Source organism: Trachinotus anak, unplaced genomic scaffold (genome assembly GCF_046630095.1).
Source record: "Trachinotus anak isolate AG129_WGS33_773 ecotype Australia unplaced genomic scaffold, CSIRO_AGI_Tana_v1 ptg000032l, whole genome shotgun sequence".
NCBI classification, from domain to species: domain Eukaryota; kingdom Metazoa; phylum Chordata; class Actinopteri; order Carangiformes; family Carangidae; genus Trachinotus; species Trachinotus anak.
Window position 1 is genome coordinate 9,908,166 of NW_027273883.1, and position 121,896 is coordinate 10,030,061.

The following is a 121,896-nucleotide window of genomic DNA, read 5'->3' on the forward strand; positions in this document are numbered from 1 at the left end:
CTGTCCGAAAGTGGGATGATGTAGTTTACATTAGGAATGAAATCAAAGTCTAAAGGGGAAAAGGGAAGAGAAACAGGCAGGTGTGAGGGGAGAGAGCGCGAAGGGGAGAGATCCGGGCGCAGGGAGGGATGAGAGGAAGAGCGCACAGAGAGAGAGAGAGAGAGGGGGGGGGGGAGAAAAAACAGAGGGTGCTGAGCCTGAACCTCCACCTCAAATAAGCCCGACTGCATTTAAGTTTCTATCAGCTGTAGACTGCGTTCTGCACGTTGTTCCTGTGGACGCCAGACAGAAAAATTGACCTGAACAGTGAAGAGAGCGCACAGGCAAAATATATGTAGACGGGTGGTGGCCAGAAAGCGGATCGATCGGGTTATAATTTTGTCCAAAGTCGAGGGAAAATAAAGTTCATGGAGGAATGAAATTTGAAAACAGATGGCGAATCTCGTCGCCTCTAAATAAGATTCGATCTTTGGGAATGGAGTGTAGATAATGTTTGGTTGGACGTTTGATGAAAATGACGGATTTTTCATTTTTGGACAGGTGGGGGTAGAAAGAGTGAAGGGGGGGGGGGGGGGGGTGGTGGCGGCGGCAGCGTGGAGGTGAAGGGAAGAGGGTGGATGCGTCTAGGGACAGAAACTAAACTTGGGAGAGGAGGACGCAGTGTTTTTTTTTTTTCTCCCCCCCTTCAGTTTTCATCCAAGGATCTCATCCACATCCAAGGATCTCATCCCCTTTCTCCATTTGCCCCCAGTGCGCACACAAGACCCCCCGCCCCCCTTACGCCTCCTCTCACTTTCCTCCAGCTCACCCCGCAAAGAGGGGGCGGTGGGTGGAGGGAGGAAAAGGAGAGAAAACAAGAATACCAAATAAATGAGAAATTTTCGTACAGGCCCCGCTTCCGTGCGTTCCATGCTAGCAATAACAATTAAATATCGACCGCTTTCCCGGCCGGAGAGAACCTGAGATACCCAGAGACTGCCAAGTACCGAGACCCCCCCCCCCATTCCTCCCCACCTTCCACATATGCACTCACTCACTCACTCCCCTCCTTTTCTCGTCATCCCCTCCCTATATACCTCTTTTCCTTCTAATCCAAGTCCATCAGGCCAATCTCTTCTAATTTGGTGTATCTCATTTCTCTTGATTCCATCCCACAACCCATTTTAGCTCCACTTTTATCATTGCTGATTTGGGAAGGGGGGTGGGGGTGGCCTCTCAGACGCACTCCCATTTTCTCTCAATGCAAGAGGACTTCCTCACACCATGCATGTTAGTTTATCAAAATCAATTATGGGATTGAGATTCACATCGCTTTCCCCTGGATGTTAGAACACAGGCTCATTGGAGCTACACTGGCACAGTCTGCTTCTGCTTCACTCTGACAATGGATGTGTCATTTTCAGCACATTTGTGTGTCTGGTTTCCAGCACTACATGCCCACAAAGACACTTATTGACTAACGCTGTGTTATTAAAATGTGCTGTGTTTAAAAGGAGCCCAAACACAGACATGAATGCGTTGAAGATAATCACAAATAAGACAAAGAAATTAGTGCGACAAACAGTTTTTGGTGTGTCTTTGGCTTTTCGTTGTTATATAATGACAGCTGGTTGAACTGGTGTAAGATCCAGTTACAGCTTCTTGCGCTGAACTATATGGTTCTCTGTTCCGCCAGTGTTTTCAGAACAGAAAAATGTTCTTTAGAGGTCACAATCTAACTAAAGGAATGACCACAACAAATGGCATGTTTTTGGTTGTGAGTTTGGCTATTTAATGGGAAAAGGGTGAGATGCGGTAAGATCCAGTGATTCTTTGAGGACCTCTTACTGGATTACACTGCTCCCCTTCATGGCTGGGTTTACTTTTATCGTGGATAAATCTGTTTGGAATTTTATTTGTGAAACCTTTAAGGCTTGTTGTAAAAGAGGTGAGCTATAATTTGGTGCTCTGTCATACAGAGGACAAAAAAATGTTTCTGAGGCTGGTGACAACCATCCAAATTAAAGACAGGAACATGATGCATGGCATGTTTTTGGCTATGAGTTGTTATCTAATGGCATAAAGGTGAGCTCCTGTGAGATCCACTGAGATTTTGAGAACATCTTGCTTATATGGCATTAGTTGATGGTGAGGAAATTGATTCTCGGCAATTAACTTGTTAAAACTTAGAAAATTGTAGGTTAGTGTTTGTTAAGACTATAGACAGTCTCAAAGATAAAAGTGCACATGCATTGGCAGACAGTGTTTTTTTGTTTTGTTTTTTTTTTTGTCTTGGCAGGATTTTTCTTTGCGGTAAGCGAATTCACCTTTTTGGCATTTATTTTATAATCGGTGTGAATCCTTGCACGATAGGATGACCTATAATCTAGTCTTCTGTATCCAACAGGGAACAATGGAGTCTGGGGGGTTTGAGACTTTTAGACCACAAGACAAACAGGTAGACTCCATTCCTTTCCAACAACCTCCTTTTGTTGATTGACGGGGCCCCTGGATTTGTGCAACTCGTGACAAGACTGCCAGAGGACTGGCATTATGTTGGACTTATAAGTCCTGAGCACGCCAATGCCAACTTTCCAAACGAATTGCACAACTATCAAAAGTTTCTCCATCATTGTCGTTGTGTCTTCTCTCACTCCTCTTTATATTTTTTTCCGCCTCAGAACTTCTCTCTGCTCGCACACAAGCCATTCAATTTCTATTTATTTCACCCCCCTTCAACCCCCCCCCCCACACACCCCTCCCTCCACTGCTCTCCCACCCCCCCACCCCGTCTCCCTCAGCCTCCTTCTCATCTCTCCTTTTTCACACCTCTCCGCATCTCCTCGCTCGCTATTAAAACCCATTCTTCCCCTGTTGTCGCCCTAATTCTCCTCTCTCCATCCCACCGTCTTTTTCCCTTCCCCTTCTACTTCCCTCCACCTCGTTATCTCCCCCGTTTGACTTTAATTAGTTAATGCATTAATTATCTACGCCCCAATACCTGCACCATTAACATACCCTCTCCTCCCTGTGCCCCCCCCCCCCCCCTCTGCCTCACCCCGAGGCCTCTGGGCTGGAGATGCTGTAGCTATGGACGCGCGGTTATAGGCGTGCACACGCACAGACACACAAAACTGTTCTCTCCTCTTTCCTCTTTTTTTTTTTTTTTTTTTACCCCATGCCTCTTTTTCACTCTATTTCTCGCTCTTCCACTCTTTACCCCCTACCTATTTCCCCCCAAGTCATCTCTCTCCCCCCTCTATCTTTCCTCTGACCCCCTATACTCTCCTCTTTTTCTCTCTGTGCCTTGCAGTCGCCTCTGCCGGCTGGTCTCTCTCCCCGGCGACGGAATTATGAAAAATGCGCCCATCGACAGAGCGCCTCAGCTTCGATTAGCCGAGATGGGACATGACAGGCCGCGATCAATACTTATACCGTCCTATAACGTGTCAACTAATGAATCAATCTCGGCTAAATTTTCCATTTTTCAAAAGCCGACGCGAGAGACTGGAATATCCTCTTTTGTAAAGATATTATTATCGATTTCGTCGGCAATTTGACATCGGGGGTAGTTAATTCCACTCTAGAATAAAATTGAAAACACTTGAGATTGAAGTGAGAGAGGGAGAGAGAGGGACTGAGAGAGGGAGGGGAGAGGAGAGGAGAGTAGAGGAGGGAGGCAAGGGCAGGCAGGAGGGGAGGGGGAGGCGGCTGTTGACTTGATAAAGGAGAATGGGAAGATGGAAGGAAGGGGGAAAGGGGGTAGGAAGAAGAGATGCTACTGGTGGTGTTGCAGAGACAGCAGCAGTCTATCTATCTATCTATCTATCTATCTATCTATCTATCTATCTATCTATCTATCTATCAAAGAATAAACATCAAAACAGGTGAGATAGGAAGAAGGCACCATGATGGACAATAAACACATGTACAATCCAATTCTTCTTGCACTAAAACCTGCTACTTTTATGATGTTTTGTTTTTGTTGCAACCGTCTCACAGAGGTGTTGAATGAACTGTTTGGTCATTTTTGATGCTGTGGTTTCTGTTTCATGTTACTGTGTTACCGTGCGCCTGGATTTAGATAGAAAACATGTTGCTTTAGCTGTTGCTTTGGGATCATTCCTGACCAAATCAGTTGAATTTCAGTCATATGATTTTCTATTACACTAAAAGGAAGTTGCTGGACGAGCCATAGATTGAGAAAGTTCAAATAAACATTATATTATGTAAGCATATGCATTTTTTGGTCTATGAAGACATATTAAGAAAAAAACTGAAGTTATGATAACAGCACCATCTGTGTGTTTCTGTGCGTGTACATGCATGAATGTGTGTGTGCCAGCAGAGACCAGGGAGAGGCAGAGAGTCAGCATGTGTGTCAGAGTGAAATATAGATGGAGGAGGCCGGTGTGTGTGAGGGTCAGCGAGGTGCAGTGTAACTGTCGACAATCACAGCCTTATTTACCTGTCAAAAACACTATCATCCCACACAGCCCCAGCCAAGCAATTTCTCCTGTCTCTTCCTCCCTCCTCTCTCTCGCTCTCTTTCTCTCCCTCTCTCTCTACCTCCAATTACAACCTAGAGGGCTATTTCTCTCCAGGACAAAAACACTCCCCACAAGCCCTCCCTCTCCTTTCAGATAGCCCCTTCTCTCTCCCCATCGTTTCTACCCTTCTCTCTTTTTTTTTTTTTCCCACCATTCTTCCCCTTTCTTTTCCTCTGCTGAGAGTTGGAGAGTGGAAATGAACAAGCTGTAAACACACACCACTTATCCCAGTGTATGCTGTTGTGTATTTGTTGGCGAAGGCTGGCGAGGTGAAGGCTGTGGTATATGAGGCCAGAGGTGTGGGCTACCTTACCAGATGGATAGATGTGGAAAAAAAACCCCAAAAAACAAAAAAAAAAAAAAAAAAGATGCACCGCAGGTTGAAAGGCAATTTGATCAACGCACTGTTGGTCGCTCACTATACCTTTCTGCTCTAAAACTGCAACTGCTGAAATGTGCACAGTTATGTTGAATTTTTATACAGACAGTGTAGAGTAAATCTTGTGCTGTCTGCTTTCGAATGCTGTTTGTGAGGCCCTGCTGTCCTTACAGAATACTGCTGTCCACACTCTGCACTTTTCTTATTGTCGACAAATCCCTAATAAAAGACCAAAACCATCGATGAATTGATCCTAACAAGCACTGTTTGTCGCCAGAGCCAGATATAGCTTGTCCCTCTCTGCAAAAGACTTTTTATTGCTGTCCAAAAACTATTAAAAACACATGACTGAGCCATAATGTTATGCAAAAAATGTATAAATCCTCTGCTGAAAATAGTCCCCAACAAAAACTATTTACTCCTGTTTGAGAGACATTTGCTAAAATCTACAGTGCTCAGTTGTTTTAGGAAATTTCTGAGCCTTTTTGAAAAAAATTTATTTGTGTTCCTATGAATGGGCTTTGGACTGAGTACACATACAAAGTAGGGAAGTCAGAAATTATTAAAAGACAGAGTAATACATTATGTAGTAGTACAGAAATAAATAAAAATAAAAATAGATATAAAATAGAAATATGTATAGAATATAACTATAGAGTAAAGCCAGATGTATCCTTCAAACCATGTCTATTGGTATGAAAAGAGAAACTCAATGTATGATCATGTTTGGCATCAATGTTTTCAACACAAATTCCTATATATTTAGAAGTAGATTCATTTCTGTTAATTTGGTTAGTGATGTCCTGTCGAGAGCAGAGAGCTACACTCTGATTCCAACTCATACCAAATGACATACAGTGTGTAAATTATAGTCTACTGCATTTAAAATTATAGGTGTCTGATTTACAACAGAGAAATCAAGGATATTTTGAAAGTGGTTAAATATTTTGTCCAAAAAGGGCACTGAAAAAGGCAGAAAATTAAATGAATGTATTGCATGTTTTTTGCCTCAGTTAAAGAACATGACAACTGTCCAAAAAGTATAGTGCTGAACACTTTGAGCGTGGTGGTGGTTGTCTTGTATGTTCAAGGTTTGTGTTGACACTAGTTTACACTCACTGTTTATAGTACGACTTGACCCATCATGTTAATTTCAGAGGTGTATTCTCTTTAATTCTTGATAATCTGCTGCTGAAGGGAAAGACGTGTACTCAGATTGACAGTGTGGTGCGGAGTAACGCTGAACCAAATATGATCAAATTTTGACAGTGGGCATTTGTGTGTATTTGTGTATGTCTGTGGTGTCTGTGTACGATTTTACCTTACAGATTATTAAGTGTGATGATGGGCAGACGGTGACAGACAGGAATGACTGTTCCGCTGCCTGACTGAAAAGCCACTCGGAGGAATTTTGCTGATACATGACTCTGGCGGATACTTGGGTGGCCTTTTATTTCCTGAACCGAGCCTTGATGCCTGTGACTGAAACATACACATGTACACACACGCAGACACACGCACGTACACACACACACACACACAGACACTCACACACACACACACACAGACTGATAGCAGTCCCCTGTCTGTCTTCATGACTGGCTCTGTGAAAAGGCCATCTGACAAAGCCATTAACAGGGCGGTGTAATACCTGTGTCTGCAGTGAGCTGCGTGACACAAAAAAGACATTTATGGGCACTGCCATGACAGGAGAAGCACGGTGACATCTGACTGACTGGATTGCGAGCTGGTTGACAGATAAAGGCAGACAGAGACACCGACACCACTGAGACAGTGATGGAGACAAGAGACGGGACACAAATCATGTCAGAGAGAGTGAGGGAGGATTCACATGTTCTCCATGACTGTTGGATAGCTGCACATGGAATATATCAGCATAATGTCACTCACTATATTGACATTTCAGCACCAAAGTTTTCAAACCTATCAAAACAGGCCAAGATTTTACACAGCTAGGGTCAACTTTGAGCACACAAGGGTTACAGCTAATGGATCACAGAGTGTTGTATCTTGAAATTTCACCCAAAAAATGAATTTTCATTATCAGTAAGTGTAGCACTCTGCTGTAAATTATGGGGAATTGAGATGTCATTTTAGGATTCGGGCAGAGAATGGATGCACCACTATAAAGAGTAAGAGAGAGAAGGAGCTGGAGAGAGTTATAGACAGTAAGACAAAGAAAGTCAGAGCAAAAATGTAAAGTGGGAGACAAAGCATGAGAGAAAGAGAAAGAAAAGAATGATGCTGAATTGAGAGAGAGAGTGTGTGTGTGTTATAGTGTGTGCAGCCAGGGCAGCAGGCAGAGGCAGCTAAGCAGAACCAGCCACCCCTCACAAACCAATCAGGCCTTCATTAGGCTGGGCGGGAGGGATCGATGGCCAGCCTGCATCAATTAAACAGCACCCACACCACACTATATATACACACACACACCTATTCTATATACAACCATCACCAGCACCACCACATACCCAGCTCATACACACACCTATTCTGCTACAGCAACACTTACACATATATAAGCACAAACACATAGTATGCACACATATCGAAGCTAATTAAAAAACATGCAAAAGACACAAATGAATTATATAAAATGACTACAAAATAAAGGCTATTGGTGTTATTTTGGTTTACTATTAATTGTTTTACTGAGTGAATCAAAAAGGTTATTGAAATGATTCCTGCCTTGAAAATATGGAAACAAACAAACCAGAAAAGAAAAACACTATACTTTTAAAGGCACTTTCCAAACTGCAATCACACTGTAACCTGTCCATTCGCTCTTTCACCCCACGACGTACACTCACAACATCGATAACACCCAATTACACACAAGCTCACACATGGTGGGCCCTGAAAACACACAATTACACGCGCTCCGGACACACTTTTTATTAACACTCAATTACACACACGCATAAATCACTGACGAGCCATGCACCCACGAAAGCGAAACTGGAGACTGCCGCGTGAGGGATGGATCTTTTTCTTTTTCCTCTGCATTTCACAAAAGGCCAAAAAAATTATTTAGAGATGGGACTGCTAATTGAACACATCTTTTACAGTGGATAGACACTGTCTGGCATGAGTGATCCTACAACACCTCTAATATGTCCTCTCTGATATAGTTTGATCCTGGTTTTCAGAGGCAAATGCGGGACCACTAATATCCAACAACCAAGTGAGTGTCTCAAATGCAATGCCAATTAGTTCAGGTATGTTTGCTGTGGTGTCCCTGCAGTAGCAAACTTCTAATGCACTTGAAGTTCACCTTTCAAAGGGCAGCAGTTAACACTGTTACTTTACAACTACAAAGTGTTGTGTGTTGAATTTTACCCCGGTGGAGTTTGTTTGTTCTCCCAGTGTTGCAGGAGTTTCCTCTGAATGCCCCATTTTCCTCTTACAAACCAAAGGCACACAGGTGAGGTGAAAATAGATTTCTCATACACACTCACACTGACTCCCTACTCCCCCTGGTGTGTACTGATGAAGATCAGTGTATGATGCATCCAATATATGATGTAAAATGGTTTATGACATGATTTACATATAGTCCGTGTATGCAGTGATGTACATGATATGATGTGATGTGTGATTTTTACAGTTTGCACAGTTTGTGCTACTGAATATGAGAGTCATATCAACAAACTTGACTTCACTCAAATTATTTACAACGGTATCAAAGGTACAAATGTTAACATAAGTTAAATAAGACCACTTAAATTCATTTCCATATGTATTACTTTGCTTAAATTTCTACACTTCTACACTTCACTTGTTCAGCTGTATATCTGTATCATGCTGAAAATTTGTCCTCTGCACAGTTGAAGTGTACTGGGAGAAACTGGGAACTGGAGTCAAATTACTTGCTTGTGTCAATATACTTGGTCACTAAAGTTGATTATGAATCCAACATTTAATCTCAAATTAATAAAGAGGTCAATAAATACATGGATCAATCAAAGACGGCAACTCAATCTGAGCTTATAATCTTTTCTGATGTTGTTAAAGGCTTGTTCACATTAGTAATGTTTGTACTGCACTACATTTTGCTTATAATTTCAGTTATATTGAACTGAAATCAAACAAAGCTGTAAGTCGATTTTTTTTATCATATATGTGAATATACAGACAGGTGACAAGTTAAAGGAAAGACCTGAAAAAGTGATACAAGAAATAATGCATGTTTACTTTTTTGATGTAACCATGATCTTTCCTCAACCTCAACCTCAAAAGTGTTTTAGTTGTCTAACGCTAACCATACCTGAAACATAGATTGAGGTTCATTAGGACAATTGTTTCTAGTCATTTAATCCAGTAATCCCTGTTTGCAGAATTGTCAAATATTGATGTTGTCTGACAATAGAGTTGGTTAGACAGTGCTCTCCACCACCATCATCTAGACACATAATGGAAAAATATCTTTCAGAGGAATGTCGGTCATACATACATGTCAGTCAGACTTCCTGAGACTTGAAGAACCCCTGCGAAGGACCACTGGAAAGGTTCTGGAGGCTGATGGAGCTGAAACTTTAGGACATTCTAAGTTGGTTTTTCCTTAATATGTCAGCCATGTATCTGTAGTTTATATGGCCAGAGAAATACTCAAAGGCCTTTAAAGCAAAGAAATCCTACATGGTTATTACAGATGTCACACCTAATAAATAATCTATCTACAATGGACAAGAATGGAATTGATAGTAAAGTAGTTGCAAAGCTCCACTGCTTGATCCAACTAAGTTTCAATGCATATGCCAGTGAGGAAGCACCATAAATCATTGAGAATTTTGAAAAAACATGCTGCTACATAATAGTATATAACAACAATGTTTTCACAAATCTATTGATTTCAGTTAATATAAGGTTCATTACTGAAATCCTGAAATCAGAGTGCCGCCAGTGGCCACAAATCTGGTCCATCAACGTGAAGGTAACAAAGAAACATTATTAATGATTTGATGTTGAATTTGATACTCATCAGTAAATGAAGTCATGGTTTATTTGTAATGCTTTAGAGCTCTACGATGAAGTTTAACGGCACCCAGGTATAGATAAGATGTGGTGCCTCTTCCCTGACCGATGGTCTGACACAACTTTCCCCCTAAATACTCTCTGTGCTGCGGCAGGAGCAGCATGGTGAAAATATTCAACTCTAAAATAAATGTGTCTGTATTGGGCGATTACCGGGCCACGCTTCCTGAGCCCCGCGCGTCACCTGCTCGCTGTGGCATTGACACGTCAGTCTCCCACAGCTAACGCAATGTGACAGTGTTGAGATTATAATATCTGGCCCGTATTACCGGGCATTAACGCCATTACTGCGCCCCGCCCGCTCAGGTGGGCCACTCCGGGACTGAGAGAGAGAGAGATCAGGAAATTGAGAGAAGGCATTGTGGAAAAGGAGGGAGGAGGATGAATTGATAGATGAATGAATTTGAGAAAATGGGAGAAGCAGTTTGGCTCCAGTAAAAGGCCTGCACAGTTGTACAGAGGAGGTATAAACATCTGACAATCAAATAGGAAAGACGGGGCGTTTCTGTCTGATTTCATGGCATTTCAGGAGGATGCATTCAAGGAGGAACTATGGCTTATTGTGATCCTGCCTGTGGCAAGTAAACCATTTACTGAATAATGATGATGAAATCTGCCATCCACATCACTAGAGCACACGTGTTTGTGTGTGTGCCCTCCTTATGACAGAGGAGGGGCTGCTGCGTGACATAATAACAAAGGAAAGGGGTAAGAGTGGGCAGCCCAATTGGATAAAGCTATTCTAATAATGAACAGCTGAACAAGCACCATCACTTCACATGATTTAATGTTTACACCATTCCACGCCTGGTTTCATATCGCTTTTCCTGAGACTTCATTTGTTTCACCCAAAGAAAACACTTCTATTCCACAGCCTTGTTGTTTTAATTAGGGAAATTAATAAATAAGAATAAATTAATGTGGCCTCCTTGCCTCCTTCTGTACCCTCCAGAAGGGTGGCAGGCACCATCGCCTGCCTCCCTGCTTGCCTGCCTGCATGGGATGTATTTGCGCGCCATAATTAACGCTTAATAAGTAAGTGATTCATTATGATTAGCATGCGGATTCGCCGTAATGGCCCCTCTCTGTGCTAGCAATCAACCTCACTCTGTTTATCCACACATAAGCCCCCGATCCATCTCTGTCTGCGATCCCCAATCTACATATCTGCCACTGTACTCCATTCCTCTGGTCCTGATGCTGGGCCATTTGTTGGGCTGCTGGTGGAGGCCTCTATCAATCTGAGTGTCATTAGACAAGCCGAGGGGGAGGAAGGGGGTCCCATTGTCATCAGAAAGGGGGGATTGTCATAAGATGGGAGGATCGCTCATTTCGGTATGGGGTATAAGATGTAGAAGTGAAAGATTTGTTTATGCAAGAGGGAGTTAATGTTTGCCAAGTGCAAGTTTAAGTCAGTGCAAAGAAAGCTTCATGTGTCAAAGGATCATTCATTATCACTTATCAAATGAGGGGTGCTGATGGGGGCTTAGCACAAACCCCAAGAGTGAAAAAGATTAATTCGTTATTGTTGTAATATTTGGGGTGGGGTCTAGTGGGGAAGTGAGAAAGTACTGTGACTCTTGTAATGTGATAGAAACTCATTTGGTTAAAGTCTCTTGGGTGCAGTTTGCTTGTTGTTTTTCATTCACTCATGCCCCCCATGAGGGGGGTGTTTAATGCACCAGTGATGGAGTTATCTGAAGAGCAATGCTTGTGATGGCACCAGAGGCCTTTGTGACAGGAGCCATAAAGTAAAAATAAGTGGTTTGGTGACATCATTCCATACCAATAAACTGTTTTGGAGTTAAACCAGCGTCAAGGATTGGTTCAGATTTTTCAAGTCTATCTTAATACAATACTCACAATCGAAAGACTTGTCACCGTAATCTTTCCTTCTCTCCATACTGGCCATGAAGAGTTCCCTTTCTAGTGCCACTCTCACATGAAGTTTGAAGTTTGTGATGTTTGTCCCAATCTGAAGGAAAAAGTGTTTATAGCTGTTCTAAACAGCCACACTCAAAGGCTGAGTGAAAAGCCTGCTGTCATAGAAAGGGACGAGAGGCAATTATTGTTCAAATGGGGATATAGGAAAACATTTCTCCTTAAAGGCATTAATAGTGTTGCACCCATTTGTAGATACAAAAAGCGATAGAAATAACCATGTGAAGATTGAAACAAGTTTGCTGCATCAAATCTACATGATTGTCAAATTTAAAGTATTGGGAAGTTACAGAAATTGGTGGTCGCAGCACCCTCAACTCTGACGTCAGAAAGATGTGGATAATCTGGGAAACAAAAGGGATGGGGCGCCAAATCTCATGTCCTCTTTCTGTGCAAGAATGCACTTTATTGCATTTCTTTTTCTTTTCTTTTTAGCATACAATGTCCTCCCTCCTTCATGTTTCCTTGCTGAGGTGCAGCAAAGGGATAGTAACACTGTATATTCTCTCCTTTATATAGAAGGGATTGCTGCATGGCCATTGGAGACAGGAGTGACTAATAACTCTGTTAACACATACAGGCATGTGAATATTGTTTTAAGACAGACTTGGGGAAAAAAATTAACCTAGTCAATTTTATTTATAAAGAGCAAAGTTACCAACCACAAATTTGCCTGTACAACTTACAACACCATCTATCCTTGGACTTTCCTTTCCCGAGAAAAACAACAGGTTCAGTTGTTTTGTGCCCTGTATATGCCCGGCATATGTTTATGTTCAAGTGACAAAGACCTCTTGCGGCTGTAATTATAGAGGTAACAGTGTGTCATTGTTACAGAGCCACAAAGGGTGGATGGTTGGTTTGACACAGGACAACAGTACACATTGTTTTTTTAACCATGGCCACCTTTGTTCCCCAACCTAAACAAAGTGGTAATTTTTTGTGTTTTGTAATGGTTTTGGAAGACGCTGATGATATTATGTCATCCTTTCATCACTGGCACCAAATCTGAAAACACTTTCAGGATGGCAATTATAAAAGATGTATTTTGTCATTTAATTTGTATGACTTGCTGCAATTTGAATAATCTATTCTTTAATTCAAGATACTGCAGAGTAATTTCTAGACCTTTGTGTTCACATACACGCAGGCAAACATGCAGGAATGTACCACACATACACACAGACATGCACAAATAATGCTTCAGCCGGCTCAGTGGGGATCTACCTGAAGATCCACTCAATGAGCTTTCTCACCAACAACTCCACTTGACAGCAGCTTGCTTGAGCCATTTTGTACCCTTTGAGAAAGGTTTGCACTCCCCCCCACTCCCCCTAGCCCTCTCTTTCCCCTATACCTCCTAGAATGTTCATTGCCCAGAAAATAATTTCTCTAGTCATTTCAGCGCCTTTGTGAGCGGCAATCAATTTCTCTTCTCTTCATGATGGTCCCGCGTGTGGGCACAGAAGTTTGACCTTCTCTAAAAGATCTATCAATTTATCCGTCCATCCTGCAACCTATCCATTAATGTTTTCATCTTCCCCTGTTGTTTTTTTCCTTCTCTCTGCTGGTGACTGTTGGGTGGTAAAGTGTCTTTAAGCTCATGTGCTCATCAAGACCCAATTATACCCCAGTCTTAGAGCTGGACCAAAATCAGCCAGTGGAGAAAATGATGGTCATTTTGACTGAGAATATGCACTTGAGACAAAGGGAAGGGAAGCCCATTTAGAGCATGGTGACAGTGTTGAACCCAGGGAGGGGACAGGGTCAGGCTAAGGCTAAATGACATATCACATTACCAGCTAGGGGTCACCCAATTTCTCCCAATCTGCTACCAGCAGTTCTGTAGCAACAGCTCTGTTACAAGCTAACTTATTGTTTATCTGTCTGTTAGACTGTTAGCCTCTCTCTCTCTCTTTCTCTCTCTCTCTCTCTCTCTCTCAGGCTGCAGTACATAAGATAACATACAACAACTTGATGGCATTCGGGCACTGAACAGCCATGAACAAAAAACTGACAGATTATCAAAATGAAATCGGTTATTATAGGTATATTTTATTAGAACTGTCTTCATTTCTTCTCTAAGGCTGAGGACATACTAAGAAATACTGATGAATTAATTAGTAGAGGCAAATCATCTATAGGCACATAGTGACGTAATCTGAAAGGGTGCACTTTGCTTTCTGTGGCAGACTCATTGGGAGAAAGCTGGTTCCAGAATGCTTGAGAGGGGTCATGACCCCAGGAAGTAAAACCAGGTTAGGAAATAGTGACAACTGCCTCCTCTCCTCCTGTCTGAAACATTACGCTAGACAACAAAGCTTTTTGGACAGATAAATGATTTAGACCTGCATGAAAGAAGTTTGTTTCTGAATCTGTGAGGTTCAAAAGGGACAAACTGTATTAATTGTTAAAGCGCTCTCTTTTTAATAGCAACATAATCCTTTTAAACTAATGCTGTTTAATGCTTTTTGTCTCCATTGGACTGTCAGCTACGGAGAACTTTGGCTCTGCAGAGCTTCTCTCTATGGGCCTATTCTGCTGCATCCTCTCCATCTCACTGATCCCTTTCTCTCTTTTCCTCTCTCCCCCCGCGAACCCTCTTCTCCTCTCGTCCCCTCCACCTACCCTGAACCTTTCCATTCTCATCTCTCTCCTTCACTCGTTTTCTCTTTCCCTCATTCACACTCCTCTCTCTGTCCCTTCTAATCTCTCTCCTCCTCTCACTCCCCCCTCTCTCTGGCTCACAGGACAGTATTATATATTCCAGTCTCATGCTTTGCATGATTTGGGCAATAGATGAAGCCATATCCCTCTCTCCTCTTCGGGCTCTCCCCTCCCTCTCTCTCTCGCCTTGTTGTTTAATGTTTCAATTTGGAGGAAGCAAACATTCAATCAGACAGATTAACTGTTTAATGCATGTCATCAGTCAAACTGTCTACGAGAGGGGGGCCCCTCGGCCTGGCGCTGCCTCTCCCCCCCAACTGCCGCTACGTCCTTCTCACTCCCCTGCTCTCCACGCGCACACTGTCTACTCTCATATAGACAGGCCCATCCAGGCTTGAGCCGAGACGCAGAGGCGTCTGTGCACACACACATGCACACAAGTACAAAAACACATATATTTACTCATGCACACACACACACACACATCCACAAATACAGACATATGAAATGTACACTGGCAAGCACACACACATGCATGGACACACTCATGTGCAATCATATGCTTGCAAGCATATATGCATGCAAGAGAAACTGATATCCATATAAATATAGTTTAAACAAATCAGAGAATGCTCTGGGACAGCCCAACCAAAATAGAAAATGTGAGTGTGTGTGTGTGTGTGTGTTTCTGAGGTACGTGGATTACATGAGGCATTCCATGTAATTCCAATGCCACATACACTGATGTGCTAAAGGACACATCCACTGATTCACTTACAATGATTATAAAACTGCTTTACACAATTAAGTCATGCTCTCTTAACAGACAACACACTCACTCACACATGCACACTCTTTCTCTCCCTCACACACACACACACACACACACACACACACACACACACACACACATCCCACAGGCCAGTGGATAGGGAAATCAAAGTGACACGGAGGTAGAGCAAGGGGGAGTGAGAGATTAGAGGAAATGAAAAGAGTAAAGAGGAAAGAGGGAAAGAGGGAATGGGAGGCCGAGCGTGCTGCAGATGGAGTAGACTGTAAAATAGGGAGTGATGCTCACACTGAGTTTATAAATGATGCTGTATGAATTCTGAGTGAGCATACACAGAATGACGTTGATGACAACCCAAAATATGACTGAGCTTGTCACAAACAGTTGTTATACTTTATGGCACTGACTTGACTCTACTTACTTTTGGTACTTCTTTTTGTACTGCAGATTGTAGCCCCCCCCCCTTTGCAGTGTTGTTACTATAGGTATGATGCATGAAGCTATCGTGATGTCATCTTCAACCGCGACTCGCACATGAAAATTGGGTATAGAAGGGATACCAAACAGAGAAACATCTTCATCTTCTCAACTGACCACGGTGTGGTTTTGCAGGTTGCCATACTAGAAGTTTGGTAGAGTAACGAACAGAAATGTAACAATGTTGTCACGTCATCTTTTGGTATCGCCACATCTCACTTGGAAACTCGGTGGAGGTGATAACAAAAAAAGTACCAGGTACGAGGTACTATCCACAACTTTTACCCAGTGGAAAACCAAAAAAGGTGAGTAGAATCGAGTCAAGTTGAGCCGGTACCAAGCAGTGGAAAAGGGCTATTTGTCAATAAGTATCATGTATCTACCTATTTAGCTGTAATCCTAAATCTGTCATCACACTCTTTGGCTACTTCAACAATGGTTTCTTTTAAGGGACTATGTGAAAGTTTACAATACAAGAGGTGATAATACGCCCTCTAATAAGTGCTGCTTCTTCAGGGACGACCAACACTACAGTGACTCACCATCAGAGAGTGAGTCTGGGGCTAGCTGGTTAGCATGCTAACTTCAATAGAAGAAAAGAGTAATAAGTAGAATCAAAACAAGAGTCAACATGGCATTGCTTTCCACAGCTGGAGGTGAGTAAAAGGAATAAAGCGTGGTACTGAACTGGCAAAGTTTTTCTAGACCGATAAGCTGTTAAAGCTAATGTTGGCTATGTAGCAATAGCAAAAACTAAATAGCAAAAACATATAGCCCCTTTAAAACCAATCTTTCCCTTCAATTGAACATTATCACCTTTTAAAACCAATCTAACATAATTAACCTATCACAAAGTATATTAAAGCTAAACCAAAGCATGTTTTTCTGTTTCTAAGATTTATTTGTAGACTAAATACAGGTACACCTAGCTAAAACTAATGCATAAATCCTGACTACATGAAGGTTAAAATGTTCATGTTTATTTATTTTATGTTCTTTTTATTGAAACTATTCTAGAAAGTTGTTGATTCAATTGTATAAGCACTTTGGAGGATGCAGTTTTTGTTGCTGTTGAACAGTATCCGTGTTGAGATAAACCTGAAGTTGTTTCAAAGCCTCTCCAAAACAATTTTAACACAAATTAAATATGTAAACTTCATCAAGATAGGATTTATTGCAGGACTGCTGTGTTAGACTGTTAGTTTTAGCTAGGTGTACCTTATAAACTTGATTTAAAAATAGTATCATACATAAATTGACACGGTTGATGCGCTTCTAAGAAACATGATTATTTTATTAGTAAAAAAATTCAAAAGTTTGGAATATGTGCGCAGATTGATTGATTTTGAATTATTTCACCTATGTTGTATGTCATGTCTCTTTAGGTTTTATGCTCTAATGTAAAGACCATTAAGTCTACAAACAGTGATATTACCTTTTCATGCAAATGTATTTGCATTTATTTGAGTTGATATTGTGACAGACATATGCCAAATAGAACTGCTTATTTTGCTGTTATTGCTCACACTATATTGTCTTATAGTCCCGTGATGTAATATTTGTGACTGCATTGATTTTTACTTGTCATTTTATTGGTTTTCAGAACATCTTGCCAAAAGACTGTTGTTGAAATTGAGCTGGCTGGCTAACACTGGCATTTTTACAGAAGATGTACAGATGTTGATTAATGTGCATTGTCTGCACATACATGTACTGCATAAAGGCAAACATCAACATAAACCAAGTCTAGATTGGAGGTCAGTGAAATAAGCAATATTTCAGATTTAAGTTTGTTTAATTAATGTTGTGCATGACAGCTACAACCATTTTCACTAGATCTGTCTCTATGAGCTATATCCTTGACTAAATGTAGATGAAAACTTTTAGTCCCATATTGTGATAGAAACACGGTTATATGACACTGTTTCTGAGGCAATACAAAGGCACTTCTATGTTTAGTATGAAAAATTAGTACAATTAGCATTAGTCTGTGTGCTAATTTCAATTTGGTGGTGTTACACTGTTTATGAACTCATATACTGTCAAGCTTTATGTGCCATAAAGTGAGCGACTGTACCAAAGTGTAACCATCTTATAGCGCTGCTGACCAGCTGTTTCACACACTGCCATCCTCCATCATTTTCTTCAGCATCCCTCTCATCCATTTTTTTTTTCTTTTTACTCTCCCTCTCATTCATTTTTATTTTATCTCCTAGTGCTGTGGAGCATCTCGTGTATCTCCCTCTCTCCCCCACTCTCTGACCACAGCACAGAGGGTGGCCAAACCTGGTAAGTATTGACAGGGAGCTCCAGTGACACGGAGAGAGCCAGTCAATGCCCAGACACCCAGGGCAGGGGTCAATGACAAAAAGGTAGGCCGCCTGGAAAGCTCGGGAAGGAGGGAGAGAGAGGAAGAAAGAGAAGGGGAAGGAGGTTGATAGATGGGGAGGCACAATGCGGCGAGATAATACAACTTTGAAGCAAGATAAATACAAGGTGAAAGACAAAGAAACACAGAGGGACATGCCAGACAGAGGAACAAAGAGAAAGATGAAGATGAAAGAATAAATGATGAAAAGATAGTTTATATTTCAAAGATGACATCCAAAGGACCAAGGCAATATTTAATGACGGTTTGGACTCTTATGAAGTTACATCAGGAACAAATAGCTCAAACTAATGTAAATAGTAGGTGAAAAATGTTAAATTAGTATCCGTGGATAACAAATTCAGTTCTAATAAATGTGATTGGAAACTGGAGAAGGCAACATGGAAGTTCAAAACCAAATGCGAGACAGGGAGAACAAGCAAGACTGACATGAACGTTCCTCAGAGACTGCGGATGGGACAAGTGAGATAGGATGCTAGACTAGGATTAACAGACCCATACCAGCACACACACACACAAACACACATACAGCGTGTTTGTGTATTGACACAGAGAGAGAGTGTCAGTATGTATTGAACGGCGGGCAGTAAGTGAGCCCTCCTCTCCCGCCCATCCCCTCCTCCATCTCTCCCTCTCTCTATCGGATATCAGTCCCTTCTCCTCTAATCATTTCCTTCCTTTTGGCCCTCTCTTCTTTCTAATGCAATTATCCCTCATTCCTCCTTTCCTTCCTCTTTCCCCTCTCTCTCCTTCTGTTTCTACTACTTCCATCCTTCTCCTCCTGGTGGTACTTTTCTGTTTTACCTTGTAAGACACCCCCCCTTTTTTTCCCTTTATCTCTCTAGTCATGTTCTGGCTAACAACAATGTGTCTACCATTGTCAGTTGTACTTATTGTTCCTTCTTGTTTGCACTTACCTGGCGCTCTCCTTTGTTTTGATCTCTGGTGATCAGTCTCCCGTATCCTCAGTGTGTGACAAAAAGGTTCTCATTAATCAATATCACTCTCCAAATGTGATAACATTCTTCTCCATGCCTCTGCAATATGGCAAAGAGGAACATACATAAAACTTGTGAACAAACACAGCGGTTAGAAAAAATAACCACCACTTTATCATCAAAGACTTCACAGGAAGAAGGTAGGTTATATTAGGTTGCCTGGCAATTAGCAGTATTTATTATAGCTGTATGAAACGTATATGCTTATTGTATCCATTTCATTTCTACCATTCCTATTTGTCGATTAAGTTTGTGTTTGGGAGCCTATATTTTGTCCAAATTTTGAAGATTTTTTTCCTCCAGAGCGATTAAATCGTTTTGCAGTTTTTTTGACTGATAAACATGCAATATTTTTTTTTTAAAACAAAAATAACTCTGTTAGTTGCCTCATGTTAGTCTGAAAATTCACAGATCAAAGCGCTAATTGCCAGACCTTTTCTAGCTGCTAATTGGCATTGCATGTAACATGCTTTACCTTTGTAGCAGAGTGTGTAATTGTGATTTTGTTATTTAAAGTTTAAGCTCTGATTCCACAATTAGTTTATATTATTTTGTCAGTAGTTTGTAAGCTCAGAGAAAGGCAAACGTGCTGGAAATACAGCTGTAAAAAAATATATCTATCTAGCTTTAATTTGTGTATCAACAAAAAAGTTTTTTAAATTTCTACATTGTCAAACAAGAGAACTGTGTGTGTGTGTGTGTGTGTGTGTGTGTGTCTGTGTGAGCATTTTTATGTGGGAATCTACATATATAGCAGGACATACAATAGGGAAAACCAAAGAGAAAGATGTCCTGGTCCTGTTCACACATGAATAGAGACCTCTTTCCTTGGCCTCAGGCTACAACCCTGCTAACACTTGTCACTCACTGTGAAGTGTCTGCAGGTTCCTTTGGTCTCAGGTGATGCATCTGCAGGCCCCATCATCTCACCTTTGTAGGGGTAGGAGAGAACACCTAAGGGGGAACAATGGGAGATCTCATCATTTTTCTATATCGGCCCAGTGCCACCCTTAGTCACAGTGCTCTTGCTTTCCACCACAGGGTTCTAGGTCTCTCCCTTAAAAGATAATTAGGAACAGAACAGGCCACTTGGAGGAATTTATCTGATTTAAATAAGATTACAACTACAACAGATAGAGCCGAAAGATGGCAAGATCACATCTTCTCTGTGGTACAGTATTACTCTTTGCTGCAGATGCTCAGGGCAGTTCTCATCAGAGTGGTGGAGATTGGTTTGTCTCTTTGCCAGTTTACCTTGACACTAACTCCCTTCATTCCCTTTCTCTCACACCCCCCCACACACACACACACACACACTTGCCCAAACACCTGTTATATCTTTGCATGGACCAGCCCTTACTACCATTAATAGTAGAATGGTAGACAGGTATCCCTATAGTGACGCCAGTGATATATGTCCACAAAGACCACTAATTTGACAAATCTCTCCTTAAGTTGGTGTTCCTGTCTGTTCTGCAGCACTTCAGGGGGGGGGGGGGGGGGGGGGGGGGGGATATTTCACAACAAGCGCATTGGCAGACAACCACCTTTCCTCGCAAATTTGTGCGCCTTGCTTCCTGCATGCCCCGATCCCGGTGCTCTGCCGGAAACAGATGGTTCCCGGAATGTCCTCCAGCGGGTTTCTGGAGAGCTGCTAGTAGCCCGAGAGGGGCGTGAAGGAGGAGGGGTGGGGTGAGGGGAGGGGGGGGTCGTCTTTTCGACAAACTTAACTTCATCTGCCTCTCTCTGTATCTCACTGTCTTCCTGCTCGATAAGGATACTTCAATCATAATTCAATACAATTATACCGTCAAGCAGCAGAGGTCTTCAACAGCAGTGGCTTCATTCCGCTGTTATCTTACTCGTTAATAAGTGAAAAAAGCACTACAGCGAAGACTTCAATGAGAGGTTTTTTTTTTTTTTTTTTTTTTTTTGCTTTCTTGACGGCACAAACCAGTTGCATTTATCTGTCGCAAGCCAAAAAAAAAAAAGTCTCGGAGTCTGGGTGAGAAACTGGCCGGTTGCTAGGCGACCCGGTCGGGATGAGCTGTGGTTTTCGGTGAGCTGGTGACTGAATGGGCGTTCATATGGTATCTTATTGACTTAACCGATCTAAAAGCGGCTGGATTAGTGATACTTAAAGCCCATGGAACTGAGCGCGGCCTATGAAGGAGGTCAAAGGGCATCCGAAAGAATTTTGTAAACTGACTGAACACGGACAGAATGAGGGGGAAGGGCAGTTTCAGGACCTTGGTCAGCGAACGTGTGTCCACAGTGCGGCCGGAAAATTCAGCACCATGGACAGCGAACCGAAGTTACCCCAGGACACTGCACTGTGCTGTGGGCCACATCCAAGGCTATGGTGACTCTCTCTCTCTCTCTCTCTCTCTCTCTCTCTTTCTGTGTGTGTGTTTGTGTGTGTGTGATGCCACATACAATAATACCTTAATCATACATTTTAATCTAGTTAATTCGTGGGAATATTCGTTGCAAATGTTGCACTTTTTGCTCCACATTTATTTAACAACCTATAGTTATTAAGTTATTTTGCACATTAGGGATTTAAGAATTAAAACAAAACATCGTATCATCTCATACACTATTATGCATTGTTACAGATCAAACCCACACCACAGTGGGCTTTATACAGCACTTGAATTAGCTCCACTTCGACCATCTAAAACATTAAAATGTCCATACATCAGTAATCCACACATGTAATATAGCTATTGTATATAATACTATGAAACTCTGAAAGAAGCATTCTGCAAAATTCTTTTTTTCTGATAATACTTTTTTTGCTGAAGTAATATTTTGCATGTTTGCATCTTAGGAATCGCTACCTAAGTGAAGAGTGCCAATAGCTGCCATGGTTCGCACCCTAAAATTATACTATAATTGAATTCAAAATCTTGGTCAAAAACCAAGGAAGCAACTACAACTAAGAAACCTTGGCCTATATTTGAACAGCCATTAATGGACCGAAAGCATCCTTTCCAATTAGCCCGCTGTAATCCGCACTCATCCCTGTCTTACGCCCCACTTGTCCTACACCCGATACTTTGATGCAGACTTGTCGTCACCTGACGATCCGGCCCTTTGTTGTAGAGCATTCAGGGGCTAATCTCACTGACCCGGCGCAACCTTGACCACCCACTCCCCCGGCCTTGGGCTTGGTTCATCGCCACACCGGACACACAACGCTTCCCGAGAGAGAGAGAGAGAGAGAGAGAGAGAGAGAGAGACCTTTTGATCGTTTCATCAAACGCGTCCCCGCTGCGAGAGCAAGTGCACGCCGCCGACCGCCTACTCGTCCCAGCAGCGGGGATAAGGGGAAGTCGATGCAACAGCGCCAACACAGTCAGTGATCCATAAACAGGAGCCAATAGGCAAGTGGGTAATGAGCGACTTCATTTGAACTTTATGTAAACAATAAGGAGCAATACTTGGCTTGCTGGTGCAGGGGGGGCAGATATGGATAGATCTGGATAACCCAGATGGATGGACAGCTAAAGCATGAAATCAACTGCTCTGGAGTCTGCGTCCTCTGTGAGGGACACAGTGATTAGTGTTGTTGCTGTGCAAAGAGACTGCATATACATGAAAGACAAACATCCAGTTTCAGGACAGATGCTTTTTACTCTGAGTCCACAGCAATGGACAACAATGGACACACAAACACACAAACTCAAACAGAGGGAGAGAGACAGAGAGAGAGAGAGAGAGAGGCACCTTTCACCGCCCCACCACCCCCTCCTCCCCCCTCTATCTCTCGTTTTCACCCCCACCTCCTTCACCCCCCCCCCCCCCCCCCCCCCTCTCTTTCTCTCTCTCTCTCTCTCTTTCTCTCTGGAAAAAACGGCAAGGAGGCGCGACTCGCAGGGCCGCACATAGCTGATCAATATTCGATTTAGTTGCTAATTTAGGGCCTTTCTATAGCTGTCATCCCGTGATGTATGAGTCCTAACCCGAGGTCGCCGCGGAAAAGAAGAAGAAGAAAAAAAAAAAAAAATAAGAGAAAAAAAATCAAACACCAGTCAACTTTTCACTTAACAATAGAGCGACTTGAATATTATTTATGGGCGAAAGACCCACTTTATGGGTGAATTGCTCCTATCGCTGGTGGGATGATGAAGCGCCTTGTAAGTACATGCCACACAGGCTCTGACAGTGGCGTAAACAGACGCGCAGGCAGGGGAGAAACATGGAAACACACGCTGCTTTCAAAAACAGACGCAAAGCTCTGCAAAGAGGGGGGGGGGGGGGGGGGGGGAAATATTCATATCAACAGACGTCAATATCTCGGTCTCTTGGAGTTCAACAATGCAATTTGAACGTACAACATTTGATTAATGGCGTTTGCGTGATAACCCCACGCACACACCCACCCCTCTCCGGCACCACCACACTTACTCACAGGCTCAAGGCGCGGACTCAGACGTGCACACAAGGCAGGGAAGTTTAGACTGACACAAAAGATATCCTATTCGTCATGGGGACTAATATTATGTATTATGGACCTAATTTTTGCACATTGCTTTACCCATCAAATCTGCTTTATTTTGCCACTTAATGTCTTCCCGATCGATCACTGTTCTAAGGATGTTATCAATAATTTGAGAGCTTGATTAACTTCAACGTTTCCATAACAATTCTACCACGCTCGTCCTCTCTCGAATTTTTAATTAACGCTTACTTAATTAGTTCGAGATCGTTTGGGAGAGAGATACTTTATTTTAGGGGGAGGCGGGAGGGAGGGGGGTGGGGGGGGTGGGGGCAGGAAATTAACATAAAAATCTCTGCTGATAAATTGATATATTATCAGGAAAGAAATGTTGTAGGAATTTTCTAGGCGGAACGAGTCATAAACAGACATCCATCAAAATAAGACAGCTTGAGACAACGTATAATTCTTTGGCAGAATTATTTAATTATTTAAAGACTATACTATTCTAATTTCTTCAAATAATGAGGGTGTACATTTTCTCTGCCTGAATCACTCATAGACAAAGAGACCGATTTATAACATGCAGCGTAAACAGGAAACCAATTTCCTCAGGTGACAAAGTATTTTAAGGAACAGCCTGGTAGCTACATATGCTGCATTCACTGAAGGCCTTGAACCTGCTCAAACCAGAATCAACATGCTTAATGAAAGTGCAAGTTGTTCTAACTTCTTGAATGAAAAGGTACATCTGCACAAATGAAAACCAGAAATATCTGCATATTTGTGTGACAATTGATCCTTAAATGCAAGCAGTAAGCTGCCATGTAAACCGCTGAATGAATAAAAGGCATTTTAATTAGAGTGATTAGTTAAGGAATCAATGAGCTGGCACTAGCAGAGCGCAAAGAGAGACCTGAGATCAGCTAATGGAGCAGTAACACACTAAAGTAAGCTTTTACACCATTGCTTTGACTAGAAACTCCCTCTGTTATTGGCTGGTTCCTGCATGTGTAACCTTCAGATTCTGGAAGTTAGGGAAGTGAAAAGTCATTCAAGTGCCCAACAAAACTACAAATAGGCCTGATCAATAAAAGGATAAAAACCTGCATTCTTTTTTGATTCCTTACTCTAATGTGTTTGACTAACAGATCATGTGATTGTGGGAGCTAGATGTGTGATTCTCACTGAATTCCGAATCTTCACACAGGCTATACATCACAGATCCAGTATGTTTAGGAGTCTCTTTGCATATAAACTAGGATATGGAGAGTGGGAGTGTGTGTATTTGCTGCTGCCAGCTGCTATGCAGCCTCCAGGTTGTTGTGTGAAAGTGAGAGTGTGATTTCCCCAGACCCTACTCTCTGGGGACGCCTGGCTCCCCCTGCCATCTCCCCAGAACCCCACTGGTTAAACGGACAGGTCATTGACGCACACACACACACACACACACACACACGCACACTCTCCCTGCCTTTCAATCTCCTCTCCTCAGATGGGCCCCCACTACCATATGAAGGCCACATTTCCCTGGTCATTACCGGCAAGTCACAGAGAATCTCTCACCTCACTGTATACACAATAATCAGATCAAACCTGGAATTACCGCCATTAGAAATATTGCAGGAGGCGAATCACAGGGAAACAACCTCGTGAATAATAGCTTGCACTGACAATGAGAGTTGTAATTGTAAATCTGATTCTACCCTTCAACCACATGCTGTAATGAGCACCCGGCATTGTTTAAATGACTCAAATGAAATTGATGCTGATTCACCAAGCATGAATGACAGCTCATATGAAGATGTGTGCTGGGAATGAGCTATGATGGGGGTCTGGGAATGTGTGGGTGTATGTGTGTGTGTGTGTGCGTGCAAATTTTGGTTGTGTGCGTGCCTGTATGTATGGATGGTGCCGGCCCTTGAATGGGGTGTTTAACAGTAGTATTAATAATCTCCATGATCTATGAGCTCGTCTGGTGTCACTCAGCCATTAGAGAGACAGTCTCTCTGTGTTCTCCACACCTCGTTTCCTCCCCCGCGCCCGCATGTCGGCCCCCCAAAAATAATTGTGTGTTAATGGGTGAGGAGGAGGGGTAGGTGGGGTGGGTATGAGGGGGATTAGAGCTCAGAGAGAGAGAGGGATAGAAGGATTATCAGGGAGATAGGTCACTGTTAACAGGAGAGATGATTAGGTGTGATGCCTGACCCTTCCTGGTCACAGAGACAGTGGAGGAGATATATGGCTATAAAAACTGTGCAGGAATGGCGAGAAATTATGTAAAATAAACAAATACTGAAGGGGAGAGCCATTTAAGGATGAGACAGATCTGTGTGTGTGATAATGAAAGACTGAAAGGTAGTGGTTTGCCCATATTCCTGTGAGATGGGGAGATCCAAAGCCAGTTGAGGTAGCCTAAAGCCATTTACAGGTCCTAATCTGGGTGGAATGAGCCGTGAGAGGAAGAAGGAACTAAAGTACACTGACTAACAGGTCTCCCCTGACCCTTCTCCAACTCCCACTCTCCCACCTCTACTTTTCCCCTTCCTCATTTCCTCTCTCCTTCCAACCCCACTTTCCACCACTTCCATCTACAAAACAAAGTTGCCTGGCATTGACGGGACCCTGGAGGCTGTCAGCGAGGAAAAGTGGGAGTCACCCCCAGCCAAGAGAAAGAGGTAAGAAAGCGAATGAGGTAGAGGAAGAGAAGGGAACGAGGGGGGGAGTGAGGAGATTGAAGCGTTTCTAATTTAAATAAACCCTTTGGCAGACTGAAACTGGCAGCAAGCTTCCCCTTTGCTCACAAGGAAAAGTGGGAGAAGAAAGGAAAAGGGGAAAAGAGGGGGGAGCAAAAGGAAAGTAGAGATAGATAGATGGATATAGAGATGTCTCCGTGCTGGTTTGGTTATCCGCATGGGAGAGTTAGAGGCCAGAGGATGGGGAGTGGGGGAATATAGAGACTGTAGTGGAATAAGATAAGGGGCCAGATGGAGGAGGAGGAGAGGGGACACAACGAAAAAACACTGACAAGATACAGGGGTTAAGGGAGAGGAGAATAGGAAAGAGCTTTGAAAGTTAAGTAATAGAGAAGTGTGTGTGTGTGTGTGTGTGTGTGTGTGTCTGTGTGTGTAAAGATAGAGGTGTGATCCATCTATTTGGAAGAGTCCATCCATCCTCCCCCTGCTGAAGAAACACACACACACACACACACACACACACACAGTGAAAAAGAAAGTAAAACAGGGTCTCTCAGCGGTGGGTCCGATCAGTCTCATCTCATCAAAACTTGGCTGAAGTTTTTTGGATGGATCCCAGCTCCAATCTACTTGAGCCGCCACACTCTTCTCCGTCACACTGTCTCCCCCTGTCTGTCCCTTTGGCTCGTCACAGCAGTGGCCTGCTCGCTGGGCGATACACACCTAATAGGTTGCCATAGAGAGAGGAGCTGCAGCAATACGGGCTGTAATCTAAACTCTCACTACTGAACGCCAGAGGATGCCCATTTTGTTTGTCTGCTGTTTGTTATGTTGAATGGGTAAGAGGTGACAACAGGCAAACCATACAGGCAGGAGATTCACAGAAGAAACTGCTTGGAGAGCCCCCCAAAACACTGAAAACTAGAAAACAAGAAATCAAAAACATCAAATCAGAGTTGTGTGGAGGGCAAACCCACAGAGTTTGCACAAGGTATATATTTGGAGATGAGTTGATTGACATTTGAAATCTATGAGTTATCAAATGGATGAACACACAACACTTTTAAGGGAAGAAACCTTATGCCTTCCTAAATGTCTGTCTATTTTTATGCAATCTGAAGGTCATAGTGCCTTTTTTATTTCCTACCACATCACTTAATCTAATGTTTGATTAAATACCATGCTCATATCCATATAAACCGCCTATTACAGATATATTACCGAGTCAACAAAGGAATCAGGGCTTGACACGCCTGTTGACAAAAAATGACAAGATGCGATTACAGTCTCTGGATTAAAGGTGCGTGTGTGCGTAAAGGCAAGACACGCATGATGTGTACGGGCCCACAGGTAGGGGCAAAGACCATAGGATGGATGGAGAGAGGGGGCGAGAGAAGGGAGAGAGAGAGAGGGAGAGAGAGAGAGAGAGAGAGAGAGAGAGAGAGAGGGAGGGAGGGAGAGAGACTCCCGACCCCCTCCTTCAAACGTACACAGCGAGAACTGGCTCCAGCTCCGGCTTCGCTGGAGTGGAGAACCATAAATCTTCATATAGCGGCTGTTTTGATTAATGCAGCCGAGTCGAGCTAGGGGGCTGGACCTATCCCATTATGGCCTAATGGAAGATGGAGCGGCGCTGTCTCCACCACTAGGCCCCTGTCATTTGTTCCACTTTGCAGTCCATTTGGCCGAGAGACTACAAGCCACTCCATCAAAAATATTTTCAGAGTTAATTTCCGCCCGCTTAATTCGCCTTGATTCGGATTGCGTATCGAATGGCAGGATCGATTTTCGCCTGGCGTCTAAATTAAATAAAAGAGAGGGGGGTATACTTTAAGTCTGCGTTTTCTTTCTTTTCTCTTCTCCATTCCATTCTTCCACCTCTTTTCCAGCCATCCTTTATTCGTGTGCCCTGCTCATTCTTTTTTCTTTCTTTCTTTCTTTCTTTCTTTCTTTCTTTTTTTACTGTGCATCTCATTTCCTCCTTTCTCTCAGATTTTGATAGACCCATGTTTGCAGAGGAAGGGGGGGGGGGCACAGATCTGATTGTAGTTACAGATGAAGGGAAACCTATTGAAGGATGAGCTCAGGTGGATGGATAGATGGATTTGTCATAAATTACAAACAGACACATAAAGAGTTAGGCGTGGAGGAGACACCTTCTTTTATGACAGGTAACAAGAAAGAGAAAGAAAGAAAGAAAGACTCTGGCTATATGACAACACCAGGAAACCTCCACAATGTGTAGATCCTAAAGAATAGATTTGGAAAACATGGAGTGAAGAAGAATTGGACAGGCATACAAGAGAAAAGTGGGGTAAATTAGGGGCATCGGGGTATAGAGGGGGTGAAAAATAATAGGGGGGAAAGTACCAAAAAAAGAAATGAAAAGAGGCAAAAAGCACAGTGACAAATTGGTCGAGTGTGTCGCGAATTCCCTTTTAGATTTAAAGCCGCGTGTAGCCTATCGTCATATCTTTCCAGAGTAATTTATTTTCTCATTTCTCTCTCTCTCCCCCCTCACTCTCTCTCTCTCCCCTCACTACCCTTCTCCCTCTCTCTGTGTGAATCTATCTGGTAGTCACATGGACACAGGAGGGGTGGGGAGGGGGGCGGTGGAAAGTCAATAAAAGTCTCTGGCGACAACTGTTTCCCCCATCGGTCTCTTGTCTCCTTCTTGCATTATCTCTCCTGCTTTGCTTTCTATTTGTTTATTCGCTGAAGCTGCTCTGCTCCTCAGCATTTCCTCCTCCTTCCTCTGTGTTTCCTGTTTCGGATCCTCTCTCTCATATCATAGGACTACGAGCCTATATTTACTCCTCTCCACAGAGGCCTATTGATTTTATTCTCCCACTAACAGCAAGCCCCATGCTTTGAAATTACAAAATCAGGAAGCTGTAGGATCCATCTCTTGTATCCACCTCAGAAATGCTTCGATAAGCGTCAGAAAGTTCTCAGAGGCTTACAAGTTGGAGATGAAGGCCAGTGAGCTTTGGCCCGCAGACATGAAGCCACTTGTAGATTTCTCAAATCAACAAAGGAATTACATTTGAATCAATTTGATTTTATTACACTCTGCCAAATCTATGAGTCAGTCTACAGCCCTAGAGCAGACATGAAAAGACAATGAAGGCAGGAAGGAAGGGAAGATCATACAACATATGAGCCTTTAGGTGGATATGACTGAGGAATTAATCCTTAAAACCTGGGCTCTGCTCCACTCAGCACAACCAGTTTCCTCTCCAATTCAAAACCATGCATGATACATCCTTTACAATCTGGCATGATACTAAAAACATGGAGATATTTTAATATTTGACAATATCATTCTCACTACAGACTAACAAATTCTGAAAATCATATCAGTTAACTATAAAACAAGCTTTAAGAGCACAAAAGTCAACAGTATAAACAGCTACAGTATATCACAACTTTACAATGACCAAACAAACACAAGTAGCATCCAGACTTTTACTCATCATTCATTATGTGGGCAGAATGGTTCCTGTCAGTGCTATATTCTTATAAACCACATGTCTGGTTTATCCTTCCTGCATTGATCAGTTTGTTGTAGCCGATACCTGTACAATAACTGATAATACTACTGCAACTGTAAAAATGTGAGAAGGAAAATAAATGTTCACTTTTCAGACTGACCAGTTATTTTGCCACATGGACATTTAGAGAGTCCTCACTGTTAAAAAAACAAAAAACAAAACAACAACACTGATTTAATAACTGCCAAACAAACCGCAAACAAAGCTTATCTTTTAAAATACGATCCCATTTCAGAATTGTGTTTCAGGTGACACCCCCTAGACCCCCTGTTGTAAATGGTCTCTACATTATTGGATATAATTATCAGTGGAAATTCCATTATTGAAACAACAACGATGTATAAATGTGTAAACAGCTTTTTCATGTTGTACCTGGTTCAAGTTGAGTTAATATGAACTATATCATATCAGAGCTCGATATATCAGCTCACATTAGTTTACAGTAGATCCATAACTGCAGATATATTGAATGACCTCACATGGCAACAGATTTTTGCCAAATATGATTGAGGTCATTTAGAAACAGTGATGCCATTACATAGGTTGTCTGTCGCTGACAATTTTATTTCATAAAATATCCTGCTCAGTACTCATCTTTACAGTATATGTAAACAGAATAAATTTGATGGATCCTCATCACAAACATAAATTTTGTTTATGTTAAAAACCACTACTGGCAGATATATCATAATCAGGGTTTTTAAAACTTTTAGGTTATATATTTATTGTATAACATTATATTTTAAATGTCCAAATAAGTGTTAATATGCTAAGTACTTTGTAAGAATATTTGCCAAATAAATGTACTGGAGTTAAAAATGTAATTAAATACAACTTTAGAATAGCAAAAAATTAAAGGATAATACAAGTACCCTCGGTTTATACTTGAGTAAATGTATTTTCCACGATATAATATTGATATACTGTTAAACTCTAACTAAAACATATTTCAATACAGATGTGTGTGCAAACAACTATGACACTATGTACGGTAGCTTGCGGCCCATGCTACCGTCGAGCTGAAGGGGTTGATAAAATTGAAGGGTCTGGGTATCCTTGGGGGGTTTACAGTTCCACAGCAAACAGGACTGATGGCCAACCCACCCGGCAATATGACTTGTTCACTCAGCCCCTCCAATATCAGTGACTCTATTTCAGTCGCCACATCTGTTATTGTCTGATTCTTAAGAAAAAAGTGGCTGAGCAGAGGATAATGAAATCAAAGCCCAACACACACAGTCAACAAGCCCCTGGTAAGAAACACACTGTGTCAATATTAATCTCCCTGACAGAAAGTCGAAATATGGCATCTGTCACACATCATCTTCCCTCTCCCCTGTCTTTCTGCAGAGTGGAAAAAGATGAAGAGGAGGTGGTTTTGGTGGGAGTGAAGAGGGGGAAGTTGTTGGAAATTGAGGACATGGACCGGAAAGGGCACAGGACTCTGGGATATTCAAGAAATATTTTGCTGTTGTTTTTGTCTCCTTGCATTTGGTGTGGTGTGCATTTGGAACTTCAGTAGAAGTAACTTTTACTTTTGTCAGCAAAATAAAAGTAAATTCGAAAGAAAGCTGCAACTGAACTAACACTATGTATTAGCTCAAAGAATCTTAGTTGCAGTTCTAGTCTTCATTTTTGTGATGAATCTCTTCAACTAAGACTCAAAAAAGCTAAATTGATGGGGGAGCTTGTAATCAATGCACAATAAACTGCGCATATCTCAATAAGAAAATATCTTCATCATCTTGTGCATTGCTCTCTGCTGCAGCTTCAGTTTGATTTTGCCACTTGGAGATGCCCAAGCCAGAAATTTTCAAACCCTATAAATATGGGGTTTAAATTGACCTGCTCCTTTTAGAATTTTTGTTGGAAATCTGTAAAACAGTGGAGCCCAGATATAGCAGAACATTATCGCTTTATTTTATTGCAAAGGATATGTATGTCTTTTATTCAGTGTGAGGGTTAGGGTAAATCTGGGATATTTGGCTGAAATTAATAGTTACTGTGTGCGTTTTGAAATGTTAACATTTCTCCAGAATAAAGTGTTTTGTTTACACTAACATTTTTAAATACATGAGCCTGGGGGTATTCTATATTTTTACTATCAATCAACAATAGATTTATCCCAGTTATTGCCTGATATAGCTTATTCCTCAGTGCCAAAGAGCTCCATTATTGTACCAATCCGTGAGCCACCCTGTTGTACTGTATGACACATTCCTTCATTAGAGTGGACATGGAGACAGTAATTTATTATGAGTCTATCCCACATACACCAACTCGCTATAATAAATACTCATTAGAGCACCTAATTTGTGGCGGATAAAAGTCCCCAACAAATAGTTTTTTTACTCCAGTATGAGTAGTGTTTGCTAATATTGACAGTGCTCAGCTGTTTTAGGAAACTGTTTAGTCTTTCTGCAATGTATCGATAACACAACTTTAAAACTTAAATTTAGTTTTTAGCAGGAACTATTAGGGCTTCAGTCTGAGAGCCACACACACACTACACTACACTACACTACAACAACAAATACAGAGTACTGCCAGCCTTTCGCTCTGATGAAATAGCATTTAAGCTTCAACTATTATATTTTCTCACCTCATGCGTAACTGGCTCTTAAACTCTAATACACACGAAAGAAAGTCAATTCACAACGATGCAACATGACCACGCACGTATTCTAGAGAGCATATTCAAGGTCAAAATGTGATAAGCAACAAGTCTGAGTGCAACGTAAGCTGCCCTGCTTAAGCTTAGCAAAACTGTTGTTGGGCTCATAAAAAGGCGGCAATCACGACACAAGATCTCTTGGTGATGAGATATAAAATGTCCTCCCATATTTCATCAGTTTTCCCATGTTTGAGGTTTCTCTTCCCCATGCACATCTGCTATCCTTTATTTATCTTTCCATCATCCAGGTGTCTCTCCCCCTTCTCTGCCTGTTATCTCTTTCTCCCACTCATTTCACCCAGAACACTTTCCTTTCTTTCATCTTCTTTCCATCTGCTTCCTATTCCTCCCACCTCCCTTCTCCTCTCCTCTCCCTCGTTCTCTCTGTCTTTTGGACATTTCTCTTAGTCCTTTCTGTATCCCTCCACCTTGCCTCTCTACCCCCTCTTCCCCCTCTTTCCCCTGTGATGAATGAGTCTGTCTGCTGGGTGCAGTTCATATTTACTGAGCAGGGGAGCACACACTGTCAGTCTCTCTCGCCCTCCACATCTCTATCCCTCCACTAAGGAGACAGAGAGAGCAAGAGGTTACAGTGAGATGAGAGGAGGAGGGAGGCCGTGGTCAAAAGATCCACTCCGGCAGTCACCACGACAGCAGCTAGCTTGGTGGGGAACGTATTAGTGTGGACAAGCATAGTTTCTCAGTGCTAGCATTAGATGTGGTTGAGGGAGAGAGAAGTCTTCCTTACCTCTTGACCAACCTGTCAATGTGGTGATACTAATAGGGAATAAACAGTGTCTTTCCAACCCTTTATGTGTAACTCGGCAGCCCACTCTCAGCACTCAATGCAACACAATTTAATGGCGTTTTCTCCCTCCTTCCTTTGTGTGAGCCATGCTTTTAGGCACATTTGGACTTGAGAGGGAGAGAAGTAAAAGCGGCTACCAGCTGCAGCTAACCAAAGGCCCACAAAACACCGGGTTTCATCTACGCCCACACACACCAGTGTGTTGCGGGGAGTCAAACGGTGTGTTTTGACCCGTGTGTTGACCCCTTCATGAATGAGAGGAGTGGATGTGGGCCTGTCGGAGCCCAAAGGGACAGGCCAAGAGCCGCCGCAAAGCCCTGCAGAGCCACCATCTCTTCCCACACACTGACCTCCGAGGCCAGCCAACACCAAAACCACTGTAGCGTGACGACACCAGTGACACCCAGCGCCAACGCACACAATATGTTCCTCTGCCAAATTGACAAAAATATAGACAGTAAATACAAGGAAAATTGGATAGCTCAAAGTACATAACAAAAAGAAAATCCCCTCAACTGGACTTTCATAAGATTCAATATGGAGTAATTTAATTCTCAGACTACAACCTAAAACACTACCAACTGTCTGTCAAAAGGGACAGATTGAAAATGTTTTTGCCATTTGGCTTCGGGATAGGGAAGACTAAAAAATGTAAGGCTTTATGTTTTCATTTGTGCATGATTTGCAGTGGAATCTCAGCCACTGTTGGTGCAGCTATATCGGCGCTGATTAAACATAATGTCACTGTAAACATTCATATCATGAAGGAGGAGGAACGAGGAGATGGAAAGGAAACCAGGGGAAAATAGGAGCAGGAGAGGTAAATGCTGAAAGGAGGGAAGGAAAGCATCACACCATAATCATCTGAATATTAGGGAAAATTGGACATGGGAATGGTGAAAATTGGATATGGGAAAGATTTCTGAGGAGCAGAGAAAAGCCTGAATGCATCAAATGTGAAAACAATGACCAATATCAAAACGGATGGAAACAAATGTAGGCCCCTCTGGATAAATAACTGCTGTAAAATATCCTTTAGGAGGTTCTAAAAGCCATCTTCAGCAGACAAATGACAGGGTCAGAGGTCTTACACAGGGAGCACTATCGGCTGAAACATCACTGTTTATGATGGAGGAAGTGGTATGGGTTTGCTTTACAATGGGACATAAAAAAATCTTTTCTATATGCAATGCTGACCACAGGCTTATTCCATACCATAGTTCTCACAAAAGCCCCGAACTTCTGAGTGAGGGACATTTCCTGAGCTCTCCTATTCCCTGAAGCATCCTTTCCACAGCTATCCATTTCCCCCTGGTGCCTCAAGAGAGGAACTACTGCTGTTTCACTGAGGCCTTTCACAGAGAATCCATCGGCCGACTCATCTGCTCTGAAGCTGATGCGGGCCTCAAACTGTGATGTATCCGGCTATCACCCGCCAGACGATGCGATACAAACACACTGCACAGAAAGGGTAAACAGTAACACTTTTATATGTCAGGATGCAGTCATTGCTGCCTTGCTGCTTAGACCCCCCCACTCACCCCCCACCCCCTGGCTCTCTCCCCAATCCCCCCAAACCCCCCACCAATCCCTGGATCATATTTGTCCATCTGCCTGCCACGCCGATGGAACATTCCAAAAACGGCTGCTGTGCAATCTATCTCAATTTTCCAAATCTATTAACTTTCTTTGTGTGGCCTGCCTCTCCTCGAACCAGATCTTTAAAAACCGTGGTTGTTCAACAATTATGATAACTGCAACAGGGGGAATTAGAGGATCCACCCATTCATCTCTCTGCCCCTCCTCCGCACAGACATGACGCGGCTAAATGAAAAATGGACACGCTTTAAGAAGTATTGATTCCAGCTTTAAACAAAGGTACAGTCAATATTATTTACTCCTAAATATATCTTTGTTATCTGTGCTGGAGTCGTAGTTACTGCTCTGTCCTCGTAATTGCGGACATAAAAATAATAGACCAATTCCCACTGAATTGACTGAGACAGGTTTGGTTGTGGCCGGTGTCCTAGTGATGCATATCCTGGGTGTAAATAAATGTGAGCAAGATTTTCCTCTGATGGCCGCCCTGCTAGAGGCAGATATATATTCTGATCCAAACAGGAAATAAAATGCAAGACACGTGGGGAGATAACAAAAAAAATATACAGTGCATTTCAAAGGTAATCTAAAACACTAATAAAGCAATTCATCTTCTTTCAACTATTGTTTTTTGTGAATTTAATTTAAAAAAAATCTGTTTTCCTCCTCTTAGAGGTTTGTCATGTATTTAGTTTTGGATCTTTCTTAAGCCCCCTAGGGTTTCTTTTATCATGTGGAAAATTCAAGTTTGCTTTGTTGCTTTGTTTTTTTTAATAGTGTTTTTGTGTACCACTTAACCATGCCAAATATCTTCCTGGCAAAACAGACCTTTGAGACTTCTGTTGTTTATCTTTTTGCAGATACACTCAGACAAATTTGATAAGTACATAACTGGCAATTTTCAGAATAAAAAAGATCAATCTTCAGGTGTTCACAGCGTTTTGAAGCTCCCATCACAGTAAATGCAACAAAATGGCCTCTTCCCTAAATAGATCTTCTTCTGAACATTGAGGCTCTACTTCAGGCGTAAAGTTTTTGTAAGTCTCACACTTGTATGGACGTACATCAGGGTGGATCACACTGTGTGTTTAGAGACAATTTACAGATAAATCACTTGTTACAAACTGTGCACACAAAGGGTTTTTCTGGAGTGTCTTCTCTTTACTTGAGGAGGTCTTCAAATTGCATGAAGTTTGCCTCACACTGACCTCTCACCAGTGTGCATAGATATATTGGTGGCTGTACAAGTGATCCCAGCGTTTGAATTTCCTGTTGCACACCTTGCAGTGGTAAGGCCACTCTCCAGTATGTTGTTGTGCATGTACCTTCAGTTCCTGCAAGCTGGCCACTCGTAGCCCACGTTCAGCAGACTGGTTCATCTTTGGATCCTCTGGTCATATTTTAATCTCATGCTGATGAAGCTCTTACCACATCCTGTACGACTAAAGCCTTCCCCAGACTGCAAATGGATCTGTTTGTGTTTGCTTAAAGATAGCCTGAACACAAAGGCTTTCCCACATTCGGAGCAGGTGTATCCGGTTTCTCACCTGTATGCATTGCTAATGTGTTCACACAGTGGGCTGATCTCAGAGCTTTTTTTCTTGCACGTGGCTGGAATCTTGCGTGAATCTTATAGAAGCTCCCTCTGCAGTCTGAGCATCAGAGGTGCCTGTTGGAGTTATGAACCAATATGTTGTGCCAACCCTGACAGTGATTCCTCAGGTTCATCTGGCAATCAAAGCTGCGTACACAGACTGGACATGTGTGGGGTTTCCTGGGCGAAGGGATTTTCTTGTGGACTGTGTGCTGCATCAAAGTCTGAGGAAAGTGGAGTACTGGAGAGTACTTTGAAGGACTGATATTTAGAGGATATTTGCCTAACTACACCATAGGGCTCATTTCAGTGATGATACCTGAAACGCTGCTGCAGGCTCAGTGAAGGAGAGGGTGCAGTGCAGACAAGGGTGAAACCTTGGAATGTCCTGCAGAGACAGATCTGGAGAGAGAAAAAGGGTACACCACTGAATAACTTGGTATTTAGTTGCCTTGACAATATTTAAAAAGTGGGCAATAATAATTTTTTTTTTTTTTAAACGTGGTAAAAGATCAGGTAGAGAAGACATCCCCTACCTATATAGATCTTGCCATAATCCTCCTCTTCCTGGTCCCCATCACTTTATCCTGCAGACAATCTAAACTGCAAAGGAAAAATACAGTGTTATTTTTAGAATGCATATTCTTATTATTTCATATTATTATGCATATTGATATGACTGTCAGCACAAAGTCAGTGACATTTAAGTGCCAGTTAAAGCATGCTGGTGTGTCACCTAACAGTCACCAAACAGACAGCAAAACAGCTCAGTTCCGATTTGTAAAACATTGCAACAGTTCAGGAGAAATAGAAACTGTTCCCTCTATGAATGCAGTAACAATAACCCAGGAAGGTTTTTTTTTTTCTTAGGTGTATAGCAGTTAAATGACCAAGAGTCCAAAGAGTTAAGTGTGGCTCAGTCTCTTCTCTAACAAATGCCTCCAGGCCTTGAAATGACCAATTCCCAAACTTTGTTACATGGCAGGTTTCATGCATCCGAGGTTCTTCTGGCTCCTCTTTCACTTGTTTACGGTCAACATCATTGCAGCTCAGGCTCTCCTGTTCATTTTTCAACTCTTCTCCACTTTGTGCGGAGCAGTTTTTAGGTGTCCTCGTCCTCTTTTTGCCAACCTGATCACGTTGTTAATATAGGTGTGTCCCTCACCGAGCTGTAAGATATTGTTTTTGTCTCCTTTCGGTGCAGCTCATTTTGTTTTTCATGGGAATTTCTCTCCTCTGTTTGTAATACTTCATATTTAGTGTGTCATTGTCTTCTTTTTGCAGTCCTGATGATGTTTTTAACAAGACAGGCTCCATCATAGGAGTATATATTATGGGTCACTCCAGGTCCCCAGTTCATTTTTATTTTCAGGGGATATTCCTCCCCAATTTGTGATGCTCTCTTTTTTTAAAGGCGCCCTCTCTTATTTATGGTAATTTGATTTGTGGGACTGTCAATTAAGGTTTGTAAAGTTCGGTTGTTGGGCAGATCAGGTGACTTGGGACAACAGATTGTTTTGCTGGACAAAGATAGTTCAGTCTTTATAGGGCAAACTGGTTCCCTTTTGAATGACAGGGTCCTCATCTCACCTACCACAGGAGTTTTCTCCTTGGTGTGTGCAGTCTTTTGAGGACGCTGAAGTTCCGTCTCGGCAGACTGCGTCACACCTGCTGCCTTCCCCGTCAGTGTGAAGGATATTACCTATAGTCAGGAAAGCCAGAAGTCAGTGCAAGCTTACCACAACACTTGCTACTATGCAAACAGGAAAATATGGCAATTATTTTATCTGTTTATCTGTATCTATTATATGAGATTTCATTTAGAATGTGAATGAACCAATGAGTTTGACTTCATATCATCTGTCAGTGTAACATCCTAAGTAAGTATTTACATTACTGACAATGTTTGACTAATACTTTGTGCAAACACACTGAGCCTGCTGAAACAAATTTAAACGTTCTGGAATAAAAATGACAGAGTCTCTTACACAGAGCTGCTTTGTCTTTGGAAACAGTAATTTAATGGCAATCTCCTCCTCCTTGTAGAAATTACCTAAATGCCACGAGAGGTCTCTGAGACTGAGGTTTTATAAGTATGCTTTAGAGCCACAGACTGATGCTGAGAGTATTTTGATGTTTTTACAAGATAATATGTAACATCATGCATGAAGGTATGAAGGCCACTCTGGCATACGTGTGAACTAAATGTAATACTATGTCATTGAAATATGTCACATCCTTTCAATTCATTTTAAATAGAGAAAGAAGGCTATTGATTATGTGACAAACTGAAGAGGCCCAATCACAATAAACATGTGATGCATGTCTAGGACATACAAAGAGAATCTCAGACTTGTTTGTCAATAAAGCTTGTGAATTGTACGTATGTATAGATGTTTTTTCTGTTAATCTGTGAGAGCAGTTTTATGTGGTTTGATTAAGAAGACAGAATTCATTAGAGTTAAATTACAGGAAATGCTGAATGCCTTTTCAGTCTGTCTGCAGGCATCTTGAAATTAAATTTAAGACTTTTAAGACCTTTTTAATGCCACATAGATTGCTATTTAAAACTGGCTTTACCGTCATACTGGCCAGTACGTGATGGAAATGGTGAAGCAAAACCAGTTGGACTGATATGTCCTGCAATTATTTATTACATCAATTGTTTCATTACTTTCCAGCTGTATATAACAATACAAATATAATTTTTTTTATGAATGAATGAACATGAATAAATAGGACCTGGCCCCAGGTAAGCAGCATAAAAAGGATGGAAGGATTAACCAAAGTAGTCTGTGGTAGGTCTGACTCTCACTTGTAGTTTATAACTAAATAAGATCTCCAGGCAGCCCAGTCAAACACAAAACAAACCTTTATGACCGGCAGAACGGCCTACAGCAGGCAAAAAATAATCATTAGTAAGACTTTTATAAATCCAATTCCAAAACTTCAATTTTATTACCTTCAAATACTTTTTGAGAAACTGAATTTAATACTTTTTTTTTTTTAGATTTTTTTTTAAAAACCCTGCAGGCAGCCTGCCTCAGCAATGACAGAGTAAAGTCTACCGCATATTTATTGAGCTATTCGCCTGATAAGGGTAAACTATCACAGCCATGGGTAAACAGGACTCACCAGGCCATGGCTGACAGCGGGGGGCTGGCCGGAGTTTAAGCTAAAAGCTAAACTTTTAGGCTGTACATGAAACTCGTCCCTTGAAGGCACCAGTTTTCTCCATCCTTTAATATTATTTTGTGAAAATGATAAGGGCTAAAGGACGCAGCACTAACCCTGCTCATGCTTGTTGCGGACCCCGTTAGCACTAGCCCAGTTTATACCCCCGCGTTAGCATCGGTTAGCATACGTCCTTGTTACAGAAGTGACCATGAGGTAAAAGATATTTTCAGAAATAATGTTTTGTTATTCATGCTGTTTGTAGAGTGTTTAGGTATTTTTGAAATACCTTCAGAACAAGGGTAAAGTGTTTATGAACTCGGGTCAGTCAACAGAAGAAAGGCAGCTGTTTGGATAACTGATTAGTCATTTCTTTTAGCTATTATGGAGTAAATATTCTGATTTCAGCTTCTCTTGGTCAATATTTGGGTTTTTGACTGTTGAACAAAACAGGCAATGTAAACACATGGGTGAGGTTGCTGTTAGACATGCTTTGACCCATAGACACCTGAGGAGCGGGGGGGGGGGCTACATTGAATGCAATGTAAACAAACTGTAATGTAAACAAACTGTAATGTAAACAAACAGGCCGGCGTGCAAACTTTGGGTCCCACCGTTTTCATGACCCCAGCAGGAAGTTGTGGTTTTTGGGATGTCATTTATAAGAACACAGAGCGTGCTCTCTATGGAATGAGAAACTGATATTTAGTCTGTTAAGAGCAGCAGTGGAAGAAGTATTCAGATCTTCTGTAAAAGTAGAAATACCACAGTGTCTAAATACTCTGTTGGAATTGAAGTGCAAGTACTCATTATGCACCACGGGCCATTTCAGGAGGATTCAGGAGCATTTTATTCTGCTGGATTCTGGATTATGTGAAAGCGTCACTTATGTTGCATCTGATAAAGTGGTGGTGATTTAACTACTCTATGTTCCAGTTATTCTTAATCCAATAGTAATACACAATATATTAGTTGCCTTTATTTTGTAATACTCTTAATCTGCAAAGTAACTAGTAAGTTACTTTGTACAGTACTTAACTAAATCAATTTAGTTACATTTCACCACTGATTAAAAGGTATCCAGAAAAAAAATGTACTTCAAAGGGGAAAAATTATAATCCATCATAAACTGTTTCATGAAGTGTAAGTAACTAAATAAGACTACATAAATTTTACTGTTTTACCCAGATAAATCCTGCTCGTATCTTGTTTCAAAGATAGGTCTATCTCTGAAACACAAAAAAGCAGTCAGTAATCTTTTGAATCTGTTATTCTTAGCATTTTTATACAAGCAAATTCTCCAGTATTCAGTTTATACCGTTAGCCTTATTATGGTCCTTAAACACTAATGCACAGAATAATTTGGCAACTCCCAGTGACATTACACACAGTGTTCATGCATTCATCAAATAATTTATTTAATTTTTTTTTTTTTACAGATAATACAGCATTGATCAGTGGCAGAAAAAACATCCCGTTATCTGCATGTCATACTGACCTCTGTCTTATACCATGTCCTCCAGCCTCCATATCCTTATAATAGTGTTTTTAATAACCACTCTAATCATACAAGACTTGGCATAGTGCTATAAAAAAGTTTCATGCAGTAACAAACATGATTGTGTGTTTTAATAAGTTAAATAGTCATCTGAGTCAAGAGGGTTACAGAAAGTTCATATAAATAATTACAAATATGAGTTTTCTCTTTAACACATTCATTTAAAAAAATCTAGTAGTAGACTGTATACAGCTTCCATAATTATATTAAATCAAGACTAGCTTATTTACAGTTTTCTCAAAAGAGCTCAGCGACATTTTGCCACGTGGCCAGAAAGATGATGAGAGCGAGCAAACCTGCGGAGGCAGTTGGGGCAGGAATATGGCTTCTCCCCTGTGTGAGTTAACATGTGAGTTTTCAAATGGCCTGACAAGCGAAAACTTTTTCCACATTCTTGACACGTGTAAGGACGCAGGTTAGTGTGACTCCTCCTGTGTTTACCCAGATCGCCAGAGGAAGTATAGCGGCGGTGACAGTCTGGACATTCAAAGGGCTTTTCCCCAGAGTGTATCCGCTTGTGCTTCACCAGGTCGCCGGACTGAGTGAAACTCTTATCGCATTCAGTGCATTTGTAGGGTCTTTCACCGGTGTGGGTGCGTTGGTGGTTTCGCAAATGTGCAAGGCGGATGAACCTGTTTCCACAGACTGTGCAGTGGTAAGGTCTTTCTCCAGTGTGCGTTCGCAGGTGTATTTTCAAAGCCCCTAGATCTCCAATCTTCAGCCCACAGTCCCCGCACTGGTGAGCTTTCTCATTGGTGTGGAGTTTGGTGTGAACCCTCAGATTTCTCTGGGTGTTAAAGTTCTTTCCGCACACACTGCAGTGGAAGGGTCTATCGCTGGAATGTGTCCTCAGGTGGAGATCCAGGCTTGACTTGAATCCAAACTCCTTTCCACATTCAGAGCAAGAATATTCCTTCTTGCCAGAGTGTGTCGTTAAGTGGCACTTGAGGTGATGGGATCTTAAAAAGGCTTTCCCGCACACCTGACATTTGTACGGCTTCTCCCCTGTGTGTATTTTCATGTGCTGCCGCCAACCACTGCGCTCCACGAACCTCCTGCCACAGTCTTTGCAGACAAACGGCCGGTCACCTGTGTGGGTGCGCATGTGATCCTCCAGGCTTTGAGGTGTGCGGACCTTCTTGCCACATTCTGGACACTGCACACCAGTGTCCAGACAGATTGGCTTATCCTCAGGTTCTGCGTTATCTGGTTCATGACACAAATGAGGCCCTTGACCCCAGGTAGCTTTGAAACTCTTCCCACAGTCAGCACAGCTGAGATGCCCTCCTGTGGTAACCACAGACATGTTGTGCCAGCGCTGGCAGTGATTCTTCAGGTTCTTCAGGTACTGGAAGCTGCGTGCACAGGTTGGGCAGGGGTGTAGCCTGCGAGGAGGGGCAGAAGGATGGGCTTCGTGTACATGGACCCTAAGGTGTACTTTAGAGTTAAAGGTGCTGCTACAGACAGTGCAGGTGTGTTTGGGAATGAGGTTTAGTGTGCGGCTTGAGAGGCATTTTTTCAGTTCGGCAAGATACTGTTTCTGATGGACCCACTTGACGTGCTTCTCCAAAAAGTCCAAGTCAGTAAAGGAGACAGTGCAGTGAGGACATGGAAAGAACTCGGACGATGACTCTAAGTAGGAGAGAAATACAAACACAGAAAGCAGAGGAGATTTTAAAAAAGGAAGAAATTATGAATTTATCTTTCTGTGTTCTACTGTCAACTCAATACTGACATAGAGAAACAAAGTAAAGCTACTGTAGATACTAGACATGCACTTTCTTTAAGGCTGAGATATTTTCTGAACTACTCCTAAGATGTCATCTAACACTGAGATGTATTCAAGTAAAAAGATAAATACAAATGCAAAACAGCAAATTGTTAAAACATGCCTTACTTAAGATAAAACATACTAGATTAACTCTAGATTGTTTATCAAATAAACTATTTTAAATTTTAATGATAAAGTAATTACAAATGCAGTTCCGTAAGTGACAAAATACGCAAAGGGATACCCAGGTATTGTGCGTTTTTTCAGAAACTGGCTCCTACCTGTGCAGACCTCCTCTCCCTCCCCATAATGTTCCTGTGTGTTTCCTGCCTCCTCTTCACTGTCTCTGTCCTCTTTGATCCACGACTCTGACTCCTCCTTGACAGCAGCTCCAGTAAAGTCATATTCTGGCTGATGGTCAGAGTCACACTCGTCCTTTATGTGGTCCTGTTGATGGTGAACGTCTGACTTGGATGGCACAATGTCGGGCTTAGTGTCTGGGCAGCTTGATGTGTCTCCACCACGCTCCTCACAGATCTCCTGTGCATGTGGTTCCTCCTTGATCTGGATGCTTAGACCATCTCCGTTAGGGTAAACTTCACTGGAGCCTTCCTCTACCTCACCATCCACATCAAATTCGTTTTCAGTTTTAACTACGACTACATCGTGTTGTCTCTCCCCTCTCTTTGCTTTTTTTAGCAAAGACTTCTTCTTGGCAGATTTCATCTTCATGTTGTCACCATTAGGGTTTCGTCTCTGAAGTTGACTCTGGTTAAAGGAATAAATGAATGAGGTAAATATCTTAGAGGGCAAAGACAGCTGCATACAAGGCAGCGTGAGCAACACTAAAACACACACAAGCGCTAATCTTCATTTTGTTAATCTCTATCTAACGTTAGCATCATAGCTAAGCTATTCCAACGGCAAAATTAGCCTAGCAGCAGTGCTAGCACTGGGGATCATTTACTGCAGTTTCCTTGCAGCCAGGCAGCTGTCAGTGTCCTTCAGCTTTAACGTTATTTAAAGGAAAGACTTACCGTTTTTTTAAAGACACAATTAAGCCAAAGCAGCGTTTAAATATTTAAGCTATCGCCCACTAACTGGCTGCATTAGTGTATAGTGATAACAACACAGGAAGAGCGCCACACTTCCTCCGGTTCTGGCCAACCAGCTCACACCGGTGCTGCGCAGGTTACCGCCCACAGTGCAGTTAAAGTGACAGCAGCCAAAAGCTTCCGGCAAAACTATGTTACACCCTCAGCCAATCATTCATATTTATAGTCATGTCAACATTTTAAACCCATCATTCCCCAGTTTTTGGAGCCCAAGATGATGACAATCCAGAAATCAATTTACTATTATTTTTGTTTCATCTTATTTTTTGGGGGGGAATAGCTGAATTGAGAATTGTTTGTATTTTATTTGATTGTAAATCATGTGGAAGTGGCTGAGATTTTTCCACAAGCTAATCCTATCACTCTAAAAGACATCATTAATTTCATTAAACTGTTAGTAGTGGTGTAATGTAACTAAGTACATCTACTCAAGCACTGTCTGTGGGTACAAATTTGATGGTTCCAGCTTCTCAAATGTGAGGATTTGCTGCTTTTCCCTTTAATTATTTGAATAATTGAAATTTATTTTCAATAATTTTGAGGTTATGGACTGTTGGTTGGACAAAACAAGCAGTGCAAAAGTGTTACCCTGGGCCCTGGGTAACTGTCATGGCATTTCTCACTATTTTCAGAATATTTACAAAAGAAACAATCATTTAATAAATAAAATATCCAGCAGATTCATTCAGAATGACCAGAAGGACACTCTAAGAGCGCAGACCTCCGCCAAGGCTAATGTCAAACACACACCAGATTTTTGAGAAAAGAAATCCAAATTAATCGTAAATTATCCAGATCCCAAAATTGAATTGCTTGTATTTTTTGCATGATCCTGCTGACAAATAAACAAATGCGAGTGAAAACATAACCTTCTTGGCTGAGGTAAAAATACTCATTAATTGCAGCCTTATATATAATATCAAAATTACCACCACCTTAGCTACTGCTGCCTTTATATCTATCATATAGTAAATTCCACATAAACAGGCATGCACTTCATTGAAAGAGCTCTGGAAGAGGTCAAGAGTGTCTGAAACACATGGAAATCAAACTTTCAAACATCACATAAATTCTATAGCATTTTATTATTATTTATTTTTAAATTTACTCATGTATCTATGTTATTTTTTTAATATTGGTGTTATTTCATTACATTTTTGTCATGTTTATTCATTATAAAAAATAATTCTAACATTTTGATTTCTTTTCAAATAGATTGAGATTGTACAAAAAAATGCCAGTGATATTGTGTTCAAAAACATATTAATTATCCATTTATTATTTTTTTTATATTTCATTATATTTTTAAGTTGTTTTGCATTTATAATCCTTTATAACAGTGGACAGTGACAGGAAATGGAGAGAAGGGGAATGACATGCAGGAATCATCCCTGTCCCCAAAAAACCAAGGCCCACAGGTCTAAATGACTATAGACCCATTGCCCTGACCTCTGTGGTCATGAAATCATTTGAGCGCCTTGTCCTGTCCCATCTCAAATCCATCACTGACCCACTCCTGGACCCCCTGCAGTTCGCCTACAGAGCCAACAGGTCTGTAGACGACGCCGTCAACATGGCTCTCCACTTCATCCTCCAGCACCTGGACTCCTCAGGGACCTATGCCAGGATCCTGTTTGTGGACTTCAGCTCTGCCTTCAACACCATCATCCCGGCTCTGCTGCAGGACAAGCTCTCCCAGCTGAGCGTGCCTGACTCCACCTGCAGGTGGATCACCGACTTCCTGTCTGACAGGAGGCAGCACGTGAAGCTAGGAAAGCACGTGTCTGACTCCCAGACCATCAGCACTGGATCCCCACAAGGCTGCGTTCTTTCTCCTCTGCTCTTCTCCCTGTACACCAACACCTGCACCTCCAGCCATCAGTCTGTCAAGCTCCTGAAGTTTGCAGACGACACCACTCTCATTGGACTCATCTCTGATGGCGATGAGTCTGCCTACAGGTGGGAGACTGACCGTCTGGTGACCTGGTGCAGGCAGAACAACCTAGAGCTAAACGCTCTGAAGACAGTGGAAATGATAGTGGACTTCAGGAAGAGCCCAGCCCCACCCACCCCCATCTCCCTGTGTGACTCCCCCGTGGCTACCGTGGAGCATTTTCGCTTCTTGGGAACCACCATCACACAGGATCTCAAATGGGAGCTAAACATCAGCTCCCTCATCAAAAAAGCTCAGCAGAGGATGTATTTCCTGAGGCAATTGAAGAAGTTCAACCTGCCAAGGACTATGATGGTGAACTTCTACACCTCCATCACTGAGTCCATCCTCACCTCCTCCATCACCATCTGGTACACTGCTGCCACGGAGAGGGACAATAACAGACTGCAGCGTATCATCCACTCTGCTGAGAAGGTGATTGGCTGCAATCTTCCGTCCCTCCAGGACCTGTACACCTCAAGGACTCTGAGGCGTGCAGGGAAGATTGTAGCTGACTCCTCCCACCCTGGACACAAACTCTTTGTGACACTCCCCTCTGGCAGGAGGCTGCGGTCCTTCAGGACCAAAACCTCTCGCCACAAAAATAGCTTCTTCCCATCTGCTATTAGCCTTATCAACAAGGCTAGAGAGCCCCACTGTTGCTGATCAATTGCACCAATCACCAGAAAAAATTCCTTGTATGTGAAAACATACTTGGCAATAAAACTGATTCTGATTCTGATTCTGAAAGAGTCTGCCCAGCTGGGAGTCAAACCAGGGACCTGCTTGCTCAGAGCACTTGTGCCCACATGGTAAGCGCCCCAACCATTTGATCACTCGGTCGCCCCACATTTATTATTTTTATTTCACAAATGAAATGTTTACATTGTGGCAGCATCGTTTCCATTAACATCCCATGTAACATGAAAATTTTAGCACTGTCCTAAAATAGTATCAGTGGTGCTAAATGCATGATCTATTCTCTTGTACAAAACAGACACGCACACACAATCTTGTTCCACAGAGTTTATTTCAGCCGACTCGGGACAAAGAATCTTCACACAATCTTCTGTACAACACTGTTCCCTTCTTTAAAGACAAACAAAAATAAACAAAAAACTAAACAAACACAACAAAAAATTATGTACAAAAATAAAGTATGTTGGAAAAAAAAAAAACATAAACAAAGATACAAGACAAAAATAAAACAGTATTAATGCTTATTTGTGGAGGGCTGCTATAAATAGTGACAATATTTATTTGAGCTTTAGTTTGCTTAACTATGCTGTGAGTGTTCAGTTCATGGCAAATCCTCTCATGATTTTTTTCACTTGATAAGAAGCCAGTAGCACCGCTCTGAGGTCATCCACAACACAGTGTGCCATCGGAGGCTGGACGACATCCGTTCTTAGTTTTTCACATGAATAATGGGGCTCATGCCTCCACGCAGTGCAAAAAGGAAAACAAAGAGAAACAAAAAATACTAACGTCAACACCAACCAGTGAACAAGTAATTCAGTCTCACTGAAAATAAAAATGCTGTCAAGTCTTCCCAAAATCTCTCACCAGGAGAACTTTCTAACACAACTCTTGCTGTGTAACATTTTTCATACTGTATTTTTTACCACATCCAAAGTTTTTGATCAAATTGTAGCTATGATTGACTAATACAATCATCTAAGCAAGCAAGTTGCCTGAAGAAGAGAAAAAAACAGTTCAGTAAAAATAGCCAAACAGCAACATACATTTCATGTCTAAATGTAATCAGGTGTTTCAAAGACACAATTTCTTCATTTTCATGGACGAGTTTGGTTGTTCTTAATTATTAAAGTGTCAAGAACTCAAGAGTAATATTGAAAACATTATCCTTCATATTTTTTTTTACAAAAACAATTCTTGAAACAAAATGTAAAATATGTCATTGTTATTACGTCCTCCAGGAGCTACAACATATTTCCATTAACACAAATAACAAGTGTAAGCCAACTGACTCACAGACAAGGCAAGAAGTGAAGGCAGATGAGCAGAAAAACAAATAATATAACATAGCAGGTGAATGAATATGCAAAAACATACTCAGGAGTCTGTTTAACATAAACATAATAGCTTACAAGCCTGCCATGTTTTGAGTTACAATTATAAATCACTCATATCGACTATGATATAAAAACCATCTCCCAAGCAACTTTAATTTTTTTTTTTTTCCTGCACTGAGCTGACAATCAAATTCTTGCACATTATGCTGAACCAGTTTAAATAGTGTTTTGTTCTCAATGGCAATTTTGATTGTCACTTTTTGGGGTATAAAGCACATGTTGGTTCCAAAGTGAGCAGATGTCTTTCTTAACACCTCTGTTGGTCAATGAGAACAATTTTAACAACAGTCCAGCTTCAGTCTTCGTATGAGACTGACTGTCGAGTGTGCTCATACCTCTTTAGTGATCAAAGACAGGATGCAACACTGTTTTCTTGATACGTATAGCAGTTGTAGTGCCTTCTAGAGACAGCTGGCTTGGTCATGTGAAGCACTGAAATACAGTATAGCAATACATAATACAATAAAAGACACTTAATTCATTATACAGTGTATGTACAACTCTGTTCAAAATGCTCTTGTTAACCGACTCTGACATAACTCTTTCTTTTGGACTTTGTCTTTGCCTTGTGGCTATGCTTCTTTCAAAAAATTAATTTATTATATATCAAACAATTTACAGACTTAACCCATTTCTTTTACCCCTGTATTTTTTTCATTTATATATCTTGTTTGTTTCCCTACATAGCCATAGTGGTCAGGTGCTGATGCCCTAGCAGCCCCTTGCGCCCTCCTCCTGCCCCTGGGTGCCCTCCTCCACTGCCGTGGCCACAGTATTCTTGCAAGTTCTGACGCAACGTGACCAGTGCAGAGCCCAGGCAGGCACGATTTGGAGCCAAGACACCCCCAGGCAGCTGGAAGAGGACAGTGGCCACCCCAGCCAAGCCGTCATCTGTGGGCTCGAGGGTGATGGGCCCCACCTTAAAGGTGGAATAGGAAAAACCCATAAGCTGAGAGAGGAACGGGTCAGAGCGGCAAAAATGCTGGTAGCCGCTGTATGTGGATGGATGGTGATGATGTGAGGCTGGCGTGCCAGTGGTGGTGCTGGCATAGTGGTGGGTGTTCAGGTAGTGCAGTGGCAGGTGCTGGCCACTGTTGCCCCCTCCACCCAAGGTGAGGGGATGGTGGTGGTGAGCTGTGGGTCCGGAGCCCGGGTCATGTTTGTAGGAGACAGCTCCTGCCCTGCCCCTCTGGCCCACCACCACTCCTCCTAACTTGCTTGTGCGGGGATGAGCAAGCGATACAGTGCTGCCCCCAACCCCTCCACCAGCTGAGGGCAGGTAGATGAGCTGAGGCTCCTCTGGCTCAAGGTATATAGTGAGTTTAGCAAAGGGTCTTGACGCCATCTTGGTCATCTCCTGAATGTGGCGACGCTGCTCCCGACGGAAGTCCAGGAACTGCTTAACCTTCCAAAGGAGGACACAGACGGACAGGAATAGGAAAAAGCAGGAGAAGAAAACAGAGAAGAAGACAAAAAGATCTATGTGGGCTTGGTCCTGTCGCAGAAACAGCAAGCCTTGGGACTCTCCCTGTTTGTTGTCAGTTCCCACACCTCTTAGAGCGATGTAGAAGCGGCTGGATTTCAGAGAGTGCACCTCATGGGGGAAGGTGATGACCACACGATCTCGAACAGCACGGACGATCAGCACTGTCTGTGGTTTCCACACAGTGATGTAGGTGATTAGTCCTTCAGCCCGCTCCTCCCTTATTTCTCTATCGGCCCCTGGAGGTTTTGCTTGCAGCTGCAGTGGGTTGTGGGAGAGCACGGGTCCCCCGAGACTGGATGAAGCATTGGCAAACACCTTAATAGGAGACGGAGGTGAATCCTTATCTCCCCCAGTTGCTGTCCCCCGAGTTACTGATTCCTCCTCGATTTTGATGGTGTGAATCCCTGTGTACCGGTCCACATCAACAATGAAGGTGTCATGAGAGTTGGACACATACACCTCAACTTCACCAAAGGTAACATCAATGGTGACCCGAATGTCTACATTGGTGAACTTTGGCTGGGCAGCAAAGAACACTGTGCGCCCTTTGGGGAGGTTGCGAATGGTGGGATCATGGAAGCAGTTGGTCTGGGATGTGGGGTCAAAGCAGCACTCAGTGTCCACGTTGAACTGACGGTAGCATTGACGCCCATTCACTGGTGTGCCATTGAAGGAGTCTTTGCACTTAGCACACTAAATGGAAGAGCAAAAGAAAAACAGTTTGAGCAAAACCCAGTAGTGAATAGAACTAGTTCACATGGTGGTTACCCGTTTTAAATATTGATTTAATCAAAGCAGACAAAGACATTTTTAAAAAATATTATGACATTCTTCTGCCATATAAGAAATTTCTAGCATGTTTCCACCTGTTGCCTGTAGCAGTCTTTGCGGTCACTCTGAGGGCTGCTCAGACAGGAGGAGGTCTCTGTGTTGTTTTGGCAGGGGCAACCTGTGCCATCGTGTTCATTGCATGTGTCTGCGTGGCCATTACATTGACACCTGAAACGAAGAGGACAAAATCCAAACACATGAGAGGAGCTATCCAAACAGTAAAGAGGAGAAAATCTGAACACTGAAAACAAGAAATTTGCTCCTTGACTGTAATAGAAAAACTTTGAGTTTGTGAACCTCAGTCGAACTCTCATGCTTCTTTAACTGTTTTCTGATAAAGAGTTGGTTTGAAGGACTGTGCTCTCCTGGGAGCTGGCATAAGGGAGTTTGTTTCTCTTTTGAGATAGGTACTATCTAGCCCGGTAGCCAGTGACTCCCCCTGGGAAGAGGAAGCACCCTTCAGATCCCACCTGCACTTCAACACACACACAGATTTATATACTTAGTACACTCTTTGTCTTAAACACTGCAGGCTGCAATGCTCTCTGTATTACTGTGTGGCCTTCATTGCAAAGAATAAACTCAAGAAAAGACACTGTGTCTTCAAGTCTTCATTTCAGCTCTCACCAAATAGATTTTTCCACAACAAACAAAAGACAGTCTTTTGAAGTTACCTGACAACTACTTTATGGATGATGGCCATGTTGACTCTTTCGTCAAGCCCAAAAACTCCATCACCACAACACATCCTGTCTCTTCCTCCCAATACATTATGACATATACACTTATGCAGGCAACTGAATATAATGCAAACAGGGTGGAGATAGTAGTAGTAAGTAAAATTAATATCTGGACCTTAACAAAAATCTAAGCACTTAGGAGGAAATGCAAACACTTGGGGAGGAGAATCTCCAAACAGTAAAGAGTCTGTTGCTTCTGAAAATATTAAGTATTGATTTTCTTTTTGTCCTACTTATTAATCTAATTTATAGGCAGAGGAGATTTCCATCTCATTACAAGCATTTTTTTCTGCTCTAAGACCAGACAGAAAAAAACTGCCTGTGATGGCACAGTAAAATAAAAGAAGAGTCAATATTTAGTAGTACAACATGCACTAAGCATTGTATGTTGATGTAGATTAAATCTGACAGGCCTGGCATTGTGTATACACAAAATAATGACAATTGTGGACACTTCCTACAGAGACAGTATAAAGGTCTTTTAAAAAACATTTTAAAGCCTAAAATTATTATTTAGAACACTTTGTCACAGCATTTGAATCCACTGACTGATGAACAGCAAATGTTGCTCACTTCTCACACTTCCCCTGCAGCAGGAAGTAGCCACTGAGGCAGCTCTCACACTTGTCCCCCACACTGTTGTTCTGGCAATTCACACACATGGCATTCTCTTCTGTTGGACCCTCAGACACCCAGTTCTGAATCTGATAAAGAGAAAAAGAGAGATGGATTCTTGAAACGTAACAAGGAGTTAGAATAAAGACAGTGCCCAAGATAGAAAAACAAATAAAGAAAGCACACTCAATTGAGTATTTACTTTGCTTTTACATACAATCCAAATTCAGACACTTACGCTGTTGGGGTCCAGGGTGAAGAGCCGAGGGTTTTCAAGGGCCTTCTTGTGTTCATCCCGGGACAGACACACAGCACTGTTTCCCCTGCAAAACTCCCGACATGGACGACAAGTGCCGCCCCCCTTGGCAGAGCCCACGAACAGTGGCTTACATTTCTCACAGTGCTTACCCTAGAATTGAGGCAAGAAGAAGTCCATATATACAAATGAATATGGAAAAAACTTTGTTTAGAGAGTGTGGATGTTTATTACCATAAGCACTTACTATGGTGTTATTGTGGCACTCCAGACAAACATCTGGTTTGTTAACACCAGCACAGTTGCTGTGTTTGTTGCAGCTGCACTGAGAGGAGCAGTTATCCCCCACAAAGCCAAAGTGACACTGACAAACTCCCGGGGACACACATGTCCCATTCACACAACCTTGTGCACAAACTGGCTCACACTGACCAGAAACACTAAAAGAAAAAAAACAAGAAGAGACGATTTGGGTGAACTTGGGTCCAGTTTTTATTAAAAGCCATAAAGTTAACTATCCTTGTGTATTCAGGGCTCCTGATCTCACCTGCTGAGTATGTACCCTTGTTTGCAGGTGCAGTGGTATCCCTGGGGTAGGTCGTGGCAGTCCTGGGTGCTGTTGCAGTGGTGATGGCCATTAGCACACTCATCCTCCTCTGGACAGTGGAGGAAAGACCAGCTGCTGTTTCTCAGGGGGCAAACGCCCTCACTCACCCCTGGGAGACATGAATAGAGGAAGGTGAGTGAGAATCACATTTAACTGGTTACACTCTACAATCCTCAGATTCCTTTGAATTAATCCGCTGAAATGATATTTCTCACCATCAAGTCCTCCTTGCAGGCAGCGTCCAGCCCCATTGCCCCCACGAGTAGCACACCAGCCACACTGTGGCCTGGCAATGCACTGGGAGCACTGGGTGAGCTGGGAGCACTGGGGAGAGCAAGAGTCCCCCCCAGAGAGCAGACGACCACACTGACCTGCCTCACATCGCAGTGGCACAAAAGATGGGCTCATACACTGGAAGATGGGTAGAGAGGTTAGCTGGATATAGACATGCTTTTAAAAAATAACACAAAAGGTACACTGTAAAGATGAAGCAGGGCAGCCATACCTGCTGCAGTGCCATGCTCCACACACAATGCTGCCAGCCCCCATCAGAGCCTCTTGAGCCAAGACAGAGGCTGCAGTTATGGAGACTGTGACAAGGTGGGGGGCATGGCAGAGGGGGAGAAGACTCCACCTGCATGGGTGAGACGTTGAGTAGTGCATAGCTGAAACATGTCCAGTCATAGGTGGGGTTCACACTCAGGATGCGCCTTGTCTCTCCTGGAGAAATCACAACAAGGTCAGTGTGTTTTAGAGGAACACTTCATGAAAATGCCCTAAATCTCAGCTAAAAAGTAATGCAATATTTTATTTGAGGAGCTCAATTATCTCCAAATTAATATTCATCTGTATCCTACTGGGTGTGGTGATCATGATTACAGAATGAAATGAAAGAAATTCACAATTTATTCAAGCCTGCACCTGTGCGTTTGAACTGGCGAGTCCACATGCATTTTCCAGAGGCAGTACACTTAGGGCAGTCAGAAGCCTCACAGCTGGTCTCAGTGCAGTTGCTGGACAGAAAGATTTCTCTCTGGTTGATCCGACAGTCATGTTCAGATGTGCAACTGACAGAACTGCTGATACAAGCCCCCTCTGGACAGTTTGTGCACCACTTACACTGTAGAGCAGGCTAGAAAATTCAATAAAGAACAGATGTGAGTTGAGAAACAGTCACTGTCTCTATTTCAGCTAGTGATGGTGGTTGCATAGTTGTGTTGTATGTTACCTGTGATGGACTTGAGAATGTCTTAGGGTGTCGTGCCAAGCATTCACTGCAGGTCTTCAGTCTGCGACACTGGTCTGGCTGACGAGGGGTTGGGGAACAGGGAGACTGGCCAGTGAAACAGCCCATTCTGATGGAGTGGGACAGAGTGAATAAGTTGGATGTATTTTCATAGTGGCTGCACATAACATCAAACTCAAAAACAGGATGCCACTGATTTACTAATTTGCCTTCAGCCAAATCAGTTACCTCTCAGCAGTATCAGAAGAAGCGCAGCTTCCCCTGCACCATACGCAGCTGCCTGTGGTGGTGTTGCAGGCTTCTGGTGTGGGCAGCACGGCACAGGGGTCAGAGGGCACAGTCAGGGTTAGGAGTCTGCCCAGTGTGACACCATTAAAGCCTCCTGACAGGAAGAGACGGCCACCCCAGCTTGTCATGGCAAGAGACACTGAACGATTTACTGGATCTCCTACAGCTGAGACTGAAGGAAAGAGATGAAACGTGTTTAGGTTACAGTGTGCTAAATTATGATTTGACCATAACTGAAGCTGCAGGAAGATGCCAAGATGGTCACCTGGTTGTATCCAGGTGTTACAGTTGATCTGATACAGAGACACTGAGTTACTGTAGTCTTCTGCTTCTGTCCTCCCCCCAACAATGACCATGGTGTCTTTGATCAGGGCTGCAGCGTGGAAGAAACGGGACAGGGGCTGCGTAGCAAAGAGAAGATACAGCAAGAAAAGATAAGTTATCTCTATGCACTGGACAGGACTGGACTGGACTGGTGATGTGGTCAGTTTCTTACCTTATTACCCTGCGAAGGGACCAGTAGAGACCAGGTGAGGTTGGGGTAGTATAGACTGTAGAGCTCGCCTGAGGGCTCCACTGTCTCCACATGAAAACGGTAGCCTCCAAAGACATAGACGGCATCAGTCTGCTCATGGTAGACTGCAGAGTGGCCATATAAACCTGATTGAGGAGGAAAAAGAAAAAAAAAAATAGTTTGCGACATCTATGTTTGTGTTGTCTATTTTTACACATTTTCAAAATGTAATCCTGAATTTCTCTGTGAAGTAGATTAACAAATTAACTGTTTTCGTAATTGTGGTGGTGGTGCATCAGTAAGTGAGGTATAGACTGAATTAAAACTATGCAACAATGCTTAAAAAACAGAAGGCCTCAAAAACCTGTAGGTGGTGTGCCAGTGTGTGGGGCAATGGTCCAGTTCCCAGAATAAGGGCTGAATTCCAGAAGATGGTGGTTGAAGCCATTCTCTGGAGAGTAACCTCCAATCAACAGCACAGAGGAGTCTCTGCGTACAGTCAGAGTGTGGCCGGCCACCGGGGGCAACACTGAGCTCTGCCCGAGTAGAAGAAAATATAATTTGTCAGAGGTATTAAAGAAAACACTTGAGACTTTTCAGATATTTTGTATTTATATTTTAAATCTAATCCTCACCTTGTGTTCCCTCCAGACTAAACTGCTGAGATTGAGACTCCAGGTATCCATGGCAACACCATTTTGAGTGACACCGCCTACCACCAACATGAAGTTGTGAGTGGCTCCGTGGTTTCCAGAGCCAGACTCATGACTGGTCAGCAGTGCAGCGGCGTGGTGATAGCGAGGGCTAGGAGTCGAGCCTTCTTCCACAGAACTTGTCAACATTTGGGTCCAACGATGCTCCAACACAGAGTATCTAAATGAACCAGGGACAAAACGCATTATTATACACACATATAGACAGTACATGTCCTATATACATACAGTATAATAAACTTTAAAGGTTTGATGACATTAATGCTACTCAGAACAGTCTCAGGTTACATGCCCCTACCTGTAGACATTTCCCAGAATGCCCTCTGACAGAGAAAGTCCTCCATACATCCAAAGATTTCCCTGTGGTCCAGACACCAGAGAGTGGCCCACCCTGTGGAGGAACCTGTGGGCCTGGTTCTGTGGAGCAACAGTACATATGAATGTGTGTTTGTGTGTTAAATTCATGATGTGCAGATTAAAACGTTTTCTTTTACTGTTTATGTTATGTTGTGGTCCTACCTTTGTCAGCTGTGTGTCCAACAGTGTTTCCCAGACCAGACTGTTGGAGTCCCGAGGAACAGAGCAGTCTGAGCCAGCCCAGTTGTCTGAGCACACACACAGTCCCAGAGACTGAGACAGACAAAACATAATGGTTAGCAATGCAGGAAAATTTGTTCTCTTGTTTTATTGTATTTCAAAATTCCTAAAGCTCAACCTGAATTTCTTGCATAAAGTATTCTTATAAGTGAAGATTATTATGAACACATCACAACAAATCAGACTGAACGACTACAAATTTTAATCATTCACAATCACTTCTAGTCCCAGAAATAAATTGTCCCTGTGGCCAAAGAGCAACTTGTCACAAATCTTACTGTATTACAAGCTCCTCTTCCTTCTGCTATTCCACAATCCTGAGGGCACATGGGCCGGTCACAGTGGGGTCCCCCATATCCCTGAGGGCACTGACACAGCCCACTTTGGCACTGGGCTCCACCTGGACACACAGGTGATGCCTCTTCACCCTCATCAGAGCTCTGTTGACACCGCCGCACCCAGAAAGATGCATTGAAGCCTTGAGGTTTGTTTGAAGAGACGTTGGCTTCAAAGTACACTGAGATCACACCTGGAGGCAAAACGTACAATATTGTGAAAGTGACTTATCAAAATGAATAGTGTACTTATTAGTAAATGAGTAGGTTAAGCTGCTGGCAAAAATTTAAGTGTTCAAGTTTGAAGGATACCTGAGGTGGCCTCAACTGTGATAGGCTGAGTCCTTGTGGTGCCACAAAATGCTCCAATTAGATTATGATCTGAATGTACAACTCCATTAGCCAGAAAACGAGGAAGGCCATCAAACACATAGACATATGAGCTCTGCAAAATAAAACATAGGTAATGTTAATGGAGACAGATAAGGGAATAGTACAATTTTTGATGCTATAGTATAGCTAACATGTTCATTTGTACTCACTTTACAATATGTATGGGAGTCTGGGTGCAGAGTGAGGGCTACAGGGGGACACAGCTGTCTAGGCAGACAAGGTGCCAGGTTTTCAGTCACAGACAGGACCCACAGGCAATGAGAAAGTCCTCCTTTCCCCTCTGTACCACTTCGCCATCCCAGAGAAGAGGAGAGAGGTATGGTGGAGGATGAGGTGGAGGAGAGCAGCACAGAACGGCCCTGGCACTGGCGGTAACATGTGCCGTTGTTCCTATTGGACAGAGAAAGTCATGATGAAAGAATGTGTAAATATAAAAATGAACTGAAGACAGTTCACACTTTGTACATATATCAGCGTAATCGCCACTCCTTGATTTCAAGTTTTGTTTTTTTTTTGTTTAGACACAAAATAAATACAATCTGGCCATTAGACTTTAAGTATAAGGTGAAGATCTCCTTACCTAGGGTCTCCGTAGTAACCAGGCAAGCAGGATTCACAGTGTGGTCCTTGAGTGTTGTGGGTGCAGTAGCATTGGCCTGTCTGGTTGTGACAGTAGCCTCGGAGAGGGTCACCATGGCCATTACACTCACAATGAACACAGCCACCACCACCAGCCAGAGCTGAACCAAAGCTACCTGGACGGCAGTGCTCACAGTGAGGTCCTGTCGTCCAATCTGAAAGACAGAGAAAGAATGTCAACAAAGGAAATTTTAACTAATGCAGTTTCAGTTTCATGAATTGTGAGTATGATTTTACTTCATAATTGTCCCTATGCGACAGTAAATTTTTTACGTTACTTCAAAAATAACTGAAAACAATCAACTGAAACCTTTCTATTAATGTCTTACCCTGGCATTCGTCACAGATCCCTGGAGCAGTAATACAGGTGGAGTGGAAGTTGCAGCCACAGTCCACATCACATTCAACACCACTCAGAACCAGAGTGGCAGGGTCAGATGTCCAGCCTAGAGAACATTCACACTCAAACCGTGGGCTCCCGCTACATTGACCCTCACGACATTCATTGTAGCATCTGTGGGAGGGGGAAAATTGTGCAGTTCAAAATGTCCTTTTTTCCAGATTTAAAAAAGCTATTTTGATAACCAAATGGGAAAGGTGATGAATAATTTTAGGTTAAGAGAGCTGAAGCATGAAACAGCAGAGGAACATATTTTAGGTGAAGTGTCTCACGTCTGGTTGCAGTGCAAAGTGCCATCTCCTGTGTATCCTCTCTCACAGTGGCACTCATAGGAGGTGGGAGTGTTGATGCAAGTGGCGAAGGGGTGACAGTTGTGGAGACCCAGCCGGCATTCCTCGACATCAGGGCACGTGGGGTAGGACCAGATCGCATCTTGCTCATCATCATCCAAGTGCTCCAGCTCCATCTCCATATCCAGTGGTCGAGGAGGGGCTGAGGTCTGGGGCTCAGGGCTGGAAGAGCAGGACACAAGGAGACATGAAGAGGACAGGTAAATATCCATCTATCCAACCATCCATTTTGCTTTACCTCTAAGTTCCCGAATAGTTTCAAGCATAAAGTTGGTTGACATTCTAAGATATATGAAGGTTTCAGAAAGCAAAGGCTCTCCTATATAACTGAAGCTCTTGTCTTACAAAAAAGCCATATGCTTACAGACAGCTTACTGTGTCATGTCATGACAGTGTCATAAGAAATAACATACTTGGCAGCCCGGGCTTCAGCCACAGCCACACTGCAGTTATACACAGAGGGATCGTCCATTCCTGCCCAGTCTCCCCTTAAACATCTAAAAAGATGAGTGGGAAACAATAAATACAAGATCACAATAAAAACAATGACTATTAACATATCAGCAATTTGATATTAAAATGATTCTATAAGTAATTTGAATAAGTGCTATGTTGGCACTATATGTACTTTCTCTGTACAGTCTACTTGTTTAAGAATTGTTATATATTTGTCATACTTACTTTCCAATCGTAGGATTGTTGTAGTCACCACACCAGCCACACTGGAATGTCCGGAGGCAGTCTGTGCATGTGTTTAAAGCTGAACATTGCTTACACTGGGGAACTGAATGAACGCTGACAGGTGAGAGAGTAGAAAATGAGAATATTAGATTACTGATCTGAAGTTAATTTCAATTCAGTGACTGGAAAAAATACCAAATTTCTGCCCTGAAACCTTCTATTTTAAAATTTAGAATTTGTTTTTTCTTGTTTTTATTTAAGTAATGTGAGCATACTGCTTTGTGTGTTCAAGTTAAGTTCTAAAACTAACAGGAAACCACATTTTCAACTGCAAATTACTATTATTAATGGTGTTTAGAAAATGTCCTCATTTTACCTGTCATACCAGTCTCTGCACTCTCCATAGGGATATTTTGTGAGGTAGGCAGCAAAATAGAAGCAGGCCTGGGCGGACTCACACCATGCACACTGGCTGGAGTTAGAAAGGCACTCACCACATGTCTTTCTCCTTTGCAAGACAAAAAGATGGCCAGAGAGGAGGACAATAAGGTTAAGTTGAGTGGTTCTTGTGTAAATCAAGTATGATTTGTTAATAATAGTTTTTCCAACTCACTGGTTGCAGACTCTAGGACAACCCCTTGGGTCACGTATGGATCCATCTAGTCTCCCCCGTCGACTGCACTGGTAGTCACCTTTCTTGCTGGAATTTATCTGCCACTCACAGTATGGGTCCTGCAGGCCAAAGTTAGCTTTCCATGAGTCAGGAACAGAGTTGCTCCCAATTGAGCTATATAATATCAGTAGCATAGTGACATTATGTCAAGATTTTGAGATATTATCTGTGTTGTACCTGAGTACAAGCAGAGCAGTCTCTGTACTCTTCACACAAGGTGCACTGCTGGGGTGCCAACAGCAGATGGCGCTGATCTTCATCCTTGCCTTCACCTTTCTCCCCCTCGGGGCAGAGTTCAAGGTCTGGGCCATCCCGCATCAGGCAGCGGGACAAAGATGGGCACCAGCCACAGGACTGGTCAGACAGACATGCCAAACAGGACATGTACCCTGAGCAGGAACCTGAGCGGTAGGGCTCCAAGAACAGGAAGGAGATTTCCTAGAAGGAGAGCAAGTTATTGGGAAAGAGGATATGGGATAAAACTTTTGCATTTGTCTCATAACTGAAAGAATCTCACTGTGCAGAAAAATAACAGAAATGAAAATGTGCCAGAAGCACCAAATTAAATTTTCATTTATTTATTTTTTTTACTCTCTCAATGTATGCAGACTAAACATATTTGCTGTTGTGGAGAAGCACAAGTTGAACTGTACTGGTACTCACACTCCCTCCAGGCAATGTTCTGTTCCAGGTCAGGGCCATCTCACTGGTCTGACCTGAACCCGAGTTGTTAAGGTACCCTTCAGCCTGCACGAGGTAATGGTTGCCCCTGGTCAGGTTAGAGAACAGTCTACTCCCATCTGCGCGAGCCAGCAGCTTCAGCTCCTTCTCCTGCTGGGCTGCCCAACGACCCACCACCTCCTACTCCGATAATCAAGAGATGCATACAGGATCAGGAAGAGAAAGAGAAAGTGGAGAAGAGTTAAGTAAAAACGTCCATACTTAATTGCTGCTAATTTAATCTATCTCTAAAATTTAATTTAAAATATAACTTGTATCTTTTAGAATTAAATTACCCTTCCAAAATATGCATAATGTAATATTCTGTTATAAGGTAGTGAATTTAAATGAAAATCATACAAGATCTCAATCTATTACAATAGTTTTCCACAATCCACTGCACTATAGTACATGATTAATTTTTGGGGATTCAACACTTCAGCAGTAAAACTGTCAAAAAGTCACATATGTATTCTTAATGTCAAGTAAGGTTGATATAATTCATACTAAACACAGACCCAATGCAGGATACAGCAGATATACAGGGAGGTGATTTGGATGCCTGCCTTTCAATAGTAACAATGTTTTCCCACGTGGGACTAAAATCACTAAATTGTCCAGTGAAAATTATATTATAAGAACTTGTTTACAGAAAATAATCCTATCAATACCTTCTAATTTTAGACAGGCAATTTGTTTTACAAATTATTTATTCAATTAAAAAACGCTGACATCACTTTCCCTCACCAGTTGGCTGGAGTTAGGCCCTGATGCCATTCGAGCCTCAAAATGGAGCCTCTGGATGCGAGCCCACATGGATACAGTCTCGATGGGAGCGAGTGCTGGTGGGGGGGCCCCCCACAATGGGTGTATGAAGCCCCTGAACTGTAGGGCTACATCCATTTCTGTGGTGGGGCTAAGGATGATGTTGGTGCTGCGGAGGATGGAAACCTAGCGAAGGGGTGAGGAGGATGAAGGATAGAGGAGGATGGATGGAAGTGGAAACACATCAACAGAAGCACTATTCTCTACAAACTGCTCCACAAGTTTGACAAACTACTTAAAAAGGGAATCTTCTCTATGAGCACATTGCAGAGCAAACAGAGAGCAAAAAGAGAAGTGAGCACTGGAGTCAACAGGTTAAAAAGGCAAAAGCACAAAGGAGTGAACAATAAAAGAGAAACAATCATAATTTCAAGGTAGAGAACTGCAGTAGGGTCAAAGTGTCAAAGCAATGTTGGAGGAAGGAAGGAGGGATAAGTATAAGCAGAGAGGGAAGTAGTTACAACTACAACTAATACAGTTAGCACTTGAGATTTGGACTCTGTACCTTGTCAGGCTGGGAGTCGTTGCGGGGGTGCTGGAAGGTGAGCAGGTGCAGTCCTGGGACATAGTTCTCGGTGCGACAGGAGTGGAGGGAGGTTAGGAAAAGGGTACGCTCCCCCCACCAGCCGTACGCCCCTGAGATCTGGTCCACACGGCACGCACTTCGCTCTGTGAGACCGAGAGGGAGAGGTCAGCACACAAAAAACACATCTGACCTCTTAATATCTCATAATACAGCAGTTTCCTAAAGTGTACCACTGTACTGAAACAGATGTGATCTGTGACTTTTGTGTGACATGTATTCAGAGGGAGTAACAACACATGACCTCATTGCACCAAAGGAAGTATCCGACTGGACAGGCAAGTCACAACCATGGTCTGAGTAGCCTGTCCAATCTCAGCTTGGTGTAGTCAAGTCACTGTGCTCCATCTCTGAAACACGCCCAACATGAGTCTAGTCCCTCCCATGCCAACTCCCAACATCTTTTTTTTTCCTCAGTGTGACGCTTCACTTCTGCCCTCCTTCCTCCCTTCATGGGTCTCACCTGACACTGGTAGGCAGGACTCATTCTGAACACACCAGCCAAATTCTCCAGGGGCACGGGCCAGAAAAGCTGGAGTGCCACTGAACACTAGACAGGACTGGCAGTCAGACAGGAAGCGCGCCAGGCCCAGGCAACCAGTACTGCCACACTGTGAACATAAAACAGGGGTTATACATTGCAGTGATAATCCTGAAAGATCTGTAAAGACACTTGAAAGCTTAAAATGTTTTGAGTGTCTGATAATGTCTGAGGGGCTATATAAATAAAATATTTTTACAATGCATTTGTATGCATCAGGCAAAGACAGGAGGTCTGTTTTGGTGTGCTTGTGCTGAGGGAAACGTTACCGGATTAGTGGGTTGGTACTCTCGACACCGGCCTTCACACCAGCTGCACTCCGGGTTCTTGAGGCACATACTTTCATCCAGCGCCTCAGCACAAACAGCATCCTGGTAAGGTAACACGCACACAGAGGTACACACAATGATTTTGTTATCCCTGGTTACATATTTTTTTCTCACTTCTCCCATCAGCCTTTAAACGGATTAGGCAAATTTGCCAGTCTTACACATAATAATAATAATAACAACAATATTATTATAACATTAAGACACCTACACTCACCCTGTCACCTTGATCACTACTGACAAACAGTGGAACTTTGTAAGCCACCAGGTCTCCACGGGCAACACCACTGTAACCCCCCGCAACCAGCAGCACTCGTCCTTCCATCACAGCAGCAACATGTGAGTAACGTCCACGCACAGAATCCCCACCTGCGAAAGAAAGTAAGTTTTGTAGGCGCTGTGTGGGCACGTGCACAAGTAAGTATTTGTATTTATATATATATATATATATATATATATATATATATATATATATATATATATATATACACACACATACATATATATATACACATACATACATATATATATATATATATATATATATATATACACATATATATATACACACACACACACACACACACATATATATATGTATAGTATTTATAAATGAAAACTGAACTGTATGTCACTGTATGTGAGAGTTGTGACACAAGATGAAGTCTAAAAGAACTCACGGAATGACCATCTCTCCCCAGCAGACACCCACTGGTGACAGCCCAGATGGTAAAAGAAGATCTCCTCATCATAGCACTTCTCCTCTTGGTAGTGAATATGTACATTCCCCCCTGGGAGAGTAGGGCAGGAAGAAAGAGGGATAAATATACACAGCACTGCACTGCATGGATTGTGTCTGCTAATTTTGTCGATGCTCACCATAAACCACCATGTAGTTTCCAATGACAGTGGCTGTGTGGAAAGCTCTCTCTCTGGGGCCTGTAGCTGGGAAACGGGAACGGAAAGATGTCCAAAACCGCCTGTCCACATGGAATACGTCTGTGTTGTTCACCCTCACGCTAAACCTAAAAATCAAAACAAACCAAAACAAACAAAACAAAAAAAAAAAAACATATAGCAAGGTTACTTCTAGTATCTATAAAGTTTCTGCATATCTTTTATTTACTTGTTGAATTATTCTTAAAACACTCTCTGGGTAACCACTTTATTTACATAAATAATTTCTATTTTTTTTTCTTTTTCTGGAGTGCTTACATTAACTTAATTTATTTTATCTAATCTAATGCAACAAATAGTTTACATTTTACTATCTGTGAACAACAATAATAATAATAATAATAAAAAGATACACATCTGCAAATCCCCAGACAAATAGACATGCACGTCAAAACTAGGCAGCGAACTCTTCCCCTTCCGCCATTAAAACCAGAAATGGAAAAGAGAATCCTCTCTATGAGCACATTGCAGAACAACAAACTGAGAAAAAAAGAGAAGTGAGCAAAGTTGACACACAACCTCATTTTCTTTCTCTTCTCCTACAGGTTGTGTGTATTACTGTATCCAGTATACTCATACATGACAGCGTTGTATACCTGGCTGTGGTGGGCCTGTGGCCTCCGTAGACTAGCAGTGTCCTGGATGGGCTGTGGAACACCATGGAGTGGCCAGCGGTGGCCGGGGGTTTACCACCAGTGGGTTGAACTGTCTCCCACCGTCCAGAGCCACGCAGGCCAAACCGATGCAGAGAAGAGGAAAACATATCCTCCTCAGTGCGACCTGGGAAATGAGTTTGGTTAAGATTTATTTCTCAGGAGATAAATGTATGTCAATCCAAATACAGACTGCAAGGTGACAATGTAATATGAAACCCACCCCCAAATACATAGAGATAATCATCTACTACAGCTGCAGCATGATTAGCCAGTTTAGGAGCACCACGTGTATTTGAAAAGCCAAGCTGTTGCCAGTCATCGTGAAGAGGCCGGTACATCCAGACATCACTGGCCAGCGAGCCGTTGGCTAGCTCTCCTCCAAAGATAACCATGTTACCCATCCACTCTACTGCTGTGTGGGAATGACGAGCCACCTGGCAGCACAGGAGAGTGAAAGAGTGCAGGAGAGAAAGGAATGACATTGGAATAAAAAACAATAAATGGGAAGACTTACATTCATGTTGACTATGTTTACATATACACAAATAAAACAGGTAACTGGGAGAAATCAGGAAATAGAAGAACACATTTACTTGCACAGCAAAGACCTGATTACTATAAAAGCTGCATTTAAACACATAGTCTGTAAACACATCTGGCATATTTCAAATGTATTTATCATATGACGCTTTGGGCTATGGAGTTTTGTTGCCATGGTACCTAGAAAGACAACACAGCAAGAAGACGAGTTTTATGAATGATCTACTGTTCAGCTGTGTAAACCAACTTTGTGAGCTTCAGTTTATGCTAGACTTTGTGTTGCAGTATGTCTTTGAATACTTGCTACAACTTATTTTGTTTCTGTTCATCCTGCTGCCAAGAAATACATTTTTTCCAGCAGAATTCTAACCATGTTGACAGGTTTTAAGGAAAACCAGGTTTCTTGTTTAACTGATGTTTTGAGGATCAGGTTACTGCAGCAGGCTGATCGTAACTGGGTCACTCGCACACGTGGAAGCACAAAAAATAAGATGTAAGAGCAGGAGTTGGCTAAAACCGTGTGTGTGTGCGTGCGTGCGTGCGTGCATTTGTATGTATATATCCACAAACCACTTACAGGAGAATGGCCATAGGACCTGCTTTCCCATTGGTTAGATGTGAAATTGTACTTGATCAAGTCCCCGAGAGCTCTGTTCAGATCAAACCCTGCAGAGAAAAGAAGCAATATTCAAACATACACTAGTGTCATTAATTATCAACAACACTACCAGATCCAGAGAGGAGCAATATCAAAGTTGGTTAAAACTTAAAATCAAATAGAAATTCTTTTGAAGTGATCAACAGTGTTACAACTTAGAGTATAATAAATCAACTGAAAAATGTAGTGACTAACTTTGAACTAGTGTGTTAAAAAAAGGGGGTGGAGGGTGGCTTTCCTCGCTAAATATTAGAAGTTTACATCAGAAGAAATAAGCAGTATGTCACTCTCACCTCCAAACAAGTACATGGCTCCAGTGGATGACAGATACACGCCACCAGAACCCGTCCTGGGTGGCGTGTAGGGGTTTCCCTCACTCACACGCCACCACTGCCCCACCCCGTTGTCAACATGGAGACCAAGCTGGCAGCTGTGACCCAGGAAGCCTGGGTTACACAGACAGCGCTCTCCTTTCTGAGATTAAACATGGAGAACAGTTAAAGCCTAGTATTCAGTGTTTCAATAAACTGCACAACTGATATAATTAAGGTGTATTCAGGGAAGGACGAGTAACCCTTTGGCTGACGACTGTTGGCTTTGTCTATTCATTCAATTTTCCCATTCCCTACTCTTACCTTGTCACACTGGCCTCTCATAGAACAGTCCTTAGAGCACAGAGGAGTTGTACAAGCTGCTCCGCCCCAATCCTGATGGCACTGGCACTTTGATGTAGAGGAATCACAGCGGCCATGACCACCACAGGCGCCAGGACACAAAGAGAAGGTGTAGGTTGCGTTGAAGCCCAGGAGGTTGTAATTAGCATCACTGAAGAGATGAAGCAGCATCTGGGACAAGGACATTAAATAACAGACATAAAGTTAAGTTATTTGCCATATTTGCTTCAGCTTCTCACTGGTTATGTCTTAACTGGTTACCTTGCCAGACTTTGCTTCAATGGGTTGAGGCAAAGTGTTGCCACTCAGACTGGCTAGGAGAGGGCTCTGGTAGGAGTCACCATCATAAACAAACAGGTAATCATAGGTGCACTCTGTGTCCATGAAGGTGAAATTCAAGACAATGCGGTGACTGTTGCTGGGAGCTGGAAGATATAAAACAGGTAGTGAATACCAGTGTGATTAATCTTGAACTAATATTCATTTCTGCTAAAAACTGACTCTAGGTTATAAATCACTATTTAAATACCAATGACATACCCAAGACAATATCTTATCTAAGTAATACTACCTTTGATAAGCCACTCGCAGTTCCCATTGACAGAGTAGTTTCCTGGGCCATCTGTGACATAGCCTGGTGGTCCCCTCAACACTTGCCTGTGGCCCTTACAGTCCCCTGCCTGGCACACAGGTGACTTAGCCAATAGCAGAAACACTAAGAGGAAGGAGACAGGGAGGGGGGATGCCATCACTGGCACTGCCTGCATGATAGAGAGAATGATTTGGTGTAAGTTCTTGTAGACACATCTGCACCAAAAATACGCAGTAATTGACATTTCTATTGGGTCTACCACTCGGTCTACTACACAAGACAGAGAAAGTATGCTGGCAGAATATAGGAAATTGTTTCTATTAGGAATACATATGTGGCCTGGTGGTCCCACAAACAACTTTGTGTGGCCCGTTTTCATGGTTCTCTTTTGTTGACTATTTCAATGCAAGTCACTTCAAGTTTAAGTCTGCAATGCCATTCCCGCTGCACAATTGCACAGACTTAACAGCGGATTAAGTCGAACAGATTAAAATGCTTGATGCGCACTGCGAGACTCAGAGGGAGCCTCTGGAAAAAATATTCTGATGGAGCTAACAACTGTTAGCCCAGTTTACAGCAGGGTTAGCTCAGTAGAACAGCCTCACAAATATAACACCAACGTTAAACTGAGGTTTTCACACACACCGGTAACGATGTATACCAAGAACGCTATACGTAAACATCGCGTTTACTAACTGCGTTTCTTACAACAAACTCGCTAAATGATAAACCAGCTAGTTTCAGCTCTCCGCAGGCTATCATAACAAAGCTAATGTTAGGTGTTGCTCAGCTAAACAAGCTAACCGAATACCGTTAACAGCCTGGGGCCGTTAGTCGTTTAGTTTGTAAGACTGCATTATCAAACTCACCAGTTCCTGTCTCTTAGGCCCCATGGTAATTTACATTTTCGGCGACCCTTTAACGATAGCTACCACATGAGCCAAGTTTACGTTATCAAGTGCTCAAGACTGGCAGCTAGCTTAGTTAGCTTGTAGCGTCTGATTCGGGAGAACCGCAGCGGGCAGCCGCTGACTGGGGCGACAGCACAGTGCTCTGCTAGCTTGTTCTCTAGCTAGCGGTAGCAGCTCCGCCAAATCCAGATGCGCAATCGTTAGCGGCTGCAGAAACCAGAATCCAGGCTGCAGATAAGTCACTCTGGGGTGTAATTAATCATTATGTATTACAAAATTATGTTTCTAGAAGTCATCGCCATGACTCAAGTAGGAAATGCTGCTCGCTAACAACGAAGCCCTTTAACAGCATCGACGCGATTCCTCCGGTCCATCTCACGGACAGATGCCCGTTGTTTCAGTGTTTATGGCTGGCGAGCAGTAACCAGTGGTTGCCAACACAAAAGACAGCGGCATGTCCCACACTGCCATCCAGTGGAGACGGGAAACAATATTTAAACATCTGGATATAGACCACACAAGGAGAATGCGTTCATCATAAATGCAAAAGGATAACAAAAGGATAAATATATATATATATCCAAGAATAGTTTTATGTGGGTCTAATTAATGAAACAAAACAAATTTGATTTGAACATATTTTATTGAACATATGTTCACATGGAGACAGTATATTAAATTTTCTGAATGTACAGATTCAGAGGACTTGTAGAAGTATATAATTCTTCAAAGTGTTGGCTTCATTGTGCCTGCTCAGTATGAATACTTCCTGGCCACACTGTGTAGTGAGTGAACAGCAACCCAATACACTTATCATAATTTTGATAAAACAAAAAAAAAAAACAACAAAAAACACCATTATTACAAAATTTGAGAATCAACAAAAGAATATAAAGGTATTAATATAATTAAGATATTTCCAAGCGTAAAGACCGCTCTTCTGATTTCTGATAGAATTAAATTCACTCTGAATCTAGGCCAAGATAACAAATAATTACGACCATGATACCCCCCCCAAAGAACATATAGTGCTCTATTCCCAAAGACAAGTGAAGCTAGACAAGCAAGCAACTTATCTTACTTTCACACTATTTTATTTTGTCTCTCGTTGACCTCTTAGATATTAAGAGCTTGGTCTCACAGAGTTTCCTACAGCTCTGTGATGGATAAACAGATATCGTTTAATTCACCTTTTCAAATTTCATTAGTATTGATCACCAGCATCGGGTGGTGCCGCCAGTTATTTTGATGTCACTTTTTACTCTGCTCTGTCTCTCTATAGTACAGTGACAACAGATCAGTCAACCCAGTTTTCTTCAGATAAGGCAGATCTCTCAAAAAAATAGTCTTCATTCTCCTTTGCTGACCCAGAGAAAGCCAGTCATGGTTCTATCGCATCTCAGTTTTTGAAATTCCCTGTGCGCGTCATTATTCAGAAAGACATTTCTCACCTCTCACTTATGGATCATGCAGCTGCACGGCTTTTATTAGCCTCAGAGAGTTTACCTATCCTACCATTTCTGACACTGTCACTTTTACTTCCAACATTAGTCTCTAATGCCAAATCTTAAAAGTCAGCCTCATCACTTCAATCTCTTCTTAAAAATATTTTTTGTAAAGCTTTTAGCCCATGTACTGTGTCTTTGCTATTCCTATGGTAATCCAATTTTAGTATATTTTATATCCCATTGAACTTGTTTATCTATATCAATTGTCTTTCCCCAATTTTATTCTAATTAGAGTTAGAATTCATCTTTGTTTGTTTGCTAAAGTGTTGCTGGGTTTATCATGCATTTAAAAAGCTTTTCATTTGAAAAGCTTTCTTATTATTCTTGTTTTAAATTCTACAGGTTTAGGTCAACAATCCATCCCTCTGCAGTATCCTGACCCATCATGATGTGTGCACAGCCATTTTTCCTTCAGCCAGAGTCATAGGTGTACTATGGAGCCCAGGGCCAAAAATAGGAAATATCTTCTCATTAAACTCGTGTTTTAAAGTGGCCAGGTGCTTTGCTATTCCACCATCCCAAAATGACACCTCCCCCTTTTCCATGTTTAGCTTGATGCGAATCTTTTCAGGACGCTGCTGCACCTCCAGTTCTTTGCGCTCAGGTGTTAGGACAGTGTACACCCCTTTGCTGAGTCCGATGGACCACACACCACGGCTTGTAGAGACCGTGAACTTCTTTTTGCGGGCCACTGACTCTTTGCATACTCCCACAATCCATTTGGGGCTATCACCAACAATGACATCCCATCTGTGTTTCCCGGAGGTGTAACCTTCAGCACCCAGGAGAAAGACGCAGGGATCAAAGCGCTCTGGGTTTTCCGGGGCTGTAAGCAGCTCTGGGCTTTCCTTCACACTGGTCAGGTCAGGACTCAAGGACAGCCATGGAGTGGCTGTGTTGGGGTCCAGCACCACTGGGTCTGCACACGCAGGAAGAGACGCAACAGTGTCTTACTGACTCTTAAAAGATTTGTTGTATATATTTTGACAGTAATGTGACGTACAATGTTTTCAGACTAACACTGCAGAATGCTGGTATTTTGTGCCAATTTTCAAATCAGTTTTTCCAAGAATGTTTGAAGTATCCAACACAGTTTTAATGAACACCAGAGAGCAAATCAGATATACTTTATTTCCAGCTCCAGTATAGACCCCCAGTTCGTATAAGAACTGACCATTCCCATTTCTGATTGTGTGATTTACTCACAATATTTGACATGGTCCTGCATATTCTTCCAGATTTTGAAGCTTAAAGCACCAACATGCTTGCCCATGTCCAAAAGAGAATCATTAGAGAGGCAGGGGTCGTCATGTTTCCACTGGGCTCTAGAGCAGAGGCAGCAATATGTGAAATTAACAAGAGATATTGTGAAGTGAATGACAAAAATATGTAACTATGCTGTGGAAAATGTATTTGAAATATGTCACAATCATGCAAATATTTTCTAAATATATGCTGAAATGTAGCCAGCCTAATTTTGATGGATATTCAGACTTAATAATTTAGAGATTTTAAAGCATTGTATACGTGATTGCTACAGTCAGTGAGTGCCACAGTTACTTACTTTCTTTTTAAATTCTGGAAATTCTAAAACATAAAAGAGAGTGATTGAGATTAGTTTCATGCAATTTAAAAGGAAAAACTTGTTAAACAAAAAAAATAGAAACAAACAAAAACAGAAAAAAAAAGTCTTTAAACGGTGGAATCAAGCTGCCTTTTCATACCTTCAGGAGGGGTAGATCCTCCTGACCCATCTCCTTCTTCAGAGTGTCAATGAGCTCGTTCAGAGCGACAATGTCCTCCTTTGTGTTGGTAATCAGCTCCTTTATGGCAGCAATCTTCTGCTGCTCCTCATTCGCCAGGGCGTTTAGACGCAGATTTTGTTCGATAATAAGCACTTCGTGGAGCCTCTCAAACTCTGCCTTGATCTGTTTCTCCGCCTGCCCAGCCTGATACTGCGTTCAGCCAGAGAGGAAAGTTTACATACACAGTACTAAAATATTACAGAACTAAATAAGCTCGCACTGCCTCTTTGCACTTTATAGAAAGTCCTGTTGCTTGAACACCACTCATATACTGTAAAACACTGCAAGTCTTCTCTGTTCAGCAGGGTAGAAACAAAGATATCCTAGACAGATCCAGTCAACTACAATGATTCTGATTCACATGAAAATTTTAACTGTTAGCCTATGAATTATACTGACATGCAGCTGACTAAATTCTACATACTATGTGTAATATAATGTACATTCACAAAAACCCTTTAGATGAAAGAACTCTCCTAATTCCCGGCAGTGTGCAGGTTCTCTAGTCTACTTTTGACTGGTAATGTAATCTTGTGTAAATTATTTTGGTTCTGGTAAAAGACACTTCAGCGGCCATGGACCAGTTTTGCAGCGTTTCTTATGGTAAATCCAATTAATTATTAAATTATTACGTTTGTATTGCTTTATTATTCATCAAAGACGACGTCACTTTCCCATGACACTTTTGGACCCCACTGTAGGCAAATGTAATGTGAACTCCATGAGACGCGTCAGTAACTTTACCTTGATGTGGTCCACTGCGCTGCTGAGTTGATGTGTCATTTTCCTGTATGATTCCACTTTCTTTTCAAAAATTTGGACTTTGAAGCTGAGCTCCTTCTGCAAGGTAAAAGAGCATTGTCATACGGTGTTTTAGGCTTGTGAAAGAAAAATCTGCATTCCCTTAACATGTATCCACGCTGGAATATCAATATAGTGTTTTGTTGTTAACTTATTTTGGGGAAAAGGAGCAAGGATTACAGGACAGAAGCACAGAAGAAGAGGTGTGATATTGAGTCAAAATGCAATCCCTGAATTTGATGCCATGCAATGGACACGTGATTAACCTGTATTCAAACCAAAGCGCTGGCAGTGTCTAACTCCTGGTCATCCCCCTCTCGTCTCCATTCACAGAACGTCTAAAATTCCAACACTGGCATTACACCACACCTTGTGTTAATCAATACTGCAGCAAAACATTTGCTCAGGTAGTTTAGTAGAGGTTTAATAAAGTATTACTGTGGTGGAGAGAAATGGCTCGTGTACATGGAACAGGGCTATGAGCTGTCAGTGATATTAAATGTAATAAACCTGTACTAACTGTGTGTGGCATTTCTGCAGTTGTTATTATCAAACCCATGATAGCAGGAGTCCAAGGTTACTGAAACCTGAGGATGAAGCCCTGCCTGGGCTGCTGTCTGTGTTGGTTTTCATTGTGTGTGTGTGTGTGTGTGTGTGTGTGTGTGTGTGTGTGTGTAGGGAGGGGGGGGGCAGAGGCATGAGGAAGTTTTTTGCAGCAGGTATTATCATGAATTGTAAAAGTGATCAACAGATAATGTGAATGGCGGCGCCAGCACAGGAAGACACCCAGCTGGAAACCGGTCAGGGCGCTTTACCTTGCACTTCGGTGCCCCGTCTTTCAGCGGCAGCAGCCGGTGTGTGCTGTGCAGGGTGACGCACTCCACACACACCGGCTCCTCGTCCTTCTCGCAGTACAGCTCCAGCGGCTTCAGGTGCAGGTGGCAGACGTCCTCCCCGGGCCGTTTCTGGCTCGACCGCCAGTTCACCTGCCTGAGGAAGGTCTCACAGGCGCTGCTGAGCGCACGGTTGGAGATGGCCTGCCCTTCCTCAAACGGCTCCCTGCACACGGGACACTTCTTGTTGAACTGGAAACTCCTCTGCAGACACTCCCGACAGAAGCTGTGGGTGCAGGGCAGCAGGACGGGGTCCCGGAAGATGCCCTGACACACGGGGCAGGTCAGGTCCTGCTGGAGGGGTTGAGCCCCCTCCGACGTATCCTCATCCATGCTGTCAGCCATGGCTTCCCCGGCCCTGCTCGAGTTCACTTTCGTTTTCGTGAAAACTCAAAAAAACCCGCAGACAGGCAAACACGCACCGCCCTGGCTCTGTGTGATATGGTTTCTTACGCTCCCAAAAAAAAAATAAATAAATAAATAAATAAAAAGAGAGTTTCGGGGACAGGTTGGAAAAGTAGAAAACCAACAAACAGCTACTACCACAACGCGTCCCGAGTTCGAGCACACTCCTTTTCCGTGTGTTTGACACAGGCAGCAAATCTGATCCGGGTTCATTAACACTGCCATCTAGTGGATGTGGAGGTTGTAATAGGAATTATTATGGTCAGATCTTATTGCCTCTTTGACCACCTGGCAGAGGGAGAAACAACCTCTCTGTTATTACGGTGTAGGCTGTTTGCAGGTGGGCCTATATGTCCAACACCTACATAAACCATGGCACATATGCTGATCAGTTATTATTTGGGGTTGGCTAATTTTTATTTACTGTGGACTGTATTAGAAACAAACTCATATATTTTTTTGTATATTTTATAATTTTATTTTTGTCTGATGTTTTTTTTTTTATCCAGTTTTCACACCCACGTCATTCAGCTGTCGTAGGGAGGGGACAGTTTATTTTGTGTCTGCACAGCAAAGACCATGCCAGCCTGTATCCCTGCTGGTCACTGATAACACAGAAGTCGTTGTATCATTATACAACATAGTGCGTGAGTCAAGACAAGTCTCTATCTTCCTTTTTCTGCAGAGCCTTACTTTTTTTGTAATAAGAACAACCTTTTTTTGCTTTCTTCTGCTTTTTTACATGCAAGCGAAAGAGCCAAAGCATTGTGTTGTCAGTGTCTGAATCCAGTTTGCTGCGGCTGCTGAGAGTTTAGATATTAGGTGTCAGAGAGCAGAGTTGGACCCAGTTCTCGACAAGCTTTGACTTTGTGCTGTGAAACAGACAAATCCATTTGCAGTATTTGGCACACAAATATGAAACATATGTCTTTCCACAGTGTCAGAACCTTTTTTAAGAAAAGAACTAAAAAAAATCCCTTTGCCATATTTTAATAGTTTAATTTCTGTAACCGTATATCCTCTTTCAAAAAGAGAAATTCCCAGTTACCCATTCCGGTCCACCCATTCCACTAAATTAAATCAATCGGAGGCCCTTTATCCAAAGGACCATTCTGGGGGCTCATGATGTGAGTATATCCAGCAGATGGAGCCACTGCACCAATATGAGACACTGCATTGTGGCTCATGTTATCATTCTTCACACCAAAGTCAACATGTCAGATGCTGTTGGACATTTGCTCCTTTGTGTGTCTGTCCTTTAAAGGATCTTTTGCAACCATTTAAAACAGAAACCAATACACTGTGTGGGATTTGCTTCATGATGGCTACATAAAGGCATTGAAACTCAGACCAAAAGACAGAAAAATATAGTTCTATAATCAAACACAACACAAACCTATGCTCTTACATCCCTCTTATTTTCCATGTGTTCGGTGAGCATCTGAGTAGACATGACAATTATTTTAGTTTAAAAAATGGGTTTCTATGCCATTCTACCCATCTACAGGTTGTATTTATAGGTTATCATGTACCGTGTACGACTTAGATTTCACTCTTATAGTAGCGTAGACTTATATAATATTAGGTACTAAAATGTCACACAGGAAATCCACAGGCGCTCTGTCTCTTTTGAAATCATGTTCTTCTTTTCACTTGTGAACATTTTGTCTTCTCTTTGGGGTTTACAGCCAGTAGTTGGGGGTTTGTGATCTTAATATGGGTGCAAAACTTCAACGCATTGGCTTCACAAAACAGTCAGACTTTAAAATGCTGTCCATACCTGAGGTAACTGTCCTTTTAATATATCTAGGTGTATTATGCCGTTGTGGGCAATCTTGCAAATCAAGGAAATTATTTGAAATTATCTGAATCAAAAATTCCATTTAACTAAAAGAGGCATTAAACTAACCACAGACTAAATCCAACCAAACAAAAGTGAATAGAAGACTGACTAACTGCAACCAGTGGATATAATCTTACAGCCACATTTTTCCCACCAGGTTAATTATGCATGTTAATAACCACAGCATAGTACATTTACCACTCAACCCAGAAACACAGACACAGAAACACAGAAAAGAAGCACATTTAACACTACTGTGTCAGGTCATTGTCAGTATCAAGGTCAAATCTACCTATGTGAGCCTCATTCAAAACCAAACCAAAGTGCTCATATCAAATCCTGCATTAGCCAAAACAAAAAGTTTAAAAAACATTCTTGATTTTCTAGACCTTGAATAACTAACATACAACTACCTACACAAGCCTTGGCCTTCAGACATCGACTGATGTGGGGCACAAATTCCATCTGACAATCCATATTGTCAGATGGATTTTGTCAGATATTTGAGTACTATCCTCTTTCCTTCTGTTTACAATGAAACTTGTAAAAACCACTTCTTGTAACACCATTGTGTCCAGACTCAAACATTTCAGTTCATTTTCAGATGATGCAGCCTTCAGTGCAGGGTGTGATGCTAGTGGCACACTAACCTCTGTGGTACAACCAACCACTTTTCAGTCAAAACCAGAAGCAGCAAAAAAAGTGTCACACTCTGGGCTGTACACGACAATTTCTACAAGTGTTCAAACAGCAGTGAAGGAATACTTGTTTCAAGGCACTTATGCATTCATTATATTCATCGTATATCACCCTAATTCATGGATATTATTGCCATTGGTATCAGGAAGTTGAAGATAATGCAGCACTGAACTATAGTCACAACTGCTGACAGCTGGCCGTGTATAATGATTGGGTGCTATTCACTCTTAGCAACAGCATAACCAAAACCATAGTGTGTAATTATAGAAATCAAAACTAACACATGGAAATATATTTTTTTTAATTTTTTCAGTTCCTCAAATTACATTGTTACCATGATACCGATCACAACATCTAAGGTACCTAAAAATGTATAAACTTTACCTTATCCCTCTTTATTCAAATTATTGACTAGAAATTTCTACCTGCTGAAAGAGGGAACATTTTTGAAAGAGATTTGGTATTTAATTGTTCTATGCTGACTGTAGAAGGCTGTTGGTGAGTCATTTCAACAGGTAGAGAAACAGAAAAAAAAACATTTTCCTGTCTAGCAATTGACACGGAAGACCTATGACCACAATTTAAATCGCACAGTCTTCTTCTGCTGCTTTGGTATCCAACTAAAACAGCTTGTACACTGTTTTGTACATTTAACATGCCTAACTGGCACTTTCTATGTTGTTCACTTCCTTATACAGTCTCCTTTGACTTATTAAATACATGCAGTTCTTAATACTTACACGAAGGTGTTCCATTGCACTGAAGCTTTACTGATGTCTTTCACTTGTAAGTCACTTTTGATAATAGCGTCTGCCAAATGAGTAAATGTAAATGTAAGTGTAAAAGGAAGAATTATTGTGGATATCAATAAGAAACAATACACCTTGATGGCTATGTTTGAAGCCACATTCAGGCTATTAACATCTGTATTTCCTAATATATCTCTTATGTGCTTTGAAATCATAAATAATCAGCTGAAAGGCGAAAGGTTCATAATAAGCTGAGAAATTTAATCCTGTAAGGCCGACATACTGCGCTCCACAGCAAAGTGCACAGTAAAAAGTCAAGTAGTCGAGCTGTTTCAATTTTATGTCAAACTGCTTTGCGTACAGTACATTTCAGTTATGTTCTGATAAAGCTGTTCTCTGGTTGTGAGCTGAAAGAGTCAGTGATTTGTCTGTCATGATCAGTTGTGCGTCCCTCCATCAACCCCTCTCACCACATGTATTGCACAGAGGCTGCAAAACAAAAGAGGAAAGATAAGGTGTGAAAAAAACAGGAAAAAGCTCAGAATCATTTGCGCTGGAGATGAGGGGGAGAAAAAGCCAGAGACTTAAAGCTGTACTGTTGCAGGCTTTGTGTCTGCATGCTGGTGTGTGCATGTGTGCATACACATGAGTAATACTGAGAAAAAAAAAAAAAAGGTGATAAAAATCTTGAGGTTTTCAAGAAGATACCTGCGTCTATGAAATGGTTAGTGGAAATGATTAAACAAGAGATTTTACCCAGATATACAATACATAAATAGCATCAAGGGGAAGAATAATTCTGATAAGACTGATAAGGCTCCTAAAATGAAACTGACGAGCTGATTATCCAAGAGAATCAAGTTCATTCATTATTTTCATTCTTAACTTTCATTCATTCTGATTAGACGGTATAGTGTCGTCACAATGTCAAATCGTGGATCTGGGTGTGTGTATGTCAGCACATATTGTATTGAGATAATAAAGGTGAACAGCATGACCACAGTGCATAGATACTCAGTTGTGCTCAGTTGTGCAGTTGTACAGTTTTCATTGTCTATCTTTCAACGGGTGAATTTCAAAATTAAATGAGCGATTATTATTATTGATGTTATTTTTTTGTTTGTAATTATACTGACATAATGGTTTCTTAGTGGTTGCTAAGAGACTATTCTGGTTTAGTTTTATATGCATTGTTTTTGTATTGGTTATTGTGTATGACAGCAAATCTCAGTTGTACACATGATCATGAGGTGCCAGGACACACGTGGGTAACTAACTTGTAGTCAATTGCATATTGGAGAAACAGAAACTATAAAGGAGAGATCATCCATGCAATGGTCAACGTGTGTGATGGTGGTTTGTCTCTAATACAGGAAGCTGAAGAGCATTTCCTCAAAAGATCAAAATTATGCAAAGCATTTTATCAATCTGAAAGTAAAGCTTTCTCCTCACTGACGTTCAGTAAGGCAGATATTCTCTTGAGGTTGTCAGTCACTTAAATGACAATGAATGACCACATATATTTCCAACAAAGTCAGCTTGATGAGCTTCCTTTAACCACCAACGGATTCTGAAATTCTGATATTCTGATATTCTGACATTCAGTCTGTATTATTTCAAAGAAATGTTATTCATCAGTTTCTTTGGAAAGTGTGCCAGCCTACGCACACACTGTGACATATAATGTATTCTTAGCATATTCACACCTTGATGTGAAGTCTCTGGAGAGTATTAGTTATTTAAACCTAACGTTTAAAAAAAATCAAATTTATAAACAAGCCATTTTATTTCTGATTGGCTATTTAGTCGCCTGGTACCCAGACCTCTGGTTTGTTCAGAAGCAAAATGAATTATTAGCCTAAATATATAATTTCTTGAAATAAATAAAAGTAAACTAGAAATATAAAAGTGAGGTCTGAATTAAAATAACTTTATCAATACAACAGTAATAGCATAACAGTTCTTCTGAACTAAAAACATCAAATATGAACCAAAGTTTCTTCATGTGTGGTTGAGGCTTTTTTTTTTTCTGGGCTTCCTTTCTGTCACTCTGGTTATATCGCTGTTGGCAACATTGGTTCGTATAGCTCATTTCTGCTGTGTTGTGAACCTGCCCACTATAGAGAGCACAATGCCAAGCAATTTGGTAAGTTATTACTTGCTTATTTATTTTTCATTTTATAGATAACGCATATATCATCCTTTACTAGGTAGATTTATATTCACATACATATATTATTTTTTATTATTTGAGAATTTTCAATTCACATTTGTATATCACACGCACATAATGTGTTTCAACTGCTTTGGTCCTTCCCTGTACACCTGTCTTGTGAATGTGGTTTTCACCAAATTAGCCAATTACTGATTAATATGAACTTAATTTTGATGCAGCTCACATTCTTATTTTATTATTTTATTACTTTCTTTTTTTTCACATATTTACCTACTTACCTACTACAGCTTGAACCCAGAATAAGAGACCGCAGCACGTTAGACTGTGATGTGGTTTGCAGCTTGACAGTGTGCCAAAACATTAATGTACCATTCATGAAACAATTAACAGCATTTTGTGAAGGATTGAGCAATGATGGAGCATTGTCAACTCCGTGTGGTAGTAGGCTTGTGAATCGTTTACAATGACAAAAGGATGATTATGCAACAAGCTGCAGATGAGAATTAACATTGTGATACACATTTTAGTTCCTCAAGGGTCTTAACTTGCGGCAAAATATTGATCTATACACCGATTGACCTCAACAATAAACATTAAAACCCCTAACCAGTTTTAATGTTGTGGCTGATTGGTGTAGGTATGTTTCCTCTTGGTCATGTGCATCAATTTCTCTTCCCCATCTGTAGGCACAATGCAATTTCGTACATACAGTATGACTCAAGTGGTCAAAAAGTTCTCCATCTAAAAAGGGAAATGAGATTTATTTTGGTACAAAGTCATAACATTTTTAAGACATCACACCATCAAACCATAAAAAGCTCTTATTTAACCTTTGAAATATATTTGATCATAACCCTGTCTGCTTCCAGATAGTTTCTACTCTCCTAATATTACATAGATAGATAGATAGATAGATAGATAGATAGATAGATAGATAGATAGATAGATAGATAGATAGATAGATAGATAGATAGCACCACCATGTGGTTGAAACTGAGTAGACAAGTAAACAGATTTCTTCTTCTTCTTCTTTTTCTGCAGAATGAACTGTTGGAGATAGGTGGCAAGATTACATTCACTGGAAATTCCTCATGGATGAATGACTATATGGGTCTCTATAACGACTCCTATGATGACTACAACTGTTGTGAGGGGGGTGATGTGTGCGACCTGAATGAGGGCACGAATTTTGAGGCGGTGTTCATCCCAGTTCTGTATTCTGTGGCGTTTGTTGTGGGCATCCTGGGAAATGGATTGCTGCTGGGAGTTCTGGCTCAGAGCAGGAAGAAATGGAATGTGACAGACACCTTCATCCTCCACCTGGGTGTGGCCGATGTCCTGCTGCTGGTGACACTGCCCCTCTGGGCTGTGCAGGCTGCTCAAGCTGAAGGCTGGACATTTAATACTCCCGTCTGCAAGATCACTGGAACTGTTTTTACGGTAAGAGGTGTGCAGCAGGAAAGATGCACAGCAGCTACTGACACTAAAGTTCTTGATAGCGTATATACCGTGGTTTATAAACAGAATTCTTATTCACTTCTCTTTGGCTGATTTATTTGCACCCTCAGATCAACTTCTACTGTGGGATCTTTCTGCTGGCCTGCATCAGTCTGGACCGATACCTGTCCATCGTTCATGCTACTCAGATGTACTCCCGCAAGAAGCCTTGGGTCGTTCATGCCAGCTGCTTTGCGGTGTGGTTCTTCTCCACGCTCCTCTCTATCCCTGACTGGATGTTTTTGGAACCCGTGATGGATGACAGACGAGAAAAAACAGAGTGTGTTCGCAACTACTACAAGTATTCCTCTGATGCAGTAGATGATTGGCGACTGGCATCACGTCTGCTCTACCACATAGTGGGCTTCCTGATTCCTTCAGCCGTCCTTATCTTCTGCTACTCCTGCATTCTGCAGCGGCTGCGGTGTGGCACCCAGGGCCTCCAAAAGCAGAAAGCTTTCAGGGTCATCATGGCTGTAGTGGTGGTTTTCTTTCTCTGCTGGACACCATACAACATCACACTCATGGTGGACACATTTCATTCTGACAACAGCAGCAGCACCTGTGGAGTCAGATCATCTCTGGAGAAAGCCAAGATTGTCACCTCCTGCGTGGGTTACCTCCATTGCTGCCTCAATCCCATCCTGTATGCCTTTGTGGGTGTGAAGTTCCGGCGTCAGCTCTTCAACATCCTGAGGTCCCTGGGCTGCAGGCTGAAGATGAGCGTCAAATTCCAATCTGCTGCCAGCAGCAGGAGAAGCTCTATCTGGTCTGAGTCTGCCGACACCTCCAACTCCATTGCTATCTGAGAGAGAGACATGAACACATTGACAAGCAAACTGAGGAACCTTAAGCTTTCGGACTTAAACTGACATGACGACAGAGACATGAACAGCTAAGCATTTCTGTCCATTTTCTGTGTTGTATGACCTGTAACAGGCTATGCATTCTTTAAACTTTCTGTAGTTCATAGTGCTTTAGCAGCTGAACATGAACATGACACAGGACAAAAATAATTTAGTTGCTCTGCGACTCAAGGTCAAATAGTTGTGCTTGTGGGCAGCAGATTTATTTTTGTTGTATAGTAGAAAAAAACCTTTTCTCTGTTGTGAGCACAACATGCATTAGTGCAGTGAGTATCATGATTATAGCTATGTACTATTTTACTGAGAAGAGTATTTTACAAACAAACTTTTACAGCGTATTTCATCTTGGTTTTGTATATGGAAAATTCAAATAAAGAATAAAGTTTTATTTTTTGATCATCTTTATGAGTCCATGAGATTATCATTCAAAGGGGACTTCACACAGGATATCAGCACAGACTTCCAGGGAATCTTGGAAACATATCCAAACTAAAAACAAAACAGCAAGCCAACTAAAACACATTCAACAGTGGATACAGTCTGTTGATCGAGCGTACAATTGTCTTTCTGTTTCCATTTGAAGCCTGTAGACTAGTTTTTGCACAGACGTGTGTAGCTGAATCCACCATAATACCAGGGGCTGTTCTTTAAAGCAATAGTCTTGGATGCAAGGATTTCCTGTGGATATGGGGGCTGTATGCCACCAATGTCAATTAATATTTCTGGAAATCTTGTGAGGAGGACAAGTTTACAATCTGTGACTATGCACAAATTACACAATAGAGTTGTTAGGGCTGATTCTGATATATTTTAGGCGAAATACCCCAACATGTTACCGCTTTGGGCAGAAAACACCACGCAGTGTAGAGACGGCTATAGAACAACGTGATGTACAAAAAACAGTTAAATGAATAAATAACATGAAATTGTGTGATAAAAATAAATAAATATAAATAAATTATTACATAGATTAATTGTTGACCAGTCAAAAAAGCACAGCAATCTAAATGAGGATATGATTGTAGGGATGGGGACGTTCCGGGGACGGAGTAGGATTAAAAATCGGCCAAGGACTTTGGACCTGGACTGGTCCACTAAAAGCCTTCTGGAGACATCATTGCATACAGCCTGTGTCACACTTTACAAGGATCATGTATGACTGATAGATAATTTCTAGAACAGTACACGAAATAGAATAATAAAAATGGTACTTCCTTTTTTCACTCTTCGCTGTTTAAGTTAGTAGCTATAGTAGGTGTGAGTTTGGAATTCATACAGGACAGAACAGCATACAACACCAGACATATTTTAAATTTAGTAATTTTTCTCCCTTCATTAGATCTTTCTTCAGTAAAATTCAGTAGATCTCTGATCACACAGACTGAGCACTACAACATCATCCCGCACAATCAAATCAGACTCAATTCCTGTGTCCTATTGTGTAAAACTGGACTCACCTGCTGCTCTGCTCCTCCTGTGTATTGCCTGCAGAGTTTCTGCTGCTATGCTGTTAGTTTCTGGATTTTGACTTCTTTACACGAAAAGTCAGCCAGCAACAGTCCGCGGCTGGCTCCCTGGTGGACGGAGCCGCCGGAACATGGTGTAGACAGACTTGAGGAAGATGACAGCCAGACTGACCCACAGCGGGCTTTTCACCCTGCTCCACACCCAGTCACCACACAAGACAACGCCCATCTCTCCCATCCTCTCTCCCTCTCTCTCTTTTTTATAGGCCTATTATTTTTCTTGCATAAGAGCTGTCATGTGAAGTTGATGTTGAATTAAAGTCATAAGTCACATTTAATTTAAAGAACCTAAAGCAACAGTTTACATGATCCATTTATAAAATTATTCTTTATTGACCCTGTCATCTGCCCTTGGGCCTAACAGGCAGCCCAGCCCACTTGGCCTCTTCCTGTGCCTCCCACTCCATGCTGGGACTTTCCTGTTTACAGATGCATTTGTTCTACTTGATGAAACCAGGCCAAGTGTAAATTAAAAAAAATAATAATTCACAGTCTAAATGTAGATTCTGCTGCAGGCAAGAAGCCATTCAGTGCCACGGGGCTTATCTCTTGTTTGTATTATGCTTCTTCTGAAATTATGTATTTATTTTACTGAATAGATAGGCACTTTGTTTTAAAAGATATTGTCAACTGTGACAACTTGTGTTTTACTGTAGGTTTTCTAAATCTTTGTTGCTCTAAACAGACATTTGCATAATTGTTTCTATGAAGCTTGGAGCATGGTTATAGAAGTACACTGTTCACAGGTAATGACTGTTGCGTAAACTTTGTTTAGCACATTTCAAGAGCAGACTTCACAAAGTGCGTCACAACAAGAGAAACCCCCCCCAACTCAAGGAGAAGCTACATTGTGCAACATCCCTTTTCTATTCTCTCTCTTCCCCCTGTATATATCGATCATATATCTGGGAATGGTAATGTATACATTTAATGTATATAGAACTTTCTATGAAATAGTCAAGGTGATACACAGAGCACACTTGAACAAGAAAACTGCAAACCCACATGTAGCGGTTTCAGTGGAAATATCTTAGATCTTTCACACAGGATACTGAAAAAAACTGACATAAAGCAGCCGCACGTCCTCAAACACGTGGTTTACACAGAAATGAGATAAGAAATTGATGAGCGAGAGGTGCTGAGAAAAACTTGAGACCTGTGGCTAACGTCTCCATTGAAACCCAACATGCATGATAACTATAAAAACCACTGTGTGCCACCAGTGCTGTCCCTTCTCACTTGTTATTTGCAAGAGAGGCAAATATCCGAGTATAGGTGGTGGTGGTGTAAGAAACATTGTGGCAACAAGCAGTGTATCAACAGGTTTAACAGTCACGAGGTTCAGTCACTTTGGCTGAGGGCCATGTAAGTGGCAGGGTTTTTTACTCTTCCACAGTTCTTTGACTTCAGGCCTGTTCAGACATATCAAGCTTTGTGTGGTGTGTTGTTATCATCCTGAATGTTTTTAATTATTTTTGTGAAGTATATTCCGTGTCCTGTGAACATGTTTGTGCTGATAAAAGGCTTGTGAAAATATTTCTAATTAGCTGCTTGTCTCTGCCTTTGTTCACAGATAGGGTCTAGCGCAAGCAGGAAATGACACTTCAATCTGATGCAATGCTTACCGCTTATAACCTTCAGTGCTATAACTGTGACATGTTGCCTCTGCTACAGTCAAGCTGCATTCTCCATTGTCCACAATAAGGCTTCAGCTTTAGATGAACTTCAACACCACTCAGGTTAGAGAAAGAAGAGGAAGGAAAATAGGCAGACTACAGGAAGTGACACAGTTTCATTTCAAGTGTGAAATTATATTACGTAATTGTGAAAGAAAAACTTTATTTCAGATCACATTTGTAAGTGTTAACATTACCTTGAGCCCAGGACTCAGGCTGGGCCTGGCAGGCTATAACATAGCAGTGTGATGGTAAAATCACAGAGTTGGTACTCGGAACAACATGTGCTGTGATCTTTAAAATAACTACATTCTTTTTTTCTCCAGTCAGACGCCCTCACAAACAAAGCATGCTACAGTTCTTTCTCCCAACAGACAAGTCTTCAGATGAGGGTAGGCAGAGAGCTATGAGCAGGCTGCAGCCCCAGTAGAGAGAGCTTTTCTCCCCTCTCCCTCCTCCTCTGTCTTCCTCTGTCACCTGACTGATGACATCACCACCTGTTTACATTATCCAGTGTCCCACAGACCACACATGTCCATGTTGCAACAGTGAAGTCGAAAAGAAAAGAAGGCCGTGGGATTTGCCGTGGGAAATTCCCTCACGGCATCATGGCCACAAACATAAAATCCACACACTCACTGTGCAATCGTGGAATCCACATGGTCTTTACTGCTGTCAGATAAGCAGGAGACGTTAAATGAAAAGTGGAACAGTTTACGATATGTTATCAGAAGTAATAAGTAATAAAGTTATAAACTGTGTCAGACTTTTAAATACAACCATACAATAAAACTGGCAAAGATAAGAGCTTATATTCCATATTATGTCAACAATTATGGCAATAGTTACATGATGATTGTTTAACACCTGTTCACTGACACAACAGTTTCTTCATGCTGTATATGATGCAACAGTTTGCTTTCAATTATGATAACAACAATGATGATACTCATTAAAACAATAACATTAATGCACAGTAAAAAAATATATATCCAAAATGGAATAACAAAAAAACTCATGATTTAGGGTGACAAGCTTAAGTTGTGCAATAGTGATTACAAAATGAAAGTTAGATGTCACCATGTGACACCATGACGTGGCTCTGAAGCCTTCACATTAAAGTGCAATGTGGGGGAGTTGGGTTTTTTTTTTTATATATAAATATCTGTTTCTCATCATTACACAGAATACAGCCCTCCACCCATTGATCCCATGACATAACTTCATCTTAAGTTCATTGTTCAGACGAATTTTGAGTCACAGGTGATTTTTGTCTATTCACAAGCACTGTGTTGACTGCACCTTCTGATCATCCGCACTCGTCATCTGTTTCAGCTCTTCTGTCTCATGACTCTGCTCAGGCACGACTTCCTTGCCCACACCCAGCTCCCACAGTGAGCTTTTAGATTCATCTGTGGCACATCTCAACATGGCCAGGGTCTGTTTCCTGAAGTTTCTACACAGGCTGAGGTAGAGCAGGGGCCTGAGGCAGGCATGAAAGCAGGCCAGAACAGTTGTGACCATCAGAGCCGTTTTCAGGGAATCTTCAGGATTTCCAGATGAAGCATCGTCAGGCTTCTTTGAGTGGTTCCTGTAGGTGGCCACAATGAGTGTGATGTTGTGTGGCATCCAGCAGAGAAAGAAGACCACCACCAGGGGCAGGATGACCCTGATGGCTCTCTTCTTCTGGAGGCTTTTGGATCTGCCATGCAGCCATTGAAGGACACAGAAGCAGATTATCAGGGTGGCTGCAGGCAACAAGAGACCCAGTATGTGCTGGAGCAGGCGCCAGGGAGTTAATGGCTCAGGGTACTGACACAGTGTTTTCTCTTGGGTTCCACCTTCCTCAGCCTTTAGAAAAATCCAGTCAGGGATGGTGAGGAGGATGGAGATGAGCCAGACTGACAGGCAGCTGAGATGAACTAACACAGGTTTCTTGTGGAAGCACAGCTGCGTAGTGTGGGTGATGGACAGGCAGCAATCTAGACTGATGCAAACCAGCAGATAGATTCCACAGTAGAAGTTGATCTAAGAAATAGAGATGGAAAAGTTAAAACTCTGATCTAGGGCTGTCACATCAGACTTTCAATACACGATTATTGTGGCCAAAAGGATTCATGTTAACGATATTACAGGCAATATCTATTCATATTTCCTATATAAAATAAAATTATAACAATGTTTTCAGTCAAATTCATCTTTAACTTTGTTTATTATGTGTTTTGTCCCTTTTTTGCCAAATGAATTGGACTAAAATATGAGTGCATGCAAGGGGGAGAGAGAGAGAGACTCTGTATTTAAACTACTCAAACGTACAAAAACAACAATTACGCTTAATGGATGCTGAAAAGGCAAACAGATGAACTGATCAATATTTCACGATATCATCATATGTGTATTATTAACATGATCTCTGTATTTCATTTTTCAAATATGACAGCTATATTCAATGCCAGTATATAGTGACTCCTTTACTCTGATCTAGTGTAACACAGAAACCTCTCAGCCATCTTTATCACTAAACTTTCACTCTCACTCCTCTTCCCTTTTCCCAGAAATGCTGAAATGCCTGGAATCCGGATGTCACTAAGGGAGTTCACTTGCTCAATAACAGAATTAATGACAATAAATCTTGTCTGCCAAGAGTCTTTCTGCAGCAAGAAATAATGGCCTTCAGCCAAGCACAAACTTCTCACAGCTTCACTGAAAATATTTCCCTTTCACTTTCACTCCCTGCCTGAGCCACACACCACTTGATACTTACATGGAAAACAGCTCCACTGATCTTGCAGAGAGCATTCCCTGAGTTTGTTCCATAATATTGAGCAGCCTGTGCAGCCCGGATGGCCAGGGTCAGCAGCAGCAGGATGTCTGCGACACCCAGGTGGAGGACAAAGGTGTCTGATATACTCCAAAATCGCCTCTTCCGTGCCAGAGCAGCCAGGAGCAGCACATTCCCCAGCAGACCTACAACCAGCGCCACGGAGTACAGAACCGGGATCAACACTGCCTCACTGCCTTTGGATTCATCATTATACTCATAATCCTCACTGTAATCATAGGTAGTGTTCTGGTTCAGAAATCCACCGAGTTCCACGTCCATGCTCTTCTACTGTGGAGACACAAAGAGAAATCAAAAATGGTGCAGTGCCTCAGAGGCCAGCTGTCAAAAATATCAGCTTATTCACTCCTCTCTCTCTCTCCTTTTACTGTGTATCATCAGCTGAAGCAAAGTCTTTAAAATCCCCTCTGGGAAGCCCGGCTCATGATTTATAATCATGCTCAGCTTCACACATACCTCACATGGGGACGTGATGTCACTGGATGAAGCAACTGTGGAGTGGGTTCAACGGAAAGCACAGTTCCCCTCGGTCATGCACACGCACACACAAAAACTGTAAAGCTATTTTATGCACAGCAGCTGTGAGCTTTTGCTGCTGCTGCTGAAGCAGAAGTGCAGGTCTGTGCCTGGAAACAAAAAGTGCTCTTATGTGCTAAGATAGGAGAGATTTGAGTAGATAAATATGCATTAGGCTGTACCACAAGCAGCAGTTTCCCATCAGAGGCGAAAAGACGAAACAGAAAGGGAAAGACTTCGTTTTATTAGTAGCTCCAACTAAATGTACAGCAAGTTAATGCTTATTATGAAATACAGTATATTTATAACACGACGCTGAGAGCTTCGCAAATATTTTATCTCACTTACCATAAAAAGCTGCGGCTGCAGAGTCAGAGTCTGTGAATCGATTACACTTTGAAAAAAGAAACAAACACAGCAACCTACACGTATCTCCTCACACCGGGGTCAACCTGATCTGCACAGATGAAACGGTGGCTGTTTTTGGAGGGAGGGGAGGGCGCCTGTCAACTCCAGAGGCTTTCTCCGTGCCTGCGCGCAAACTTTAGGAAGCACCGCCAAACTTGTACTGAGGGTTAGACTCTAATGCTTAACTGAGCTGAAGGTGAAAAAAACAAGACAGCGGCGTAGAACAAAAACAAAACAAACAAACAAAAAAAAAAAAAACGCGGAGAACTACGCTCACCGACTGAAGTTTTAGTGGCTCCAACACCGGTGCATTACGCAGACATACCGATACTGGCTGCGTCGTTTAGACTATTTGTATTAAAGTATATGCACATGCACTTCCTTTTCTTCCACATTGACTGTTTGGAGTCTCCAATCGTCAGCTTGCTCGTATGGGGTAACCTTTACTTATTCACAGGAGATACAGAGTCACCCTTGATTGTTTTTCAAAATAAAACCCTTAATCAAATTCACCGCGGCGCCTGCAAGTAGAACTTTTAGAGAAAGAGGCTGAAAAATCTACAAGTGCATTTAGTTTGCAGTAAAAAGCGCAGGTTATGAAAAAACGGCACAGTCTCTACAGCCAAAAATATTAGGGTGGAAAATAGGTGCGTAATTTTGAAGGGTAAATTCCCCAACTTCCGCGTTCCGACTGAGCCTGACTTGATACAACCGCGGAGCGCTGGACACAAAGCAGACGACGCGCCGCACATGGAGCCGCTTTCCACTAGGTGGAACTGTTGTGCTTGTGGAGAAAAAAAAACAAAAAAAACAACAAAAAACAAAAAACAAAAAACAAAAAAACAAAAGAAAAAAAACCCCCAAAACAAAAAAAAAAACAAACACAAACAAACAAAAAATACATACATACATATATATATATATATATATATATATATCTTTCCACTAGGTGGAACTGTTGTGCTTGTGTAAAAAAACAAAAAAACAAAACAAAACAAAACAAAACAAAAAAACAAACAAAAAAACAAACAAACAAACAAAAAAAAATATATATATATCTTTTCACTAGGTGGAACTGTTGTGCTTGTGTTTCCAAAGTGAGCACTAGATCTATTTTACACGGTGCACAGTGACAGCCTGGTCTCAAAAAGGTACAGGTTAGAGTAAAAAAAAACCTATATATATATATATATATATATATATATATATATGCAGGCTGTTTTTTAAGCACAATTTTGATGTACTTGTACTTCAGCATTTCCATTTTAAGCTACTTTACACTTCTTTTTCATCACTTTTCAAAAGAAAAGATTGTAGGCAACTTTTTTTTTTTACACCAAACAATGGCATTTACAAGTTGCTTTTGAGATTAATTTGACTTTTTTGTCTAATTTTAATTTTATTAATTAAAATTTATATAATAAATAATAGGCCTATAAAATACAGCGCATTGATAAAGATTAGTGGTAACACTTTATAAAAAGCAGTGTGTGTTTGGAGCCACGTATCATGTCTAAGATGTCTGTGAGTTGTTAGATGCACAGTTTCCACCAAAGAGAGGTCAAATTTTCCAATAGGCCTATGTTACACACACACACACACACACACACACACACACACGCAAAAATAGACTGGAGATAAGAGAAAAAAAAATGTAACACAAATTTATGTAGAACTTTGTTTTTCCTTTTTTCTCCCATTATGACCTTTGCAGGGATCCACATCTAGGTTCAGAACCATTGGACTAAACTGTTTAACTAGCTGCACCTGGATCAGCTACAACTGTGAAATATTGCATGATAATTATACCTTATGAATTAATATGTCAGTAACGCGGGCTATCATTTACCAATGGAGTATTTTTTTACATTGCAGTATCATAACTTTTACTTAAGTATAGGATCTGAATAAACTTGCTTTGATTAATCTCACATTGAACTCTCACTGAACTCTTATTTGTGCAAATAATATTAACTTCACTTTTGCACTTCTATTGCTGTCACAGTGGCTCAGAAGCAGATGCACTATCCTCTCCAAGACACTCTGTCCCATCATCACAGTTTGATGTAAAACAGACATGACACTTTGTTTTTATTCCAAAATATTTATTACAAAAGTCTTTGTATCTCACAAAGATGTTGGGTTTTAATGATACATACAAAACTCAAAAACAGTCATATTCATTTCCTCTTTTGCAGCACAGAGTAATATTTTGAAACACACAGCTGACAGAGGAGCTGTAAAAATACCAGCAAAAAACTGAAGCTGAACCCCCTCCTGAGAATTTCAAAACATACATTTCAAATTATACAAACATTTTCCCTTTTCTATGAGGTGATGTTTGTTTTTCTGTCTGATGAGTATATGATGAGAAAAACACTCTTGAATGTAAAGGTTTGAGAAATGACTACTGATGCCACAGGCCACATCTTTAGTGCTGAACAAGCATTTCTGTAAGTATGAAGAAATCTAGATGTTACATAGGATTTAACCTTTCATAGCATCAACATTTGGGCTACAGAATTCTGTTTTACTCTGCGACTCAATCTCACTTCACAATTTTATTACAATATTCTGAAAATAAAAAGAAACAACAAAACAAGCTGTTGTAAGCTGCACCATACTGACCACCAGATGGCAAAAGCACCATTGAAAGAAATACATCATAGAAATGGTGAAAAACTTTTTCCTCTAAGAACATTTTAAAAGTCTTAATTAAACTGAACATACATTCTTTTATTCTTTGAATTCAGCTCAGTTTATTTTCTATGTTTCTCCCACACCAAACCCTGTCTCTCTCTCAAAACCGCACACACATCTACCTCTTTCTTCCTGTCTCTCTAACCAGTTTCACACCATGACAGAGTAGGAGGTGTTTTCACTTTCTGCAGAACTGAAGGAGCCTGTGGTTCTTCGAAGCCTCCTCTGCCTCCATCCTTCCATCCCCAGCCAGCCTCTCTGTCTCAGCAGCCCCTTACACATTCTTACCAGCTCCCTCCTGAACTTCACCCCCACAAAGCCATACAACAGAGGGTTCAGGGCACAGTGCGACAGCCCCAGACTTTCAGTGATCAGAGTCCCAATGTCCACCACATGGCCAAACTGGCAACCTCCAGTCACAATGCCCAACCTGTGCAGACTATCTACCAGCTGGAAGCAGTTGTACGGCGCCCAGCAGATGACAAACACAGACACCAGGGAGATGATGAGGCGGAGAGACTTGCGCTTTTGGCGGCGAGTGGCATTGCACAGAGACCTGAAGATGCGAATGTAGCAGTAGAGCATGATCAACAGAGGGAGCCCGAAACCCAGAATCAAACTGACCAGCTGCAGTCCCACCTGCCACTGTGTGGAGTTCTCAGTGAACCACACCTGACACAGGAGTGGCCTGTGGTGTCCCACAGTGTTCACCACCACTACCTGTTTGAAGGTCATGTCAATCCCACTCAGGCCCAGGCAGCCCACCCAGATGAAAGCACATGCAAACTGGGCATGGCAGGTGTTGTTGCGCTTCCAACCAGAGCTGACAGCGTGAACGATGGCCAGGTATCGGTCAAAGCTGATGCAGGCCAGGAAAAGGATGCCACTGTAGCGGTTCAGAGAGAAGAGGGCACCGGAGATTTTACAAGCAGCCAAACCAAACACCCACTGGTGAGCCCACTGCACTGCAAAAAGGGGCAGGGTGAGGGCCAGCAGGATGTCTGAAATGGCCAGGTGGAGGAGGAAGGTGTCGGTCAGAGAGAAGGCACAGGCACCACCGCTCACAGAGTTTCGGTAGCGACGGATCACACACAGCACCAGCACGTTGCCTACAACAGCCAGGAGGAACACCAGAGAGTAAACAGCAGGGGAGTACTTCTGTGCAAACCCGTAGAGGTCTTCCTGTAAGCATGGGGCTGCATGAGTCCTGCTCACTTCAGGGGACGAGGTGTAATTTTCTTCATAGTCAAAGCCCTGCAAGAGAGAGAAACTGTCAGATACATAAAGGACATGGGTTTTCAAAGAAAAGCTGAGCTCACTAACGGGTTTCCATCTGTCTCATCATTTCTTAATTTACTTAAACCTTATTAAGGGCTGTTTTTTTGGACTAACATTTCCATATTAGAACTAATCAAAAAGGAAATCTAAAAAATAATTAATTAATGTGTTAGATACTTAATCAATGAATTAACTATAGTCTAAGAATATCTGGAGGATTATGTTATCTACAATGGTGGTTTATTTACTCGCCTTACAGATAACATCTTACAGAGACTTGTATAGATTACATTGTGTCTCCTGAAGATCAGTCAGTATCATTCAGTATCAGCATTATATTACAGAAACAGTCACTCACCCAGTAATCTTCTGTGGTTGGCATGACTTGATCCATATTTGTAGCAAACAACGAGGCAGCAGATTCCCTGAGAGTCAAGAGAGCACAATCTACTCATAAACACATTTGCAAAAAAACCTTTGTCTCTGTGTATTTTCCACACTACAGAAAGAAGAAGTCATTGTTTCAGGAACTGAATCCTCACACATTTCAGACAGATGCAAACATAGCTGCAGTGGGAATTGATGACTGTCTCAGGAAAATTATGACATATGTTTTAAAACTTGAACTTCAGCCAGCTCCGTCAGACAGACAATGCATGACTGGTGTACTCTTCATGGAAAGATATTCTATTTTCTGGATTGTGCACCTACATGCACATCCAATTTATTTTAACATATAAAATCCTTCATAAAGGGAACGAAGTTTATGGGAATTTACTCCATTATAAGCAGAAGCTGCTTTCACAAAAAGAAGTGAAAGTGCTTGGCTGGCCAGAATTTCGCACTCTCCACTATGTTGTTCTTTATGTTCAGCTTGTTTTGAAAAGTTAAGCATTACATCCAGACTATTGTGGTAACTAGAACTATTTACATGCATATTAAGGTGGACAAGATTCACTTACCCTCTGAGACCTTGTAAGGAAGACAGGATGCAAACTAAGGGGGGCAGAATGCTATAGTCGACTAGATACACTTAAAAATACCACAACAGGAAATCCATGTTGTTAAAAGAATAAATATGAGTTAAAATAATCTGGTGATGCAGAAATCACACCTTTCTGCAGATGCCTGACCAATCGGTCGAGGCAGACGGCCACCCACCCTGAGTCCGGTTCTGTTGGAGGTTTCTTCCTGTTAAAAGGGAGTTTTTCCTCCCCCCCTGTCGCCAAGCACTTGCTCTTTGTGGGAACTGTTGGTTTTTTCTCTGTAACAAAGTAAGGTCTTGACCTTACCCTTTAAAGTCCCTTGAGATAATGTATATTATGATTTGGCGCTATACAAATAAAATTGAATTGATAAGACCTCAGTACAGTGGATCTCCACTGAAACTGATATTCTGCCCACTTTTTTTTTCACACCAAAAGTTTGAAAGGGTTTAGATGACGATTTAAAGGAAGTTAAGATGAAATTATTCTGTTCATAAGATTATGTTAGGTCGATGACAAACAAGACTCAAAAACTGCTTGAGAGATGAAGTGCAGACATGAGTCACGGAGGACCTTTTTTGTTACTTCCATAAACCACAGGGCGATGGGATGGACAATATGAGGGAAGTGTATTTCAGTATTACTATACTATATTCCTTTTTTTCTTTTTTTCTTTTTTAAAAAAAGCAATGTGAGAGGAACTGAATACAATTGTGGTTCCCTCTGTCTCAACCATGAGTCTTCTGGTAAATTGTATAATTGTGCAAAGTTGTTTTACTTCCTTCTGCCATAATCTTGTTTGTATGATGAATAGTGCAATAGAAACATATTACTAAAGTTATGTCTGAATGTAATTTAGTACAGGTGGGGCAGGTGACCATCACTGCTCTTCTAAGAGCCACAATGCCTATAAAAAAAAGATGTGTCTGGTGTCATAATAGCACACTTTGATGCTTCATTTTCATTTTTTAAAACATGGGTCACTCAGTTGCCCAGTTGCAGGCTTAAGTGCCTCTCTGTAGTGAACCATAGCCCAAACTATGGTTGACCATTACAGGATTTTTGAGGCTGATTCTGATAACAATATTTGGAAGTTTGAAAAATGTGATAATGATGTATCAGCAACGTGTCAGTGCTCTCTAGTGGACAAATTATGTAATGGAGACAGTATTTCTAAATTGCCTCACCCCGGTTTGGCATTTCTGTGTTGCAAGTCCTTGTTACTTATCAGCTGATAGATCAACCTGGACTACCCAGTTTTACAACTCAAATATCTCAACCAAATCTGTAAGTTATTCCCGTGGGACATTTCTCTTCTTAGCAGCAACCATAATGACATGTTGTTCTGGTCAAAGGTTGTTTTCAAAAGTTGTTTGGTTTTAGTCAACTCAGGAAAACCTGATTTAAACAAAGATTTAAAAAAGAAAATCTTGTTTTATTTCTTTTCTTTTTTTTTGATTTAGAGCACGCCCAGATTCGAAACCCGAGCACTGTGAGAACATTTGTCAAGCAAATTTGAAAAATGCAAATGAGTGCATTTGAGATGTTAACTGGAAGCTGTTCTTTAAGAGGTATGTGAAATTAGACATGCAGGACATGAGTCACGGCACAGCATAACAACAGCCCACTCTTATCTGCCCTGTCTTGTGTTGGCAGGTGTTCCTGTAATCTGAGTTTGGTTCATAATGGCTGCTGCTCAGATTTCTTTGTGGGATCATGATTTAAGGCCACTCTTCAATAAAACTATGCAAGTCCAAAAAAAAAAAAGAAGTTTCAATAAATGGCAATAAAACGTAGTTAATACACCTTATAAGGAAATAGTTCATGTTTAATATGTTATATGGGTTATCTATTAACAAATACAACTTCCTTTTGCTTGTAAAAAAGTTATTCACAGACAAAGATATCTATGTTATCTTGCATACTGACATACATTTATATTTGAGGTCAATAAATAAACAATAAACAGACATATTTGGGATTCAGGAGGGTAGTGCTGCATAAAAAGTACTGTTAACGTCAACCACTGATAAAGAGCATATGAAAGTCCATTGTGTTTAGTCAGGTTTTACAGCAGAGGTCTCTGAAAAATAACTTCAGTTTTATAATGACTTCATATAAAATCAGGAGAAGTCTTTGAGCATCAAAGTGTGTGTTTTTTGAGCTGTTTAAGGTTTCCAGGACCCCAGACAGAGAGTGAAGATCAAATGTTTAGCATCAGGTTACGTTTATAAATGGTGAAATATTTACAGGTTGTTGGAGTGTACTAGTGACCAGTTAAATTCAATTATATTACATTTCTGACTTATGTACAGCTGAAACAGTGTTATTTTGTGTTGGATATCTGTGCAATTATATCATTTTTATACTGTTTGGATTGAAACAATAAATAAAACAGTGGTATTTCTATTTTACATTGTTCACTTTCAAACTTTTAGGTGTTGTTTTTGTTTTATGTATTATGGATTAAAGACTCCATTTAGATAATTATTGGGTCTACAGCTTATGGATTTCCTTAGATAAACAAATAAAAAAAACACAGGTGCTGTATTCTAAATAGTTTGGAAAAATCTCTTTCGTCTTATATAACCACATCATGCACGTGTTAGATGCTGTTCACCACTGTTTTCTGTCGACCCATGTATACATCTGGACATACCATACAAATATGTATATGGACTGACAAAAAGTAAGTATTGCAGCACAAACCTTTTTTACATTCAACTCAGGACTGTGCTTGATGGTCACGGCTCCCATTCACAGAGCTGGGCCCACAGTGTGTACACACACCGCACCTGCACTAACCTAGTTTATAAATTGCTAAAATACACATAGGCACTATATGCCGACTTTGTTCCTCAATTACAATATATGCTGATAAAAACCGCGTCATGTTAGGTGCACCCTTTTGAAAGACGTGGTACGCCCCAAAACTAAACATTTGAGTTTTGTCTTCACAAGGTGTTTGTACTAGCTCAAATGGTCATTGTTTGCCCTGTCATATCAGCATAGAAACTGGGCCCAGATGTATGACTGATGTCACACTGGGTATAAGAGCTGTGGCCATCCCCTTGCCCTCCTGTTTGTGGATTTAGCCCGTGACCATCAACAACGTCAGAACGCACCAATCTCAGGGAGAAAGATCAGGTGAGATTTTGTGAAGCAATATTTCCTCGAAACTAAGGTTGTCATGGAAGAGTCTTAATGTTTTAATTCCAGTGATTACAGTAAAATATTCTACTAATGTAATGCATCCCTCTCTTGTTTGTGGTGCACCATTAGTGAAAAAAGCTTAAAAACAGTTTTTGGTTGGAAAGAAAACCTTCAGAAGCTTCAGTGGCACAGCACTGGACATGGAGCAGAATATTTTCTTGATCTGCGTGACATTTTAAAATTTCACTCTTCCTCAAAGTCCTTTTCTTCCACTTTCAGTGATGGCGTTCCAGTCAAATGTGATCAACTTGCAGCCTCAGGTCTCAGGAACACAGTACACTGTGTCCCCTGGATCATCAGATTGGAGTTCAAATGTGTGCGACTGCTGTGAAGACTGTGGCATCTGTATGTGATTTTATGCACACAAGCAGAAATTAACCCACACAGTGAAATGAATTCCCATATGACAAAATGTCTTTCACCTCCAGGTCTTTGTGCAACATTTGTCCCATGTATCCTGGGCTGTAAGGTGGCTCAGGACAACGGGGACAGCTGCTGCCTGCCCTTCCTTCCCGGTGCCATGATTGCTCTAAGGACAAGTGTCCGCAGCAGATACAACATTGAAGTAAGTGTGATCATGTTGTCCAACTACTGATTAGAGGAGAAAAACAACAATACAACTGATTTTGTGCTGAAAATAGGATGCATTATATGCAGCCCTTGTATCTCTCTTTAAAATAATATTGTTCACCACAAACAAGATAATGATGATTGCAACCAGTTTACTCTGCCTGTGCTTTTTCCCAGGGCTCAGTGTGTGATGACTGGGTTGTCATGGCCTGCCTGCCTCTGTGTGGACTGTGTCAGATGGCACGGGAGCAAAAGATGAGAGGATAAAAAGAAGGGACATTGCATCTAATTATCAAAATGCAAGGGGAATGCACATGAGGATATTTACATTTCTTGGTCTGGACATTATTTCTGTATTTGAAATTGAAATTTGCTATAATGGCATAACCATAATTAAGCAAGCTATTGTCAAAAAAGGACAGCAGACCAAGGTTTACAATGTAAGAATAATAGCCAGATAATCAGACTGAACTGCCCTTTTGTTTCACTTTATTATTCTATACTACATAAACTCTACATTTTATATTATACCTATATCATACATATTTAAACAAATCAGAGATGTGGGCAGACATTCACCGAATCGCAGAGATGGAAGAAAAGGACAACAGAGAAATAATTCAGTATTTCAACAGGCCTAAACTTTTACACTCACACATCGTCTCTCAGTAAAAGTTAAACAGCGACTCGCTGTGACGGAACTGTCTTTATGCAACAATCTTTCGAAGACATGAAGAAGGAAACGCTGAGATTTACAGAAACAATGACTTTCCCCATACAGTAAATTAGCACGTTTATATGGCTGAACACACATTATTTATTTTGGAATGTAATGTACCTAAATATTGCTTTTCTTGTATACTATATTATTTGGTAATGTATTCATCAAATAATCTATAAAACAAATATTTTATGAATGTTTAATTAACTGATACATTCAAACAACAGTGTTTCAATAAAACCTTGTGGAATTATCCTGTGTTGTAGGATTTTTTTTGTTTTTTTGTTTTTTTTACATGTGATTCACTGGAACTGAATATGGAAGGAAAAACATGGGCAGCAACCATCTTCCTCTTTCTAATTTAGTGTTTATTTAAGATGACCACAATACAACGACGCTTTCTGATAAGGCACGGTCAGGTGAGCAACATTCCTTTGAACAGGTAAGGCTGTCATGGCAAACCATTAAGTTTATAAAAAAATTTAGTAACATATTTGGCAATTACTTTTCTGATGAGACAAGTGTGAAATTATTATGTGAATGATTATACTGCATGAGGACGGCTTCTCTCATGATATTACATTTTTTTCTTGTTGTGTTTTTTGAGCAAAAGTCAGTTTTAGGCTAAAATACCTTCTTTAAAGGGGTAAAAACTAAAATGTAGGCGAAATAACGGGGGAATGTTTATCATAGGGTACAAAGGTACAAGAGTTACTCAAAAGTCTCCCTGTCTGTGTTAATGACACATTACTCATGAAGACTGACACAAAATGTTGCTATATCTGAGTTGCCCGTTCCTGTAGAAGTAAACTCCAAACTATTTGCTGTTTAGCCAACAATGTCAATCCTTTCAAGGCATGTTTTTAACAGTATTATGTGTAAAATTTGATAGAGTGAAACGATTGTCAGGAGGAGGAGGAGTAAGGTCAATGGAAGTGCAGAACTAAAAGGGATATGTAAACATAAATGAAGAACTGAATTATCCTTGTGACTTTGGGGTCTAAATTTCTTGGGAAATACCTCACACAATAGGTGTAATCCTCAGGTGAGGATTACAGAATGCTTAGACCTGCTTAGACTATTATAGGAGCCTGCTGAAATGTGTCTTCTATTATGTATATCATATACTGTATATATTATATTACATTCTGTATGTGTGCACAAATACACTCATATATGTATGGGGTCCAACAGTTTGAGACCACAAATCATGAAAATATGCACATATATGTGTGTGTGTGTGTGTGTGTGTACTTGTACTTGCTACATAGTAAGGACCAAAAAAAGTATTTTACGAACAGAGTGAGGACATTTTGGGAAAGTGAGGACATTTTGGCCGGTCCTCACTTTTTGAGACACCTTAAAATCACATTTTGAGGGTTAAGACTTGGTTTTAGAGTTACGGTTAGAATTAGGTTTAGGTTAAGGTTAGGGTTAGGCACTCAGTTAGGGTTAGGGTTAGGGTAAGGTGCTAGGGAATGCATTATGTCAAAGAGTGTTCTCACAAAGATAGAAGTAGAAGTATGTGTGTGTGTGTGTGTGTGTGTGTGTGTGCCAGAGTGAAAAGGGATATGAAAACATCATAAAAGAGGAACGGAGTCATCCTTGTGACTTCAACCCCTCACGCATTAGGCGTAACCTTGAGGACTGTTTCTTAAAACATGACTGTATTTAATGAAAACTTTTACTTCTCTCAAATAGAAAATGTAGCTGCTATATGTAAAGGTAAACAAGACATGTACAGTGTGAATGGAAGGAACTGTGGTAGCATTAGAGTTTTTCTGCTTAGAGTGTGAGAATTTTCATGTAAAGGCACAGTAGCTGATGAGAATGTGACCCTTAGAACAATTTGAAAATGTGTCTTTCAATTTGCTTGTACAACATGACATGTGATATATGTTATTTCCTGCTCTCTGTTTTCAGATTCCTGTACCATGTTCAACTAATGAACAACCCTGACACCTTTTCAACATATTCAAACAAACCAAGCCAACAAAGACGCAGATGAAAGTTATTTAAAGGACTGTTTCTCTGGACCACAACGAGACAAGATGACTGGTCAAATTCATCAGCTGTTGTCAGTTACATTTGCTCTTGGTGCTGTTCAACTCATCAGCGGTTACAGCTTTAAGAACTGCATTGCAGACCCATATTCAAATGGAACCATTTTCAAGTGCATCAGTCGAAAGGAAGAGAACTTGGCTGCTATTGTAAATGATGTGCCTACATCTGTCATCAATCTCAGCATCTCCGTTACTTATGTGACGCACATCCGCAACTACAGCTTTGTTCATCTACCAAACCTTCAATACCTCAGAATAGATCATAACAACTTGAGTACCATCGATCCATCTGCCTTCGAAAACTTGCATCAACTTCAGTCTCTAAATCTGTCTTTTAACTACATATCAGAACTGCACTCTTCTCTGTTTAAGGACCTTCACAACCTCACCTTTCTCTCGCTGACAAACAATAAATTAAAGCAGCTCCCTGAGGGCATTTTCTCTACCACTCTCAATCTAAACACTTTAATCATGAGGCAAAACCATCTGACAAATTTCTCAGGGATTGCTGAGTCAGTGTCACATCTAATGAATCTGAAGGTACTAGACCTTTGCTTTAACAGTTTGACCTCTCTCAACCACTCAAATGTGTCGCTACCTGAATCCCTCACTACTTTATATATATGTAGAAATAATCTGTCTACATTAGGATGTAAAAATTCATTTCTCAGGTTCATCAACTTACTAGATTTGTCATACAATTCTAGGCTCCCTGCGATGGCTTTTCAAGATGTGGATTTGAGACATATAAACTATCTGCGTTTGCGTTCAACAGATGTCAGGGTAGTGGAGTTTTTAAACATCAGCAATATCAATGCTGGTCATGTTGATTTTTCTGGTACAGGTCTAAAAAATGATAACCTGCTCATGGAGCTATGCAGATTGTTAAAGAGAAAGGTTAAATGGATTAAAAACCTGCACCTGAGTGATAACGGGATTGAGAATCTAACAAACTACGCCCTGTATGATTGTCCTAAAATCACAGGGCATCTGGATCTATCCCGAAACAAACTGAAAACCACAAGTTGTCTAAACTTTCTCAAGGAACAGACGCACATTAAAAGCTTCAATGCAGAGCATAACCATCTCACCTCCCTCCAATCCTGTAAAACACAAAATAATTTCAAAAATCTGGAAGAGGCGAGCTATCGTTACAATCGCATCCTCTCAGTGAATGCTTTTGCTTTCCAACATATGCCAAATATCCAAAGGCTACAACTGAACATAAACACAATCGCTTTTCTACATCGTAAAGCTCTTAAAGGGCTAAAAAGGCTTGTGACACTCCGTTTGGACAATAACCTCTTAACTGATTTGTTCAATGAGACTTTTGAAGATAATTTCAAACTACAAGTCCTTAATTTACGCAACAATCGTATTTCTGTAATTTTCAATGGGACCTTCCTCAGGCTTAAGAATCTGAGTATATTGGACCTTGGAGGTAATAAGATCACTTATTTTCAGCCATCAGGCCTTGATGGACTAAAAAATCTGTCCAAACTATACCTAGATGGAAACAACCTCAAACAGATTGACACTTCCATCTATCATGCATTTCAAGATACACTCACAGTGCTAGATTTACAAAGTAATCAGATTCATTTCCTTACTGACAATAATCTCTCACCATTTATGAATCTCAGCAAACTCAGTGATCTGAAATTAGATGGGCAGCGGCCTTATGGCTTTACCGTTTTACCCCACAATTTCTTTCGTGGCCTCTACTCACTGAAATCTCTGTATCTAACCAACAATAACATCTATCATCTTGCTCCTGATGTATTTGATGATTTGACAAGCTTGCGTTTCCTCACACTGGATAGGTGTTGTGTTGGGGTGGCACACCTAGAACCAGGAGTCTTTAAAAATCTAAGAAATTTAAAGAAATTGACTATAGAAAGCATGGGCATTCAGAACTTCTCAAAGGATGTTTTTGGGAATCTTACACAGTTACAATCACTGCAGCTCAACCGCAATGTAATGCAGAGCATTCATGTTGATGCACTTCAAAGTCTACCTAAACTCCTCTACCTTGACATACGTAACATTCCTCTAAGCTGCACCTGCCAGAACAGCTTACTGCAAAACTGGACAAAAAATAACCCAGATGTCCAGGTAGTATATCTCTACAATCTGATGTGCCAACATGATGCAAAATTCAAATTCTACAACTTTGATACCAAGGTTTGTTACATAGATCTAGGAGAGTACCTGTTCTTTAGCACAGCAGTTGTGATCTTCCTGTTCACAGTCACTCCTTTACTTTATGTCAAACTCTATTGGACAATGAAGTACAGCTACTATGTGTTCCGTTCCTGGTTTAGTAATCAGTGGCGCAGACTCAGAGAGGAGGAGGAAAACTGCAAATATGATGCATTTATTTCCTATAATTCCTCTGATGAACAATGGGTCATGAACCATTTGCTGCCCAACCTGGAGGAAAATGGATCATCTTTTAAACTTTGCCTACATCACAGGGACTTTGAACTGGGACGTGATATTGTGGACAACATTGTCTCTGCTGTATACAGCAGCCGTAAAACTATTTGTGTGGTGAGCAGGAATTTCCTACAAAGTGAGTGGTGTTCTCTGGAAATCCAGCTTGCCAGCTACCGACTCTTTGATGAGCACCGAGACGTTCTGCTCCTTGTGTTTCTGGAACCAATCTCTGAGAGGCAGCTGTCATCCTATCACCGCATGAGGAAAGTCATGTTAAAAAAGACTTATCTGCAGTGGCCTGACCCAGACTGCACCGACCCAGTGCAGGCCCAAGAGCTGTTTTGGAATCAGCTACGTAGGGCAATGAGAACGGGGAGCAAACTCGAAACAGAAGAAAATGCTGAAATAGAAGGTTGTGTTACTGCTGAAATGAACCATTCAAGTCTCTGCTGTGGGGAGAGGGTCATTCAATATTTGTGAAAGAACAGTGTTGTGCATTGTAAGACTAACAATAACATCATTTATTCAAGCATGAATCATGAGTCATTTATTATCTTGTGATCAGTTTAGTTTTATATTTAGCAATGCTTGATGCTTAGCATTCCTCTATTGCACAATTGTACAAATGTGTTTTCTTGCATTTAATGTACCCCACACACAAAATATTAAATAGCTTTCACATTAGCACCTCCTAAGCTAGAATTAATCCTCTGTACAGAATTTCCCATTATAGCACCTGTGTTAATGAAAATAAGTGTTAAACACTTCTGAATATTTAAAAATGCTCTAAAGATTCAAACAATACATAATTGTGTGTTTCTTTATCCATTTAACAGCACAAAAGAATAAAAAGGTGTAACTCTTAAGGTGATAGCTACCACTATTATGTTCAATACTGTGTTTTTAATAAAATATGCACATAACACACATTTTCACTGACTGAACAAAAAGCCTTGATGCAATGAATTAAGAGAGCATTGTTATTTAGTTAGCCAAAGAAATGTTCACAGTAATGGCCTTCTGCAGAGTTTCATGACACATTAGTACAGTTTCATAGGAGGAAAGGACCAGTGCTCAGGGCTTGGTAACGAAGAAAGGGGAGGTGCTGGGTCCCTTTCAAGCATGTGAGATGGGGGGTAATGCATCATGTAAGTGTGGTGGGACCTGAGGGGAGGGCAAGTTAGAGGGTGACTGAATTGGCTAAAAGGCTGGAAATGGTTGCTCTGATTAGGATGGTGAATTTGAGCGGAGAAGGAGGGAGCAAAAGAATATCTATAAGTTTCAAATGGGTCTTGCTCCTGAGGAAAGTGCATTTGCTCTGCTGAATGTCTATCTGGCAGGTGGGATTGATAAGGAAAGAGGGGCTTGGTGTTGCTGTCATTATAGTGAGGCCCACAGCTCTTCTCTCTCACTGCTGTGGTGTGGTCCATAAAACTGCTTTCAAAGCAATCAAAAATGACTGACTCTTTGCTCGTTGGCCTGTTGAAACTGTCTTCCCAGTGCTGAGATGCTGAGGCTTTCTCTCCCCAGTATGAGGTGGAAGAGGGAACCGACAAATGATCTCTTGCCGAAGCTCCAGAGGGCTCAAAGTCCATTGAGAACTGAGGAGAGCTCCTAGGTCTGAGGATTTCATCCAAAAGACTGGCAGATGTATCAGGGCTTCTCAACCATTCAGCAGTCTTCACATGAAACACCAGAAAGCATTTTATTCCAGAGTAAGAGAATCTTAAATTATCTGATGATCAAAGGAAGGATAACAGCTGGGCAACATGGGAGATTAACTTAAATAAGTGAGTGGCAATATAAACTTAAGGTCTTACCTGTTCCAGGCTCTGGTGTGACTGCAGAATGGACTTCCAGTTAAAATGACTACTTCCCATTATTTTGAAAGATGTGGTTTTCTGGGTATTAAAACATGGCTGACTAGCAGTGTCACCTTGAAACACTGATGCATCTAAAAGGAAGGAGGCACAACTGAAAAACTGGCCAGCAACTTTGTGTGCAGTGCTTACTACTGCTTTTTAAAACAAGAAATTTACAGTATGGATTCTACTCATTGAACTCCTGAAGTGACCTAAAGGTCACTTTTAATGATAAGCCTGTGTTAAAGCTGGAGTATGGAACATTCACATATAAATGAACACCCATTACATTCAAGCCCCTGTCAAACGAGTTCACATAATAATGATTAAGTCTATTATTGCCAGGTAAATCTCTGTATTTCGCAGTATACAGAGAAGTAGTTTTAGTAGTAGTTTTTATTTTTTATTTTTTTTAATAGTGTCTGTGGCAACATTCCCGCGCTGGCCCAGCAGTAGCGATGCATTTGTCATCAACCAACAATGATTGGGTTAACAACTATTTGTGTATTTACGCTCAGTGCCAGAAGGGGGAGGCAGAAGTTCTGCATTGCAGGGTTAAAAACAACACTGAGGAGATGCAATTTACATTCCTGCTATTCCAAATAATTGACAGCTGGCCTAATGGGCAAAGAAATATTATGATGTGCCAACAAAGGCTAGGAAGACTTCAAGCTGGTAAATATGAATGTACACAAAACAAAAATTGGGTTTGTAAATATGTTATGAGGAAAGATGCTTTTGTCAGGCCTCAAAGATACATTCAGTGTGTTAAGGTAAATAACACTGAAGGTAAATATAACTTTCTTTACAAGAAAGCTCCACAAGCCAACTTTAAAGATTAGTAATATGGACAATTATGGTATTATCATAGTTGAGGTAAAAACAGGATATTTATATGAATACTAATGAGTTAAACATCACAGTAAAAAGTTCAGGCTTTTACCACGTGAACATTGCACCTTCAGTGATTTTGGTAAGCTTTAAGTTGTTTCTCATTTCTAGATGAGAACTATGAAACACAATATCTCAACATAAGAATTTTGTGAGTATATAGAGAGATGATAAAAACTAAGTTATTATTTAAAAAAGAATAATCTTTAACAAATCACCATATTTTCTTTGTATTATGACATTTCCAGAGCTGACAAGTATTTCAGTGCCTATATGTAGGCAAGAGCTCACCTTCATCTATCATGATTGGCTCCTCATCATGATCCTGGACTGCCTTTGTGAGACTGGTACCAAAGCTGAGGCGTGTCTGCTCCTTGAGAAGGTTCTCCTGACACTGGGGTCCATGTCTCTTATAGAGAGCCTTCAACAGCACTTCCCTGCTCTCTGCGACCAGGTTTTTCCTTTTCAGAAGTGGGAACTGCAGACTGTCACACAAACGTGCAGCAATTGCACTAACAGACATAGATACACAGACAGGACCATGTCTTCCGTGCTGTATGTCAAAGCTGTCAGCAGTGAGTGAGCTGGAGAGCTGAAGTGGGCTTGGGTTGAGACCATGAGCTTGTGTCCAGTTTTCAGGAGGCTCCTGATTCTTTGGGGTGGACACAAGAGTAGAAATCATGTATGTCTTTTCCTTCTTCTTCAACATCTTCACGGTCTCTCTATCAACAGTGGGAGTCAGCTGAGATGCTCTCTTCTTTTCAGGCATGACATGGTCGGCCTTCTTGCTCCTGATTATAACTACATCAGGGGAGCTGTGTTTAGATGAGAAGATGCTTTTATAGCTTTGAGATGAAAGATCAAGTTGTTGCTGCGGTCTCTGTCCAGGTGTAACATCTGATCCATGAGTGCTTTTTTTCTCTTCTTCCATGCAGTCATCATGGATGTTTATAGCAGGGTCTGCTTTCTTTTCAAGCGGCACAACCTCATCAGTATCAGTACACAACAAATCCTTACTGAACAATGAAGAAGGAAAGTGAGTACTTGAAGATGGATGTGAAATAGCCTTTTCTTGGACTTTCTGTCCACTCTTCCTCAGCTTTCCCTGCTCACTCAACAAGCGTTCAATGTCAACTGACTTCACCTCATGGTTGAACAGACCATGGTGTCCTATCAGGCGGCTGTCTGTGATGATACTGGGCTCATGTGAAGCAGGAACAACACTTGGAAATTGTGAAGAACAATGACAGCTGCTATGACAACAGCGATGGATATGTGCCATGTCTTTACTACTTTGGTGATGGCAGTGATGGTGATGTAATTTGGTCTTTGAGGCCTCTTGCCCACCACCTCTCATCTGACCCCTTTCCTTGCGGGTCTTCAGTCGTTTCATTTTGTGCTGCACATCTGTCTTACAGTGTTTTGAACATTTGCAGTCTGCAGTGGATCTGGTCACTGAGCAGCAGTTTTCATCTGTTGCTCTTGATTTCTTGTTGAAGAAATTTAAGATCTTTTTGTTATCTGATAAAACCCTGCCACTCATGTGGCTCATGTTGCACCCGATTCTGCGAAAAGATAACGGCAGTTAGTCATTTATAAGGAAATATGATGTAGGCAGGAAATAAAAAAGCGAGAGTTAGGTAAACCAGTACAGGATGCAGTTGCACCTCAATGGGCTCAACACTTATACTAGATTTTAGATCAAATTACTAATGTAGTAATGACATTAACTGAATTAAATGTCAACCCTCTTTTTTTCTGAAAAACTTGCAACTACAAAAAAAAGAGGGTGATCAAGAATATGACACTAGGTTACAATTTCTGACTAGGGGGATACAAATGAGACCCTTCTATATCTGGAAATTAAAAAGGGTTAACCATCCAAACATTAAATACTAGTTTTTCTACAGATTTTAACTATTGCACAACACTAACAGAATGCATTAGCATAGTACCTAGAAAGATAAAAACATATGGCATCCAAATATTGTAAAGTCTTTCATTTACCCTCTAAAGTAAAAGTGAACATTAATTACAACAACATATGGGAGTTTGATAACATCCATGCAACCGTGCCCCCTGCTATACCAGACACCGGACATTTGGCTTCAACCAGCTAATGTAGCCCAACTATTAGCCAGCTAGCTAACAGGCGATAATATCGTCAACCACCAGGTGCAATTTAACTTGAAGCACACCTGTATGCAATCACATTATTCGGCTGCTAATGAACAGAGTAAGTAATTTCAACTTAAGACATGCCATGCGAGACAAAAACTAAATTTGTGAGAGACATTTTATACAAACTCAAACTCATCAATTAATAACGCTGCTTACCGAAATTGTTCACAGTCGTTTGCCGCATGTAAATCTGTCGTTGCTGGGCAACATGTGGAAGACTGTGTTGCCAGATTTGACTGACAAAATGTTGCACAGTCAGGGCCTAGAGTCTATCTATCTATCATTAAATATTAGTATAGTTAAATTACGTTTCTTCTGCAGATTTTTACAATAAACAGGAAGTGACTTACACTGAGGTTGAAAATCACAGAAGATCAGTAGTTTCAGAAATACACAAACCAGCCCGTCTTTTTCCCGTTTCTGTCGTTTCAGGTGAAAATTAAATGAAGCTACTGACTTGTACTGTATGCATTGCGCTGCTGCAACATAAATGTCTAAAAACATAATTGCATATCTAAGCAGGTGATCCTAATAAAGTTTTCAGTGAGTGCATTACACCTGCCCCCTCACACTGTATATTTACCTCAGCTCCCGTCCTCCTCAAACAATATAGGCAAACTTTTCCGCGGTGTAAACCACACAAAAAATAGCCACAATTATAACAACCAGTTTAACTTAAAATAAATAAATAAATAAATAAATGAACTCAATTAGGCAGAAAAATCACCCAATCTGGCAACACAGGCCGCAAGTTTCTCTGCGCAGCACTAACACCCACGAACACGAAAGAGCAGGGCGAATCCACTTACACAGACGAGGAGGTAAACCCGTTTCATCTTTTACTTTGCTCTTCACTCGAACAATATTTTACTTGTCATTTCGTCGTACCGTATGCTCTAAAACTCATCATACAATACACAGTAATAATGACGTCTCCCATAATACCAAAATACATGAAAACATATATGTTGCTGCCCATGCAGGATAATGGTACATGCAACTGTATTGAAAATTCACTTCCTGAAACTGAACTGTGGGTTGACGATATTCTGATTTAGTGGTACCCTATATTCAGAAATATAAATGTAACTGTTATGTAAATCGCTACCTTCTCCCCTTTTGCACAACACAGGCTTGCATGATTTAACGTTAATAACAACCAGGGTGTGACTGTTAACTGTCTGCTAAACTACAACTGTCTTGTGTTTCCAGCAAGTAGGCTAGCTGTTGTAGCTAATTCTACCAACTTCCATAGCATTAGCTAGGAATTGTAGCTGCAGTATAGGATATTGATTTATCGGTTTGTTTCCGTTCTAAAAAGTACCCAAACCCCTACGTGATTGCTTTCCAATACAGACAGAGTCATGAGCGCAGAGGACGCAAATCCAGCCGCCACACCCACTCCCTGTGTGGACAGCCAGGGAGATGGACGATGGATGTCTCTGGTGTGTGAAATTATCATTATTATTATGAGTTTTCTATCATTGTCCCCTGGGTTTTACAGAGCTGCAGCATAACAACAACCATGATTTGTCAGGTTTTCCCAGTCTGCATTGTCGCTAATGACTGGTTTTGTGATTTTTGTATCTTGATAACTGAAGGTGTGAGTGTAAGGGAGCTATCACAGTTGGAAATGCTCCAAGTCTGACATATTTTATAGCATGTTGCTTATATGATAACAGCATTTTCATCAAAACAGTAGTCAAAAACAAAAAATATGAATAATTAATGAGTTTTCATTTATTTTTATGAGACACAAATGTATAGTAGAGCTGCAATGCTCTTATAATAATCTGCAACTATGTGGATAATTGATTTATTGTTACAGACATCTTTCAAGCAAGACTGGTTAAAAATGGCAAAAAATTTCTGGTTCCAGCTTCTGCAGCTTTTTTTTTTTTTTTACATATATCAAGATAAACTGAAAATTTTTGGCTTTCGAAGTGTTCGTTGGACTAAACAAGACATTATTTCATGTGTCACTTTCTGCTCTGCGGAGCTGTGACAGGCATCTATCAGGTAGCCCTACAGTATAATAACTTCCAATTTCCATATTTAAATAATATTAGATATGGAAAATACATTTTTTGTATGTGTGTCTCCAAGTATCATTTTAGGACTTTAACTAATGTTTACTTTGATTATCAATTAATCTGTTGATAATTTTCTTGATTAAGCACTTGTTTAAAAATGTAAGGAAATAGTGAAAAATGCACATTATAGTTTCCCTCAGCCCAAAGAGATTTAGTTTATTAATTATTATATATAACACATTTCAGAAGATGGAACCAGCAATGATTTGGCATTTTTGCATAAAAATCTATCTATTAATTGATTATCAAAGTAGTTGCTGATTATTTTGTTTGTTGATTGACTCCTTGATTTATTGACTAATGATTATAGTTCTAATGTTTTTGCTATAACTGACATGCTTCACCTTCAAGAGTGGCCTTTGATGCTGCATCTAGTGTGACGTTTGATATTGGAAATAGAAACCTCTTAACATTTGTTTTTCCCTTTTTCTCTTTGTAGCACAACCGCTTCGTGTCTGACAGCAAAGACAAAGAACCTGATGTCCTGTTTGTTGGAGACTCTCTTGTTCAGCTCATGCACCAGTTTGGGGTAAAGCATAGATCATATTCCTTTATGGTTCTGCTCTGTACACTGTGTTTGACACACTGTGCACACATTCAAATTGTGTGAACTTAGTGTTCAACATGTGGACATATTGTGGTTTGTCTGCAGATATGGAGGCAACTGTTCTCTCCTCTCCATGCCCTCAATTTCGGGGTGGGTGGTGATGCAACACAGCATGTGCTTTGGAGACTAAGCAACGGTGAACTGGATAACATCAGCCCAAAGGTACAAAACACTGCCAAAAATAGAGAACATGAGCATGCTTGTTTATTCACACAGTAGACTTATTGTGCTCAACTTACTGCTGAGATCCTAATTCCAGGTACATTGGCCCCAAACTATCAGTGCCATCTGCACAGTCCTAACAATCTTTCCTCTTTTGTTGTTGTAGGTCGTAGTGCTGTGGGTAGGCACCAACAATCACGGTCACACAGCGGAACAGATCTGTGGGGGCATCATGGCTATCATCCAAGTCATCAAGAACAAGCTCCCTCATGCCCACACTCTTGTACTTGTAGGTTTTCCCTGATACATCCCAGACACATTCGGAAGTGTTAATCTCCTCATCTCCATGTCTGTTGAAAATGACAAATCAAACTGTTGTTTCCCATTTAGTTTCATTTCAGTTTTCTAAGATGAGGTGAACAACAGAAGTTTGTTTTGTTCTCATTTTTTCAAGTCTCTCTTAAACCAGTAGCCACATGCCTATATGTGCATTAGGTCCAATTAGCTCCAGGTCACACTGGCCCTTAAGACATCCCTTTCTAAAGTGCTTCTAATAGGAGTGACGGGAACAAAATCCACAGTCCTCTTTTTGAGCAAAAATGCATTTCACATAAACTCTTGAAAGTAGATATCTTTCAAAGTAAATGTCCTGTTTGTGTTTTCCCAACAGTATTTCTGTGCTGAGCTGCAGCAGAAGGACAGTAAGAAAAGGAAGGGATCTTGTACTAAAGCTGTGGAAGATACTTGCTTGATTTCTCTAACTCAGACTGTTGAAACCTCATATTAACTTAAGAATGAACTTCTGCTCAGAACAAGGATTGTGGATTATGTCCCCATCTCTTAATGTACCTTGGGAGTGTGTTAGAACAGGATCTTTCAATGGCCAGAATGAACTAGAGGAACGATTACCACAAGAAAAACCTGTTTCATTGTTCATGTGTGCACCTGACTGGAAGAAAGACTTGAAACAATTTGAACCCACTGTTGAAAAAACCCCACTTAGATTATATGTAAAGTGTTGATGTGAATGATGTGAGTCATACTTTACATGCCAACATTTAAAAAGCAGCATTCAGTGGAGTTTGAAAGCGATTGAGCCTGATTTTCATGTGGGGAAACATTCCTTTAGTTTTTATATTGGTACTTTTTATTGTAAAAATATTACATGTTATATGTTCCATGTTTTTAACCACCTTAATTTATTCATTCCAGGGGTTACTGCCCAGAGGTAAATTGCCAAACCCTCTGCGGGAGCGAAATGCCAGTGTGAACAAGCTGGTCCAGGAGGCTGTATCATCCCTCCCCCATGCCTCTTTCCTTGATGTGGACCCTGGCTTTGTCCACTCCAATGGTAGCATCTCCCACCAGGACATGTACGACTACCTCCACCTGACTCCCCAGGGCTACCAGGCTGTGTGTGATCCCCTGCACGCTCATCTCAAGTCCATGCTAGATAAACCTGCAGAGAACTGAGCAGCCAGGGCACAAACTTACACTACTGCAGTGGTCCTCGCCCCTGTTTCCAGAGAGCATCGCACTCATCTTTTTAGACCTTGAATGATGGATAGAGTCAATTACTAGGGTCTAAGGGCTGCTCATACTATAAGTGCAAGTCCTCTCCATGGCCAGGGTTGGTGACCACTGTTACAGGTAATGAAACCATAAAGTTTTTGGCGTTTATGATACAGTCAGAAATTAAATGTGCTGTGCTATAGAGAGACAAAGTCCTGCCTCAATTTCCCGTAAGCGTCTGTTCCACTAGCTTTTGCTTCTAAAATATTTTTTTTTCAACCAAAGGATTATTTCATTTGTATGCCACATGACACAAGGGTTAAACATGATAAGATGAGCTCTATGCATCCTCCAGGGGGATCAGAGCCAATGACTCAACAGTCGGGACATGAAATGGGATCTGAGTGGATGACACGTGTAATACATAAATAAATCCAGATGTTCGGTGATTATGAATAAAGCTTTTAAAAAGATGCAGTAAGTTTTTACTCTAACGAGGACATGCTGTAGGTCAAAGCATTAACTGCTGCACCTTATTTAAACCTTTATTTATAACCGTGTGCTGTGTGCTCCATGCAGCTACGGCTCTTGTGAGTCTATCAAAGCACCTTCATTTACCTAATATGGACAGATCCTGCTTTTTTAGAACAAATCTTATATGGCAAAACATACTGTCTGACTGAGGCTACTGGAACAAGATGTATTTGGAAACAGGTGCCAGACTGTGGCTCTTCAGGTGCCAGGATATGTCTGTTTGAAAAACAAATTCAAGATACAAGAATGGCCCTGAGTAAGAAATTCCTGTAATTTGTCATTTTGGTTTCTCAATTTCACCAAATTCTGTTTATTTGTCAATAGCTTTATTTGCTCTGTTGTGATGTCTTATGTCTTTTGTACATCTTGTTTCTTTGAATGACCAAATGTTTCATTGACCAATACTGTCTACTTGCTTATCAAGTCACATGTTATTTCAATATTGTCCTTGTACCTTTTTGCGTCACCCAATGTTATAGCAACAGTTTGTTATGTGACAGGCTGTGTTTAGTTAAACATGGATGTGTTTGAGCAGGTTGTAAAGTCGATACAGTTCCTTGTGATTCAGGCTCAGTCTTGTCTGTGACATAACGGCCCATTAGACCATCTAAAAGGCTTTACTTCACACTAAACTACTCCTGAATTATGCTTCAGGGTGTTTGATTGTGTGAGTGATGAAAGAATGCATTAAATACGAAGACAAAATGGTCTCAGTGTCCCTTGACTGATTGATGAGATCTGCGTGCTGATGATTTATTTTCACTGATACAGTGCTACATTTTTATGCATCAAAGAGCACTAGGTTCATCTAGAGTGCACATACACAGATTACGTCCACAAGAGATTTATTTCGTTTGGTTGACTGTTTTTTTTCCAGTCTCAGACATGGCTGAAGGCCGAGAACTGCATTTCTGTAACTAGAGAAGGAGGAACAAGTCTCGCTTTGCTTTCACCTGCATCCAGTTTCAACGTCAGTATAAGACTGTCACCTCTTCCAACAGTTATTACACAAAATATAATACCTCATACTTCTAGCTGTTGCTTGGAAAACATAAAACATCATCTTACATGTGACAGTTAGTGGCATATCAGTTGCAATGGTTTTGACAGGGCTGATGGTAAGCCATAACTGTTATTGATTTTGATGGCATGAAGCACTTTTACCATGGAAGATATACTGTACATAACATAAGATGAACATACACATCCTTATGACTTTTTACTTTCCTCCCGTGTTGTTTAAAAAGTGGAGCAGATAATTTGATCTCCGCTTGAATTGGTAGGAAAAAAGCATATAACTTAAAATGTTTGGGTGACACATTTAACCACATGCTCGTAATAACAAGACCCTGTAAGAAAAGTTGCACGTGAGACTTAAAAACAAGGTTATGATGCGGGTCCCTGGCGTTCTCACGTCAATGAGCCATTACCAAAAGTCTTATTGGCAAAGGTACATCTTTCATTCATAGCCACCCGCTGTAAAGGTGTTGGTTGGGCAAGACATCATGTAACAGGCAGTTGACAAACGTGTCATGTCTCAATTTCAGTCCAACACCAACCTTTTTAAAGAGCCACGACAACAAAGATTTCATTCCCTAACGGCGGCTGAAGTTAGTGCACACGCAGGACTTCTTTCCCTGGACAGACTGAATTGTGCTTTACTCCAGCATGGGATCAAAGATGTTTCTCCTGTTGGTTCTTGTGCTGCTAATGTTCCCAGAAAACAACCAAGGTATTGAATATTTTATTGGAAAAACATATTGTGGTGAGTTGTAGAAATAACTTTACATTCTGTGCATTTTATACTATGATTTTTATTTTTTATTTTTCAAAGGTGTTTCTGAGGCACACAAACAATCTTTGGCTGTCAGCACATTCACAAATGGTACGTGAGACTAAAAACACATTTCCCGCAAATGTTATTAATATTTATTGGTTTTTAGCACTTGTATTATTCAATTTAAAATAATTATTACTATTAATATAATTTTCAATGAGATTTTAAGTTTGATATCAATTGTATTGCAGCCTCTGCTGTTGGAGAACCACTGACAACTGCAAATCCGGTCATCACCCCAGGACAGCACTACAGACGGTGTAACTGCAAAGGTGAAATGAGTGTTATGAAGGGCATACAGTAAATAACACACATGTAGTTAATATCTTATCAGTTTACAGGTAATCAGAGCCTCAGTATTTGTGGAGTGCATTTTCCTAACCCATTCTGTTCTTTTGTCCTTGTGTACCTGGGTCATTCAGGAAAAGGAAGAGAGATGGTGGCTCTGCACTGCCGTTGTCAGGAGTTTGCCAGACGCAGACAAAGAAAAGGTGAGTTGCCTATAGTTTCTGAGATTTCTAAAATAATGAAGTAGAAGAACCAGTAGTAAGCGATCAGTGATAAAGACAAGTTTTGTATTTTAGGACTCTTCGAAAGTGTTGACTGCAGACAGTGAACTTAATCTGTTTTTTGTTTAATCTGTAGGGAAAGCACAAACTGAAAAATTCTGCCAGAGAGAAAAAAAGAAGAATCTGAGGAAGTGCCTCCAGTTTTCCAAACAGAAGAAAGGTGGGATTAACTTGAAGTTGAGTCCCAGTATCCCCTTATGAACAACACTAAGAAGCCCTTCTTATGTACCGTCTATTCATACCTATGCCTTTATATATCAGGATTTTTGTAACGATCACTGTCATGCATATTTCTTTGTATACAAATTCAACAACTCAAGTGTTTATGACACCACAAACACTTACTGTATCCTCCACAATAAAGTCCGCACAAAATTGATTATGTTGATTTTTTATTGATTTATAAATAAATACAGTGAATCAAAGTATGATAAAACATCAAAATACATTTTCTAAATAACTTTAATATTATCATGCATAACAGAAAAGATACAGGTGTTAAGAGTGAAGAATTGCATCTGGTATCTAAAGAGAATGGAGGTGTTTTAGAAGAAGATGCTTGCTTATCAAATTATGTAAATGTAACATTTTGGTTTAACTGGTGACAGGAGCCACCGCCACAACAACACTAACCAAGCTACTTACCTTGCTCATAGTTATAACATTTAACATAAAAAAAACAAAGCAGGTATTGCTATAATAAGATAAGTAAAATTGTTAGATAAAGACTGTAGAGGGAGCAAGAGGCCTTTCACTCTTGACTGGACTTCTCAGTGTTGAGGACTCAGTTGAACATCACAGGGACAAACAAAGCAAACACACCCATCACCGTCAGACCATATCGGGATGGGAAGTGGATGGCAGAGGCGTTATCTGAGAGGCAGAGAGGGACGGACATAGTGAGAAATAAAGAGAGATGTACGTCATGGTTGTAATTCTGCAGTTGTATAGTAACTACTGTAGTGATCATTAGCAAAATATTTTCAAATATTCCATACTATAAAGCCAACAATTTCTTTTTTTTTTTTAAATGAAGAAAGCATTTTGAGATGATCACATCAAAATATTGAATCATGTTTCACTCATATTTTGCTTGTGAGCTCATCAGATAAAACAAAATGACTTATGTCCAAGACAATTAAAGACGCTATCATGGTGACAGTGTAGAAACCACATCACAAATAAGGAGAGAGGAGATGTGAGGCTCACTCACCGAGGGTAAAGGCTTTAGTCTTGTACATTGTGATGTTGGTCACAGGGTTCTTCGCCTTACATGTGTAGTTCCCTTCACTCTCTTTTGTTGCAGAGAAAGTGATGACAGAGCCAGTCTTTATAGCCACCGATGACATACTGTTGAAGAACCAGTAAAATTCACAATCTGGTCTAGAATCCGCCGAGCATTTCAGGGCCACGCTGACGCCTGCTTTTTCTGAATCTGGACCAGCGATATCCACACTCAGAGGGCCATCTACAAACACACAGACAGAGTTGGTCAGAATGACATACAGTAACATTACACATTATAATATGATGCTTTAGCATAAAATGCTAAGTTTTTCGAATATAAAGCCATCTTTATTCTGAGCAGCATTTGGAGAGATTTTCAAAACTGATTCAGGTCAAACTCTAACCATGCATCATAATTATGATTATAGTAAATATTGCAAAAATACAAAAGTGAAAACCGAATGCTTTAAAGAATTAACATAAATGCTTAACGTGAACGTGAATTGCTATTGTACCAAAGTCACAGTCTCATGATGAACAGGCGCTCATGCTAAGTTATTATCATAGGTAAATATAGGAGCAGTTAATAAGGAGGCGATGTTTGTATATTAAAAATCATGCATCTGCAAGTTATATTACATGTAATTACTGATAAGTATCAATAAAAATATACTTATTGGGTGCCCATATTTAAGTACAAGGCAGCAGGTTAGGGAATAAGGGATTAACAATTTAGACTTATGAATAAATTATGCTGTACTGTAAATAATTTCATAATTACTGAGTACATATTTAAAAACTACACAGTACAACAGGGTAAGAAGGCAGGGGTTTCAGTTTTAATACTGAAAAGATATTATCATTCATATTAGAATGATTCTATATTTGCATCATGTAAAATGTTTTTAAATTGAACACTTTATTACTAATTACTAATTATTAGCAATATAGTTTTAATGTTTTAAGGGTATTTTTTCATTATAGTTGTTTCTGGGGAACAAAACATTAGCCTTAGGAAAGCTGTGAGATTTGAATAGGTTCTAGTTTTACAGGTTGTGTTTATGCTTTTAAGTACAGGGCTGTAAAATAATGTCCCAGAGTTGTTGCTGTAATTGCAGTGTTGTTACAGGGTATATAAAATTTAATTACACAGGTATAAATGTCAGATGTAGTTTCATTCCTTCTCACTACATAGTTGTAATGGATGGACATACAGTATAGCTTAAGTCTGCTGGTCTACCTTTAATTATTCAGTATATTTATTAACTACTTTAAGAGTAATTTAGTTCTTGCCCCCCACTCCCTTAATTTTTTTTACCCACCCAAGATACACAGAAAAATATCTGTGTATCTTGCCTTTTACGTATAACAGAAATATTTTGTGGTACCCTAAACGTTACTGGTATTCACACAGTAATTAAAGAGTAACTTAAAAACATTGCTTTTCCAGCTAAAATGCGATACTCACACATCACCAGGAGCCTGTAATGTGGACTTGAATGTGCAGCAGCCTTATTGACAGCCACACACTGATACATCCCCTCACTGTGCAGTGTCACTGGAGTGAAGTGCAGCATGTTGTTTGCAATGTGGTAGTGCATGTTCGTATGGTTCATGTCTGGGTAAGAGCTGTTGAGGAGCTGGCCGTCCTTCATCCAGTTGATCATGTCATAGGGCCCAATAACTTCACAGGTGAGAGTGAAGTTTTCAGAGTTTATTGGAAATGTGTAGTTTTTGATCATCACCGAGTGTATGGCCTCTGTAGAAACAAAACAAAAAGAGTCAGAGGGTAAGGTCAGTTATACCTTCACATGACTTGTGTTAAAAAGCTATATTCGCTAACATCTCAGCAGAATTCTCCCCATACTTTCTTACCAATAACTGTGAGCATCTTGGAATCTGTACTGTTCTTTCCTGTCACATAGTTGTATGCCATACAGGTGTATTCTCCGCTCATGTTTAAAGTCAAAGGGCCAGTTGTTAGCACTGAAGTATTGGCCACCATGGTGCCATTGAACCACCAGCTGAAATGACTAGGAGGCACTGACATGGCAGAACAGTTGAAGGTCACAGATTGTCCTGTCTCAGCAAACTCTGGCCCATCAGTGTTGGGGGTTTCTGGTCCAACTGAAAAAGCAAAGAAAATCATAGGCTCTCATGGTTTTGCACATAAGCAACTTAATGTTATTCCTTTATATAACTCAGGATGATGAACTACACTACTGTCTAGTTATGAAAATGTATCACTTACAGTCACACAAATTCTTTAAATGTTATACTCACAGTTCACAATGAGCTTGTAAGGGGGGCTGGTCATGTTTCCAACAGCATTCATAGCCTTACAGCTGTAGTATCCAGTATCATCGTGTTTCAGTGGGTGAAATTTGACTGTCCTGTTGTCCATCTTGAAATAAGTTGTGTTGTCGTCCTGCAGTTTCATACCATCTTTCATCCAGTAAACATAGTCAGCAGGTCCAGTCACATTGCATCCTAGCATATACGGATAACCGTCTATGGGAGGATCCACTGGTGTTTCTACACGGACACCTTCTATTGGGTCTGAAACAAAGCAAAAATCCACAAGTTATTCAGTCCTCTACTGAGCCTCCTTTCCTCTCTGTAAGTAGGAAAAATATTTTATACAAAAACATAAAAATAGCCACCCAAGTCTCACCTACAACAGTCAGCATTGTGTATGCAGTCTTGTTTTGGCCGGTGACATTGTTGTAGGCTTCGCAGGTGTACATCCCACTCATGTTTTTGGTAAGAGGAGGCGTTACATACTCAGATGTATTGGCCACTAGATAATGATGGAAGTACCATCTGTAGAGACTGGGAGGATTTGATGGTGCATAGCAGCTGAATGTGACACTGTATCCTGTTTTCGCCACAGTTGGTCCTGTGATAGTTGGCATCTTTGGTCCATCTAAACACACAGATATTACCTTAAATCACCTTCACTGAAAACATGTTCACATGACTGTTTTCTCCACCGGACAATCTGACACCAACAAGCAAATATTTATGTCATTTCAGCAGGTATTTTGTACTAGATGTGGACACATTTGCTGTCTCATCTAATCTCTTCCGTGATGATGACAAAAAATAAAATACTTACAGTTTACTTCGACATTGTAGGGGCTGCTGGTCATGTTGCTCACAGCATTAAAAGCCTGACACTGATAATCTCCGTGATCTGAGTGTTGGACTGGGTTGAGAGTCAGTGTCTTGTTGTTCATGCCAAAGACGATAGTATTGTTAGGGGAGATAAGCTCCCCATTCTTCCACCACTCAATTCTGTCAACAGATCCAGTCACTTTACAATAGAGAGTGAATGGCTCATCGATTATTGCTGGTCCGCTGGTGCGATTCACCTCAACTGCCTCTAATGGATCTAAGGGTGGAGAGGGGAACAAATAAAATTAAATTCACACATGTATGTGGGCTCAATCCATGTGACATATGCCACAGGAAAATCAGAAGAAACAGTTTGACATTTTGGGATTTATGCTTATTTCCTGTGTTTTAGATGGTTAGATGAAAAGATGGATACCAGTCTAATATGACTATAACTGAGTCAGCCTGTCTAACCCCGAGATAACAAACTCCACCTACCAGCACCTCTTAAGTTCACTCATTACCACAATATATCTCATTTGTTTATTACATACAAAGACCAACACATCTCTGCTGGTTTCCTTGCACAGTCATGGTAGCAACAAGATTTGAAGTCATTGTTCTAGCCAAGAAATAGCCAAAACATAAACAACAACTCTTTTTCACCTTTTTGCATGGATTAAACAAACCAGACATAACATGTTAAATAGTGACCTTTATACTGTAGGGGCTGGCTGGCAGATTTTGTTATATTGGGAGAAAGCCAAAAGCGCTCTTTCCTCTTGTTTCTCTTGTCTTAATGCTAAGCGAAGCTAGCTCAATATTGCTCCACAGTGAAAGGACAAATATGAGAGTTGTATCGATTCTCTAATCGAACTCTCGGCAAATAAAAAAAAATCCTGTGCCTTATTGTGTCTTTAAAATAATGTGTGTTTTCAAAATCAAAGTTACGAAAAGTTTTGAAATTTAAAAAATCCAGCCTTACCTAAAACCCAGAGCATTTTACTTGCGCTGCTGAACCTGGATGTGGCTGAGTTGTGAAACACACATTTGTAAGTTCCTGAGTTGCTCTCTGTAACGTTCATCAGCTGAATGGATGAGCCATATTTATTCAGGTACATCCCATTAACCATCCACTGGATCATCGCTGGAGGGCTGGACATCGCTGAGCATGACAGTGTGATGTTCGTTCCTGTTCTGTAGATGTAGTGCGACACCATGGGCATGACCACCATCGTCGTGTTACTTGGACCATCTGATGATATGACAAAAGGAAAATTGTTTTAGGGGTTAATGTTAGGATTGGACTTTTTATTTAAACACATAGGCCCATATATATGTGTGTGTGTGTGTGTATATATCTATAAATATAAAATCGTTCTTTAGTTAAAACTCACAGCTGATGTTCAGATATACAGGGGGACTGATGTCATAGCTGACACCATTGGACACATTGCACCTGAATGGTCCCTCGTCATTATGGGTCACGCTGGCTATGGTGAGAGTGGCGTTTCCATTGCTGAGCTGTACTTCCCCACCCGCTGTGAGCACATCGTCACCCTTCAGCCAAACATAAGACAGGGACGAGCCACTGGACACAGAGCACATGAGAACCGCTGTGTCATTGAACTCCACCAGTGAGGTTGCTTTTGCCTTCAGGGCCACGTTTGAAATAGGCACTGCAGAGACAGAAATAACAAGCTGTTTGTCAGGTTTTGTTGAAATGGGGGGTTGGAGTGCACAATGATGTCTCCCTGAGGATATATTTTGATATCGCTTAACATTCATTGTAGTGCCATCATCAGGTAAACATTTTAATTCACAGAACATTTTGGTTTATGACAAAACACCTTCAAGACTTAAGACATTCCCATCAGCCTCAGCTGTACTTTGTGTCTAGTGCCAAATAGCAAACTTTAGCACACTGACATATGCTGACTGAACGATGGTGAATGTGGTTATCATAAAACCTGCTAAACGTCAGCATCTTCTATCTGAGCATGTTACCATGCTTACATTAGCATTTAGCTTAAAACTCTGCTGTACCTGAACAGCTTTAGAGAGCTACTAGCTGCAGTATCCTATGTGTTGTTCTCGTGAGTAAGACTTTATCTGGACTTTGATAACTTTTTGAGACAGTTATTTGTTTGGGTTTGTTTTATGTTTGATGTTGGACATTTTTATATAATGCGTAGAAAAAACGTTTTATCCTATTCAAAATTTTTAGTCAAAATATCCATGACTGAAATTAAGACCTGAGAGCAACTTGAGATCTAAGCAACGCTGACTCAGTTTGCAGTTGGTGACCGTAATAGCTACAGACTCACACACTGCTCTATTCTTTTGTCTCGCAAATCAACAACTACAAACATAGGGGTACAAACTGGAATATGCTATTTGGTTTTGTTGTCTTTCGAATGTTAACAGTTTTTGTTTGTATAGATTGCACTTTATTTATTTGCAGAATGTGAGGAAGTATACGAAGTAGTAAAAATGAAAAGATAAACTGGCCCTTACCTTGGACTGACAGTGTTAGCTGAGCACGAAACGGATTCACCGACTGTAATGTGTACACTCCAGAGTCTTCCACCTGCACTGACTTTATTGATAATGATGAATCGTTGGAATTGAATGTAACCCTGTCACGCCAATTGTCAGTTATGGTAGCACTTCCTGACAATATAAACACAATTATATTGTTGTCAAATACCCATGCCCCTGTAGTGACAGTGGTCTGGCTATATAGAGTGACATTGTGGCCCACAGGTACAGGGTTCTCAGAGGCGTGTATACCCTGGCTGCACACGCAGTCTAGAAACAGAAAGGAAGGAACATACAATGTATTCAGTCATCCTGAAATGTAATTATAATCCACACACAAATATTGGTAAAAGTACTCACAGAAACACTAGAATGTATTGATGTAGTAGCCTACATTTAAAAACTTTTTAAATCATTAGAATCTATTAACTGCCTCAACCTTTCAGTGTTTGAACTGAGATTAGATGAAGATAAAAAATGTAAAATTATTTCATGTTTAATATAAGTCAACCTTACCTGGTGCAAGGGCTACCGTGGCCAAGATTAGGAGAAACATCACTGGAGGCTCCATTCTACTCCTCTTTTCAGTTTCTTTTCTTTTTGGTTAGAAATGTCCTCCTCAGCTAAACAGGCTCGTATCTGGTGCTGATAAATTTAAATCTGGCGATATCGTATAGTCACAGCCGCCTTCTGATCTGCAAATATTTGCTCTGCATCGCTCCAGCTTTCTGTTCTCTCGGTGCAAATGCTTACCCTTATTCTACCATCACCACGCCACCTCACACACCTTTTCCTGGCCACACCTTGTTTTGCCCTGGTCCACTCTGAGGTTTTACTGGTACACACCTAGGAGTGTCCATTTACTGTAAACCTCTGTTGTGCTGCCACGTTTAACCAAGAAAAGAGTGGGAATATTTTGTGCGCTGCATGACTTGCAAGTTGAATTCAGTGGAATCACCCACACTTCACAAATGGTGCTAAGGTTGTGTTCT

General features: G+C 41.1%; 11 protein-coding genes and 1 long non-coding RNA gene across 20 annotated transcripts; 4 read left to right on the forward strand and 8 right to left on the reverse strand.

The window, feature by feature from the left end:
- Nucleotides 1-41,153: 41,153 nt before the first annotated feature.
- On the reverse strand, nt 41,154-44,261 carry LOC139613860 (zinc finger protein 436). The gene is made up of 3 exons (XM_071470818.1): nt 44,135-44,261; nt 43,379-43,865; nt 41,154-42,958 (listed from the first exon to the last, which is right to left on the reverse strand). Exons 2-3 carry the CDS (start codon nt 43,827-43,829, stop codon nt 41,574-41,576), a joined length of 1,836 nt encoding a protein of 611 aa, XP_071326919.1. The 5' UTR covers nt 43,830-43,865; nt 44,135-44,261; the 3' UTR covers nt 41,154-41,573.
- A 2,895-nt stretch (nt 44,262-47,156) lies between these two features.
- Nucleotides 47,157-67,982, reverse strand: megf8 (multiple EGF-like-domains 8). Its single transcript, XM_071470805.1, has 44 exons — nt 67,550-67,982; nt 66,660-66,849; nt 66,350-66,513; nt 66,050-66,259; nt 65,708-65,888; nt 65,334-65,422; nt 64,437-64,650; nt 64,157-64,340; nt 63,483-63,628; nt 63,284-63,394; nt 62,821-62,972; nt 62,544-62,645; nt 62,197-62,344; nt 61,656-61,819; nt 61,073-61,276; nt 60,269-60,466; nt 59,783-60,043; nt 59,546-59,664; nt 59,309-59,440; nt 58,933-59,046; nt 58,665-58,748; nt 58,174-58,413; nt 57,831-58,015; nt 57,443-57,656; nt 57,012-57,252; nt 56,782-56,914; nt 56,413-56,663; nt 56,057-56,167; nt 55,836-55,954; nt 55,460-55,697; nt 55,189-55,360; nt 54,807-54,970; nt 54,576-54,711; nt 54,251-54,482; nt 54,005-54,131; nt 53,698-53,908; nt 53,282-53,496; nt 52,992-53,187; nt 52,717-52,885; nt 52,417-52,609; nt 52,152-52,322; nt 51,872-52,002; nt 50,594-50,726; nt 47,157-50,420 (listed from the first exon to the last, which is right to left on the reverse strand). Exons 1-44 carry the CDS (start codon nt 67,571-67,573, stop codon nt 48,921-48,923), a joined length of 8,673 nt encoding a protein of 2,890 aa, XP_071326906.1. The 5' UTR covers nt 67,574-67,982; the 3' UTR covers nt 47,157-48,920.
- A 233-nt stretch (nt 67,983-68,215) lies between these two features.
- On the reverse strand, nt 68,216-73,196 carry trim35-28 (tripartite motif containing 35-28). Its single transcript, XM_071470820.1, has 6 exons — nt 72,521-73,196; nt 71,649-71,744; nt 70,824-71,054; nt 70,664-70,686; nt 70,306-70,424; nt 68,216-70,018 (listed from the first exon to the last, which is right to left on the reverse strand). The coding sequence occupies exons 1-6, from the start codon at nt 72,941-72,943 to the stop codon at nt 69,483-69,485; spliced, it is 1,428 nt and encodes a 475-aa protein (XP_071326921.1). The 5' UTR covers nt 72,944-73,196; the 3' UTR covers nt 68,216-69,482.
- A 5,140-nt stretch (nt 73,197-78,336) lies between these two features.
- Nucleotides 78,337-81,234, forward strand: cxcr3.1 (chemokine (C-X-C motif) receptor 3, tandem duplicate 1). Its single transcript, XM_071470821.1, has 3 exons — nt 78,337-78,440; nt 79,512-79,910; nt 80,039-81,234. Exons 1-3 carry the CDS (start codon nt 78,426-78,428, stop codon nt 80,774-80,776), a joined length of 1,152 nt encoding a protein of 383 aa, XP_071326922.1. The 5' UTR covers nt 78,337-78,425; the 3' UTR covers nt 80,777-81,234.
- On the reverse strand, nt 80,035-83,207 carry LOC139613872 (uncharacterized). The gene is made up of 2 exons (XR_011686837.1): nt 82,291-83,207; nt 80,035-80,772 (listed from the first exon to the last, which is right to left on the reverse strand). It is a non-coding gene; the product is annotated as an uncharacterized lncRNA (long non-coding RNA).
- A 971-nt stretch (nt 83,208-84,178) lies between these two features.
- LOC139613864 (C-X-C chemokine receptor type 3-like) lies at nt 84,179-88,452 on the reverse strand. 3 transcript variants are annotated; one of them, XM_071470824.1, is made up of 3 exons: nt 87,742-88,452; nt 86,800-87,144; nt 84,179-86,063 (listed from the first exon to the last, which is right to left on the reverse strand). In XM_071470824.1, the coding sequence occupies exons 1-3, from the start codon at nt 87,742-87,744 to the stop codon at nt 85,314-85,316; spliced, it is 1,098 nt and encodes a 365-aa protein (XP_071326925.1). In that variant the 5' UTR covers nt 87,745-88,452; the 3' UTR covers nt 84,179-85,313. The 3 variants fall into 3 exon arrangements, with proteins under 3 accessions (XP_071326925.1, XP_071326926.1, XP_071326927.1); XM_071470825.1 differs by having other exon boundaries at nt 86,800-87,147; nt 87,742-88,451; XM_071470826.1 differs by lacking the exon at nt 87,742-88,452 and adding an exon at nt 87,334-87,729 and having other exon boundaries at nt 86,800-87,147.
- Nucleotides 88,453-89,885: 1,433 nt separating this feature from the next.
- cxcr3.2 (chemokine (C-X-C motif) receptor 3, tandem duplicate 2) lies at nt 89,886-92,859 on the reverse strand. Of its 2 annotated transcripts, XM_071470823.1 has the most exons (3): nt 92,742-92,859; nt 92,138-92,204; nt 89,926-91,755 (listed from the first exon to the last, which is right to left on the reverse strand). In XM_071470823.1, the coding sequence occupies exons 2-3, from the start codon at nt 92,171-92,173 to the stop codon at nt 90,652-90,654; spliced, it is 1,140 nt and encodes a 379-aa protein (XP_071326924.1). In that variant the 5' UTR covers nt 92,174-92,204; nt 92,742-92,859; the 3' UTR covers nt 89,926-90,651. The 2 variants fall into 2 exon arrangements, with proteins under 2 accessions (XP_071326923.1, XP_071326924.1); XM_071470822.1 differs by lacking the exon at nt 92,742-92,859 and having other exon boundaries at nt 89,886-91,755; nt 92,138-92,321.
- Nucleotides 92,860-95,543: 2,684 nt separating this feature from the next.
- cnfn (cornifelin) lies at nt 95,544-97,523 on the forward strand. Its single transcript, XM_071470843.1, has 4 exons — nt 95,544-95,912; nt 96,198-96,323; nt 96,407-96,543; nt 96,726-97,523. Exons 2-4 carry the CDS (start codon nt 96,200-96,202, stop codon nt 96,813-96,815), a joined length of 351 nt encoding a protein of 116 aa, XP_071326944.1. The 5' UTR covers nt 95,544-95,912; nt 96,198-96,199; the 3' UTR covers nt 96,816-97,523.
- Nucleotides 97,524-97,575: 52 nt separating this feature from the next.
- tlr21 (toll-like receptor 21) lies at nt 97,576-102,307 on the forward strand. Its single transcript, XM_071470811.1, has 2 exons — nt 97,576-97,711; nt 99,193-102,307. The coding sequence occupies exon 2, from the start codon at nt 99,321-99,323 to the stop codon at nt 102,249-102,251; it is 2,931 nt and encodes a 976-aa protein (XP_071326912.1). The 5' UTR covers nt 97,576-97,711; nt 99,193-99,320; the 3' UTR covers nt 102,252-102,307.
- Nucleotides 102,308-102,317: 10 nt separating this feature from the next.
- prr19 (proline rich 19) lies at nt 102,318-107,438 on the reverse strand. 4 transcript variants are annotated; one of them, XM_071470816.1, is made up of 4 exons: nt 107,289-107,438; nt 104,816-106,089; nt 103,592-103,725; nt 102,318-103,450 (listed from the first exon to the last, which is right to left on the reverse strand). In XM_071470816.1, exons 2-4 carry the CDS (start codon nt 106,074-106,076, stop codon nt 102,812-102,814), a joined length of 2,034 nt encoding a protein of 677 aa, XP_071326917.1. In that variant the 5' UTR covers nt 106,077-106,089; nt 107,289-107,438; the 3' UTR covers nt 102,318-102,811. The 4 variants fall into 4 exon arrangements, with proteins under 4 accessions (XP_071326917.1, XP_071326918.1, XP_071326916.1 ...); XM_071470817.1 differs by lacking the exon at nt 107,289-107,438 and adding an exon at nt 107,056-107,207; XM_071470815.1 differs by lacking the exon at nt 107,289-107,438 and adding an exon at nt 106,862-107,013.
- pafah1b3 (platelet-activating factor acetylhydrolase, isoform Ib, gamma subunit) lies at nt 107,398-114,398 on the forward strand. Of its 3 annotated transcripts, none has more exons than XM_071470839.1 (10): nt 107,398-107,526; nt 108,062-108,150; nt 109,238-109,327; nt 109,451-109,567; nt 109,734-109,856; nt 110,780-113,345; nt 113,448-113,498; nt 113,642-113,722; nt 113,873-113,941; nt 114,096-114,398. In XM_071470839.1, exons 1-6 carry the CDS (start codon nt 107,406-107,408, stop codon nt 111,038-111,040), a joined length of 801 nt encoding a protein of 266 aa, XP_071326940.1. In that variant the 5' UTR covers nt 107,398-107,405; the 3' UTR covers nt 111,041-113,345; nt 113,448-113,498; nt 113,642-113,722; nt 113,873-113,941; nt 114,096-114,398. The 3 variants fall into 3 exon arrangements, with proteins under 3 accessions (XP_071326940.1, XP_071326941.1, XP_071326942.1); XM_071470840.1 differs by lacking the exon at nt 107,398-107,526 and adding an exon at nt 107,712-107,765; XM_071470841.1 differs by lacking the exon at nt 107,398-107,526 and adding an exon at nt 107,724-107,790.
- On the reverse strand, nt 114,399-121,669 carry LOC139613857 (cell adhesion molecule CEACAM5-like). The gene is made up of 11 exons (XM_071470812.1): nt 121,421-121,669; nt 120,881-121,174; nt 119,761-120,042; nt 119,349-119,618; nt 118,365-118,640; nt 117,921-118,172; nt 117,530-117,805; nt 117,122-117,373; nt 116,715-117,005; nt 115,233-115,487; nt 114,399-114,892 (listed from the first exon to the last, which is right to left on the reverse strand). Exons 1-11 carry the CDS (start codon nt 121,473-121,475, stop codon nt 114,804-114,806), a joined length of 2,592 nt encoding a protein of 863 aa, XP_071326913.1. The 5' UTR covers nt 121,476-121,669; the 3' UTR covers nt 114,399-114,803.
- Between the last annotated feature and the right edge of the window lie 227 nt (nt 121,670-121,896).

What these genes read in the sequence shown, in the direction of transcription:
- cxcr3.2 (XM_071470822.1), bottom strand. Translation starts at nt 92,173, where the DNA reads ATGGATCAAGTCATGCCAACCACAGAAGATTACTGG. An exon ending in CAACCACAGAAGATTACTGG is followed by an intron (nt 91,756 to 92,137) that starts GTGAGTGACTGT and finishes TCTCTCTTGCAG; the next exon opens with GGCTTTGACTATGAAGAAAA.
- prr19 (XM_071470814.1), bottom strand. Translation starts at nt 106,626, where the DNA reads ATGTCCGGTGTCTGGTATAGCAGGGGGCACGGTTGCATGGATGTTATC. An exon ending in GTTCACTTTTACTTTAGAGG is followed by an intron (nt 106,090 to 106,531) that starts GTAAATGAAAGA and finishes ATCTTTTCGCAG; the next exon opens with AATCGGGTGCAACATGAGCC. An exon ending in GCCAATCATGATAGATGAAG is followed by an intron (nt 103,726 to 104,815) that starts GTGAGCTCTTGC and finishes CCTTCCTTTTAG; the next exon opens with ATGCATCAGTGTTTCAAGGT.
- trim35-28 (XM_071470820.1), bottom strand. Translation starts at nt 72,943, where the DNA reads ATGGCTGACAGCATGGATGAGGATACGTCGGAGGGGGCTCAACCCCTC. An exon ending in ACGGGGCACCGAAGTGCAAG is followed by an intron (nt 71,745 to 72,520) that starts GTAAAGCGCCCT and finishes TTTACCTTGCAG; the next exon opens with AAGGAGCTCAGCTTCAAAGT. An exon ending in GCAGGACCATGTCAAATATT is followed by an intron (nt 70,019 to 70,305) that starts GTGAGTAAATCA and finishes CTGCGTGTGCAG; the next exon opens with ACCCAGTGGTGCTGGACCCC.
- cxcr3.1 (XM_071470821.1), top strand. An exon ending in TCACTGGAACTGTTTTTACG is followed by an intron (nt 79,911 to 80,038) that starts GTAAGAGGTGTG and finishes TTGCACCCTCAG; the next exon opens with ATCAACTTCTACTGTGGGAT.
- pafah1b3 (XM_071470839.1), top strand. Translation starts at nt 107,406, where the DNA reads ATGAACTCAATTAGGCAGAAAAATCACCCAATCTGGCAACACAGGCCG. An exon ending in ATGGACGATGGATGTCTCTG is followed by an intron (nt 108,151 to 109,237) that starts GTGTGTGAAATT and finishes TTCTCTTTGTAG; the next exon opens with CACAACCGCTTCGTGTCTGA. An exon ending in AGCTCATGCACCAGTTTGGG is followed by an intron (nt 109,328 to 109,450) that starts GTAAAGCATAGA and finishes GTTTGTCTGCAG; the next exon opens with ATATGGAGGCAACTGTTCTC.
- LOC139613860 (XM_071470818.1), bottom strand. Translation starts at nt 43,829, where the DNA reads ATGAAGATGAAATCTGCCAAGAAGAAGTCTTTGCTAAAAAAAGCAAAG. An exon ending in GGGAGAGGAGGTCTGCACAG is followed by an intron (nt 42,959 to 43,378) that starts GTAGGAGCCAGT and finishes TCTCCTACTTAG; the next exon opens with AGTCATCGTCCGAGTTCTTT.
- megf8 (XM_071470805.1), bottom strand. Translation starts at nt 67,573, where the DNA reads ATGGGGCCTAAGAGACAGGAACTG. An exon ending in ATTCTGGGAAATGTCTACAG is followed by an intron (nt 55,698 to 55,835) that starts GTAGGGGCATGT and finishes TGGTTCATTTAG; the next exon opens with ATACTCTGTGTTGGAGCATC. An exon ending in TAGTCTGGAGGGAACACAAG is followed by an intron (nt 55,361 to 55,459) that starts GTGAGGATTAGA and finishes CTACTCGGGCAG; the next exon opens with AGCTCAGTGTTGCCCCCGGT.
- tlr21 (XM_071470811.1), top strand. Translation starts at nt 99,321, where the DNA reads ATGACTGGTCAAATTCATCAGCTGTTGTCAGTTACATTTGCTCTTGGT.
- LOC139613857 (XM_071470812.1), bottom strand. Translation starts at nt 121,475, where the DNA reads ATGGAGCCTCCAGTGATGTTTCTCCTAATCTTGGCCACGGTAGCCCTT. An exon ending in TTACAAGCTCATTGTGAACT is followed by an intron (nt 117,374 to 117,529) that starts GTGAGTATAACA and finishes TTGCTTTTTCAG; the next exon opens with TTGGACCAGAAACCCCCAAC. An exon ending in CAAGATGCTCACAGTTATTG is followed by an intron (nt 117,006 to 117,121) that starts GTAAGAAAGTAT and finishes TTGTTTCTACAG; the next exon opens with AGGCCATACACTCGGTGATG.
- LOC139613864 (XM_071470824.1), bottom strand. An exon ending in TCAGTGGAGCTGTTTTCCAT is followed by an intron (nt 86,064 to 86,799) that starts GTAAGTATCAAG and finishes TCTATTTCTTAG; the next exon opens with ATCAACTTCTACTGTGGAAT.
- cnfn (XM_071470843.1), top strand. Translation starts at nt 96,200, where the DNA reads ATGGCGTTCCAGTCAAATGTGATCAACTTGCAGCCTCAGGTCTCAGGA. An exon ending in CTGTGAAGACTGTGGCATCT is followed by an intron (nt 96,324 to 96,406) that starts GTATGTGATTTT and finishes TTTCACCTCCAG; the next exon opens with GTCTTTGTGCAACATTTGTC. An exon ending in GCAGCAGATACAACATTGAA is followed by an intron (nt 96,544 to 96,725) that starts GTAAGTGTGATC and finishes GCTTTTTCCCAG; the next exon opens with GGCTCAGTGTGTGATGACTG.